General features: G+C 42.5%; 2 protein-coding genes across 7 annotated transcripts; both read left to right on the plus strand.

Moving 5' to 3' along the window:
- Positions 1-271: 271 nt before the first annotated feature.
- ARIH1 (ariadne RBR E3 ubiquitin protein ligase 1) lies at positions 272-61,825 on the plus strand. 2 transcript variants are annotated; one of them, XR_012661614.1, is made up of 15 exons: positions 272-733; positions 27,120-27,187; positions 35,792-35,936; positions 41,117-41,209; positions 41,571-41,626; positions 45,646-45,712; positions 46,721-46,827; positions 47,354-47,396; positions 48,533-48,604; positions 55,510-55,640; positions 55,739-55,796; positions 57,068-57,328; positions 58,215-58,327; positions 61,207-61,687; positions 61,791-61,825. XR_012661614.1 is itself a non-coding variant. In XM_075099795.1 (14 exons), the coding sequence occupies exons 1-14, from the start codon at positions 365-367 to the stop codon at positions 61,289-61,291; spliced, it is 1,668 nt and encodes a 555-aa protein (XP_074955896.1). In that variant the 5' UTR covers positions 272-364; the 3' UTR covers positions 61,292-61,825. The 2 variants fall into 2 exon arrangements, 1 of the variants encoding a protein (XP_074955896.1); XM_075099795.1 differs by having other exon boundaries at positions 61,207-61,825.
- A 2,084-nt stretch (positions 61,826-63,909) lies between these two features.
- Positions 63,910-107,144, plus strand: BBS4 (Bardet-Biedl syndrome 4). 5 transcript variants are annotated; one of them, XM_075099809.1, is made up of 16 exons: positions 63,910-64,030; positions 65,790-65,841; positions 83,594-83,673; positions 87,437-87,500; positions 88,284-88,395; positions 89,018-89,090; positions 90,977-91,030; positions 92,824-92,951; positions 94,970-95,024; positions 96,539-96,607; positions 97,849-98,001; positions 98,133-98,304; positions 98,779-98,848; positions 101,974-102,115; positions 102,482-102,692; positions 104,018-107,144. In XM_075099809.1, exons 1-16 carry the CDS (start codon positions 63,926-63,928, stop codon positions 104,155-104,157), a joined length of 1,680 nt encoding a protein of 559 aa, XP_074955910.1. In that variant the 5' UTR covers positions 63,910-63,925; the 3' UTR covers positions 104,158-107,144. The 5 variants fall into 5 exon arrangements, with proteins under 5 accessions (XP_074955910.1, XP_074955908.1, XP_074955913.1 ...); XM_075099807.1 differs by having other exon boundaries at positions 63,918-64,030; positions 102,479-102,692; XM_075099812.1 differs by having other exon boundaries at positions 63,922-63,957.
- The last annotated feature ends 581 nt before the right edge of the window (positions 107,145-107,725 follow it).

Genomic DNA, 107,725 nt, shown 5'->3' on the forward strand with positions numbered 1-107,725 from the left:
CGCACCAGTCCACCCGCCCCACTCACGATGGCGGCGCGCCACACTCAAGATGGCGCCGTCAGGGTGAGAGGGGGTGTGTGTAAGAGGGAGCGGTGCGGCGAGCACTCAAGATGGCTCCCAGCGCGGCGAACATGGAGATGGCGGCCGCCGCGCAGGCGCGGCGCCGCGCGTCACGCGCCGCGGCTTGACGTACCGTGACGTGCCGTGCGTGCGCGGCGCGCGGTGACGGAGCGGGTCGGCCGCGTCCCTTTGTTGGCGGCGGCGGCTAAGGCTGAGGCGCGGCGGAGCCGGGAACGGGCCGGGGCGGTGGGGCTTGGGGAGGGGGAGGCTGCGGGAGCCGCCGCCGTTTCTTCACCGCCTCGCCATGGACTCGGACGAGGGTTACAACTACGAGTTCGACGAGGACGAGGAGTGCAGCGAGGACAGCGGCGCGGAGGAGGACGAGGAGGACGAGGAGGAGGACGAACCCGACGATAACCTGGACCTGGGCGAGGTGGAGCTGGTGGAGCCCGGGCTACGCGTCGGCGGAGAACGCGACGGGCTGTTGGGCGGTGAAACGGGAGGGCTGGGCCCCGGCGGCGGTGGCGGTGGAGGCGGCCTGGGCGGCGGGCCGGGCCCCGGAGGCGGCGGCGGCCCTGAGCAGGAGGAGGATTATCGCTACGAGGTGCTGACGGCCGAGCAGATCCTGCAGCACATGGTGGAGTGTATCCGCGAGGTCAACGAGGTCATCCAGGTGCGACCCCCCGCGCAGCGGGACCGGCACCGGGCGAGGGGGGTCGGGGGGAGGCGGTACTGACCTCGCCGCCGACGGGACTTGTTGAGGGGCGCCGGGCCCGGCCCTCCCACCGCCCACGTCCCCCAGCACACGCTCCGAGGGCACCCCCTTCCTTCCCCCCCCCCCCCCCCCCACGGCGAGGGGCCCCGCTCGGTACCCCCTTCCTTCCCCCCCCACGGCGAGGGGCCCCGCTCGGTACCCCCCTTCCTTCCCCCCCCACGGCGAGGAGCCCCGCTCGGTACCCCCTTCCTTCCCCCCCACGGCGAGGGGCCCCGCTCGGTACCCCCTTCCTTCCCCCCCGGGGGTGCCTCTTGGGGCAGGCCAGGAGCTCGCTTCCTGCTGCGGAAGCGTCGGGAACGAGGGCCGTGGTTTTAAATGGGCTCGTCTTTGTGCGGTTTGCAGCCGGTAGGCTGTAATCCGTGTTTTGCCCTTTCTCACTCTCTCCGTCTTCACGCTGGCTAGGGGGTTGAGCCCCTACAGTGCCTCCGGTACCCCGATGAGTCGATGGCAAGCTCTGGAATTTGAGGAGAGGCAGCCAGGCACCGCTCTTGTTTTTGTTGCCTTCTCCCTTCCCTTCCCCCAGCCACATACAACCGCGATCCTGCTCATGGGGTTGAACTCTGTCGTGTTTATTTCCAGCATAGACCAGGAGGTATATGGTCAATCGCTTCAAAACGATAACTTTTTCACCTCTGGTTTTTAAGCTCACTGCTTTAAAATTGAGATCGAGTTCAAAAATAACACTTACTGTCCTCAGATGAAAATATCTGAGTCGTCTTACCTGTTGGCTCTTGAGCTTTTGGAAAAAAAAAAAATCAAGCTACTGAAAGTACTCAGCATCCCTTTCCTAACGTTTATGGCAAGGTTTTGCTCCAGCTCATCATAAAGTTTCTGATGCCATTCACTTTTTCTGCAGGTGACCAGAGTGCTTGGGTTTTCTTTTGTTCCCATTTACGTGATATTATTTGGAGTTATAGCGAGTAAATAAGAAATGCTTCTACTTTTCCAGAATGCAAACAGGAATAGTGTGAGAAGCTGAAATCTATAGATATTAAATATTGAAGGACACAGTGACCAGAAAGCAGTTGTTTTGCTAGTTGTATGTACATCCAGTGTTGGTAAATCCATTTAAATACAAGATGCTTCAGTGAATGCTTTTGCACAACTATTCTGTGCTCTACAGCAGCTAAAACAGCATTTTAAAACTGCTATTATATGTGCTATAAATCCACCATAGCTTATATGGACCTTGATGCAAACAACTGTTCAAGTATTTGCTTACTAAATTATTAAATGGCATTTGTTAAGTAAAAATGAAGTTTATAACTTTAATAATAGTACTGTACATGTAAAGCTGAATAAAGCAGTCTGTCCAGATTAGCTGATGATCCTGCAGTTAAAGATCTCATGGCTAAGTATGGGTATTTCTTTGCTTCCGGTTGTTGATTGTAATATAGGGAGGGAAACAAATGGCAAGGAGACTTGCAAACAATTGGTAACTTAAAATTTTAACTCTTTGAAATAGCTATTAAAATGGTGAGTCTGTATTTAATGACTAAGACTGCGAAAATCATGACCCGTGCTGATTGTATTGAACAGGTTCTACCATTTGTCCTGTCTTTGCATAAGCAAAGTGGTGGAAAAGTTCCTGCCAGTGAGGAGTAGTGAGTATTACTGCTTGTACATTTTCCAGACCTAGCCAGTATGGTGAATTCACTTATGTCCTTCATGAACTGATTTCTTAAGCAAGGTCCTGGTTTCTGGTCTGTGGGGTTTTCCCCCTCTTATACCGCCCTTGAGCCATATGAGCTTGACCTCAGAGTTGCAGAACTAGTGGAGAGAAGTCGATATAATTAGAGACCCTGTTCCAGCTCATGTACCTGGGGTGGTGGTGGGAGGCCTGACCCTGCGATGGACTGGGCAGCGCTGGGCTCCGCAGAAGCCTTGCAAACCACCCACACATAACTGCTGTGGCTGCTGCTTATGCTTTAGTTACTTGTGTTAGGTTTGCAGTAGTTATTCCTGGTTTAACAGAGCAGGGTGCAGAATGCCAATTTGTTTAGAATGTCATGGGTAAACTCAGGACCTAAAATCGGCTTAAGCCCTGGAATGTATCAGAAGGGAGTAGAAAAATACTTGGTTGCTCTGAATTGCTTTTGAATGCAGGCTGACTGCCATTAGATTGCTAGTCTGTTCAGAGGTAAGTGAGCAAAATTCATTTGATGCTTCAGTATTTGCTTATCCTTGCTTCTGTTGCTGGTTGTGAAATCTTCCAGGGCTCCATTCTGTTTATTTCCTTGCTTTTGGCACTCAACCAGGATTGCTGCTGCTGCTTTTCTGGTTCACTGAACCTTTTCTGGAGTCACATTGGCTTAGGGTCCTGCTGCGGATCCTCAGTTGCAGTGCTGTGATTCACTTGTTCCTATCGAGTACTGCATGGCTTAGGTGTCTGTTATCTACATTGGGTTCTTGGTCTTGAATAATGAGGTTATGTTTTGTAGTGGGGAACAAATGTAGGGAACTTACTTGTTCAAGTGAGGATGTAATGCAGAGCTATCCCATACCCGAAAACTTCAGCTGTAGGTCTTGTGCCCTCTAATCAGTGAAGGTGCTGATTTCTTCTGATCAGCAGTAGTGTCTAAATAGCATTTTGTTGTGCTGTTGATCATCTTTGCAGCTGCAGTGAAAGGAAGAGGTGTCAGTGAGCCATGAAGTATCTGCAAGGGGGGATCTGAGTCATGGTAGGTATAGCTGTCTGTGTTCAATGGCCTTTGTTCATATTAAAACACTGCATTTGAACAGTTTAGCTGATAGTACTGCTAGCTGAAGGGACTGAATTAAATTTGTTCTCCCATTGTTTAGTTATTTCCAAATAATGGTAAATTTACTGCTTACGGAGCCTGTGATTCGCGCATCAGTGTGTGATGGGCTCCTGAAGGTAGCTGCACACTGCCAAGGTGTTACCTTTTTATTGCTTGGCCTTCTAAGACCACTGAACTTGCAGTGAACTAGGGTGGTTTCAGAATGACTGAAATATTCAGGATATTTTGCATTTGCTCTTTCTTGTCTGAGTATAAGTGGGATTTCAGGTATTTAATGATGATTTTTGCACAGTACTTGGCATTTATGCTTATCTGATTTGACTCCATGTGTCGCACAACAAGAATTCCCCTTCCTCTCTGAATGCAAAAATAGGGGTGTGAATAAGCCCGTTAACCTTTTGCTGTTGATAGGCTGAGGCTTTTAAACCCCACCTCAGATCACAGAATTGCTTCCATTATATCACTGTGATTACATGCAGTAGGGTGTCATTTGACATGTTATTCTAAATTTTAGTTGTCAAAGTAAGCAGGCGGATTTCTGGTGGTTTTCCAACCACTGGCAGAATAACTTACTGAACAACTGTAAAAACCTAGACATAGAGGTGGTGTTGAACAAAAGGCTTTCTTCCCTCACAGGCGTCTTCCCACAGTTGAACGTCTTCACCATATTCTTCTCTTTGAACTTTCATCCAAATAATTTTCTGCCATCATTAACATGATTTTTAATACCAGATTTCTATTTTCATGTTTGCTGTTCATTTTCAGAAAATCTACTTGAAAAATGTTTAGAATAGCATATTTATTTCTACTCTGAATAGAGCACATGATCTGTGTCTCTGTCATCTTGTTTGGCCCAGTGTTCCCCTTGCCTTGCTGCAAGCTTGTGCAAGTTCAGTATTTCTGAGGGGGGTTCATTTCCCCTTTTTGGTCACCATTATCTGGAGCATTCCAATGACATCATTGTGACGTCACTGACCCTATTCATTCTTTCTGGGCTTTGTAATGGTGAGGTGTTGAAAATACCGGGATGAAGCTCCGAGGTGGCTGATGTTTTAAACAAAGCACAGAAAAGGCAGTTGAGTTTTTTTCTTCCCACACCCTGCAGCAGGGAGAGGGATCCTGGATGCGGCCAGGTGTTGTGCCTAACCCACCATGTGGCTGTAAGCATGTCAAGCTTCAAACCGGGCCTTTCTCTGGAAGGAGGTAGCATCACTGGATCCAACAAAAATTAGGCTAGCTCAAAAACACCTTTTGTCTTTACTGTAGCCTTTAAAATGAGGTTCTTCAGAGCAGAACAGGTAATGTGTAATGTCAGGGCATTTTTGTACTGAGTGTTGGTTTCTCATTTGGCTGACAAAGCTGGGTGACTTCTTTGGGAGTGAGGTCAGGTCCTTACTGGGTACAAACTTTGCTGTTAAAATAAGCCAAAACCCCAGGCCACTCCTAAGTTACAATGCTGTATTTGTTAAATTTGTTGAGGGGCAGCTTTTTCAAGAGCCCAGCAGAGTTGGGGTGGTGCAGATATCCCCAGAATGCTGTGGCTCTGTGGTTAAATAGAGCTCTGTTACAGCAAGCGCGAACCCATTGTTGCTTGGCAAAAGGGGTCTTATTAAACACTGGCTTTACTTGCTTGGACAAAATGTACTGATTTCCAGTTGTAACTTAGGAAACTTCCCTGGTGCTGGTGTAATTCAGTGCTATGGGCAGTATGTTCCAAATATGTTGTCCAAAATAGGAATGACTTGCCAGTGAGCAACAGGAATTGCTGCCGTCGTACTGGGTCATGCTTAAAACTGTATTTAATGTTACAGATGACATCTTGAAAACTCAGAGTACTTGAAGCTGCTTGACAAGCATTAGGTAGGAGTCTGTGGGTGGAAGCAATTCAGGCTGATGCATCTTGCATTTGGGTCCGCTTGCACTGCCTGTACAAGGTGAATTTGCAAACCTCCTACTTATCTTATTGTGTGGTTAGTTATTTGATAATAAAATTCTTGTTGGGGCCATAAATATTATGATGCTGGAAGAAGATGCTTAGTTAAACTCTGTTTGTGTCACGTGGCATTTATAAGGTGTTTCATTATAGTAGGAATGCATTTAACATTTCCAAGGAACAGAGTAAACTTCATTGTCACAAAGCATTCCTGAAATCTGGTACAAGCAATTACTGCAAAACTTTTGGAAATGACATGGTTCCTTGGCTGCCAAGACATGTAATTCTGAATATAATAGAATGTTTTTTTTAGAATGATCTTAAATTTCAGTGTTACCAGGTAGAAAAGTCTTGTTTTATCTGTTAAGTCTCCAGAGTAATTTAAACTTTGTACTTAAATGACCCATTTGCTTTAGATTCCTGTTTCTGCTAGGCCAAATGTAAATCTCATTGCTGGCAATGAGTTAAAAAAAATGCTGGTTTCTTTTGTCTCAATGTGATTTTGTGAAAATCACAACAAGGCAGCCTTCTCTCAGGGGTCTTGTGGATGCAGATGGGGCTTGAGCGTATTGGCCATGTTTTCAAAGTGAAACTGAAAACACTTTTTTAGCTGCTCTTAAACATTTGGTTCTAAAAGCAAGAAATTAACAGTCAATACAGTTATTGTTAATCCCTGTGGGTTTGATTTTAGTGAGCAGAATCATACTTGCATGCAAAGTAGAAGTGTTATTTCTGCTATAAATTGGAAACTGGTGTGCCTTGGAGAAGTCTTAATTGAGACTGCAGCATTTGTGGCCCTTGATGTGAAACAATAGCTGTTTCTGGGTGTTAGCCATAGTTTCAGTTATGCTTCTTATGCTTTTATACTTATCCCAAGCTCTGACTCCTTAGTTTTAGCCTTGCATGAGTTAAAGTTCATAATGGGAAGTAAAAAACAAACCTGTGATGCTCTTTGTGTTCCTGTGATATGATATGGAAGTACAGGGCAGTCCTGTGTCTATTCAAAAATAGTTCACATTTCTTGCTTAGTGCTGTTTTGGCAAGCAATCTTAAATTCAGGAGCACAGAATTTCAGTTTGACAGTATCTGCCTCTTGCGATTAAAACTGAGACCTGGAAGACTTCAATGTTTGTTCAAAGTGATGCTGTTAACTCGTAAATTAAAAGTTGCTTCCGGTACAGCATCTCCCCAGGTGTCCTTGCCACCTGTTGAATTGTTTTCAGTTTTTTTATTTCAAAAATTGTCTCTCTTCCCCTTTGTTCTATGAATGAGAGAAAGTAAACAAGAATGTGGTTCTGTTGTTGGGTGTCAGATGTAATAGAGCCATTTAAGGAAGTGAGTGTTGATCTCCAAGGTGTGCATGTATTATAATAATGAGTCAAGGTTTTTATGCAGAAATAATTTCTAGGAGCCTTTTCCATCTGGAGAATGTACCTGCTTATTCCTCTGCTTAGGAAAGACAATCTTGAATGAGAACTGGGAAAAGAATCCAGAATTTGTCAGGAGAGCTGTGACTTGCCATGGGAAGTAACTATGAAGGCTGAAAGTCCTCTCCATGTAGTTCAGTCTGTAACTTACCTGCTCAGGGTCATGCTTCCAGTCTTCTGGACTTCTATTACTTTATGAGCTATGGGATCTAAAATTATTGCAAGTTGATGTGTTTTCTTGTTTGTGGCTGGCTCTGCTGTATTATTGGCAGCTGTAAAGAATGTTTGGAGGCTTTTATGTGTATATAGGCATATAATGCTGCTAGATTTCATGAAGTCATTCAGTAGCTTCTGTGTTTGCAAGAGAATTGCAGCCTCGTTTATTGTCAAACATTCGTGGAGGGTTCGTAGCTACCCAGTAATGCCAAATGGTGCATTTGAGTGCGGCCCAGAATACAGATGCCTGCATGTTAGAGGACTGCTGGGATCGCATGGGATGTTGGTGCAGAAGGATCCAGCCTGATGAGGAAGTGATGGACTCTGCTTGAGCTGGAGGAAAAAGTTTTCTTTTAATTTGATAATGGCAATTCTGCTAATGTTTAAATGTCTTTGCCATCCCACGTGTTTGCTGTTGGGAATGTTGAAAACCTTGAGTTGTTCTGGCCTCCATTTGATTCCTTAGCTTGCTATTAGCTTTTGATCTTGAGCTGTGATGGGAAATACTGTTTAAATAAATGCTTGGAAAACTGCTATTCAAGGCTTCCTCAGTAGTTGAGTTTCACATGCCACTTATTTTGGTAGTCTTCGTACTTCACAAGTCAGTGCCTTTTTAGAATTTAAAATGTCCATAGAACTACAGACACTCTTTCAAAAGAGGTCCCTTGTTTACAAGGCATAGTAATGCTGAGTAATTATTTTTGGTATTCAGAGTAGTTCACTGTGGGACTGTTTGAACCACTGTATGTATGTGACGCTCAAATACAACTATCTGCAACAAGTCATTTGCCTGTTTTTAGAGACTGAGAAATGTCATGAATAATTTTGCCAAATGTCATGAATAATTTCAGATTCCAAGTCTTATGTAGATAATTTCAATGGTATCTCAATCACTTGGAAAAAGGAAGAAGCTGATAAGCCATTTAAATACCTTTTAAAATACTTTGCTGCTTCCCGTTGTAGCTTAGCTGCCTGGTTTTGGACGTGTTGGCTTGCTTTGTGCAACTGCCTTGGCAATCGTGATGCCTTTTGGCAGTGTTAATGGTCTTGCCAGCTGTTTTGGGCAGCATTTGGGAGCTGATGGGAGAGCTAGTAGGCACTACCACTGTCCAGAAAGGAAAAAAACCATCTGAAAAGATGGGCTTAGGAGGGACATGTGTATCCCTTTGGTGTCCTCCCTTTGGACAAGTGTGGAGCTCAGACAGCTCAAGCGTCAAGCGCTACTTCTCTGTGACTGTGTTATGGACTATGCCTCTCCTTGTTGGCAGACTCTGGCATGACTGTGTGATGGGAAAAGGTTGTAGTCCTCTGCGGATATATTGGGGTGAGGAACCAAATACTGCTGCTGGGGACAGGGGAACAACTGAGAGCCCTGTGAGCAGGTGGTTCTTGGCCATAACCTAGGAGTAACTAGGCAGTAGCCTATGTACCTACCTAAAACTTGGCTTCTTGTCCTTTTCCTGAGCTACTGGTGGTTTCTAGCTGGTGCCCACTCACACTGGTCTCAAGTTCCTTCCTTCCAACCTTTTTTTGAGCGTTCTTGTTTTTGCATCTTCCTCAGCTAAAACTTTTACCTCCCAGAGCACCATGTGGCACATTTCATTTCCAGGGATGAGCAGTGCAAGGATCCTGTCTTGGCCATCTGCTTCAAAAATAGGTCTTCTGGGAAAGTACTTGTGGCTGAAACATAAGTGTGAAAGAGAAAAGGGTTTTCTTATGACTTACTCGATTCTTTGCCTGACTTCCTGGTCTGAGGCACCCTCCATGCTCTGGGACACCATGAAGGTGGCTTTTCACATGGGAGGGTGCATGTTAGTTCACAAAAGCTCAAGCTGTGATTTGTGATTTGAGGAATTTGGGAGCTGGAGGGAGATAATCCCCAACACTGGAAATTAAAAGCTTGGATATTTGTTTATTGGCTTTACAGCCCTTCAGAAAAACTGTCCGTGCTTGATGGTGTCATGTGTTACCTCGCCAGATGACGGATGCAGACTCTAAACTCTACTGTTTTGTAGCAGATAAGCAGGATAGACTAGGATCCTACTCAGAAGGATTCTGCCTGTGCACAGTTCTTTAACTGCACACTGAAAATGTAGAACCAGAAGAATCTGTGTCATTGCACCTGAAAATAGTCAACTGGTAAAATAACTGACTTCTTTGGGTGTTAGTTCAAAGAATTTTTTTCACGTTAATGACTGCCTATTCCTTGTAAGGAGAGGGCGTGAAGAGACCTTCTTCCAAGACATAGAAATAAAAAATTTAAGTGGTTCTGAAAGCTTCCGCTTCCTGCCTGGTATTAGTGAGCTAGGTCAACCTCCAAAGGAGTGTGTTGAGTAAGCCACTTGAGTGTACTACTCTGACAAGGTGCATTTGACCTGTTTACTTTAGCAAAACTTTTTCAGAGCCACAGAGGATGTAGCTGGTATTTGAACAAGTCCATTATATAAAAATCATGGCAGGACATACTTGATGTTCCATTCTTTGCTGCTTCGATGTGTATGTGGAAACTGGTGAAACAGTTACTGTATAGTGAAGTACTTCACTCTGGCTAGCTTCCTTTTAAGGTTTTTCTTTGGTTTTGTGAGCTAAGACAGTATGGGCTGTTCTTTGTAGGTTCCCATTGCTGTTTGGCTTGAAACATCAACACACTTAAACTATTCTGGTGCTTTGAGCTTCTTTGGGTATCTAATACACCAAACAATGCTTTTTGAGGTACAGAGGTTTATAGATGTGTACCAGCAACTTGAAATAGGGACAACGTTACATGTGTATTGCTCTTGGCTTAGGCAGTTCCCATTCCCTCTCTGCATGGGTAGAGCTGTTTGCAGGGCCAAATAATGAATGGGATCAGTGAACTTTCTGATTAAATGTGCCTCTTCCCTGCTCTTATCAGTCAGCCCACTGTTTGACCCTGTGAGTAGCTGCTTTGCTCCATTTGCCAGAAGTGATGGTAGTTGAATCGCTCAAACCTGTGCTGTCAGCAAGACATGCATGTGTGTCTACAGCTGAACACAATGTTTTTTTTGTGGCCTGTTTTGTATGCACGTGTAATTATAGGTGCCTATTTAACTTCTGAAAGAATTCTGGATAGTTTTGAAAAACTTCGATCCCCTCTGCAGCTGATAACTTTGGATTGCATGTGTTCTTGTGTAACAAAATACAAATGCAATCAGCATTCTTTTGGCAGAAATGCGGGGAGGGATTGGGGGAAAACAGGAGAATTCACATGAATAAACAGTCTGCCTTGCAGTGTGCTTTCCTGTGTGGGGAGAATAACTCAAGAATAATTTAACTCTTAATACTCTACACCCTGGTCAGGCTCAGGGATCTGAGGAATAGGGAGATGGAAATAAGGAGGTTTGGAAAGAAGAGTTGAGGATCTCGATGGGGTAACCAAAGGAGAAACCTCCCAAGGCCTGACAAGGTTAGACTCCAGAATAGGTGCTCAGAAGTGAAAAAGCTTGGCTGATCAGTGTGTTTTAAAATGAGGCCAAACAGCAGCTTTTTACTAAAACGATAGGAAGAAGAACACTCCAACATCTTGTTAGTGGCTTCATTTCTTTTCTGGGAGCTCCTAACCATAAGTACTTGTGTTAAAGTCAAGAGTGACAGTTTTCATTCTGGGATCATTTATTCAGGTGTAGAGGAATGCAATAGATGCAATTAATGTGAAATTTGTTTTTTGGATGAAGTGGAATGTCTCTGGTGTAAAATCCCACCTAGTATGTGTACAGGAAGATAAAGTAACAATTTCTAAATACTCTGAAGATTTGATGAACAAATGTGTCTGACATTTTTGTTTTGGTAGTTATACTTTGACTGAAAGGCTAACTATCTGAGCAAATTGACGTATTATTCTTTGATTTATATATATTTTATATATGCATTAGTATGTTCTGTAATAACCCTTCTCTTTATTTTACTTGGTAAAATGATGTGTTAGAAACTTCCTTATTTGAAAGAACTGAAATTAATACTTAAAAACGTACTCTGCTGTATTATGTTGGATGATGATAGCTGATAGTAAATGCAGGTGTAGTTCTGTATGAAAGCAAAGATGAATAATGTGATACTGTCATTGGACTACTGCCATTTAGAAATGTCAGATACTTTGCCTTCAGTTGGGAATTCTGTATTGGTGTTCTGGAAAGGAGTTTAGAGATTGTGTAGAAACTGGTAAATGCTTGCTTCTTGTCTTGCTTTCTTAATTTCTGAATCTCATCTACTTTGTGTCGTTAATCCACTCTGGGGGTTACTGTATGGGAACTAGGTTTGTGTATCTGATGCTTTTTTTTTAGCTGGGATGATAGTTTGTAGGAGGGGAGAAGAGTGCAGAGACTTGGAGCTGTCTTTAGGGATGGCTGGTACTGAAACTATCTGGAGGGAGGGTGCTTGGAGATGTTTGGGATATGTCATCCTCATGTATTACAGTGTAATTCTCCTGACTGGTGTCTTGCTGTCGCTTGCCAGGTTATCTGGTTTGGAAGAGGCTGGGTGCCAGCCTTTTCAGTGCACTTAATTATGCTAATGACTGGCAGATAATTATTCATATTGCTATCCTTCACATCTTTTGTAAAGTGGGACTGATTAGGTGGGTTTTTTCTCTTGCAGAAGCCCAGTGTCTGATGACAGATATTACTATCTTAATGGGAAAGGAACAAGGGATATCCTTGTCAGGTAGTGCACAATCCATCAAATACAAAATAGCACATCCAGGTTTGTTTCCTGTTCCCTACTGAAAAGGAGATGATGCAGGTGCTTTGCAGGGTCTGCACATAGTTTCTGGTTTAACTCAACTGATTTAGAAACACTTCTGATTAAACAAGTGCAAGTTTGTATAGAGGCAAAGCTTCAAAGCCCTTAAATGAGAAAATGGTAAAGAAGTTGGAGGCTTCCTATTCTCCCCAAATGCTGTATGACTTGATTTTGTTATTTCTGTTTTGAATCCCAACAGAGTATTTTGTCTTAACTTGAGGGAGCTCAGGTAGTTGGTTAAAAATACCTGCAGCAGTTATAGACTGCAGGTACAATTTTAGGTATGTCTTGTTAAAGGATAGGAACGAGACCAAACAAGAATAGCTACAGTCTTCATGCCTCTGGGACATCCATTCTTCAAAGGGGACTCTGTAGAGTCCTCGGAGGAAAACATTTTTGGGTATAAACAGGCAAAATTACTTCTTGTAGCGTAAATCCCGGCTCATAAAATAAGATGTTGCCAGGGTTCTGTTTTGCTGGCTATAAAACCAAGTAAGACTAAATGAGCGGGGTATGGTAAATAAACTGCAAAGTCATCATTAAAAAATGGTCTGAGCTAGAAGAGGCTTGTTGGGGAAAAGGATGCTGGCAGGTTTTCCTAGTGCAGATGCAGCTTCTGCCAGTAGAAAAAAAGTGCTTTTGCAGGTATTGCTGCTGTTGTGCAGGGAAATGATATAAGCTATAACCACATCTGCTCTGGGGCTTTTGCCAATGTGAAGATGTTGCCAAAGATTGCATCCCCAAGACACTGCTGTATTGGCAATGATTTCCTGGGCCTATCTAGTTTGAAAGTGTTAAGACAGCTACATTTTTTTTCTTCCTTGATGGAGGGTTGTAGACTAAGGCATAGGCATCACTGAGGTAGATTTACTGCCCATTTGTCAAGGTGACATCATGTGTGTACAAAGCATATTTTACCAGTAAATACTTCAAAGGGTTAAGCTCTTCCTGTTTTGTATTGCATTGCAATTTGGCAAGAAGTCTATCTCTGTTGAATGATGCAGAGACGATAATGGGCAAGGCCTGCTGTTGGAAAATGGAAAGTGGTGGTAAGAACTGGGATCCAGTTGGGGAGCTGGATTGGTAAATGGGGATGTTAATTAAATCCACACTGAATGGTGACTGACTGCTGTGGTGTGGTGCACCCAAGTGCTCTGTTTAGCCAGGTATGTACAACAGTAAACAAGCTTAGGGCCTTTGTGTGGTGACGGGGAGATGAAGTCACCCCAAGGGAGGTGTTTTTTTTCTTTCCTAAAGTTTTACATAGTGTGTTGCTGCTTTGGTGAGCGAGTAAAATTTCCTCTCTGTCCGAGGGGAGTGTGCCAGAGGAGGCAAGAGTAGTGCTGCTTTGAGGAAGGGACAAAATGAAAAGCAATAGGGACAGAAGTGAAGATAAATACCTAGTGCTTAGATGCTCACCAAACTGAGGCCTGGAGGTAAAAGATAAGATGGAAGAATGTTAAGGTTTTTTTTTTTTCCTTCGTAAATATTCTCTAATGCTCTTGTAAAGTGCTGCTGGCTAAAAATTCTTCAGCTAAGCCAGTGTTTCTCATCAGTCACGTTGCCTCTGAAGGGGTTAACTGTTTTATGCCACTGTGGATCAAAATACACTTGAGCTAACCTGGCCGTTGCATGAGAGAAGTTTTTAACTGGGGTGGATTTTGTTTAGCTTTCGTGGTAGCTCTTTGACTGGTTTTTGTGGGTGCTCATGGAAGAAGTTATCATGCCTTACCATTTTCTTCTCTGTCTGTATATTTGTTTGAAAATGTTAATTATAATGTTCTTTAGTAGAAGTCTGGATTCAGGACGCAGGCTGCACAGGTATGTTATTTTAAGATTTTTTTGCATAGTAAGTATTTCCCCCCAAGTACGTGAGAGCTCTGACTTCTGCTGCAGAAGTCAGGTAGCCTGCCCTTTTGCTCTCATTCGTTTCAGAAGAGGAAAAACACTATGTAATCAAGCACTGCAATAACTGCTGGGTGAGAAGAACCGTTTGTTTCTGCTGGCAGTGCGTGTTAGGGTAAAGCTGTGTTCAGTCGGGCTATCCTGGGAACAACTGATGTTGCTGTACGCTTCTACGGGAGAACTTATCTTGGGCCGCATATCTCCGGGACACAGGGCTCTACCCACCCTGGGGACAGTGATGCACAGACATCAATATGATGGATACAAAATGTCCGTTTATTTGGCTGCGTCACACGCTTATATAGCTCTTGCGCTTCCTGTTCCTGCCACTCCTATGGGGAGGAGTCTATCTTTCCGTCACATCCCGTGATCTTCCGGTCGCCGATCCCTGTCTATTCCCCTACATCCTGATTTTGAGGAATCAACTCAACGGCAGTTGTCTTGAGGGTATGTACAGTTTAGCTGGATTATATCTTCTGTGATAACTCATTTGTCCTTGTGTTTAAGCATAATGTGATGTTCTCCATGAATGCCCTGTAACAAAAGCAGATGGAAGACAGATCACCCAACAATTCAAGACTTAACGAGCATTTGAGAAATATGTTTATGCTGAACATCCTTGGGATCTGATCCTCTGCTTGCAAACTATATAAAGAGAAGGCGCCCTTTCTTTAGTCATCATCTGGAAGGACCTTTGAGACCAGGAAAAGGACAATTTGAGAGACCTTTCCAGAGAACTTATAAAAACTTAATTCAGAAAATCAATTAGTTGTTTTCTTGGCACGCATTTGAGCCTACAGGCAGACCTGCTAAGGGAATTGTCTATGGAAAAAGAACACAAGTTATCAGGAATTTACCCTTCCCAATATTGCTGTGATGTTGGGCATCAGAAAAATATTCTATTCTTCTCAGATCACTATTTCTTCCACACACTTCATGTATGCCATGGTATCATTATTTCTTCAGGTTATCCTAGGAAAAAAAATAGTCTTTTGACACCATGAAATGTCGTAGGATACTCTTCTAGGAAGGACTTTGCAGGTAGGTTTTTTTTAAGTGGAACACACTTTTTTCAGTCAGATACTGTTCTGATACAGCAGGTCTTTGTGAATGAAGCGTGATAACAGATCTTCAGGAATGCAGCGATGGTTTGGCCTTTTCAAAAAGACACAGAGAATACTAGTCTACTGGCACTGTAAGATGCTTTTTGTAAAACTGCTATTAAAAAAAAGCAAAATCTCAAAACCATTTTGTGTGGCTGTAAGATTGGTGCAGCACCGACTCTTGTGCAGTACGGATTTCTTTCTGAGGTGAAGTAAGCTGCTGATACCTTCACAGATCTGCTAATAGCATCCTCCTAAGATTTACTGCCAATCCAGTGCCTTTTGATGAGGTGATGCCTTTGAATGTGCTTAAAGCAGCAAAAGTGAACTTCTGTTATCCTAAGGGTAGGCAAAATCCATGGAGAAGTGCCAGCTACTGCTGACCAGTAAGTAGTTCACTGGCTGGCCAGGATTGAAACAACCTGTTCTTTATGTTGTATGAGCTGCTGGAAATGGAGCTAGCAGAGATAGCACTCTTGCTCCCTGATGGGGAGGGATGGTGCCAGTTTCCTACAGATATATCAAGCCCATGAGATGGGTACAGCCCTGTGGCTGAATCTGGCAATGTACGATGCTGATTATGGTGAAAGAATGGAATTAATATACTGATATCTGTTTGAAGAAAAAGTAGGGAAAGATTTTTTGAGAGACACCTCACACTTCTATAAAATGATTTAAAGGAAAAAGCAGTTGTAATGTTCCTCTTTCAGCTTTATTTCTTTACTGTCTGTTTCTGCCTGCAAACAGGACAGCTCTGTAGCTCACATTGATAGACTTGTACCTTCCCGGAAGTATACAGTTCATTCAGAAGTTGAGTCACTGAACACAGTGTTCCCCTGGAACACAAATGTGGTGCTTTGGGTTGTTTTCGTTTTAACAATTTGATGGGTAGCTGGCCTGACATATGCCACTTTGAGTCTTTCCAACATTGACTAATAAAATACTTTTTAAAAAAAAAGTGTATTTCTCTCTTGGTTATGTTGAGGATGCATCTTGGTAGAGATTGGCAGTATTCCCACAGTTTACTTCCAAAATCTTCTGTTTGGTAGCCCAGCTGAATGTAGACCCCAGATGCTGTAATGATGATACAGACAGGACTAGGTCTTGCTCTGATTAGGAGCTGCACTCTGGAGCAGCCACCTCCCTTGAGATCTGTCATGCAAATGGAGAAAGCTTTTGGAAGAAAGATGACAAACCATTACATTCATCTTCTTGATGAGAAACAATCTTTCTGGATACTGCTTTCTGAGATGTAAGCTGAAGTTGCTGGTGGGATAATGGAGGAGAAAATGGGATGTCTGTCTGTAACTCACACAAGTTATACCCCAATATGCTTTAAAGTCATGGGCTCAAGAAGATCTGGGGAGTCTGATGTGGGGAAGGCCCAACTTTGATGTGCCTGATATGTGACTCTCAGCAGACTAATTTCACAAACAAAACTACTTGGAAGCAAGTCCCTGTTGTCCGAGTTGTGCCAACTCAGCTGTCTGGCCACATGGTGATCCTGATCTGGGTTATAATAAACCAGTGACCATCTTAACCTGGATCAGTTCCTCTGTCTGGTTCACTTGTAGCTGTGCAAGCAATTGGGCTGTCACTGCTGAGCAGCCAGTGACAGGCCCAAGAGCCAATGGTTGCATGGGCATGTGTTGCTGCTGAAATACTTTCTGAGCTGTTCCTTCTTGGTCTGGTGGGTATGGGATATAGTTTCTTTGGTGCAGGCTCTGAAGAGCATGTTTTACTGCCCTGCCTACTTACTGCCCTATTTCCAAGTAAAATAAAGTACCAGCTTCTTGGGTTATTATCTCAGGCAAAAATAGAGTTGGTGCATATCTAAGTCATTTTGGGTTTCTGGAGTCTTTGGTGTCTCTAAAATCTTGTGTAAGGGAAGAGATTTTTTTACCTGGTTTGATCAACCTGTGCCCTTGGGTGAAGCTGGGGGTTTTTGGTATGTATTGCCCAGTTATTATACTTCTCTGCCTTGGGTGTACTCTTCACTGAGTAAAAAACTGACTGGATAGCTGAGCCCAGAGAATTGTGGTATACAGAGCTAAATTCCCTTGGTGAGCGGGGTTCCCGAAGTCTCAGTTTTAGGGCCAGTCTTAATATCTCTATCAATGATCTGGATGAGGGGATTGAGTGCACCCTTAATAAGTTTGCAGACTATACCAAGTTGGGTGGGAGTGTTGATCTACTTGAGAGTAGGAGGGCTCTACAGAGTGACATGGACAGGCTGGATTGATGGGCTGAGGTCAGTTTTATGGGGTTTAACAAGGCCAAGTGCCAGGTCCTGCACTTGAGTCACAACAGCCCCATGCAATGCTACAGGCTTGGGGAAGAGTGGCTGGAAAGCTGCCTGGTGGTGGTGAAGGACCTGGGGATGCTGTTTGACAGCTGGCTGAACATGAGCCAGCAGTGTGGCCAGGAGGCCAACAGCATCCTGGCTTGTATCAGGAATAGCGTGGCCAGCAGGAGTAGGGAAGTGATCGTGCCCCTGTACTTGGCACTGGTGAGGCCACACCTTGAGTACTGTGTTCATTTTTGTGGCCCCTCAGTACAAGAGGGGCACTGAGGTGCTGGAGCGTGTCCAGAGAAGGGCAGCAAAGCTGGTGAAGGGTCTGGAGAGCAGGTCTTTTAATGAGAGGTTGAGGGAACTGGGGTTGTCTAGTCTGGAGAAGAGGAGGCTGAGGGGAGACCTTATTGCCTCTCCAACCACCTGAAAGGAGGCTGTAGTGAGGTGGTTGTTGGTCTCTTCTCCCATGTTACTAGTGATAGGACGAGAGGAAATGGCCTCAAGCTGCATCAGGGGAGGTTTAGACTGGATATTAGGAAAAATTCTTTACTGAAAGAGTGGTCAGGCATTTGAACAGGCTGCTCAGAGAGGTGGTGGAGTCACCATCCCTGGAGTTATTTAAAAAGACGTGTAGATGTAAGACATGTAGACGTGGCACTTTGTGCCATGGTTTAGGAGGCATGGTGGTGTTGGGTTGACGGTTAGACTTCATCCTACGGGTCTTTTCCAACCGTAATTATTTTGTTTGTTTGCTACAGAAAGAAGTAATGCTAAAGTTTGCTTTTGCGTTCCTCTTGAACCCACATAGTATATTTTCTTCAAGGCCTGCACTAATAAATTGACATACTGGTTTGAGACCAGAATTGACACCATACCACCCATGCGTCTTTTCTAGTCTTCTAGAGACCGTTGGTCTGAGAGGCCATGTGGGACTAGAAGTATTAGATGATGCTGCTTTCTGCCATTGGGGATGCTTGTGGTCTGGGGAAACCCAACAGCTTTCTTAGGTTTTTGATGGAGTTGGATCTTCTTGTGGTACATTTATATGGACAGTGCAGTAACTCTCTGGAAGGTCAAAATTAAGCATAATGGGGTGAGAGTTTCTATGCTGGAGGTTCACGTACAATAGAAGGGGGAAAATGGAATGTGAGCGTCTGGAAGAGTAGTAGTGTATAATGTCAAGAGGGAAGGGGGCAGAAATATGCTTTATGCTGCTTGTGCGAGTGGTGCTCTGTGGATGAGCAGGGGAGGTGAGTATACCTTATTTGTGATTGGGAAACAGAAGTCTGTTACTGCTTTTTCTAAATAGCCAACTGTTTCATTGATTTCTCATCTGAACAGGAGCGGTGCTGTGAGGCAGTGGATATCAAGTGAAGGTTTGGCATGAGGGGGAAACTGGTGATTACCAGGGACCTGGACTCTACCTGGATGAACCGGAAGGTCCTTTACATTCATGGTAGCCAAAACTCTTTTGGGTCACAGATGAGGCTTTTAAAATCACCCCGTCCACAGCCTAGCTGCTGAGCTGTGTGCTGTTTTCTTTCATCACAATGGGAGATATTAAGGAGCTACTGAAATAGTAAACTGGAAGAATTATATGGAAATGATGCCATCACCTTCTCCTACTCTTTTAAGGCAAGTCTTTGCAAATTCATGAGTGGGAGGCAATGGGTTGAATAAGCCCATTCTGTAACATACTTTGGTACCCATGTGCTCCCACTCTGGTTCTCTCAGTACATCAGCTATAGTTGCTCAGTGGTAACTCTGGAAAACTATATCTGTGGCTTGTGTTGCTTACACAGATTTGCTGAGTTTTGCCTCATATGCTGGGATTTCTTGTGGTGGGAGACACCAGGAGGAGGGAGATGCTTTGGGTGATACTACCTTTGTAGGCAGTAAAACAATAATACTCCTTATTCTAAAAGAATTAAAAGTGAGAAGTGGCTTGTGAAAGCGTGTGCATTTGGAAACTTCTTATTCCATAGTCCTCGGAGTGTACAGAGGCAAAACTTGGTCGAATTCATAGGGCCTCTCTGCCTGTGGGTTTCTGCTCTTTAAAGGGTTGGCTTTGTACTCCACAAGTGTAGCAAAAGGAAGTAGAAGTCAAAATGTTCTTCAAATTAAATGTATAAAATAAGGGTGAACATATCTCTCTATCCTTTTGTCAAACTGTGGATCTCCTGGTATGGAAGCAAGCATAGCTGAAACATTAGAAAATACCTTCCCTGGTTGTAGCCCATATGCTGTTTAATTTGTGTTGAGTTGGTGGTAGAGCTTCTGCAGTCATCTGAGAGCCAGTGCTGCCCAGCATGCTTGAGCAGCAGGGCAATCTATCTGATCTTCTTTTATTTAGAAGTATTACAGTGTGAATTCAGTTTTTGCATTTCCAAATTTGCTAATTCATCCCGGAGTTGTTGCTTTTAGTATTTTTTTTCCTGATTTTAAAAGCTTTGTTAGACAATGGATCTCTGTTGTGGCTCCTAATCATTAACCTGAAAACTTTCCAAAAAGCTCAGAGAAAATGTAAAGCAGCTGACTGCTTAATTTCTGTCTCTTGAACCAATTAACTGGAGTAACGGAGTTTTCTCCAAAGTAGCTTTTTATTATCTTCCTCTGCTACACTCTTGTATCTTCATCAGAGCTAGAAACAATTAGAGAAGTGCAGATAGGTTACTGCAAACTGAGATGATAATATCAATCTGCCATTTGGTGCCATCATATAACGGCACTAATTCAGTAATTCTGTAATGCTTAATTTTCAGAATTACGAGATGATGTGTGAAGGGAAGTTAATAAGATGAAGAAAGATGTAGGAAGCTAAGGAGGCAATCAACATCGCAGCTGAATGTATGTGTTAATGGGAAGTTACAGTGAAGTCATAAATGCCAGCTGAAGGATAGCTGTTGGCAGGAGTGACTGGCAATGTCACAGGAAGGTGGCCTGGCTCCATATGGAGTTGCTTGGAAATGCAAGTGGCAGGAAACAGGTCACCGTTTGGGTGATTCAGAAGAGGGTAATTCAAAAAAGTCACATAGTGTGGCTTCAGGATGTGAAGACCATATCCTCCATGGGTGTATAGAGATCGAATAGTATTGATTTTGTTGTTATTTATAACAGGCATTTGGAAGATAAGAAGCATCTTGGATCCACCTGTGTATGTTGTACTGGCCGCAGAAACAAACCATGAGATGGCTAATGGCAGAAACGTACCATGGTGTGGTTCTCCCCCAAGCCTGAGGGGATGGCAGGGGAGGACAGTATGGATGGGTGGTGGCACAACTGATCTGTTTAACTGCTGTTCTCACAAGAGTCTGCTTTATGTTCTGTCTGTAATTGAGCCAGGGAATATTAGATTACATGGAAGTTTTCCAGCAGCTTCTCCAAGTGTTCTCTTGGTGGTGGTTAAAAACTAGCAAGTTTGAAGATAGCCTCTTTAGGACATGATGTCCTGGAAGTACTTGACACTTAGATCTCATAATCTACATTCAGTTTGTGGGAATTTTATTAAGCTGTTAGAAATGAGTTTTTGTGCTTGTAAGATTTCCTGTAATTGTCTCCTGAAAGAATAGATGTGAATGGATCTTTACAAATGAAGGTTGCTCAGTCCACTTGCAAAACAATGCAAACCTTATGGCAGTCTTACTGTAACGTGATTCAAGCTAAAAGCTTATTTAAAACACTTTCTGCTCGGTAGTTTATGTCTAAGGTTATCTGTATGTGGCTGGGAGAGATTCAAGTGAAGAAGAGTGGTGTTCCAACAGAGTAGATGACTTGGTTATTGCAGAATTTTTGGCTGGTGTCCTCTTTGTTACCTGACAAAGGAAGCAGCTGTATGGTGCCTGGTCTGTTATATGGCTTGTCCTTGTGCTATGCCATTGGTGAAGGAGCTGACGTCCTTCAGAAAGGAGTGTCGGTGTGCAAACCTGTTGGGTTTTGAAGTAATTGAAGACTTGGGAGGGGTTGCTGCTCCTGTTCAGTGGTGGTGCTTAATGCAGTTGAGTCTTGCCCATTTGTATCTGCCTTGAGGTTTAGGGCATGCCTGCCTGCACACCACCTCATGATGTAGAGTCACCTGGAGAGCAGTGGGGAAAAACTTGCAGTGCACCTGATGATGCTGGTCTCCAGCCCATTAAAGAGAACTACAGCTGAGGCAAGTGAAAAGTCTCTTTTAATTTATCAAGATCTCTTTTAAACATTCTCACAGTGAGGTTCCTCTTACTTTACCTGCTAACATAAACTGTGACATGTTAGTTATTTCATTGGTGCTTCTTTCCATGGTGTGGTGTGCATGGTGTCAAGCTTTGGAGATGTTGTTCAATCCTGCATGTGCTCAGAGGGCAGCTAGGATTTCCATGTGGTGCTCTACTATTGGCAAAGGCTGGGTTTTTGACTCATTACTTACAGTGGTGGTGTGGCGTGCTGTCTGTAGATGCCACTTTACTGGAGCAAATGTTTGTGCTGCCTAGTTTCAGACAGGCCTTAGTTTCTGAGCTGTTCTCTTGATGGCCCTTTGCTCCTCTACCAGGGTGTGATATCATCACCAAGCAAAACTCTTATTCTTCGCTGTCAACCAATGTGAAACCGGTCGGTTTCCTTCTGCTGCAGAATTTAAATATGATCTTGTGTCACTTATGCATCTGTAGAATATAGATGTGGATGCTGCTGTCGTTTGAACAATTTACATTGTCTGAGGCTTGGGGAAAGTCAGTGTTTCTGGATTGTCTAGTTTGATTCATGAGGGCAAAAGCAATTGTGTAGAAAACTGCGCTGGAAGTGGTATCAAACTTGCAATCCTGTACAGAGTCTGAAAAAGCTTCTGCTATTGGGATAAGGATGCTGCAGTTGGGATGAAAACTTGAAATGCAAAGCTGCCCTGTTTAGAAAACAAAACTGGCCATGAAATGGAAAAACAAAATGAGGAATTGATTGATACCATGTCTCAAGGAGGTGGGAAAGTATTTTGCTGGAGAACTGAGCTTAAGTTGTTCTTAAATGGTTTTTATCTGCAGTGATTGCTAAAATTAAAACAGGAGTTTATTCCCAGCTTGTGATGAGAACCTGAGCTCTTAAATCTGCTTTTCTCAATAACTGCAACAATTAACTGTGCAGCTCATCTCAATGGATGAAAACATGAATGGATCAAGTACTGCAAACTGTCATTCAGCAAATTATGCTGCTTGGAAATTCTAATGTCTAATGGCCTAATAATCTTTAATTTATAATTCATTTATGCATTTAAGTGTATCCAGATTCCTGCTTCCAATTCATACTTATTTTGACAGCAAAAAGAATAACTCAGCTATTAGTGACTAAGCTTCCAGCTCAATTAAATTCTAATAAATTAATTGAGTTTATTTTAATTAATAATGCTTCTTTGGAGAAGTCCAGACCTCTGCAGGGTTTTCCATCCCTGTATCTCCAGCTGGCTTTGGTGTGCCTGAGCATGTCAACATATATGATAATAGTAAATGTAAATATCTCCATTGAAAAGCAGTGGTGAAGTGGGATCTGTCTGAAGCACATTTGGGACTTGGCTGCTTTATTAACCTAAAAACAATCACTGCTGAAGAGTCCTTCATTCAGATTGTGTTTCTCTCTGGGCAGAGCTTTATTACAAATGTTTTGTTAGTGAGATAGTTGTGACAGCGAGTCTTTTAAAGTGCCCTGAGAATTTCAACAAAATGGCTGCTTTCCTCAGGTTTCGTTTCTATCTGGATATCAACAGGCTCACTGCCCTGAGCTCTAGGCGATCTTCCTCAGCTTCAATGTGTAAAATTTAACAGGTGGCTATTGTAAATTAGATCATCTGTTTCAGCTTTCATCAAACCACATTTGGAGGAAAACGGAGTGTTTGAATGTTAGCTTTTCCCTTGCTCGCTGTCTGTTTCTGTCTGCTTAGTAAAATTTTTCTTTGTAAACAGCAAATACCCTTTGTAAAAGCACACTTCTCCCTGCTGCAGCTTCAAGCCTAAGTAGTAATCCTGGCTGAGCAGTGTTGTAGCCTGTTCATAACTAATCTTTGTGGTGTAAGAGTCGTAGACAGTCCTGTGTGCCAAATGAGAAGCCCATCCAGTTTCAGAACATAAACTATAATATACCAGTGCTGCATAATCTGGCATTGTTTAAATGTTATGTTAATTTTAGCAGCGCTGGGCAGAGTGAGTGTCCAAAGTGATTGCTGAGGGCTCGTGCAGTGGTGACAGGGCTGATACGGGGCTGTAGTGGAACTAGTGCCAGAACAGGGGTTGAAACATCAAATTGTTTTGGTGTTGTTTTAACCCCGTATGACTGAGTTACAGGACGTAGATGCTCTGCAGCAGTTAACCTCTCATTGTGATAGATGCTATGATTTACTCCTTCAAAGCTGCTCCCAAATAATTGTGGGGTAAGTGTGTGCATGCAAGCAATTAATGCGGAGCAGCTGTTACCTGGTACCTTGGTGGTATGCCTTGCCTTAAATTAGAAAAATCCTTAATGCAGAGGTGTTTTGCTTTTGTATTTAACTGTGGTTTATATTATGCAAACCAAGCAAGCCTCTTAGTGTTGCCTGCCTCCCTGTCTTCAGCTCTCCCTGCGTAATGCAGCAGGCTCCAGTTGTACTGATGTCCACACCACGTGTGAGCAAGGGCACAATTCTACTAATCCTTGCCCTTCTGTATCAGTGAAACTAGGTAAGTTCTAAACACTAGATCTTAGACATGGCTAGCAGAGAAAGCAGGCAGCCCAGCTATTTCTGGTAGGAGCTTATCATGCTGCTGGTGTTTCCTTTTTTTTTAATTAACAAATACTGCTGTAGCTAGGGGAAGCTAAAGCCCAACAAGCCAGTAAAAGCTACCCCTCACACCATAGTTGTGTTATAACACACCAAACCAGTGCTTGTCTCTGGAGTATAATCCTAACTAAAGTGCCGTTTTCCCATCGCGATGGCAGTGTATGAAAGAGCTTTCCTTTTGTGAAGCTGGGATATTTGGGGGGTCTAATCTAGGGAAACTTGTTTTGGAAACGTCGGTAAAATGGAGAAGCCACAAATGAAATGAGACCCTCTTGTTCTTTGCAACCACGTGTCCTTCGGTGAGTGGTATTTGTAGCCTTGTTGCACTTGATAATCGCTGCAGACCACTTTAGTTCCTTATTAGTATGGCATAACTTATCCTTCGGTGCAGGGGGAACCTGTCTGTCATCTTCAAAAAGAGAAGTCAGCTGCAGACCACTATCTCAGTTGCCTCTTAGCCTGTTAAATTGCTTAATAGGAATTCTCAGAAGCCTTAATACAGTGGCCAAGTGGGATGCTGTAGCAGAAGGTAGGACAAGACTTCAGGCTAATTTAAGCTCTCTTAATGCTGTTGCTTGAGAAAATAAGACAGTAGTTTTTCTTTGTACATCTGGTAGATCTCTGGGCTGAGTGAAGAACCCTTGTGTTTGGGAAGAGCTGCACACTTTACTGTCTGAAACTGGTTTGTAGCTCTAGAGCATGGCAGGGGTGAGGGGCTCAAGCTTGATAGACATGAGAGTGCTGGAAGGATTACATGGAGAGAAACCTATGTGCAATCTGCCTGGTATGTTTAGGAGGAGATTTCCTTGTTTGAGGCTAGGCTTGTCTTACACTGTGGAAATTTTTTTTTAAAATAGAAGTTGTTCTGCCTATAGGAGCTGGTATCATAACTGAGATAATCTAGAGACAAGATCAGTTTGTTTACTAAGTATATTTTCATCTTTGATTAATTTGCTCTAGGAAGTGTGTGTGTTTGAGCTATTACGAGCTCCTTTAGGAACTGCTGCATAATACAGATAGTATTACAGAAGATGATGTGGAGACCCAAATACAAAGTAACCTAGACAGATCAAAAACTAAAACCCTGAAAGAGGCTGCAGTCCTTCTCCCTGAAGCTGGAGTAGCCTTTTTGTGAAGGAGACCCTTCAATTCCGATACAGTTTCTTGGTGGCAGGACTGACTTGAAACAGTTCAACTGCAGTGTCTGCAGTGCTGGCACAAGCTCTGTGCTGCTGTGTGCTGGGCTGGATTAGGATTGATGCTATCAAAAAGCTGTTTCGTGATTTATTTTTTTTTCTTCTTTAAATGGATTTCTCCTTTTACCAATGAAATGGGTAAATCTGCCTGAGAGCGGGATCACCTCGATAACAGTGGCTGCAGCACTGTTATCCTGACTCCTGCTAGTGTACTGAAAGTCAGGGTCCTGCCTCATTGCTTCGTAATGGCCAGTTGCATGTGGTTCAGCCAAGTGCCTTGTTGTGTTGTTACAGTTAGGAGCTTGGATCTATGTCGCTTGGGAGACTTGTTCAAAGATGGACTGGGGCCACGTTTTCACAATACAATGTTTGGCAATGTCAGTTTCCGGGTTTTCTGCCCCATACTGTATAGCAGATTTGCTGTCCCAGCTGTTCATGGGGCCCCCCATGGACTGCATTGGGGATCTTGTCTAACCTTTCTAAAGCTGCTTTTAAACATGGGCTTTTTAAGCTGGGAAAATTTCTTTATTTGTCCTTAAAGACAACGTGCTGGCATTAGGAAGAAGAGTAAGAACGCTGCAGAGGGAGATGAGCATCACTTTTGATAGTGTAAACCCTAAGACTAGTTCTTTGTGCTTACATTTTGACCCTAGGGCTTTATTTCAAGTGAACTTTTTGTTAGTGTCCCTGCTGAAAGGTGCTGTCCTCTTGTCCCCTCCTGCTGTTGTGCTTATGCAGCTGTTTGTGTGGTCAGGCAACCACAGATCAGGGAACTGATTCAGTGAAAAAACAACTTAAAGGAAAAGAAACCAAGATCCATTTCGGAGTCAGTAGTTTGCAGTGTTGCAGCATAAGATGGCTGTACTAGTATGGATTGGTAAGCGCAGGACATGCAAGCATGCAGCTGAGGGTAAGGATGGGATGGGATCGCTGCTTTGCATGGCAGCATTACCTTTTGGCAGTTTGAAGTTGTAGATATAGCTCATGGGCTCAGAAATTCACATTGCTAGTTTATGTCGTACTTTTCAACAGCTTCAGAGTGACCATTGAAAATCTGCCCTAAGGCAAACTTCCATTTTGGTGTTAAGTGGTGAAGTATGCACAGCCACTTCCAGGGCGATGGCTGTTGCTTCTGTTGCACATAAATGGTCCTAAACCTGAGCCCAGAGAGTTTGGATTTAGGGAGCTAAAACACAGTTCTGGGGTGTAACAAACCATATGGCTTCTGTTATGTTTCTTGGCTCATATAGTCACCCCTTGGCTGATGATACAGATTTAGTTGGAAGAAAAACTTGTGTAGAAATGAAAAGCAGCTTTTATTTCCAGTCCTATTTCTGACCTTCCTAGGCTGTATTTCTTTCCTTAGTTGTGTAATTGATTCTTGGGGTGCTTTGGGAACACCTGGAGGTTGCAAAGGACATTTGTCATCTTACACTGGCAGCTGGTTACTTTCTGGGAGAGTTTTTAGCCCAAGTGTTTTGGTGGTTGGGGCCAGGACAAACAAGGAATATTCTTGTTCTGGGAATAGTGTGGAGCTTGTGGCAAAAATAGATATGGTGGATGGTGATCAGACATTTATGCATTTTATGAACATCATGGGTTTACATTATATAAGCACGCTGGGCGTGGAGATGGTGGCACTTGACATCTCTTGTGGTAGCAGTAACTAACCTGTTCCTTAAGTCTTGAACCATATTTTCATTTTTTGTAGATGTTTTGTTTTATAGTGTGGGGTGTTTTAATTTTTCTATCTGAAATCAAACTATTTTCCAATATACATTAGTTAATGTGTATTGTCTGAACAGATTATGTTATCAGACACATTGATTTCTCCATTTGCTTATTTAATACTCTCATGTTCTCATAACACTATCAACTTGGTCAAGTAGTAACTCAGTTACTTAATTTTTTTCTTCCTCTAGAATCCAGCAACTATTACTCGAATACTGCTTAGCCATTTCAACTGGGATAAAGAGAAGCTGATGGAGAGGTAAGCAGCCATCATTTTGCTTCAGACTTCCAAGAAATGTTTATTAGCAGAATAATATGAGAATGGATGAATGCGCAGTATGTGGCAGGAGGATATCTTGTGCAAGCTCTTGGCCTTTCCTCTTTAACAGCCTTTACCAGCTAAAGGTGACTCCTTGTTTTAATAATTTAATTTAATGTAATTATTTAATATAATTTAATTATTAATACCTGTTAGACTTCAGAGAAGTTTTGGAAGTTAGTTGCCCCTTGGAGGAAGGGCTGCCTTCCAGTTTGAACACATACAGGTACAGGGTTTTCACAGACTCTGGAAAAAAGCAAGCAGTAATTGGTTCCTGTTATCTTGCACCCGTTTCAGATGTGGATTTAGTTCCTATTGCATGTCATTACAGCATGGATATTCCTGATGTCTCGGCAAAACTAACAAATAAACACAAAATTGTTCTTGACTGATAAAGAGTATAGGTAAAGTGCATTTGCCGTGTCTTCATCTTTGCAGTTCTAGGGTTTTTTTAGCGTGTATGTAAATAATGCATGGAATTTTGCCTCCCCCTCGGAGCAAAGCATTTTATGGTTACTTCTCATCTTTGATTCTCAGCTTTTGGGGAATGTTGCTGGTGAAAGTACTTTTCATAGTTATTATACAGTGGAGGTCAAATCCAGCTATAGTGGTAATGCACTTTTTTTAAAAATCAATACCAGTGTTGCTGTTGAAGAGAGTAGGGGAGCTGGAGAATTCAGTTTACTTCTAGAAGGTGTGGGGAGAATAGGTCTGGACCAGGTGCAGCATAATGGCAGTACAGGAACTTACTGGTTGTTATGCTCTTTGCTGGTCTTAATAATTGTTAAGAGACGCAAGCGGGTGGGTTGGGTGTGAGGGCAGAAGGACTGCCTGGTAGGGTTTTTCGGCCTTCTCTCAATTATTCTTTCCTCTGCCTCATAGTCAGGGCATGAGGAGATAGGATGTGCAGAAACAATTGTAGCACTGTGGAATTGATAAATACTGGCTAACAGCCTCTAGGTGCTCTGTGCTGTGGGCTGAGCCTCTGTAGTTTGCCCTGTCATGCAGGGTGCAAGTATGGAAGAGCAACACATTTTCAGTCTGCTAGTAGATAGTTTTGGAGTTCAAATATTTCCACTGCCTGGGATAATGTATTTAGGACACCTTTGGCCCCCTTTGTGTAACACTTTCAGTTAGTGATTGTGCTCAGGTATCTCTTATGCTTTGTTTGGCCTAGATTTTTTTTTTTCTCTGAAGTGATTATTTTTTTAAGCTTTCTAGTCTTTGCTTTCTTTCCTGAGATTGACCTCTTTTAGTTAATGTTGGAAGTACAAAAGCTTTGTGTTAAAAATATAGTCACATTGAGGCTATGTAACTCTGACTACAACTGTTAAGCAGTCCGATTTATTCCTTCTCTATAATATGTGTCCACTTCTTTGTATTTGATTTTTCTTGTGCTGGTTCTTTTGGTCAGGCTAAAGTTCACTCTCCTTGGCTATCTCCATCTTGCTTTGAGATACTTCTATGTAACTGTACTGAAATATCATCTGTTATTCAGTAGGGTTTTTTACCTTCTTGCTGAAAGCTTCATTAAGGCTGCTGTCAATTAAAAACAAGACTGTGTTTTTTTTTGAAGGGAGGTGTCAGCCGCTTCTTTGAGGTATTATTGTTAAGGCTTTTGCACTTTCCAACGAAAACAGTTTCAGTACATGTAAATATTTACAAAGTCCACAGGTAAACATTTACTCTTGGTACATATTCATTAAAATACTCATCTTAATTCTATAGTATTACCCCTATGAGTAATGTAATATGTGACCCTTGCTTATGCAGACTTACTGCACACTAGGCAGTTTTGGTGTTGATGTCGTCTTGTATTAGAAAAATAAAACTTTTTTGTCTATAGTAGCTGGTGCTGTTTTCTGTCAGACTCTTACCAAATAGCTTCCATGAAGCCCCTTGCAGTGCTCTGCTGATGCTGTGCTGTGCTAAAGCAGGAGCGGATGGCTGGGGAAGAGGCTTGAGAGCTGGCTCTTAGTGTTCAAGAAGATTTTGTGTGTGGTAGTAGGTGAAGGCAGGGTGGGAGGCAGGTGGTTACTTCAGCAGCCTGGATGCAAAAACAGTTTGAAATAATGCCATGAGCTGCCTACAGGTCACATTTTTTTTGCAAAATAGAGGCCGTTCTCACTCACATGAACATGATAAGCCGATTAAGCCCAAATTTAAGCTTGGTTAGTCTTCCAAAAGAGAGATCATTTTTGTTACTTCTTCGGTTTTGTGTGTCCAGCAAACCTTACGGCAGCATGGTGTTAGTGTAAATGAGCTGGAAAACACTGGGAAGCGTTCATCTTGAGGTAGAGAGGCATGCTCTAATGGGGGGTGGTGGGGTGGAATCTACATTTAAACACTATTATTTTTAAGGGAAAACCCCTGAAACTTAGGTTTTACTTGAAAGTAAGACTGTCCATTCACTGTGTCTTACCCAAAACAAGTCTTGTGTCTGAAATTTCTAACTTGCTAATAACTGAATGTTCTAATAACAGCGTTCTGGCTTGCCTGTCGGCATGTAGCCAGTGCTGTGCAGGCTAAACCCAGGCAGAGCCTGACCCCAGGGCTGAAGCCTCTGCTCCTGCTGGGGAGCTAGCAGGTAACTGCTGCTATTGCACTTCTCACAGGCACCAAGCAAAAGCACTCGCACGCAGTGTTCTTTCACACCAAGTGCATCCATGTTCTGCAGCAGTGTTGAGGGCATATATATACGTACATTATTTTTTCCTGGAGGACTCTTACTTTAAATAGTTGAACTAGTGTAAATTTGGTCTTTCACACTTCTAATAACCATTAGAAAGACTTCCCAGGAAATTCCTGTTGTTGCCTGCAGTCTGGGTGGGTTTAATGCTTGCTAAGATGTAATGTTTGGGTGCAATTTGTGGTACTTGATTTTACACCAAGTCAGAGCTCAGTTGCTTGGTGGTGTATATTAACAATACCTAGCCAGTGTCTGTTTTATCTTAGTTCATCGTGAGTCAGCATGACCTAACAGGCAGCCTTATCAAAACTTGCCTGTAGTAAAGCAGATATAGAAAAAGAAGCCATTTAGTTAAGTGTTGAGTTTGAGGTCTGAGCTCGTGCGATGAAAACTTGTGTTTTAAAACATGAAAACCTCTTCATTGCTGTTTTATATTGTTACTCATATTTTTAATGAGTGGGTTATTGTCTGTGTCAGCTTTTGTGGAGTAATTGCATGGCGTTATTAAGAGCAGAGACATGTTACAGGTATTTATTCCACTTATAATGAAGTAATTGTCACAATTGAAAAACTGCCCTATCCTCTGGTAAAGCACTAATTATTTGACTGTGTCCAAAAGCAAGATTGGTCTCTTGGGGTGGATCTCTTTGTAGGATGGAAGTGGGTACTGGAAGAAGTACTCAAGTTCAGCTTCTGATGTGCCATATGTTCTGGAGCATAAAGACATCAAATACTATGTTTTTCTGTCTCACAAGCTTGATTAATAGGGACAGGAGGCTAGCAGGTGCAGATTAACCAGGTAACCTCAGAAAGAAGTGAAGGAAGTGCTCTGGGTTATAACTTTCTCAATTACTTTCCAGTTTTACCATGGCTCATACCATCTGTCCCTTCTGAGGACAATTTTGGGGAAGAACTTCCTCATGATGAAGAGACTAAAACGCAGCTCTTCCACTTTATGTGCCTTCCCTTGGTCATCTTTTTTTAAGAATAGTAATTCAGCATGTAACCAAAGGCCCAATTTAATCCCTGGAGGTAGAGACAGAGGTATTGCAGTCCCTTGTAAGTGCTTATATTGGTGGTCGCATGTCTGCCTTGCCTCCGAGCAGAAGACAGATGCCAGGATGACCCGGTGGCTAGGCTGCTAGCCCAGATTGCCTCTTCTCCTTGCATTCAAGGTCTGACTTCTCTCTGTAGGTATCTGGCTGTCTGCTTCCCTTTGGGCAAATAAGTACTTAACACCATCAGAGGCTGAACAGATGAAAAATTGTGTGTGGTGGGTGTTCTGTTATGAAGATACCTTTTACTGCGAGTACACTGATTCTCTGACATTCACAAATGCTCTTTCACTAAAGTACATATCCCAAAGTGTGTACTAAAAGCTTTTTTTTTTTTCAGTGAAAGGTCCTTTTATCATTGATACTCCCTTGGATAGGATTTGGTTATGTCTAGAAAATTGTGGTTAGGCAGTTACCAACAGCAGGAGGAAACTTTGAGGAAATAAAGCAGCTGACAGCTTGATCCCTCTGCCAAAAAGACTTGATAGTATTATGGACTTGCTGTTGGAAAGCAGTGAAGAAATTCTAAAAGAACTTGAAAATAATACTCTGGTGTGTCTATTAATTTTAAAGTAGCAGAGAAAACAACTTGATCTCTGATGAAGAGAATGAATTTTGAAAAACTAATAGAACTAGTTGTTGAAGTCAGCTATATTGAGGAAGGAGTCAAATGTTGAATAGACCATAATATTTCTTGAGTATCAGAAGTACTAGAATTACTTGCAGTTCTCCCCATCTGCATTGCAAATGGAGAAGAGGATAAAGATTTTGAAGACTTAGTGAAGTTGCTGTGCTCTTCCCTAAGATGAAAATAAGGACCAAGCTACCAGGAAGCAACCTGTTATTAGTGAGAACTTGAGGGATAGCTTGAGGGGGGGAAAAAAAAATCAGAAACCTCAGAGTTGTGAAGGAAGTAAGGAGGGAATTAAAGGATTTTTCTCCTATGGTTCACAGCAGAGATGATAGCATGCAACTATATGACATAAAATATGGGAAATCATTGGGTTCAGCTATTGGTATGATGTGTATGGAGTTACTTTGCTCAAAATGCAAGTAGCAGACTAGATAGAACCTATTGGTACGTCCCTTATTGGTTAATTTTGGGATGACTGTTGTTGTTAATGTCTTGGTACAAATCTGTTTGGAGGCATTTGGTTCAGAGGAGGATCCAGACGTTATATAGAAAAAAAAAAAAAGTGGTACAAAGTGTCATGATAGGTCTCATCAGCAGAGATGGAAAAGACTGTGGGGTTTCTAGTAGAGATTAAAATGGAGCTGCTAACATGAAGGAGCTCTGGAGAAAGGTAGACGCATTAAGCGAGAGATCTGCAGGAGAAACATAGGTGAAATTGTATGAGTTTGTGGTGGAATATTAACTGTAATTGAATTTGTTTTGGCCTGCTTGAGTTCAGAGAGGATGAGTGGAAATGGAAACTGGTGGTGGAGAAGGCTTGCTGGGACAGAGAAGTAGAGAAATGTCCTGTGAGACGCTTACCTGCTGTGTTGGGAGAGGGTGTTAAGAGCTGTTGCCTGTGAATCCTTCAGTGGAAGAACATGGGAGGGGCAAAGGGAGATCTGGTTAAATGGATGGTCTATCTTGATGCTTGGACAAGCAGGGAAAAAGGCATGGTAATAGGAATTAAGAGTCTCTCCTAACCGTTGAAGGGACTGGAACAGCCTTTTGACTGGGCCCTCAGTGTGTTTGCATAAGGAGTGGTGGAGTAGTTAGAGAGGTGTTGGACGTCATTCTGGAGTACCCATTACAACTGTGTGTTTTCAGGGACATCTAGGTTTTCTTCTGCATTTTCTAGAGTTCCTATTTCCTTACTGCCTAGTGACAGCATGATTTTAAGTCTGAGACACATACATCCAAATAGTTGTGGAAATTACTTACTCAGCATATCTTGGCACAGCAAAGAAAGCAAATGCATTAAAAGAAAACAGCTTGCGGGCCCAGCATGGAGAAGGAGGAATACCTGATGCCCTGTTTCTTCTCAACATTTGTGAGGTTTACAAGCGGCAATCCCAAAGAGCAGAGTGAATACTGTAAGATTTAAGAGTGTAGCAGAGTTAAAAAGGCAAAACTTTGGGGTTTTTTTTTCCTGAGTTTTTTCCTCCTTCTGTATGGCCCTAAGTCAGCTGTCTCATTTGCTTCTCCTGTGTAAATGTAGGAGACACTAGGCACTCCTGAGATGGAAACCACTGAATGTAAGCCGTGGCTCTTGCACCAAAATGTAAGCACCTGCATGTTTTGCAGTATATTAGTGCTTTGGATATGTTTAAATTGGTTAAGGACTCCAATCTATGAATCTTATTTAAGTTCCTTTATCACTAGCCTTTAGCCCCATGAAACAGATGATGTCAAATCACTTACTTTCTATCCATTATCAGGGAAATGGCTTGAAAGCCTGGGAAGGAAATGGTTGTTCTGAGCTAGTTACCCATTGGTATTTAGAGGGGATAGGTAATTCCAGGTGAAAAGCAGTTGCTGGTGACTTTTGCTCCATGTTTCTTGGTGTAAGGCAGTAGGTATCATGGCTCAGAGTAGCTTTTGCAGAGATTTAGTAAAAAGTTAACTGCCTGTTGCAAGTGGTAAAGTCAAGTTCCTGATGTGGATGTGCACTCTTCAAAACAGCCCATTACAAATAGCAGAGATTTCCATAAGCATTTAGCTGACCATGAATGCCTCTATTAAAGTTGCATCATAGCATTTGTCTTCAAAACTATTTTCTTTGCAAACATCACACCCAACTGTTTGCTTTTTTCAAACGTAGGATATCCTATGCTGATTATGCTGCATGTAAGAACAATTTGAAGGCTGGAAACCTTTTGTGCAGTTAATATTTATCCATGACTCTTTAATAAACAAATACTGCCAATGATGCGAGTGCACTGAATTCTCTTGCTAAAATTTTCTAGATATAAGTGATCCTGAAGGCAAACAAAATAACATGGTTGAGTTAAATTCCTGAGCTAGCATTGAAGAACAATGGCAGAGCCTCGTGTATGCTGCAATGCTACAATTTACCACTATCTTTAAAATTCAGTGTCTTGAAAATTAAGACCTAAAGTATGTGAACTGCATCAAAAAGCAAATGAACCAGCAGTAAAATTAACCCTTTTTAAATGTAAGTCAAGTCCTGTTCTAGGTAGTGCTGTAAGAGAGCTGCTGTGGATTTGGGACTTTTTGGGGATGCTGCCAGGTAAGACCATCCATCCAGAGGCGTTTTGGTTAGATGATGTCTCACAGGCCTAGTCCCATGTTTTTGAGATGCACAGAGTAACAACTTTCCCCAGTAGAAAGTCTTGGTTCTTTTCTATCTGTTGGTGGACAGCAGATTTTTTTTTTTATTGTGGTCTGTTTTGTGATGACCTTAAATATATGCTTTGTAAAGACTCCAATGTCAGCCTTGCCTGTGTGCTTAGTTACACGGACAGTTATCTGCTGGGAGTAAATTTACTGTCTTAAGAGTAAATGACTGCACTGTGATAAAATGTGGGGATTTTTCCTAGGTAAGTGCCACCTTACTTGGATTTAACTTGCTGCTGCTGATGGGATGGGGGGAAATACTTGTTTACTGGTATCAAATGAGGTATCTACATGCAGGCAAGGTTAGCTGGTTGTCAGATTTGATTAGTTCTTTGCAGCTGCTGTAGGCTGGAGAAAGATATGTGGTGTCTTGATATGGGGAAGAGGCCGACCTGCCTACTCATGGTTCCTTCAAAACTGGTCCTCTTCAGCAAGTTGAAGAGCTTTTCGTAAGACTAAACCAAAGCAGTATTTTTTCCTTAAGGGAATAAGAAATAAAAAGAAAATGTTCTTTCATCTCCCCCCAACCAATTTTGCACCCTCCTTTCCATGAGGTAGCTAATCTTCGGAAGCATTGTACACCTGGAGTTGTATTTTCTTAGGAGGTTAAAATATCTCGGGTTGACTGGAGACAAAAGATACTCAAATGGCTAGGGTTTTGGCCCAAGGGATGTACTGTGCAGGCTTTGGATGTGGGAAAGGTGTTTCCTGTAAAATTGAAGACTGGCCTAACTGGAGTTCAGAGTCCTGATCCAGCAGCAGTTGATCCCAAACTCCAGCGATGCCTGAAGTGTGTGAAATGCAGTCCTGCAGTTGCCTTAATTGGAGATAGGAAACCATGTGTAAGTGCTCCATCAGCTGAACGAAGTGTCTGACCCTGCTGAGGCGTTTCTCCATAGATCAGAGAAGGAAGTGCCAAAATTGAAGTCTCTTTGGGCCATGCTTAATGTAGACTGAGTACACAGAGGGAAAACGTGAAGTACAGGAACTAGGGACCTGCTGAATCATGAACTATGACTGAATGTTGCTTCCTGCCTCCTCTTTAATATTTTAGTGAGTAGAATATTGGGGGAAAAATGGAAGGTTTAAGTTGAAAAGAGAATTGAACGTGGGGGCATCAAACCTGTGCTTTAGCAAAGTGTCCTGGTGCCTGGACTGTGGAGTAAAACATTCCTGCTTCAGTTTCCTGTCATGGAGCTTCAATGCAAAGAAAACACTGTGGAGAATCATGAATTACTTGAAATGCAGCTGAAGAATTGAAGGTACTTGACTTTTCAATTCAAGCCCTCTGAAACAATGTAGTTGTCTAATAACCAGGTCTGTGGTGAGGGCCGTGTTGTGTTTATTAGTGAAGAGTTTGTTAAAAGTAGTGGGTGTGTGAGTTTTTTGAAGTATTAAAACCAACTTTGTACATTTAACTCCTAAATAGAATTTGAAAACTAACTTACAGGGAGGGTGGTTAAACTTTCATTTTCTTGTGTGTTATTCAGGTACTTTGATGGCAACTTGGAGAAGCTCTTTGCAGAGTGTCATGTAATTAATCCAAGTAAAAAGTCTCGAACACGCCAGATGAACACAAGGTCATCAGCCCAGGATATGCCTTGTCAGATCTGCTATTTGAACTACCCAAACTCGGTGAGTACCTGGCAGCCAAGGTGGTATCAGACCAGTAACTCCCCCAACTTTGCTCTCTGAAACTTAACACATTGAGCAGAAGTTTGTAAGGACTTCTCCAACAGCATTTTGAAAAAAGCCTTTGAAATTGAGATTTCACTTTTTTCATTGAATCTTCTGATCTGTAGTATATGCATTAAAAAAAAGTGTTCAAGATTGTTTCTTAATGCAGTAAACCTTGTCTTGTGTGCTGCAGCTGATCCAAGTAATGCGGTAGGGGACCACTGGATTACGTAGTGCTTTATGTGTTCTGTTTAATTCTTACTGTGTGGCTTGACAAACTTATTTTTTTAAACAAACCCCAAACTGTATTAGTTTACCCAAAATGGGATTGTATTTCCAAAGAAACCATTATCCCTTCTGCAAAAAACTTTGAGGGTCTGGGCAGCAGTGTAGTAAAGCTGTTGAGAAAAGCAAGCAGTAGATCAAGTGATTTTCACAAAGGTCAGATAGCAATTGAGACATGCAAGCAAATGATATGTGAAGGAAAAAATACATGGAAAGCATGATGGGCAAAGGGATTTTCTTAAATAGAACGACAAGACAGGAAACAGCTTTAAATGTAGTAAATAATGATGCAAAATAATCAAGCTAGAAAGCCTAGAATAAAACTGAGTAGGAGCAGAAGTGGTGCTGTTCAGAGAACATGACCCATGTGGATATCTTTGGATCTTTATCATGTTTGTGCAATACCTTAATTGGAGAAGATTAGGATAGAAGTGCTTGCTGGGGCTCTAGATTAGTCTTATGGTTTGTGGTGAGATTGGTGATGGTGCTTCTTTTTTTTTTTTAAGCTATTCACAAATACTGAATGTTCTGATACACTAATCCAGGCTTTTGCTGTGTTTTGTACAGGAGAGGAACTAGTGGCTTTCCAGGGGTGGGACATAATGATGGGAGATCCTGAAAGAAAATGAGATTAGAAAAGCCTAAATATGAGAGTCTATCCGTGGCTTTGCCAAAAGGCAGGGCGCTGATGTATGTGAGGAATTCTTCCTCTGTTGGAACTTAGTGTTCCTGATAGAGCTGTCCTCATCCTCCAAAACACTGTAATGTCTGCCTGACCTTTCAAGAGCAGAGCAGCCCTTAGATAAGCCTTCTACTCTTTCTCTGAGTGTTTTTTCTGAGCTTGCTTTTCAGCAAGAATGGAAACCGTTATGAGCTTTAGGGTTTATGAGTAGCCTTGAATAAAGTACCCTTGCTGCTGTAGTCTGACTGCAAGCCTTTTCCTTGCTCTGGAAGAGGCAGAGCAGAGCAAAGCCCAGTTTCCGGCAGCTGAGATTCTCAGTGTTAAGATCACTATTGCTGTTGACCCAGTAACCACAAGACTTTGTGCATCTCCTTTTAAGCCTTGTACACTGACTTCCTTTTTAGAGAATAGCTGCTAAGGAGAATCATTGCTTGTTTTGTCTAAAGAGGTTATTTTTTGAAGATAGACAAGCTTGGGAAATTTGTACTTAGCCAAACTTGTACTGTTTAATCACTGCAAACTTTCCAAGTTGAGTAGTAAGGAAATAATTTTGATTTTTGTCTCAGAAAAGGTCATCTTGTAAACTTCAAATTTAGGTTTCATGTTCTTAACATGTTGTTCTCCCACTTTTTAATGTAGTTGCTGTGCTGGGTGTGAACAATATGCCCGGTGCTCACAACTGGCTGGCCTTTCCTCTGACTGGGGTACATGTGTTGCGAGAAAGCTGCTTCCCAGGCTACTGGAAAGAAGTGCACAAAGCACACTAATATGTCTTTCTTTTGTAGCTCAAATAGCCCATTAAAAATAGTGGTGGCCATGGGATCTTGCAAGTGAGCAGAGGTGTCTCTAAATTGTGTTGTTTAAGTCAAGAGACAACAGAGGGGAACCTCTCTTTCTTTGCCATACCCCAAAGCTGGAGCATAGAGTAAAACTAATATTATTTCTTATTTTAGAAGGCTGTAGTGTCTCCTGTGTCTGAGGTGACTGTAAGCCATCTGGTTTGAAATCTGTTTTGAAGCTGTTTTTGGTGAATGTGAATTTTAAATTCTAGGATAAGTTATGTTCAGTACCTAACCTAAAATCTCAGTTTTTAAATCCTCTTGCAATGGTCAGCTATTTTTTTCCCACCAGAAAAAGCTGGGGTTTTTTTTGTTTTTCTGAGAGCCCCTTTCAGCCTGTAGAAAGCTGGGAGTCTGGAGTGGGACCCGTTAAGAAATTTTACAGTGTACAGCTACTTCAGGAATGTAAGTGTCTTGAATATTTACCCTCTCATGGGGTCATTGCAGTGGTATTAGTCTGCCTTTGAAAGCGCCTGTAAGAGAAATATGAAGTCTTCATAGCCCTTCAGTCATCTCCAAAGAACAGTGATTTGAGATTTTGAGAAGCACCTGTAAAATCAGGCATTTGATGCTCTCATGGCAGCCTGCACTCTGATGGTTTGAAAACTGAAGGGAGATATTTAGTCCTTCTGGGTTCCCATGAACCTGTGTCAAGTCCCAGTAGTAATTTCAGGTGAAATCCTTATTTGTGAAGACAGGACTTGAGAGGGTTTTGGCTTTGCCCACCTCCTCTCTTGCATCTTGCCCCTCAGGTCCCATCTGAGAGGAAGGCTGCTGGGGTGGGGGTGTTTGGGGAGCCTCATACTGTTGTCCAAACTGTGTGCTTGTTCTACGGACACGTAGATGGCTTCATCTGTCAGTGCTATCATCATTACTGAAGTAAAGAAGGCCTGAGTGAGGCTGTCATGGTAAATGCATCTTGGGGCAGCTGATCCCTCTTTGGTCAGTTTGATGCTACCAGAAGAGCAGGGACAGGTATTGAGTGGCAGCCTGCTGCTGCTAGCACTTGGTGTCACAAGAAATGTAGGTGATGAGTATAGATAGGGTGAAAGTAGAGCTGTCCCCTGTGGAAACGTGCTGTTTCAGAAGTCAGTTACCCTTTACACTTTGTGGTTTTTATATTGGCCTTTTTACATGCTCCCTTGACATCTGCTGTCAGCTTAGCTAAAAATAATTGGGAACTCCCTCAAAGTAAAGAAATTAGTTGAATGATACTCTGAATTCTTTGCAGCCTGGGAGGAAGCATGGTGGCTGCCTTTTATGTGGGCATTTAGCACATCTTTTCACTGTTTGAAGTAACTGAAGAGTCTTACATTGAAGATATGTGCTTACCTATGTTTGGTAGTGTGTCTGTCTTCCTGTGTGTGCTGACTGCAGGAGTATTTAGGTTTGTTAAGGGATGATCCCCTTGTCCATGCTTATTTCCCATTATATGTGGAGAAGCCATAAATCTAGGAAAAGTCAGTGCTGTCTTCAAGCTCCATGCTGTTGGTTTCCTGAAAGTTATGTTGGGACTTTTCTACCATAACCCTTCATCTCCAGCATCTGACACTTGGCCACAGCAGCATCTGTGGAGCATCAGATACCTTGTTATCTGGCTCGGTAATGGTTCAAAAACAAGTGATTTTTTTTTTTTCTCCCCTCTTCAGTCTTGAGGTTGATGTACATTGGCCCCATAGCTGCCTGCCTCCTCTCTCCCTGATCTATGGTGCTGACAGGACACACCACTTTGATTTTGATTTTTGGGGGGGTGGGTGGAGTGGTGTTTCTTTGTTTGTTCCAAAGAAAGCAAAGGTTTGGGTGGGTATCTCGGTTTTCATCTGGTATGAAGTCAGACGCTCAGTTCACTTGTCTCCTTGCTGACTGGTCAGGTTGGATTTAACTGCCTTGCTCCTCCTGGTAAGTGCTCTCTGGCAGGGCTGTGGGAACGGCAGGCAGAGTCGAGCCCGTTGGCTGCAGCATCACAGCATGTTTCCGAGCCTCAGGTTCAAACCTGTGGCTCTGTTGATGGCAGGAGTGCTAGACAAGTGTGAATCACAAAATGGCAAGGCTGTGGGAAGTATGTGCTAACAAGCACCTTCCCTGCGTAACCTGAGTGCTGTAGCATCGAAAGATGAGCATAACCTAGCTAATACGCCAGTGTTGGATGAACAAAATGGGTGATGTGGTGGCCGTAATCTTGAATCTCTAATTTTGTAGCACTCTCTTTTCTTAAAATGGACTCTCTCCTTTTCTTAATCAACAGCATCCTCCTGCTGTTTCATGCTGTTCTGCAGAGGATAGCAGGTTTCTTTCATTTGTGGGATTTTGTAGCTGTTGATGGTATCCGAGGGTGGAGCTCTTGTCTTTTTCTTATTGGCTGAGAAGATGGTTTGAAAAGCTAAACCATCAAATAGTAACCTGCATAGTGGTACGAGTGAATTGTTTTAAATATAGTTTGTCCTTGCCTCTGGCTCTGAGCGTAAAATAGCTTTGAGATGACTGGAGAAAAGGAACTTAATTTCAGTCTTTCTCAGCAGTGTTTGCTTCTCTACCCCTTGTGTAACCATTCAATCCCTGATGATATCTTGACATACTCTGTGTAGATGATGCGTACACAGATGAAGTTGTCCTTGTTGCTGTCTGCAACAGCTAATCATTATTGAATTTTATTTAGTAATTTATACCTGCCATTTAGGATCTTTAGTGCTTTCATCTGATGAGCATCTGGGTTTCAGAGGGAAGTTTACCAAGTAAGTTGGCAAACTTTATGTGTATGCCTTAAAAGCGTAAGTGCACACAATTCTTTCTGTTTCTGTTGTTTAGTGCTCACCCAGTAGTGCGGACTGCTTGCTGATCACTTACTGTTTCCTGTATAAGAGGGAGCTAAATTAGTGCCTGTGCATAGCTGGTGTGCATATTCTGGCACTTCTGGGCAGTACCCACATGTAATAGCAAGCCAAGTGGAAAAAAGAGGAGGAGTCTCTGTATTGTAACTGTGACCTGTGTGGTGGTGTTGCATTTATTTTACTCATTTGGAAGAGTAAAACAGTGGAGAAACATGCTATGCTCTGTATATATTCCTAAGACAAGGATCAATTTAAATGGGCAGACAGATGGAAACTTCAGCCCCACCTTTCCTTGCTGCTAGGGTCACGGAGCTTTGAAAGCATGACTAAAAGCTGCATTGGCAATGTTCTCTAGTAGTGATGATACAAAATAAATAGTACTGTCTCAAGTTTAGTGTGGGGGATGAGAGATGTGATAAACTGCACAGCACCAAGAAGGGTGAAATGATCAAATGAATTAATGTAATAAAATGATCCAATGTCTTGTGTGTTTTGTCACTGCAGTACTTTACTGGCCTGGAGTGTGGACACAAGTTCTGTATGCAGTGCTGGAGTGAATATTTAACTACCAAAATAATGGAGGAAGGCATGGGACAGGTAAAATTCCAACTCGTCTACCTCATGACTTCTTTCTGGAAATTCTGTGTATTGGAGAGGAAAGGAAAAAAAAGGGGAGAATTCTTCCCCACTGAAGTTTTTAAAAAAAAGAGTGACAAAGAAAACCCAAACCTCAAAGCTTTGGGGGCTGCAGCCTTTGCCACAGGTGAAGCTGAAGGGAACTACATGGAATTAGCCTGAGTGGGAAGAGTCGTGCTGTGCACCATGGCACATCTGGGTTGTGATGATAGCAAAAATAATGCATTGGCTCTATGCATTGTGGTTAATTCTGTTGCCTTGCAATTTTGTGGTGCAAAAGTAGGATAAAGACTGTTCCTTTTATGACCTTTGTTTTTTTCAGACAATTTCATGCCCTGCTCATGGCTGTGATATCTTAGTCGATGACAATACAGTTATGTAAGTATGATGAGTTGCTACCTCTTGGCTTCCCTATCATTTTCCATTTTGTTACTTGTGTGCTATTCAAATGTACTGGCTGTTAAAGAAAACTGCATAGAGACTTCAAGGCAGCAGAGAGTTTGGTCTTGAACTGTCTATTTTGAACCAGTATGTCTCTTAACTTCCACAGTACTTGGAGGAAAAAATCCTTGACCAATTTGGTCAGCATGACAGCAGAATAAACACCCGGCAGTCTTTCCAAACCCTGTTTAACTGCTTTGTGCACTTTGTTTCCTTTGATTTACATAGGAATTTAGGACTTCCAACCTAGGTCAACCCACTGGTTCACCAAGTCCTATAGCTATAGTTAGTATGTGAGTCAGCGGAAAGAAGTCCTGTGTGGGGTGTGTTTTATGTCCTCTGATAGAAAGCAGGTGACCCTCAAACATAAGATTTGATTAAGCTGGTATGTCAGCCTGTGTCACTTTGCTTATTAAGTTGTCCGGCTGTAGGATGACAGCTCGTACACGGTGGAGCAGTGAATTCATAAACTTCCTTCTCTTTTATATTGGGTGATGTTACTGCATGAGTAACATCCTTCATAATTCTGAACCTTGATTAAGTTCATTTTAATTCTTCATGCTAAAAAGCATCTAAATAGAAGCTTATTCTGTTATCGTCTTCATTCCTTCCTTCCTGCAGTCTGACTCACTCATTGATATTAATTTGCTGGTTTTTATATCAGTTGCTTTCAGAGTAGTGATTTCCTATATCCCTCTGCATTGGAGTCTCTGTTAGTCATGAAGTGTAGGTTGGATAGAAGTGGAAGTAGCTGAAATGTTTTCATGCCCTGTGGAAGGGTGTCTTGTGGACTTCAGTGGGTGGAAACTGAACTGAAGTCGGCATAGTATCTTGAGTGACTTGATTGAGATTTTCGTTACTGCAGTCTGAACTCAACTTCTGGTGTCACACAGTCTCAGCAGGAAATGAGGGTTTTCTTGATCGCAGCAGTTTGAGTAAGTGGTTCAAATAGTGCAAATAAGGTAGGCTAGCTGAAATCAGTGGAGGCTGGGATGGTAGCAGAAGCAAGGAAAGGGTGGAAAAAGAGGAGAGCAGCTCTGGGTTTTGTTGCTTTGGCTTCTGTTACTACTGCTTGATATTAGTTAGTAGGTCTGACTGTCCTTATGCTTTACTTCAAGGCTTTCATAGCACAGAAAACCACGACACTGGTGTGAATCTGTACAGTCTTCAACTCATACCATGCACTGTGGTATTCCTGCCCACCTATAAATGGTGGAGAGATCTGGGGTCTACGATAGTAAAACGGCATCTAGGTGGTAAATCAAACACATTCTCTAAGTAAAACTATAAAACGTTTTTTGTGGAGGTAGAAATCCACCTTTCCGTGATCATACAGGGGACATCTAGAATGTCTGGGGAAGGGAGCTGCACCTTTTTTTATCTTTTTTTCCTCCGCAGAAGCCTAATGCTTTCATTTAAAAGCAAAGATGGACAACCGTGACGATCTTATGACACGGCATGAATAATGGAATCTGCACCCCCTCTCATGCCCCTAATTATTCTGGTTCTTAGGTCTTTTTTACAAAGTCTCCAGCTCTAGGTTTCCAACCTGTAGGAACCTAAGATTCATGTGCAATAGACATCAGTTTCTTTATCCATCAGAAAATCGAAGTAGATAGGCCAAGTTATTAATTTGCGCTCTTCTCAGTACATGCCCTCAGCAAGGCAGTATATCTCCAAGTTGAATTATCTCCATATGAGTCCAAACTGAGTCAGATGACTTTCCTGGATTTGTGTGTGTTTAGCTAGCTTATTGTCTGGGTTTTTTTTGTTACTGTTAAGCTTAAGTAGGAAGGTTGAAGAGAAGGGTCCCTTTCAGCTCTTTCAAGACCTTCAAACTGGCTGAAGGTAATCTTTCTATCCGTTGTTCACCTTTGCTAATGCTGCTGGTAATTGCTTTAACCTACATGCAAAGATGTTGATTTCATTAATAAGCAAGGCAGGCTTCCTTTATTACTGGTGTGTCTAACAGTCGCTGCTCGTGGGTGGCAGCAGTCTGGTAGTACCTTCTGAGAGTCAACCCACTCGGTGGGAATGGATGGATTTTTGGGTTCCTGTATGGAAGTTGTATGGAGTGCTGCTTCATTTTTAATTTTCTTTTGCATTATTGCAAATGCCAGCGCTTCAGCGTTGGATCAGAATGTAGTAGGGTCTTGAAGTAGTTCCTTTGGGAGGGTGTTTGACATATCACGTGATGTGCATTTTGTTAATTCCACTGACTGGTGTCTTGGAGGAGTTTGCATTATCAAACCAGAACAAAAGTATAAAACTTACGGTCTGATAAAGGATTGCTGCCATCTTTGGATGTATTTTTGAGATTGTGTAGTTCTGAACTGAGCTGCCAGAAAAGATCAAGAGTTAAGTTGGTTTTGCAAGCAGTTTGCTTTTCCAGCCTGGCTTCTTTAGTGTGGTTGCCTCTCTTATAGCTTGGCTTACAGAGGAATGCACCCCAAAGGATGGCTCATGGACACTGGGCATGGTTTTCATCTCTTAATTTGCCTAGTTTCATTTATTGTTTGTCAAAAGACAATAATATTCAGAGCAAAGTTCTCAAAGGTCTTGGACCTGAGTAGTGCTGCAGATGTGCTGCTGAACCTAGAGCAGGTGAGGTTGCTAGTGTGGAGTGACCGTAGGCAGTTGGGTAAGCAAAAAATGGGATTGTGTGCTCAGTGTGCTCTGGTTAGCTATGACATTATTTTTAATTTAAATTCCAGTTCCTGATAGCAATATATATAACATGGGTTTTTAAAGTGACATTTGCTATGCCTAGAAGCTTGGGTATGGAGTAAGAAAGATTCATAATTCATATTTTAAGTTCAAATTCTTTTTTCATTCTTTAATAAGTTTAACTCCAAAATTGCAGGCTTGCCATGGATATGGGCTTGATGAGATGCTTTGTCAGCTGATTTGTTTTAGTTTAGCACTGAGAATTTGGCTACAATGTGCTATGTTTATGTAATAAGCAGCATGTCGTTTGGTGGTGAGCTCCCTGGACTGCTGGGGGGTAGAATTTATGCAGCATCACATAGTCACACGCGCTGTTCTTTAATGATGGTTGGCGTGATAATGTGCAGGAGTACGCTTGATTTTTGGCTGCACCCTGAAACGGATAATCTATTCATTTCAACATTTATACGTGATATGCTGTATAAAGCTGTACTCTACGGTTTGATTTTAAAACAGAAATACATCCAAGTGTGTATTTGTCCAGCTTTATATTGTGAGGTTATATATATGCAGAATACACTTCAGTTATAACTGAAAGTTGTATATACAAGCATTCAGCAATACATAATTAAATTACTTTGAATGTATCTAGGCTGGACAGTCTGCTAATGCCAGCTGAGTTGGTCTGTCCAGGAGAAAAGTGGTCACCATGATTTTAAGGGATTACTGTGTCTGGTTTTCTTCTGCTCTCCTGCTTCCGAGCTGACTTAAAGTCAATGTTGTGTATACCTCTATGATGTTGAATTTAAACCAACTTTGTTTTTATGGTAAATAGATTAAAACCACATTAACTTTTAAACTGAAGCTGTAGCATTCCGTAGAAACCCAGATAACATTAGATATACTAAAGTTAGTAACCACAACAGTTGTTCTGGAGCTTTTTAAAGGGTTTTGCCACAAAATGTGCATGTTTAATGTAAATGAACTAATGAAATTGTTTTGCTCTGGTTCTTGGGCTGTTCAGAAAAGTGTGTTTAAAAAAAAAAATCCCCACAGCAAGAGGTTCAGTTTTCTTGGTTTGATTCTGAGGCTAGTATTCAAAGTTAAATACAATAGTTACCAACAAGATTTCAGAGTAAGGTAGTAAGTAAAGAGAGAACAGGTAAGTACAAAAAAAGTATAATCATAGAAGGAAGAATCAAAATAACTTGTCTGAACTTACTGGCTATGCATAGAAAAAAAATGCATTTTCTACTACAGTAATTTTTCTGTTTCTTCCCTTTCCACAGGCGTCTGATCACAGATTCTAAGGTTAAATTAAAGTACCAGCATTTAATAACCAATAGTTTTGTAGAGGTGAGTGTTTTATTTGAATTTTTTAATGGCTTCTAGGTTATTTTTGCTTTGCACATGTACCAAACCAGAGCAGTGAGGCTTGTTTATTATAACTGTAGAGCAGTCTTTTTTGCATAGCTTCTAATCAAGTGTAATTACAAGTTAGGGGCTTCACAGGGGTTATTTGATAGCCCATTTAGTTACAGGTATAGTTGTAGGGGAAAAAAAAGTGCAGGACAAAAGACCTAGAGGTATAGCAGACAGATGACGTTGGAAATAAAACTGCAATATTGCTTTTAACAAAATGCTAATAGGTTTGCAACTTCAAAATAAGAATAATCCTAGAGAAATGTGCTTTGGAAGATTTTCCACTGTCCCAGTTTCCCAGTTGTATCCTTCTAGATTCACTGTGGAGCCTAGTAAGTTGTTACTGGGATTGAACTTCCTTTCCTTGTTTGAAGTGATGCACACAGTGGTTTCTTTTTAATGCAACACCGGAGATAAACATGTGTTGCAGGCTGGAAGACTGACAAGTCTAGCAGTGCAGACCCATATCTGGCTGCAGTACAGCAGGAACAGGCAATGAGATGGTGTTCAGGGGGTGTTAAAGTGGTGCTTGTAAAAAGCTAGCCTGCATGGTGTGAGCAGTGTTTCAGGACTGTTGCAGTGGTGGAACAGAGATGGGTAGTTGTAAAGAACTTGACAGATGCTTTTTTCAGTGGAAAGCTTCATACTTTTGAAATGTTTTCTCTGTGTGAGCTGGGAGGTCAGCAGAAATATTTACGCTCCGCATCTTTCATAAGAGGCCATTTGACAGTGAAGAGTTGACTATCGTAATCCTGCTTTCTTTGAGTAGAAAGCGAGTAAATGCTTAGATTGAGGAGACAGCACTCTTATTGCAGAGGATTTGTAAGACAGGATTGTGACTGAAGGTCATGTTTGAAAGGATGAAAAAGGGATGAAGGGCAGGTAGGGTCCTTGTGCAGCATTCTTCTATTATGTGTTTGTTCTTTTTGCTTTATTTCATAGTGTAATCGACTGTTAAAATGGTGTCCTGCCCCAGATTGCCACCACGTTGTTAAAGTCCAATATCCTGATGCTAAACCCGTTCGCTGCAAATGTGGACGTCAGTTTTGGTAAGAACAATCAAATACAAGATGTTGCTGTTGCTTTTTACTTACTAACATCAAAGTGTATTAGTATGTATTCCGTAAGCCTTTATACTGGGGTGTGGGTTAGATGGTGGGAGAAGCATGGGGCGGGCTTCACATGGTAAGCCAGGATTAGATCCAGCCGACTGCAAAGCACTATGTAACTTGCTCTCTGTCTCTTGGGCCTGCTTTGACATGGAGTCAGATCTAGCTTTCACTGAGAGATGGCCTTCAGCTGAATGGTTTCAGGTTAGGTAAAGTTCTTGTCTGTGTGTACTGTATAGAATCAAAGTGTATTTAGATATATATATACACACACACAGAGCTCTGAAATGGCCATTGAGGGATCTGAGTGTTGGGGTTTTTTTAAACATGTATACTCTTTCCTTAGGACTGGCTTTGGTCTTTCAGCAGAGCAACCCAGAAGAAAACTTATGCAGTGTTAACCTAGTTAAATAAAAGTACAATTATCTGCCCTGTTTGCTTATTTTCCCCTATCTTTTACTTACAGCTTTAACTGCGGTGAAAACTGGCATGATCCTGTTAAATGCAAGGTGAGCACGTCAGAGTTCTTTTCTAAATGCATGACTTGGAAAAGGTTAAAGTCGATTTATGCGCAAGACATAGAAATGAAGCATAAGTTTTGCAGTTCTTCACATCAAGAAGCATAGTAGTTCACCTGTTTACATCATAGTGTGAGAAGAATTGGTGAAATTATACTGGATGCCTTTAGGATCCCTCAAAGTCTGACCTTGTGAAGGAGCAGTGCCTCAGCCAGATGGGGAAAATGTCTGGAGGAGGAAGCTGCTCAGCTGTGACCCTCTGAAGAGGAATGAAGGTGCTTCAGGAGTGAATACTTCACTTGACAACAAGCATTCCTGTAGTAGGCATTTCTGCAGGTGGTCGGTGCTTCGGCAGGCTTGTGACTTGGACTGAAGGAATTAATATGGTCCTGACACCTATTGCTGTGCAGTGAACTCTAGAACTGTTTGTGGAGCTGTCAAAAGCTGTAATCAAGCCTGGGATCCTGTGGCCTGCGCAGAACCCATTGACAGCTGTATTTCTTGTGTTGGACAGAGCAGCCTGTGTTCCTAGTGACAAGTGCAAAAAAACTTTCTGGGGGAGAGGGGAGGGAAACCTCACCAAAGGCTTATCATAGTTTAGCTGATTTTTCCAGGCTATTGGAAAGTGGTGAGTTTATTATCTAGCAGGTGCAAGCAGTCTTTTGCTTCTGTTACTTGCATTTGTTTGATAAAGTCACGTTGTCAGTAAGGTGTGTTTTTTTTAAAAAAAAAAAAAAAGATAAAAGGTGAGTTGCAAGCCTAAGGAAGAACTTGGCTTGATGTAAAGCTAGGCATCATAGAGGGTCTGACTGCAGTTTTGGCAGATCACTGTTACAACATCTGTATTTTAGAGCCCTGCCTGAAGTTTGTGTTGATTTAACTTAAGAACTGCGAACTCATTGCTGAAGCGTTTGTGCTGAGTGATCGTGCTTGCTGGATCAGGATGGTGCTGCAGGAAATATCTGCAACTGAATTAGTTGCTGTTTGCTCTGCTTTCCAGCACCAACCCCCCCTCCTGTAGTCTCATGTGGCTATGCATTCCTTACTATTACCTTAATGTAAGCGTCTGTCCTAGGAACGCTTACAGTTCCTCTATTTAAATGTAGCTCTCTTAATTTTTCTAACAGTGGTTAAAGAAATGGATTAAGAAGTGTGATGATGACAGTGAAACTTCTAATTGGATTGCAGCGAACACAAAGGTGGGTTTTTTCTCATAATATATATTTAGATTTATCAGATGAAAAGAAGAATGACAGCCTAATTCCTCTGTACTAGGATTATTTTCTGTTGCATGTCATTAGTTAAGAGCAAGCCTTAAAATCCACAGTGCACTGAAGTATCCTTGTTTGAAGAGCAAATAGGTGTTACTGCCTCGAATCAGGTGAGGTTCTTTGGGTTAAGTGGAGTTTGCTCTTGTAAGAAAGAGTTAATTGTAGACCCAAAGGAAGGTCAAGTTTTTAGGTCATTGGGCTCCTGTCTGGCACTGGTGGCTTCCCTAAGCAAATCTGTGCCTCGCCAAGTGTGTGAAACATGTTAACACCACCCATGGCTTGATTTGGCTGTGGTAATTTACATCTGCCTTTAAATCCCCTGGGTTGGCCTCTCGGAGTTGTTCATTTCTGCTGGGCAGGATTCCAGATACAGACTGGCAGAGCAGCTGTTAAGATTTTATTATGTAAATGTCTTTGTTCTAGCTAGCCCAACTTTGCCCGAAACTTCAGCATTTGTTCAGTTTGGGACAAATTAAAACAAAGGTTGGCATGGTGGCAAGAAAACAAAAGCAGCAGATGCCATTGGCTGTTAGGAGCACACCTGGGTCTCAGACTGCTGAGCCAGGAGGATGGAAGAAGGTGGGGAGGGTGTGAGGAAATGGCTGCTTTGTTTTCTTAGCTCTGTTGTGTAACTGGTTAATGGTGTTGTTTGCAGCAGTTGCTGCTTCTTTCTGGGGCTGGCTCTGTGTTTTTCATTGAACTGGAATGTTGCATTATGGTGAGAGCAGAAACACCCATTGCACAGAAATGCACAGTTGAAGTCAGGCTGAAATTGTGCAGTCTCAGCTGCTTATTTCTGTTTCATGGGCTCAGACTTGTGTGGTCCCTGCTTGGAGGCTGAACGTTGCTCAATACAGCAAACTTGGCTTTTTCTGAGGTGGGTGTATTCAAAGTGTATTGTGGCACAAGAACTGAACCAAATTTTCTCAGCTTGCTTGGTCTTCAGGTATTGCCTGTATTAAACTTGAAGAAGGGGAGCTAAATAGCTGGAAAGGGCTCAGTGTAAGCATATGTAAAGCAGCTTTTAGCCTTGAGTATCTAATATTTGGGACATCAGAATGGCCACAGCCCTACTTTGCCTGTGTTGCAGTCTTACTTTGCTTGTGACAAAGCCTTTGAGAGCCAGATCAGGTGCTGCTGCTGATTGCCCTCAGGGGTGTGATACCGGTCATGGCTGTAGGTCTGTTGGTCTTCTGTCTGCCCCAACCTTGGCGCATGCTGCTGAAGACCAGGATTTGAGCTCTCCGTGCTGGGTTTTGTTATGACCAAATGTTAAGCTTTCCATTACTGGATTCTGTACTCATTAAAAAGCTGAAATGATATATGCATATGTGTTAATGTAGACCAAACATGAATAATGTGCCACTAATGCTGGCTACTGGAAGTAGGAAGCTACTTGTGTCTCTTTCAGACAAGATGATGCTTTCTGCAGCTTGCTTGCCCACAGACTTAAGTAGAGACAGAAACATTGTTGTAAAGGTGATGGCTTTTTTTTTTTTTTTCCCCTGTCAAAATCTGGACTTTGTCAGGTAGGAGCCATGCTACTGGTTGAGCTGATATTTAAAGCATAGCTCACACTGTCAGGAATAGTGTTGAATGGCCAGAGTAAGAAGGCTTTTGTTGTGCGGAACACCCATCCAGAGGATGCTGAGGAGGGCAAATGAGAATGGCCAAGCCATGCTGGCATCAGCCCAGCTTATCTATTAGTTCCTGTAGTCCAGTGTCAGCAGCAAAAGAGCTGTTGTCCTTGAACATTCCTGTCTAAGCTACTTCATCTGATACCATACGAGATGTTCCTACCTCAAGAAAATACTTTGGAGCCCAGGATGTACAGCAGCAACAGGAAGAACAATAACATCGGGGTAATTACACCGGACATCTGAACAAGCCAACTGTCCTGGAGTCTTATGGTATCCATATCAATTGAATTAAGTGCAGGACAATATCGCAATTCTTCTCTCTCCAAACTGATGCTAGATTCAACTGAAGGGAAAGTTGGCAGGAAACATAACCCACCCCTTGTAATGATCTCTGGCTTCTTGTGGGCAGCAGAGATGCGGAAGGTGGTAATTCCACGCTGCTATAATGATGAAGCATGAGCAACGCTGGCTGCTGAAACATGTGCAGTCAGAGCTTTGTAGCTTTTGGAGAGCCAGATTGACCCAGAGCCATGGGGCTGCCAGCCACTACCTCCTCTTGCCTGAATTGCCTGCTGGCCCTTGGCCAAAGGCACAGAGAAACCCAGGTGCCCATCTGACAGCGACACAGTCCTGCTCCTGTTCAGAGGGACGAAGAAAAATTCTCTCCTGCTGTAGCATGAGGTTGTAGCGATACACTGGGATAGGAATTGCATGGTTGTAGTACACATACATCTGTGTCTCAACTATTTCTAGCAGGAAAATGGGGCAGTTATGTTTGGGGAGGGATATTTTGTGCCTTCACAGCTGTTTGCTTCAGTGAATGCAAGTCAGAGCCCAAATTCTGTGTTGAATTTCTTCATCCTGAAGAACCTGGAAGGGAATCGGATCAGGTACTGCCCAATGCAAAAATCCCTTTTTTCAGTGGGAAAAAAATCTCCAAGTAATTTCATTGCTACTATAGTCTCCATTGCTGTTTCTAGCTTTTGAGAAGTGCTTTCTTGAGTCCTCTAAGCATGATGCTGAGCCGCAGTCCTGTCCCATGTGGTCTGTGTTCAGAGACGAAAACTTCCTGTCTTACCAAGATGAAGGTGTAAGATTAAAACACCAGAACTCCTGGAATGTGGGCTTGAAATCTGGGTAATTCTTTGCAACAGGAGAATGAGATACATTTGTTCCAGCTTGCTCTGGGAGACAGAGCAGGAAAGGAAAATTGGGCAATATTATGAGAGAATAGAAGAGTGAAACCTAGCTGAATTGGTTTCTGTTCACAAGCCGGAGTGATTTGATGCATTTTTTTGTGAACTATGTAGAATGGTCTCAATGAAAAAGAAGGAGATTTGAGTAGCAAGTTTTGTGGTTTCCTATATAACTTTTTAAATTCTGCATTCATTTATTTGCATTTAGGAGACCTGCACTAAATTCTTTCTGCTTGTACAAAAGATACTGCCCTTGCAGTGGAGAGTGTGCTGGAGTTGATAGCCTTTTGCTTAAGATACTTTCACATATGAGTTGAGCTTAACTAAATTAATTGAAACTTGAGATAAGCCTATACAAGTTCTTTAACAAGCCTTTAATTCTCAGTCTTTTTGCAGGGAGGGGTTGAATACTCCAAAGTTTTGCACATTTCTTTCTTTTTCAGTTAGTTGTACAAACTTGGTTCTTAAATAGTTCCTTGAATTAAACCAGGCAGGTTTCAGGTATTGTTTGGGTTTTGTAGCTTTGGGAATAAAGAAACCACATAGATCAGGTACTTCTGTTAACTGGACCTTCAGAGGAGTAAGAAACATTGAAAACTTGGATTTGTGCATTTTTTGGGGGCTCTTAAGGTGTATCAAGACTGCCTGAAAGGAGCTTAAAAGGAGGGGGGGAAACCTGTTTCGAACCTGAGTTTCAGTGATGTTAATCTTTCTGCATCTTAGAATACTAAAGAAAGAAGAACGAAGATGGTAGTGGTGCGGGTCTTCACCCAAGGCACTGTTTTGTTTTGTGGTGTGGGCTTTTTTTTGTTGCTGAAGTTAAATTGATGTTAATGAAAGTTGTTAATCTGATACAAAAATGCCCCTGCCTTACCACTTCTCGCTCCTGGCGTGTCACTGTCTCATTATCTCGCAGGCTAGACAGGGCTTGAATGCCTGATGTATAAAACAGGCAGATTTTGTTCCTCCAAAAAAAGCTATTGGCTATTTTTCTCCTGTGAGATAAAATGGCATGAAGTCAGTTCTCTTCCTTTTCAGGTCACTTTTTAATGTCTGAACATGTACTCCCTCTGTACCTTCTGGAAGTCCTACATTTGTTCTAATGCGTGGAAATTCTGGCAGCCTGCTAGATCCTCCCCGGGTACCGGCATCGAACTTTGCTCTTTCATTTCTCACCAGCAGAGTTTTGTGCCAAAACTGTGAACAGCATCTTTCTGAGATGTCAAAATGCCATCTTTTCCTCTCGGATGAGCAAGTGTTTAAAATACCCTGCTTTGCTCAATGACTCTAGGTGTTGTCACAATGTACTATTTCACACTAACCATAATTAAGTTCAGTGGGTTTGGATTTTGTTGCAATGTATTATGAAATCTCCATGGCATTTAAGGTTTTGGGGGGTTTTTTTGTATGATGGTTTATAGGTGAAGATGTTTCTGTTGACATGGCCGGGAGGCTGATGTACATCAGTTGCCTCTGGGTGTCCTGAAGAAGGCAAAACTGTTTCAACTGCCCTGAAATATGTTTCTAATTAGCCTCCTGTTCATAGAACAGCAGCTGTGGTTATGCTGGTTTACGTACACACAGCCTTTTACGATAAAATAGAGATTGTTCTCCTTTGCCAGGCTTGCCTGCAATTTTGTTTCAAAGTGCAGCGTGTAAGCGCAACACCGAATTGTTTAGAGTGGAACAATGTTAATGAAGTCACTTCTGCATCGTGGCACAACAGATAAAGTGCAGAATAATGTACCAGTTTAGTAATTTGATTTGCTGGCTATTATGTTGTTGCGTAGCTGTAATTCTCAATAAGATCTTCCTTCCCTATCCTTCTTAATCTACAAATCTCTCCCACTTGTTGCACTGGTGGCTTGAGTAGTTGCTGCTTTTTTCTTTCCATCGGTGTTCAGCATTTCTTTAGCATGTTCTTCTCATGGCTTTCCCTTAATTTTTAATGATATTCAACTTTTACACAGGTTCATGCATCTGTATAGCTCACTATGTAATCTGTCTTCCTCATGCCCTGCTTGACAGCCATATAAAGGCTTGAAAAGAATGGTGTTCCCTGTAATAAAAGGGCTGTAATTAGGGTCTTTTTGTTCTAGTTTGCATCATAGGGCTAGAAGCCCTAAGTGCTGTGCAGTATTGACACACTGAAGATCTTGGTCTCATCCTCAAAGACAGGAGAGCAGAATTTCGGTGCTCCTAATTGAGCCTAGCTATGGATGAGGATGACCCCACATCCTCATGGTGCGGACATGCCCCGCTGCACCCCTCCAGCTTGGCAGGTTGTCTGGGAACTGTTTCTCTCTTCTTCCAGTTGTAGGATTTTCCTAAGCAGGAGTGATTGCTGCAGCTGTTTGTTGGATTAGCGACATCTTCCACTGAGGCATGCGGAATGTCAGCATCTCATCAGATAAGATGGGTTTGGAAGAAACTGCACGGCTCTGTGATCGTCATCTTCTCTTGAAAAACTGTTCATCACCGTGTGCCCCAGGGTCAGCGTTTGAGTGACGCAGAGCTGTGTTGTGATGTGACAGGGGTGCACTGCCACTGTTCATACATATTATCCAAGTGCTGATGAGCTAACTGAGCAGGGATCTTCACAGTTGTGAAAGCTATCGAAGGGATAAACCTAAATTTGGGTCCTGAGGTGCCTGTGTGGGATTGGAAGACAGGAGGGCTGCCTGGAAAAGGGAAAATAGATACCGCACTGGGTAGTGTGCTCAAAGGAAAGACCATTTTTGACTGAAATTCACAGAACTGCTTTGACTGATGAACTGGGAACAAGCTTACCTGGCTGACTATCCATCGTATGGACAGACCAAGAGGGTATCTTGATGTTGTCCCCCCTGAGCAAGGCTGCAGGGGAGCTCATTTGCTTCGTTTAATCTCTTTGTAGTACAGCTACTCTGTAGGACAAACACAGGACATGAGGAGGAAAGCAGGTCTGGAAAAAATCCCCTGAGGAACTCACCCAAAAAGTGTTTTAGCCTTTTTTCCCCCTTATCCTCTGTACTTGCTGCTTGATTTTAACCTGATGAATTCCTTGGCCCAGCTCTTGTGCAGCTGCTTTGTGTCCTGGCATCAGAGAAGTGCCACGGGGACAGCAAAAAGCAACAAAAGAGAGTTGGACCAGTTTCCTTTGCTCATAGGGCAGATTAATTTATTCTTGCAACCCTGGCTTTTTATACTTATTGGGATACTAGAGAAATAATCTTTTATGTTCTACATGAGTTAAATATCATTTTACAAAGTGGCCGTATGCTGCTGATGTGTGAAAATTATATTGGTGTTACCAAAAAAAAACCCCAAAACCTCTTCCTCAAAGACTTCCCTGTGCAGTGCTGCTCTTTGATATCCTTGTATTTGTCAAAGGCCTCCTTCCCTGAAAGGGGAGCCCCATGTGGGCTTTTGTAGGAAAACCTTCAGTGAGATGTCACATGAAGGGGGAAAACGGGACCCGATGGGAAATGTGGAAATGCCTCAGGAGGAAAAGTGTCTTTTTAGCTGACGGAACATCTTTGAAGCACGCTAGATTCTTGCGGCATGTTTTCAGGTACTTTTTGGGTGGCATTTTACAACTGCAGGTGTCTTGGATTGATTAAAAGTATGGCATCAACTTTTTTCAGTTTGATTGCTGAAGTGGACCAAACACTTGATGGTGAGGAAAGCAAGATGCCTTCCCCATGGCTGTTGTAGACCATGACTATTGCTGTGATTTTGGAGAAGGTCATGAAATTACCCATCCAGTGTACCACTATGATAGCAACATAGATAAAATGTGTTATTCCCTAGGGGTTTTAGCTATCTAGCTGCTCTGATTTTGGAAATATTTTAAGGCATGACTTGGAAGAGGATCTCGATGATCAAAGGGAAGAAGTAAACTATGCATTTCACTTGACATGTTATCTCTTACTGCCATGGGAACCCTTCTAACTTCACAAGACCGTTGTGGGTTCTGTGCTTTCCCTGCTAATGGTGCGCTCTGTCCTGTGAACAGGAATGCCCCAAATGCCACGTCACCATTGAGAAGGATGGGGGCTGCAACCACATGGTCTGTCGGAACCAGAACTGCAAAGCGGAGTTCTGCTGGGTGTGCCTGGGCCCCTGGGAGCCCCACGGATCTGCCTGGTGAGTTCAGGAGTGTGCCTTACTAGAAGGTGAGGAAGCCAGGATGCAGATGGCATCGATTTGGACTGAAATCTGTGGAATTGGTGTCCCTGTTACAGGTACAACTGTAATCGCTACAATGAGGATGATGCGAAGGCAGCAAGGGATGCACAGGAGGTGAGTCCATAACCTTTGGTGGTGAGGGAGATCACCAACCCTGTGGCATGCTTTCTGTAAACCTATAAATCTGCCCTGAAGAGCTTGCTGGATTTGGGCACAAAGCCAAAGGACATTCCTGTGCAGCTTTGGACTCTTGCTTTGTGCCAGGAAAAAGAAATAATGTTCAAAGCCAATTAAACCCACTTTAAAGAGCATGTTAACTCAGTTAGATGTATTGCTGCCTTGCCTGTTTTATAGCAGCTCTTCACGTGAAGTCGTCATAATGCCGTGGGTCTGAGACAACAATCCTCACATCCTTTGTAAAATGCTCTTTACCGCAAAGTTCTTAATGTGAATCCTGAGGTGTTTAAAACACAGCAGACCTTCTGAATGTAAATAAAATACTGCTGTCATTCCAATAACTATATTTGGAGGCTTGACATAAGAGAAATTGTGGGCGAAGTTGCAGCTATGTTAAACTGTTTTATGAATATGGATAGAGCTGAAACCCATTTTAAGGGGGAGGCATTGTGTGCTGCAACTTGCAGAAATCCATTTCCTGTACCTCTGTCAAAGTACTGTTATAACCAAGAACCAAAGTATTTCCTGCAGCCCCTCCTCCTGCAGATAAGGATGACTTTGGCTGATATGTGCTGCCTTTGTATAGCCACAATGTACAAGTTTAATCATGCCTGTGTTGTCACTTTTTTCCAGTTGATCTGTTAGATGAAAATAAGATTAATGGCTGTGTATTGAGTGATCTTGGTTCTCTGGTACTGCTTCGCACATGGCATCTTTCCCCTGCTTTATAATCAGTGCGGCCTGGGCAACATAAGGTTGCCCTCTTAACACAAGCACAGTAATTGTTTAATTAGAATTCCTTATTAGCCAAAAAAAGATCATCTGCTTCTCTTTGTCGGTGACACTGGAAGCATTTAAGTCCTGTAACTTGAATCGAGAGGCTGAAATTCAAAACTGATCAGGCTTTAGCAATGTGATTTTAACTATTTTCAGGGTTGGGAGTGAGGATGCCATGGCTGTGCTAGGAAGTCTGCATAACAGTGAGCTGCTGTGGGTCTGGCCTCTCATCTCCACACAATGTCAGGGTTAACAGTGCCGCACAAAGCCGCACCATCTAAGTCTGGCCAATGTGAGAGGAGAGGAAACACCTTTGGAAAGGAAGCTTGTTCTCAGGGTCAGGAAGAGCCTTGTGAAGGGTTTACTTCTCTTGCAGCCGTTACTTTGTTTTAACTATTTGTTTTCTTTTTCCCTAATGGGAATTAACACAGCGATCCAGAGCAGCCCTGCAGAGGTACCTGTTCTACTGCAATCGCTATATGAACCACATGCAGAGCCTGCGCTTTGAGCACAAGCTCTATGCTCAGGTGAAGCAGAAAATGGAGGAGATGCAGCAGCACAACATGTCATGGATCGAGGTGCAGTTCCTGAAGAAAGCAGTCGACGTCCTCTGCCAGTGTCGTGCCACACTCATGTACACTTACGTCTTTGCCTTCTACCTCAAAAAGAATAATCAGTCCATTATTTTTGAGGTAGGAAAAACATGGTTGTTAGGAGTTCAGAGTACAAAGCTAAGCTTTGTAATAGAGAACTAATGCTTGGAGAAGCTCTTGTCCCCAGTTTTACTGAAGTGAGTCTGTCTTAATATTCTGTTGTGCAAAAGTTAGAGGCTCTGCTGGGCATCATGTAGCATTGTCTGCTGGAGGAGGAAGTAGAGATACAAGATGCTGCCCTCTGAAACAAGAAATGGAGCGAGGCTCTGTCCTGAACTGGCAAAGAAGGCATTAAAGCTTAAACCTGGCGTTTTGATGTTCCCGGTGTTGGCTTTTTTCCAAGGGCACTACTGTTAAAATGGCACTTGAACGTCTAAATGTGGAGGTCCAATCTGCTTCACAAGTGAAACTGTATTGACTGTTTATGGTTTAGAACAGTCCTCTGCTGGTCTTTGTGCAGCACTGAAGCAGGATGTTTCTCTGCTGCATGCTCAGGAAGGGGTGCACAGAACTACTGAGCAGTAGTGAAAGCTGTGCTCTGATGCTGCTGTTCATGTACCAGGAGTCAGTAGAGGCTTTGCCAATGCTGGTAAAAATAAATAATAGATGGGACAGAATGGGAGATGAATTGTCTTGTATTGCACTGTACCACTAGTAAGGAAAGGATTTTTCTTGTTGTTGTTGTTAGGCTTGCCAGGATATTGCAGGTCAAGGAAGGGATAAGACTTGCTGGTAGATATGCTGATTCTCTTTTGATCAAATGAGGAAGCTTCAGCTTTTTCAATCTTGATGCTCAAAGCAGGTTACTAATGTGTTACACAGTGTATATCTAATCCTGCTTTTTATTTCAGTACTGATTTCAGTTGAAGAAAAAAGATCTTCCTGTTCCCCTCCAAATACTCCTTTTTTCTTTTTTTCTTTGCAGAATAACCAAGCAGACTTAGAGAATGCTACAGAGGTGCTTTCTGGGTACCTTGAGCGAGATATATCCCAAGATTCGCTGCAAGACATAAAGCAGAAAGTACAGGATAAGTACAGGTTTGTTTTTGAATAATCCTCTATCTCAAAGCTGCCTGAGTACCTGTATTGCCATCCCGTGTGACAGGTAGTGGCATGTGTACTTGCCGAGCTACAGTGTTCTCCAGAGTCACGTCCCTGGGAAGTTGTTTGCTGTTGGCCTTCTGCCATACATTGTGATCATCAGCCAGTCCCTGGGCATTTGGGAGCAGCAGCAGCAGTGTCCCGTACCAGCCCCTGAAGTCATCAGCAGTGAAGCTCTCAAGCAGATGCTGGCAGCGTGTTTTTGTGCCCCTGTTGGGACCAGCCCTTGGCTGAGGTGACAGCCTGCAGGGAGAGGCTCCCAACTCTGCATCTGCTCTGCTGAGCAGTAGCTAGAAGATTCAATCCTTTAGTGGAAATATCTTGTGAGGAAAAGCATTGGTTTTATATACACTGCTGTTCCTGCACAGGAGGAGTGTGTGGGAATGGCCAGGACCAAGGTGGGATCTGCATAGTGAGGACCAAAGAACAAGGAGTGACTTTATTGTTCCAAGCTGACAGCTTTGGCCTAGATTGACTTGCCATAAGAGAGCATTCAGGTCTTTTATTTATCTCTTGTGTCCGTTTGTACAAAAAGTCGCCGTAGAAAAGCTGTCCTTAAAGTAGAGGGAGAGAGCAACCTGTGAAAGTGGGGAGGAGAGAAGAACTGGGGTCCAGGTGACACAGATGCCAATGGTTTTTACAGTCCCAGGGAAATAGCTTCTGCCCAGTGGAAAAATACAAAGCTGTAAATGCAGATGAGTCACAGGATTGTATGTTGCATTTTTGAGGCATTTTGCCAAAGTCATTCAATTTGTTATGGCTAGCTTAGGGGAAAAAGTAGTCAAAGTAGGGTGAGCTGTAGTGACTAAGGGACTCTGGGGAGCAGAAGTAACTGTTGAGCTGTGGTGGGCCTGTGGTCCCTTCTGCCATAGTCTGGCTGCATGGCTGGGGCTGGACAAGACTTACCAGACCTCTTCTGAGACATTTTGTAACTTACTGACTTAATGGTGGTCTTAAAGGATAGCTCAGATCAAGCTGCTTGTTCATTTAAGCCCTCTGAAACTGGATGTTCTTCTAGGGATGGTAACAGCTATCCAGAAGACATAAAAACCTAATATAGCCTGTATTGCCTGAAAATGTACTATCCCAAACATGCCTTTGTGTTTCTGAGGAAAAAAGCGTGCATCGGTCAAGCCTGCACAGGTCCCTAATTAACTAGTTCAGTCATGTCTTAGTCATGTCCTGCACAGTGCTTTTTGCGTACTGGTTACAGTGTACTGATGCAAGACTGACCAAGGATGTTACTGAGGTGGGTTTAAAGAGCTGTGGGAAATTGCAGGAGCTGACCTCCTAGCTAATTTGATTTCAGCTGGTTTGATCTCTTAGCTTGCAAAGACATTTTGAGAAAACAGGCTTAAAACCCCATCACCAGCAGCAAAATAACTGAAGTTGGGAAAGCAGAAACTCTGCATGTTTGCTAGCACATGCGTTAGAAAATCAGTGGGACTTTGTGTACAATCATTTCTGTTGCAACAGCCAATAGCAATGCGAAGAGCCAGGACAGTTTTACTCAGATAAATTTGTCAGTCTGATCAGCTACTGAACAGTAGCAGCATAAGGGTTGCGGGTTAAGGTGAGGTATTTCTGAGCTGGGGCTGCTGTGATGTACTCCTCATGCCTACGTGTTAGCAAGTGTGATCAAAGATAGCTTTCTGCTGGGGGATTATTCCTTTGTGCCTCACCTGAGTGAGCAGATTGGTCATTGCTGGGAAAGCTGGGTTCCCAGCTGCAAGAGCCCCTCGGATGCTGTCCTGGCCAATGTGCATGCTTGGAAATTGAATCACACAATCCCCAGCAGGAACTGGTAACTTGACAGTCGGCTCCTGGGTTCCAGTTTCTCAGGTTACAGCACACTGCTCTGGGCTGGGCACTGCCAAACTGTGAACTGGGTACACAGCTGCGCCTGGGGCCCTGGGAGCTGTTACTAAGACTTGTCTTGTCCCCGTGTGCCTAAAGATGATGTAGACCTTGGCATCGCTGCTGGAAGGGGTTTAATCCAGAAATGCCTGCTGCTTATTTGTAATTTGCTGTTGGAACCTGAATACTTTAAATGTTTTTCTGCTTTTCAGGTGTGTTAGCCAACTAAAAGGATAAACGAACATGGCATCTTTTGATATGTTCTTATCACTTTTCCTCAGTATCATTGACCCTGGTAGGACTGTACCTAACTCTGGGATCAGTTTAATTTGCAGCTTTATCTGTTTAAATGAGTGTAGGTGGGAAGACCCTGCAGGGTGTAGTGTTCCTCTGAGACCCGGGAGTTGCAGTGTGAGATAAAGCTTGCCTTCCAACCAGACCAGTAACCCCTTTTTGTAGCCAGTTTGACCAATTCCATCCCCACCAAGATTTTGGAGGGGAATAGAAGTGAGTCAGTGCTCCCAAGTTTTTGCCCAGCTAGCTCCTGGATTTTTTGTTGACCTGATAAGGTTCAGCATTGACACAACACCTGGTTTGAGGAGAGCTTTGTCCCATTTTGGGTGTCGCTGCTAACCCCTCATCTAGCTTTTGCAAATAGCAGCCGCTGCTGCTTCCTTTTTCGGGTATTAATGGAGGTTTCTCAGTTGTAGGGCTTTGGGGATACTTGTGCACAGGAAACTAAATTTGCATGCTGTCTGTTCAGCCAGGGACCTGGAGTTGAGTAACTGGAGTAACTGAAGTCTTAATTAGCGCTGTTAACGGGCTACAAATACAAATTCCCTTCTCAGGGGATCTCCACTTTTGGAAGTGAGGCTTAATGTAGGTTTGTGGTACTTGATGCTGGGGATGAGCCATGGTTCCTAACCTGAATTTTCTGTGCTTGTTCCCCTTTGCTGCAGATACTGCGAGAGCCGACGAAGGGTTTTATTGCAGCATGTGCATGAAGGCTATGAGAAGGACCTGTGGGAGTACATTGAGGACTGAGACTGGCCCTGCATAAAACGAACTCTGAATTCTTTACCATCTAGAGTGCTCATGCGATTCAAATAAAACACACACAAGGCACTACGCCTATTAAACTGCTGGTCTGTAGTACCGGGATTCTGTTTTGTTAACAGAAAGTCTAAGTAAATTATATTGTAATAAAAAAAGGTAGATAAACCATTGTACAACAGTATTCTAGGCGGCCAATACAAGTGTGACAAATGCACTAAAAAAACCAACAACCAAACCCTCCAACTTTAACTTGTAACGTAGCTTCATTCTCCAAGCCGACTCCTTTTTCTTTTCTATCTTTTCCTGTGTGTAGTACAGATGGAATTTAAACCAGTTTCTTGACACTGCTTTTCATGTCCAAGCCAGCCATTTTGATGTACTTTGGTAAGGGGGGATGGCTCTCCTGCCCCCCTCCTCCTCTCTGCCACCCAAGTACATGGATGAATGTCTGTTGGCTCATTGTAAAGATAAATCTTGGGGAGGGGAGGAGGGGGGGATTATACGGCAAGGAAGGGGGGGGGGGGGGAAACAAAACCAAACAACAAAAAAACCCCACAAACTTTGTATATGACTTTTAAAACAAAAAGAGGACAACACAGTATTTTTCAAGTTGTATATAGCGCATATGCATGGACAAAGAGCAAGCGTGGCACGTGTTTGCATAATGTTTAATTACAAAAAAATATTTATTCTTTAAAAATCTTCAAGATTATGTCTATTTGCTGTGCATTTTCTTTCAGTTTGATTTTTTTTTTGGTTTCATTTTGTTTTCCATGGGATGGGGTGGGGGAAGCGTCTGCTGGTGTAGTTGAATATATTCTTTTTTGGAAGGCTTTTACCAGAGAAGTTGGGTTTCTCCTCTTCCTGCAGTTCCTTACTGTCCACAGCCTCCAGTTTTGTGTGTGTATCCATTGCTGGAGCTGGACCCCTCCTCTCGTGTGCAGCTCCTGATGCTCTGTAACCCCATGTGCATTGTGTTAGTGACCAATGTACACTGATTCAGGATGCTCTGGGCCCTTCCCCGCCCCCCGCTACCTCCCTAACCTCCCCAAATCCAACTTGCCTGTTCCAGTCCATGCACGCAGGACATGAGCTCTGAACCCAGAGGCTATCTGTATGTGCGTGTGTTTAAATTTTTATTCTGAGGCAGGAGAAAGAGAGGTATTTGTACGGAAAGATTTTGGCTGTGGATCTCCTCTCCCTCCCCATTTCATCTGTCAAATTGACCGTTCCTTGCTGTTTAAGTTTCACTTACGTTATAACAAGTCGTAACATTGAAAAGGAAAGATGATGGAATTGTCTTTGTGTTTGTTTTGGCCTCAATTACTGGGCATACTGTCCTGGCAAATATTTAACACTCCATCTAGTGCAGTAGAAGTTGAAATCAGTGGCGTATTTTTCAATGAAAAGGGGAAAGAACTAATGAGTTAGCTACTGAGTCCATTTTTATGATTTCTGTAACAAGAGCTATGTTAAAGTAAACAATTGGTGGTGGTTTTATTAAATTTACTCCTGTATAGGAATTCCTTCTGTGGTATTTTTCGCCAGGCTAGTGTCCTCAAAGCTTTCTGCCCCTCTGCCAGCTTCAAGGGGGAATAAATTCGTAATGGGGCAAATTCAAGAAGGCAGATCACAGGCAGGTCTGTAATGCGAAACAACTGTTTCTGGCCTGCACGTGAGCCACTTCAGCTCCCTTGCCGATGAATACTGATTCTTCCAGGCATGTGGTTTTGTTCCTCTGCCCCTGCTGTACCCCTTATGGTGGCCTATTTGCCCCTGGGAATCACACATCAGCATACCTACACTGCAACTGCTTGCTCTGCTTTTCCCGCCCAGGCTTGCGAGGGGTGGGACAGAGCAGGGCTGCATGGAGCCACCGAGGCACGTGCTGCCTTTTGATGGCATCTACCTGCAGGCAGAGGCTAGCTGGCTTCCCCTCGGTTCACAACAAATCCCCATCCATGTTATTAAAAAGCTTTTGAAAGCCGTGTGCTCTTCCAGGGTGTGGTGGGCTGGGTGAGGGCAAGCTCGGACTCTGTGCAGTGTTGGGTTTTTGCTCCGTGTTCCCCAAACTGGATATGGGTAGGCTCCAACCCAAAGGAAACCTCCTCTTTGGTGTCTTCAATTGTGATGGCAGTTGGCAAAATGTAAGATAATAATGATTGCTCCCACGGAACCGGGCTTTAATCTGCTGCTGTTGCTCCCCCCGGCTTTCAATTGCTCCCACAGCAATGGTGTGTTTGCAAGGACACCGTCCCCGCTAACACCTGCTGTGGCGGGCAGCTCTGCTGCTGCCTCTGTGGAGAATATAAAGGGGAAAAAAAAAAAGTCCCACCCTCTTGATGGTCTGTAGTTGTACCAACTGTACCAAGGAGCCCAGCTGCGGCGAGGGGGAGCCGAACCCGTTGATCGCCTGTCAGCCCTCCCCCGGGCCGGGGCCCCCCCGCTCGTGGTCTTACACCAACAAACCCTCATAAGCTGATATTTTATTTCATTAATTTGGTGTCTCTCATGGCAGAGGCTGCGGCAGAGGATGGACGGCGAAAGGACCGGGGGCGGGGAGGGGGGTGTGTCCCGGGTCCTCCCGCCGCCTTCCCGTCGGGCCCAGCGCCGGGCTTCTCCATGGTTGTCCCGGATGTGATTCCCGGAGTGGGGTCGGTTTGTAACCGTGGTAACGGGGCGCCTCTGCCCGCCGGCGGAGGCATGGCGGAGCCGCGGGGCGTGCCGGTGAGGGGCCGCGCCGGTGAGGGGCCGCGCCGGTGAGGGGCCGCCGGCCGACCCAGCACCGCGGGGCTGCAGGGGGGCGAGGGCGGGAGGACCTTTCACGAGCAAGTTTTTAGTCTTTGCACACTTGGTGTTAGAAACGTAACGGAAGCTCATTAATATTATGACTTTTTGGGGGGTAACCTAGTGAAACCGAAGCCTTTCTCAAGGTCTGGGCGTTTGGTGCTCTGGCAAAATGGCCCTCTTTCCGGCTGCTGAGCAGGCTGTGTCGTGCAACATGAGTTCTTGTCGTAGAATGCTCTGAAGAAAGATAAAAGGTCTTGGAATAAGGCAACAAAAGTCAGGGTCAGGTTGGACAGGGCTCTGAGCAACCTGGTCTAGTTGAAGATGTCCCTGCTCATGGCAGGGGGGTTGGACTAGATGGCCTCTAAAGGTCCCTTCCAAGCCCAACCTTCTACAATTCTATGAAAAAAATAACCTTCTCATGGATAAAAATCTGGTTAAAAGGTGAAGAGCAGAAAAAAAGGAAGAAATGCTCTTTTTTGTGTGTGTGGTGGAGGGTGGGCATTAATGAAGCCCTGCAGGGGTCTATCCTAGGCTTGTGTTGTTCAGTCTATCTAGAATTGATCTGGACAAAAGTATGGCTAAGAAGTCATTCAGGCAAGGAGTAAATATGAGAGACTAAAGGAGAGTCTTAACAGTGCTGAGTGACAGGACTTAGAATTGGAACAATGTGTGCAGATTGAAAAAAAATTGCAAGTATGTAAAAAAGCGGGCTTTATGCCAATTATTGCTGCTTAGGAATGAGTTCTTGGGATTGGGATATTCTGTGAGAATATCAGCTCAGCTTTCACAACAGCAATCAGAAAAGTGAATAAAATGTTAGAATTTATTAAGAAACAAGGCTGATAAAAGTATATTCCTGTGTACATCTGGGGTGTTCTCATGTATCAGATACTGTATAGGTCCTGATCCCCTCCTTCAATTTAAAAAAGGGAGTAGGACTTCTTACCAAATCATTACAAGGACCAAGGGTAGACTTAACTCCAGTTTAAAAAAGTGTTTATTAAGGAGAGGGAAGGTGACACAGGTCTATAAAATCCTGTGTTGTTTCTGGGGAAGAGGAGAGAGAGATGTCTCTTCTCCAAGAAACTGGAAGTCAGAAATAAAAACGCTTCTCTATGCAAGCACGTTTCTTTTCTGTGAAGGCTTGGTTTTTGATGCAAAGCAATAAAAAAATCTAAAATGCATTTCTTTTTCTCTGACTGGGTATCTGTTTATGAGCTCTGGGCAATATTTGCAGGTCGAGATTTGCTGCCCGCTATGCGATGGGACATCGCTGTGCTCACATGCCTGCAGGCTCTGATGGTTCCCCAGGAATGATTTTGTTCTAATTAACTTTATAAATGTTTTATAATAACTGTTTTTGATATTTTCCTGTGTGATCTCTAATTAGCATCTTAAGATGCTTGGGTTTCAGTTCTTTGCAAGGTAATGATCACTTTCTGGAATCCTAATAAAAGACAGGGAGCCTATGGAACAGGCAGGTACTGTAAAATGAGTGAGTTTATTTAATGTACACAGCAAACAGAAATCTCTCTCTGACTGTGGCTAGGGAAGATCAGAGTTTGTCTAGCAGCAATGATACTGTTTTTATGCCCTCTTTTGGGATTTGCCAGTTGTCCTGTCTGATTATTTTGTCAATAGATCTTAAGGAAACCTTGCCTGGTGTACTTAATACTCCTTTTTTCTGTCTTTTCAGGTTTCTTCGTTGCCATTGGCTACAGAACCTCCAAAACCCTATCCTAAAAAAGGTTTGTTTGAAGATATGATTGTGTTTCTTAGGCCATTTGATTTCTAACATTTCTTTATAGCATGTGCAGCTGTCCAGTAAGAAATTAACGTCCACTGGGGAAAGATGAGACCATCTAGACTGTAACCTGCTGAGTACAAGTGCTTTTTTCTAGGATCTGTATGATCTGCTTAGTGCTGTTGCTGGCTGACTTACCATACCTACAGCTTGCATCATGTTTGCTTATAACCTAAGAGACTGTTGATTTTATTGTGTACATACTGTTGGGCCGCTAATGAGTTTGATACTCATTTATCTTAAATAAATGAGGGGTTTGTTCATTATATGTTCTTCAGAAAAATGTCTTGCTGTAGAAATGATCTTGGGGAAACTAACATTGTGTCTTGTTGATTTTTCGTGTCGCATTTTCTAAGTTTTGAAGAAAAAGATATGTGCAAGTGAGATCAAACCAGTTGTGTTGTAACTGGTTTTAACTATAGGTTGTTTGCGTTTGGGTTTTGATTTTTTTTCGTACTGAAAGTGAGAATTACTTAACTCAGACTGAGTTGTTGTTTCAAAGTCTTGGTTGACTTTGCACTGGAACAGGAACAATTTCATTTATTGGTTCAAAATGTTAGACTAAAGCCTGATGTTTTGTAAGGGGCCTGGTAAAGCCTGCAGAACAGTTTGATATTGCAGCCCCTCCTTTCCCCGCTTCCCTCGCTCTTGCGATGTGACTTGTCCCAGCCCACGCGATGAGCATTTCCTCCTCTGTGGCACTGAGCTGTGCTCACGTTCCTAGTACAGATCTGTTCACTTAGACTTTTGCGCCTACCTACGGTGAGGTTTGGGTTTGTTTTTATTTTTTGGATTTTCCTTTGTCAAGTGTTTAGAGGGCTCCATCAATTTAGGTTACAATGAAAAGTGAACCCTGCAGTGTTGCTAGAACCCCAGTACACTTATAACGCCAGTCAGAAGCAGTCCTCCTTTTCCCTCACCTTTTAATTCAGGGAAGCTCAGTTGAGGAGCACTGTAGTCTGGCTGTTTTCTACCCTGAATGTGTGATGTGCCTGTCAGAGTACACTTGGGAGGAAATCTTCCATATTTTGAAATGGAGACTGTCTTGATGATAAAGGAGCTTGTTTGGCAACTGGGTACTACATTGTAGTTTCGGCCTAAAGATGAAGTTCTTCATCCTGCATGTAGGCCCTGGGAAGCTGGAAAAGCCACTTTGCTTTTGTTTTGGGGACATCAAGCTAACATCATGTAGTCCCAGTTCCTGGGGGCAGAATTCCAGCACTTGAGCAGAACATGACTGTCCTGGAGGCGGTGCTTGACGTTTTGGTAGACCTACAGCTGTTGGCTTGCACAAGTCCAAGCCTCTTTTGTACGTTGCCCAGAGCTGAGAGAAAAAGCTTCCTACTGCTTCAGGCCTGTATGCAGGTAAAAATAAAACCAAAATTTACTTCCATCTTGACTGTCAGCTCTTTTAGAGCAGAGGTTGGTGTTACTTTGAACCAATTAGCATGGCTTCCGTGGAGGCATCAGTTCACTCCTTACTGAGATTGTTTGTCTCCATCCTTTTTGAGAAAGATTATGACTCTGATGCCTGCATCCTTAGTAACCCCCATCTTGTTCTGCCTCCTCGTGCAAGTCTCATCTTCATAATTTGCACTGACCATGTGGGTTGGGAGGCTGCATCTTCTATCTGTTTTTACAGGACAGCAAACGCTTGCAGTTCTCTAAATAAAACATCTGTAGAGGGATCAGGCTGGTGGTGTTTGCCAAGAGATGGACTGTCGCTCCAGCACTCTTTCCTGGTAGGCTGAGGTATATTAAATCAACTCTGCATAATTCATGAGTGAACGGAATAGCTGGAAAAGAAAGATGGGGCCATCAGCCTTAAAAACAAGCTGTGGAGGTGTGCTGGATAGAAGCTGTCATACCTCTGTCAGCTTGCTTGTTAAACTGTCTGTCAAGCACCTTCCTGCTTTTAAGTGTGCACAGTTTAATATTAATTGTTTGGGAGAATGAACTGTGGCAGCTGCAACTTTCCTAATAGGATTGCTTCTCCAGATCCTGGCTCCTGTTTGATAAAGGGCTACTTTTTCATGGCTGCTGAGGAGTTTTTTCTCCTGCTCAGCATTTTGCATTAACAGCCCTGAAACAGAGCTGGGCGCTTCTTTAGAAAAGGCCACAAATGCTCCTTCAGGTTTTAAGGCTGCAAGTCTGAGGCTGGGCACAGGCCAGGAAAAGAATTGGTCTGTCTCAGTCACCAGCCAATGTTCCTTCCATCTCCTTCATTTGGTATTGGTGTTTGCACAGCTGCATGCCAGAGGGGAGAAAGTAGTAAATGAAATCTTGTTCAGTTTTGGACCTCTCACTACAAGAAGGACATTGATGTGCTGGAGCGTGTCCAGAGAAGGGCAATGAAGCTGGTGAAGGGTCTGGAGAGCAGGTCTTATGAGGAGCGGCTGAGGGAACTGGGGTTGTTTAGTCTGGAGAAGAGGAGGCTGAGGGGAGACCCTATTGCCTCTCCAACCACCTGAAAGGAGGCTGTAGTGAGGTGGTTGTTGGTCTCTTCTCCCATGTTACTAGTGATAGGACGAGAGGAAATGGCCTCAAGCTGCATCAGGGGAGGTTTAGACTGGATATTAGGAAAAATTCTTTACTGAAAGAGTGGTGAGGCATTTGAACAGGCTGCTCAGAGAGGTGGTGGAGTCACCATCCCTGGGGTTATTTAAAAGACATGTAGACGTGGCACTTTGTGCCATGGTTTAGGAGGCATGATGGTATTGGGTTGCAGCTGGACTTGATGATCTTAAAGGTCTTTTCCAACCTTAATGACTCTATTAAATCCAGTTTTTCATGGTTCTGCATCTCCCTTTTATACTGATACGACCTTTGACTCAAAATTAACTATGGTGAAGAAAAAAAAAATCTAGCCTGTGACTTTTGTAATTCTGTTTTGCGTCTCTTAAGGTAAATTGAGGCATCTCCAGTACTTGGCACACCTCACGTAGTTCTGAAACTAAATGCTTTGGAAGCCATTGTGCTTTGCCATTTAACATTTGACTGTGTTGCATTTAGTGCAGTGGGTGAAAGCTGATTTGAGCTGCCTGATTGTTAATCTCTAGGAAATGAGGGCAGCAAAAAGATTTGTAATAGGGTGTGATATAAGAGTGTCCTTTGTGTGTGGGTGTGATGCTGGGGACATGTAAGAGAGGAGGGGAAGGAACAAAGGTGATGTTGTGTATGCTTTTGTGGAGTTTGGCAAGAAGGAATAGCATGTTTTTCCTGTGTGACTTTTTTTTTTAAATAAGATTTTTCTAGAACATCTTAATGAAGTCTCTCATGCTATTTTAGTTTGGCTGAGGAGAATTACAGTGAACTTTAAGGAGCCAGGCGAATCTACATCAGTTCTATTTTAATAGAAGAGTGCTGCTAAACTTAATTTAAACTGACATTTTTAAACACTGAATGGTAACTTTCTGTTGCAGCAATTTACCTTTTTATAGTCATGTAGTATTTTCAAGTACGATGCAAGAGAGATACTGAAACCGACATTAGTGCAAGCAGGTCTGTGGAATACAGAGACTATATGGTGTAATAGTGTAGGCCCCTCTCCTGTGAACAGTTTGGTGCGGATAAAATTGGAGCCCAAATAGAACATAACTAAACAATGTTGTTGTAATCAAATGTAGTAGAGTATGACCAAGTCATCGCTGAAATCCAAACTTTAATGGTCACCTTGCCTGGATTCAGATTGTAACAGCTCCCCTGTGTGTTTACTGGGTAGGAGTAAGGTATTAAACCTATGTTTCTGAGACTGTGGTGTCAAATTTCCAAAAAGTAATTTGCATGATGAAATACAAGTGTGAGTTTTGTTACTGAACCAGAAGGAACGCCAGAAGACCATGTTTTCAGGCTGACCTGCCACACAGGTGAGAATACATTGGATACTGTTGAACCATGCACCCTGAGAGTCGTGTGGCTTCCCCTCGCTGTCGCACTGCTTTCCTCCCATGGATGCTCCTTTGATCCTGCCTGTAAGATGAGAAAAAATGGAAACCTAGAACCGGTGTTCAGCAACCTGATTTTATGGCTCTTAAATAAGAATAACTTTGAGTGAAGAGGCAGAATTTGCTCTTGAATTAGCTGCTGTTAGGGCTGATCCATCACATGGCTTTTAGGTTGCAAAAGCTGAAAGGTTGGGATTTAAGAGAGTCTTTCTTGCAGGGCTGTCATCCCAAATGGAAGACGATGAGCATTCAACTAGGATATAAAGGGTCTGGAGCAGATTCCGATGGTGGTGGGGAGAGGCGTTGTGCACAGTGATCAGGTTAGAAATCTCCACATCTAGCAATCTAAAGTAAAGGGACCGGCAGAAGGCAAACCCCTCGGAATATCTTGTAGCTGCACTTGGTGACAAGCATTATTCAGCAGCTGACACATTAGTAGCTAGAACCATTCATTATTTTGTCCTTTACCCCCTGTGGGGATGGCTGCTCTGAAAATCAATTCCCTCTGTTGCTAGATCAAGGTCCATAACTCTCCTCATGTTGATATTTTGTCCCCAAGCAATTGATGGTAGAATAAAGGGAGCTCTGTTCCTTGAAGTGATGTCGAGTTAATATCAGCCTGCTGAGATGGGGTTTTAATCTCTCTGCTGCATTTTAAATTAATCAGATATTTTCCAAAATGCTTTACCGGTTTTGAGTTGAGATGGGCTGCCTCCTATCTTTCCACTTCCCTTTGCCACACAGGCCAATCAAGTCTGTTTGTAGTACCTGATAGTACTGTAGCAGAGAATTGCTTTTACTAGCTTGTATTGTTGATTTTTATGGAACATAACTTGAATTTATTTCCCTTTATCGTGGAAAAACATACTTAGAAAGGAAGTTCTGGGCTCATGTTAGTCTAATAACAGTTCAGAGGCTAATGGAACAATTTTAAACGCATTTGGGTTTCTACACAGATATTAGACCTCAGATTTTCTGAGGTACAGTGATGGCTTTTTAATAACAGGGTAGACTCCTAAACATACATATACTGTAATAAATACACTGAAGAAAAAATAGATTTCACTTGAGTCACTGGGAAGAACTTGGGCTAGAAATCCATGAGACTGTGAAGAAGGAGAATTCTGAATTGTTACCAGCCACCTCTAGGAAGAAGCAGGTAGGTAATTTTCAAATCAAAAATCTTCCTTTCATGAATTGTAAGAGATTAGATGTTCTGCCCAGTCCTGGGCATTGGGATATTTTTGGGATACTTTGTAGGTATGGTTTTTTCTACAGTTTGAAGCAAGGAATTCTGCCTTGGTTTTAACTGTGGCTTTTGGCAAAATGCTTTGACTTCTGTTTCTTTCCATTTATCAACTATAAGTTTGGTCTAATATTCAATTACACTGTTTGCATGCTGCAGACTTTCAGTTAACAAAAGATTTGGAGACATTAAATAAAAAATATTTTATAAAAGCATATATTGCGATGCGCTACTTAGCCTGTTTAAGTGCTCCTAAAAATAGTACTGAAGGGTGCAGGTAAGGTGTATGGAGAAATTTTATAGGGAGAAATTTTAGCATGGCCTGTGGTCAGGTCTGTCTGTTGGGCATTTTAACATGCTCAGTGCTTCAGATCAGAGCACTTCTATAAAATAAACCAGGTGTCTGGATTTTTCAGAGCCTGTGAGTCTTCATCTTGGTTTTTTCTTTTTTTTTTTTAAAAGCATGTTCCACTTCTGTCTTGTATGATTATGTGCATAAAGAGCAAAAATGTCTTGTAAGGCCATGGCGAGTCATTGAAAAGGAAGAAATTGAGTTCTCTCTGCTTTTATTACGTTCTGCATTTCAGAGACAAAGTAAGTTGCTGACCTGAGATTAAAACAGCTGATTAAGTAGGTTTATCAGTGATAAACACACAAATGCTCGGTGTCCCTTTGTAAGTAATAGCAAAGTTTTATTAGATTTGGCTATTGCGGATAAATTACGTAACAGAAATAAGGAAGTATGTAATGTAAATGTGTGTTTTAAAACTGTGGTTGTGTCCTGTTCTTAAACTCTGCGGTAATGAGGGCATTGCTCTTTGTGGCTCAAAGTTACCACACTTTTACCACACAGAAACCTGTGTTTTGGATAAATGACAATGACATGTTATTTTGCATCTTACTGAGGTAGTTTCTTCTGCTTAATTGAATTTTGAAATATTCCCAAGCGGTGTGTGTTATTCCTGTCCAGCTAAATCCCATGTCAGTATTTAGTTCAAATACTGATAGTGCCGTCCTTTTCATATAGGTGCCCATCCTTGAAGACAAGGGTGTAGTCAGTGGTTTCTAATTAAAAAAAAACTGCACGTGCTGATTTGATGGGCAGTAAAGCTCACTTTATCTGGTATTGACTTTGGCTGGGAAGTGCTCATGGCAATAAGCAATCTCAAAATGGGACTGTTAGATAACAAATAACTTTCAGATTATACAGAAGTAGATAAGTGGTTTACACTGATCATCTGTCCTGCGAAAATTCATCTTGCTCTCTCTCCGGGTGGCTCGTACTTGCACAGATGAATTGATGGGGATCCTTCCTACTCCTGCAGTTATTTTAAGGGATCTTGCAAGTATTTTAATGGCTCGAGAACTCTGAAGAGCAGGAACTTTTCAGTACACCGAGGAGTTGATTCTGTGCACTTTCAGAGCTGATAATTTCTGAATTCCTGATACATTTCTTTAAATCAATATAAATCCATTCTTTGAGCAAGCTTCAAAGCTGCCTTTGAACTTGTAACAGTGAAGCTGCCTGAGAAATCCAGATAAAAAATAACCCCCTTGAGTTAAATTAATTAATACCTTTAACTGTGTCAAAAAAAAAAGTGGAAATGTTGTGGTTGGGGTGAGCAAATGCAGTTCCTGCATCTGTACATACCCATTTGTTTCCATTTGGCCGTCTGCGAGCCTGATGTTTTAGCCCATTTGAACTTACAACCTTGTGGGAAGAAAATGGTTTCTAAATAACATACATTAGTTGGTAATTACATCATTGTTTTACACAAGAGAATTTGATATTTTCATCTCTCTCCGGTAAGTGGATAGTAGTGCTGTGTGTATTTTGTTCAGGATCTGATACAGCTGTTAGTTTTGAATAGTGAGATTAAAAAATGAATTATCATTTTTTGGTAATTAAATTGTATAGTATATATCACTTCATCTTCCTTTGCCCAAAATACCAGCCCAGTAATCCCTGCACCGCAAAGAACTGGGAGTATTTAAGTTTAAATGTGCTAACACAGCTCTGCCCTCTTGTGTGTGTACATTATCAATTGTGATTAGAGGAATAGGGAATCCTTTGCAGACAGCAGAGCAGGTGTGTTTTTCTGTGAAGACTAGTATCACTGTAAAATTTTAGTGCTAATTTTTTAAATCAGAAGAATCACAGTTTCGGTTCTAGCTTTATGTCTTTTGGCAGTTGTCAACCTACTTCATTTCCTCTCTGTGAAGAAGAAAATCTGTATCTGCTTAAGCCCGTTGCAAATTTAATTAAGCAATGAAAAGTGCCATGAAAGTGTCACCTCTTGCAGAAAGCAGGTATAAGCTGAGTGTCTTCTGATAATTTGATAATTAAGAAATATATTAGACTGAATTAGGATCAGGAGGAGGGTGAAGTACAGTAGCTCAGCTTTAGAGGTCCTAACTGTACAATTGCAACATATTACTTTAGGATCACATTTAAATTGGTACCTTTATTTTTTGAAGTTTGTTTGAAAGTCCTTGGTGCTAGGCGATTTTCTTTTGTATTTTAAAACATTCAACTTCATCCTTGTCTGTTGGCGTGCTGCTTACAGGTAAAATGGCGTCTCCTATTGTGAATTTAAAACTAATTTTGTAAAAATAGTAAGAAATTTAGGAAGGGTGGGGTTCATTTTTCTGAATTGAGGTCTCTCTGACATGGAACAAGCCTCAGCGCATGACCTGTGCTCCATATTTAGTTAGTGGAAAGTCCATCTGATGCCATTCCTCTGACCTCTCCCAGCCACTTATCTTGGGATGTGATGAATCACTCCCCAAGGGTGCATATTCCTTTCCTTTACCGTCAAGACAGCCCCAGGCATGTAACTCAGATGTCATAACTTTCAGACACTTAAGTTGAAGGAGATGCATCCCACTCAAGAATGTCAGAATTAATGTTGTCTGTGCAACTTAAATTTGCGCCTTTGAGTCTTTAGTGGCATAATTAAACACTGGCTTTAGCCCAGCTCTCCAACGTAATTAGCTGCACAGGAATGATGGGGCTCACTTAAAAAGGAATAGCTTTTTCAATAGAAGATATCTCCATTATTCAGTGCGTAGCCAGTTGTGTTTATCTTCAGGCATCAGATCCCATCGATCAATTCCCTGATAATGCAGCGTTCTTCTGTGTCATACTCAAACCATGCATTATACGTTAAAGTCTCTTAAGAGACAATATGTGCTTGTCAGTAAGACATTTTGGGTTCCCCAGTGCTTGAGGTCTTGATTTTTCAGAGTTACCAAGCATGTACACTGCAACATTCCCATGGCCAGAGCACGGCTGCTGTCCATCCTGCTTGCTGGAGCGAGCGCTGGCTGGGAGATACCGGCTGTCATGTCTTCCGAGCTGTACAGCCAAAACCAATGGTTGGGGATGTAGCGGCTGCCTTCAGGAAGCCTGCTTAGGTGATTTTTCCAGCTTTGTAACAGAAATTGGAATGAGGTTTCTTGTGTCATGAGCAGCTTTACAGCATCTTAATAAAGAGACTGTTCATTCACTTCTTCCAGGGTCTGCCCCCTTTGCCGCGGATGTTTTAAGCTGCTGACAGAAGCTGCAGAAGTCCTGTGATTTAGTTGCTGTTCTATTCATATTTCTCAACAGTTTCATTTGCTGTCTGACCTTGATTCATTTTGATATTCATAATCATTAGAAGGAGGCAGGGCACTTGGTGAAAATACTGGTGCATTCCTGTAATTGTATATGTGCTCATGTAATTAAAGACTGTATCGTTAAGACATTTGTGCAGTAGGGGAGAGTGAGGGCTGCACAAGCAAATATTCATCCTCGGACAGACATTCAATGTGGAAATCTTCATCCTGAGGCAACAAGTCTGGAAGAAGTTTGAGCATTTGAAAAATAGGGTCTTGAAGTAGGAAATGTTGAACCATTTGCAAGATCAACCTCAATATTTATTTATATATATATATTCTTCTAATATAATAGGCTTCTTTGGAAGTGGATGAAATGAGGACAGGTTCGAGGTTCTTCCACTCCCTAATGAGCAGGAAGCTTCAAAGACAGTCAGGGCTGGATTGTGGTGCTCTCCCTGTTGTAAATTTATTTTGGTTTTTCTTACAAATGCCTTATAATGATTTTAGTTTCAATTTCCATGTAAAATACCTCACGCTGTAGACAGAAAAAGACTAAACATAAGAATTTAAGCCAAAGGAAGGATTAGACTGGAAATCCTAAAGCTACCGTGCTCCTGATACAGGAATTAATGAGAAGCTGGTTATGCAGGTTATTTTGGGAATGCCTGCAGCCACTGTTGCTTCGTTTGCGGGGAAAATATCTTCCATCCCTGCTTTGGTGTGGGAGGAGACAACGAGTAGTCACCAGTTAGTATCTCAGACCTCCTGTGCTATTTAAAAGCCATTTTATTCAGAAGCCCTCTGTGATGGTGTGTGTACTCTACCTCCTTTCTTTAGGAGCAGTGTTGGCAAATAGATACTCTGAGCTCGGTCTTCTTGCCTACCAGGATATTGAGCACAAGGCTTCAAGCAGCAAAGATGGTTCAAATGGAGAAGATAACAGTCGGGATGCTGTGCCAGGGGTTGGATCCTTGAATATGTCCAAGCTAGAGTCTGCATACTCAGGGATTTGAGAACTGTTGTGCAAATCGGCCTGTTTTTTTTCTAGGTTAGCTTGTGTTTAAAAGCAAAAAGAGCAAAAGCTCTTTCAGATCCTTGTTTTTCTTCTGTTCAGAGCATGTCTCTGCACAGCAGTCAGCACTGATGGTCAAAACTGGCTTGTGCAGACTTCCAGTTCTGACGTTTTTTAAGCAAATAAAGATTATACTTTTTCAGTTTTCTTTTTACAGTATGCACTTGTTACTAAGTTTCACCCCAATGTTATTTGCTTGAATCAAGCAATATTAGTCTTGAATCAAATTTTTTGTGTCGTAATTATCAGGCTAATGTATTTGCACTAATCTGTGTAATTCCTCCCTCTCTCATCGAATGGAGTCATGATTGCAGAGTGGTATCTTGCCAGCCTTGTACTGCTAATGGAGAGTTCCCAGTAACCAGGCTGGTTCTACCACTGGGAACCTCGCTGTGGTGCTGGGAAGTCGGAGTGGTCACGAGTATTTATTTACAGATCTTCCCACTTTACCTTAAGGTTAAATTTGAGCAGCACATACTAGAAGGCATTTATACTGATTAATCAGTGTAGGTATTTGTCTTGTAGATAAAAACATTTTTATTTGGAGTAACTCAGAACTTTAAATGCCTTAAACCAGAAAACCCACTGAAGTCAGAGCTAGCAACTCTTTAAGATCTATGCAGTGTAAACTAACAACAGAAAATGTCCTTTTTTTTTTTTTTTTCCCCTTCGCCCTAGTGTATAAATCAGCTTTAAGACAGAGTTTTTAGCTCTTCTATATAGCTTTGGCTTATTTTCCTGCAGGGGGAGGTGTAGAGTCAGAAATGTTGCTTTTTGGTTTAAACCTGCTCCTGTTTTTCAGTCTCCTTCCAATTTTCTCTGCGTATTGTGAAGCTATTAATACATGATAGTAAGATCACAGCTATGAATTATTGCTTTCTTGCTAGCACCAGAATTGTATATGATGAGTTTTATTAACCCCAGCTGACTGTAAATAACGAGGAACCATAGGGGTTTATTGTTTGATTTAAAAGTGTTCCGGCAGCAATTTGCAAAAGGAAAAACAGGAAAAGGGATTAAACAGAGAGAATGGCTACAGCAAAGGGTTCTTTCCTTTTTTCTGTTGTTTATATCAATTTTTTACAGATATTTGTGTACATAAACACCTATATTCTCACATATATACATCTGTGTATACTCACATAGATACATACATGTGATGAGCGAAATACAGCATAAACAACCTCTTCTGGGTGGTGATTTTTCATCACTACTGAGTTTTGAATACATTATGTCTCCATTCATGCAGTTTTCAAACTTCAGGGATAGATGCGGATGTAGGAATACCAATGTTCCTGTATTAGTTTTCTTTCAAAGCTATAATGTATTTATATTGCTACAGTCTCAATAAATCCTTTGAGTCTCTGAGTAAGGAAGAGGATTTCCTGTTAAATTCGTCTGTGCACCAGCCTAGCTAGGAATTTGTGGGATCATCCTCTGATGTCAAGGCAGTCTGTTATTTATAAATCTAAAAATCTTTATTTTAGAGCTTAAAAATGCTTTCTACCCATTATTCATACCTTATTTTGGAAAGTAAAATTCCCTGGCAGTGGTACGTTGTCTTATAGTAGCTATATGAGTTTGTGTCATATTATTTTAATATTATTTTTGTTTAGAAGACACTAATTACCTCTCTGTCACCAGTTATACAAACAGTAGTATAATTCGTCACAGTGGCAGCTTGTGAAGCTCAAGGCAAAAAGGAGATATGTGCAGCTGGTTTCATCCTAGCCTCTCCCTCCCTATCAATGTTTATTTAACATCATTGTGAGAGCACCAAGCTTCATTTTGGACTGTAACTGCAGCTATGCCTGCCAGTAAACCTTCCCCAGGCTCTGCAAGTGGGATTAATTGTCACCCTGGCAATAATGTCAGCAAATGTCTCCAGGAGGCTGAGTTGGGAATTGAGAGATGGGGTGGATGTTGGTCCTGAAAGACTTTCGTGTGTTGCCTCTCAGGTTTGGACCTGGGTATTTATGTATTGTATTTATGCTGTTGTGAGCCTGCTGTTAAGCTGATGATCAGAATTACTTTAAAATGGAAAATGAATCTCAAATCGAAAAGATCAATCCTGCTTCTGTGCGTTAGAGCGAGCCTTGCCCAGTGATGAGAGATTATAACCTTGCTCCCTTGTGGCTTTGCTGCTGCAAAGCTTTCCACTTCGATGTCTTCAGAGCAAGATGCGCTTTACCAGATTCGTCTTTGGTGCAGCTCTCTTAATAGCAAAATGTTACAATATAGACTTGAGTCATTGCCTCTGTGTTTATTAATTTTGAAAATGCCTGTGTGCTTGAATGCTGCTTTACAACATGCTATTTTTCATTAGAATTTGGAATGGGACAGTTGAGTCAGGATCCCAATTAGGCATTTTGGATAATCTTACCCATGTACATGGTACCTACCACAATGGAGCCAGGAATGGCTTGTGAGGCTACTGCAGAATTTAAAAAAAAAAAACCAAACCAAAACACCACTTTCATTACTTTATTGAAGATTTTCTGCTCTCTCCTTGTGCTGTATGTTATGTGTAGTTTAGGTTATTGTGGATTTTGGTCTGATAACGGGTTCTTCTTGGTGTCTTCATGAGTCTTTGCATCTCCTCCAGGCTCTTGTTGCTCCTGCTTGGTTCACCTCAGGTTGGGTTGCAAAGTGGGAGGTAAGGCGAGTGAACTGGGGCTCAGACTCATTCCTCTAAGCTGGGATGGAGAAATTGCTGGGCTCTGACCTGGTTTTTTAGTATGATGAGACTAAAATCTGAACTTGAGCTCCTTCTCCACCTCAGACAGCTATAGCTGATCTTTGCTTTTCACAGAAAGGGTGCTTACATGCTCCAGGCAGCTGGCAGTTTGCACACTGGAGAAAATAAGGTGATGGTTGAAAGGCTGTCTGATGGCTACAGTTGTTGAAGTCCACTTACTCTGGCTATACCCACAACAAAAATGGTCTTTTGCATCTGGCAGTTTCTTCAAGAGGACGGTTGGTGCTTTAGCAATGGTTTCCTCCATGAAATTTGATAGGAGCCTTCTGGGGGTTTTTTCCCCTCCTCTCCCTTTACAGCAATTTCAAAACCCTTTTATTAAATCTAAACCCCACTGTTTGATAGTTCATATCTAAGCTATAATTACCCAATATGAAGATGCAAGCACAAAATAATTTCCTAGGGAGGTTTACACAAAAGGGAATAACTCTTATTAATTTTTTTCCAGTCCTTTGAGAAAATCTATAGCAGGATGCATAAAGCGAAGAATGATGGTAGCGCAGCACAGATACAAACCTGATGATCTTACTCTGATTCTGTCGGGGTTTCCACTCCAGTGGCTTCCTTAAAGGAGCATTGTCAGAAAGAAAAATCACATTGCTGGAAGTGGGTTGTGCGATCAATCACTGGCCACCGAGAAAGTGGGGGATCAGATAGATTCCCTTTCTAATTCAATCAAAACACTTCAAAGAAACTGGCATGTCTCTCGACTGAGGTATTTAATCATATATTTGTTGCCTGGCTCCCTGTGGTAGTTGCTTAATGAGACTAGTCTTTTGTAATCCCAGAAAAGAGAGGCTAAAAGAGAATTATGCAAGTTATAAACCCTTTTCACTGTAGATACCAAGTTTTTGGATAATTGTGTTTTCTTGGACTGGCCGTTGAGCAGATCAATTTACAGAAACTAATGGCTTTTTTTTTTTTTTCCTTACTGCTTGAATGGTATAAACTACTATTTTCTAACCTGTAGTCCCTGCATTCCTGCAGCGCCTGGATTGTTTGCAAGGACTCTGCAAAAGGTGACAAAGAAAAGTGCGTTTTCATGTGATCTGCAGCAGTTGTATATGAGGAACTTCTGAAGGTCCATCTATTGAAAAAAGTGGAAAACTGCAATGTATGCAGCCTGAGGGACTTGATGAATGTGCTCAGCTCTTCTGGCAAGGCCAAATTCGTCGGCCTTTCCCCATGCAGAAACCTTCTGAGCAACCGGTTGTGGCAGTGTGTGTTCCCGGCTCTAATTAGCATGAGATTGCAAACCATTATATGCCATATGGAGCCTCCACTGCTCCTGTTCATCCTTGTACTTGAGAAGGCTGAGGCGTGCTGCCAGTGCTTCTTTCTCTTCTTCTGCCCCTCATAGCAGCCCCCGTGGCCGGATCCAGCCATACATTGCTGTTCAGGCTGACGCAGGAAGGGCTGAGTGACACACATCATCTGTGTGTGGCTTTTTTAGGTATTTTGCAGGGAATTATTAAACTTGGAAAAAATACATGGATATTAGGACCAGCAATGGTTGAATCGGTTCGTTTCAGAAGGCACAGAATGTTTTATGCCCTTTCTCTGGAGTTAGAGTTCCAAATTGCCAGGAATTTGTGTTTCCCTTTTCTTCAGAAAAATGCAGTGACCCTTTGCACTGGGGGAGTACTTATCAGCAGGCTGGGGGAAGCTTTCTCACTGCTTTCATGGAAAAACAGAAATGCAGATTAAGAAGGTTGTGGCTCTGGAGAGGTGTATCAATAATTTACATTACTTCTTTCTGCATCTGCATAGAGTATAGAGCTTGGTAACAATCCTTTACTTCCCACAGCCTTTTTTTGGGGGGCCATACTTTATCCTGTGTCAAATTTATTAATTTCCTCACAATTTCTATGTCCTTCCTGCCCTCTGTGGGTTCCACACCAGATTTGGTTCATGGTGTGTTTACGTTTGATATCTTCAGAGGAGGGGTCAAACTGTTCCCATTTTCTTTCTGGAGTAAATTCAGGGAGTCTATCAACTTTCTTCTATGAACCTTTATGCTCATTTTGTATTCAGATGTAAGATTCTGTTATATCTATGAATTAATCTTGATTTTTTTTTCCGAAAGACATCAGAATTGTTTGTCTTTTTTTTCAATTTGCTCGTCTTGGGGAAAAAGAAAAGAAAAAAGGAGAGTAATGTCTCCTCAGTCAGGTGTGTTGCTATTTCCAAATGAGTTTTAGGAGCATAAAAACTCCATGTGTTTTCCCAATTCCACATAGTTATCCTTAGCTCAGTTTATCGCCGGAGGAAGCAAAACTGTTTTATCTCTGCAGATGTGAATGCCGTTCACTTCTGTGTCTCATGGTGCATTTTGATTTCTTGGTTTTCTCTCCAGCCCAGCTCTTTTAGGTAAGTCCCCAGGGTTTTTGCAGTCTTTGACCCAGACAGCAGGCAGTGCTTGTTTTACCCTTTTCTTTTGCGGCTTGATACTCTGCTCAGCGCTCACTCTGACATTCAATGCTTCTTCCTTCCCAACCCTGTTCTCAGCAGGCATTTCTGTAGCGTGGGAGTGGAGTATGATGTCCCTTTGGTCTCAAAAGTGTGAAAAAGCTCTTTCCTTCAGGAATTAAACAACTGATCTTCCATCTGCCTGCTGATGTACTGTCTTCTTAGCTTAGCCCAAAACACTACTGTAATGTTATTTGGTCTCTCCTATCTCAGCTGGCAACACACCCCAGCCAGCTAGCTTTTTCGTATGTTTTAATATTTATGGTGCTCTTTGTTTCTTTTTAACTTCCCTGTAAGGCATCCGTTACAGGTGGTATCACGTAGGAGACCAGGTGGGGTATGTCTGGCAGGTCTTCTGATTAATCTCTGTTTAAAACAGTTTTTGTTGTATGTAATGATGAAGACTTTTGGAATCTTAAGCTGTATTAGTAGGCATGAAATGGCAAAGTATACTTTAATTTTGACTGTAATTGAAATCTTTATGGTTAAATATAGTTCATAATGTCTGCTCTTAAATCTGTGCTTGCAAAAGAAACTATGAAGTACCCAAGACGTGTCTGGGTCAGTATTTTGTATCGGATAGGGGCGCCAGGAGACACTATGCAGGAAGAGCATGCAAGTCCAGCCGCTTTCTGCAGTGCACTGCTAGCATCCCCAAATGCTGATTTTTTCAGAAAAGAAAGTTATGTCAAACCATGGCACCTGTAATAATTTACACAGGGAAGTCATTACAAGTTTGTTAATGAATTAGGTGACCCCTCAGCTGGCTTCAGAACAGCAGCCCTCCAGACTGTTTATGAAACAGCGTTTTTTCAGTCAATTTTTATCTATTTAGGCATCCTCTTAACTCTTCCCTTCATGGTTTCACTGTAAGAAGGACAAATGGAAAACATGAAGTCATCAGAAATCAATTAATCTGGTCTGAAAACATGCATATTAAAATGCTTTACTTAAAAAGTTCCAGATATCACCCAGTAAAGCAGAATTCGAGAATGTTTGGATCCCTGATTTGTGCATTTCCTTAGGCTTAGCTTGTTTGGATTACTTTTTCGTTTGGACTTCAATTTTTCTATTTGCTTTTAGGGTAATTGAACCTTCTTTATAAGGTATTAGACCTTAAATTGCTGGGGTGCAAACTTATATCTCAGCTCTAGTACAAATCTGGCTGGATATTCTGGAGCTTAAGGGAAAAAACTAACAACAAAACCAGAATGGCTTTACAAAATTTTTTTCAACTTCATCAGCAGAAGAAATTCTAGTTGTTTTTAAGTGCTCTCAGTGATACTAGACTTGGTGTGAATTGTGGGGGAGAGGCCGGTATGCTTGAGAGATGTGTTTGCTACTAGCCGCAGGTGCAGTCCTCGCATGATTAAAACTCAGCGTTTCTAAAGGATAATAACACTTTGCACTGATAATGTCTCCTGATGTGATTCAGTCCTTCCAGCTGCAGAGCTTCTTCTTTCTTACATCTGATTGTGACCCGTGCCGCTGGCTGGCAGAGGGGACTGTGGAATGCTTCAAATAATACCTTCTGCTTTGAGTTGCTGGAAGCTGAGCCTGCATCTCCATTGGTGCTATGGGTCTGTGCCGGGCTCCGTGGCCCTGGGAGAAAGGGGCCTGGTACTGTATTGCCCTCACCGCTGCCCTGGCTGCTGTGCTGGTCCTTGCTTTGCTTTGCTTCTGCACTTCTGTCATAATATTGACTTGCAAACATGGAGCTTTTGTCAGTTGCTATGGTTACCTCTCAGCTACCGGCTTCTGAACTGTAGAAACGAGTAACAAGCAATACATTTCAAGCCTTAATGAAATGCACAGCAGTGTGTTAAACTTTTAAACCCAACGTGAATATCACTAAGCAACATCCTTTCGTGATTTGCCATAATTACTGCTGCAAGCTTCTTAGGATTGAAATGCCAGAGCACAAGTCTTTCTCCTCCACTGCATCAAATACATTTTTCTGCCAGTAGCTTCACAGTATCTCAGAGCTGTGATGTCTCATAGACCCTTCCCAGTTTCAAAGAACTAAGTTTGACCTCTTTAAATTATTCACACCTTCAGAGCAGCAAGATCTGCAAAATCTCCTTTTGTGTGTATCTCCCATTTCCTTCTCCTTCACTCCCAGAAATTTATTTTAAAGATGTTTGATTCTTCTGCCCTAGTTCCAAAATGTGAATCCAACTTGTTTTCCCCAAGCTGCTTCTTGCAGATTTGGAAGAACCAATTTAACCAGACCAGCACTGGTGTTGAATTAAAATGTTTGTGTAGTTGGTGCTTGGAGGTGTTTGTTCCAGTAACTGCACCAGAAGGAGCAGATGACTCAAGTCTTTCGAGGTGGTGGTTTTCTGCTAAGAGGCCTTATTTAGAGTCTGTCTTGCACAATGCATTTTATCAATCAGTTTGGAAAGTAAAATGAAACTGGACACTGTTTGTATGTCCACACTCCAGGCTTCGGGTCAAATGATTAATTGCACTGCCCGGTGCAATTGCAGTTCTTGAATCAGTTGTGCTTGCAGATGGGGTCGTTCAGAATGTCTCTGTGCTGTGCCCAGTTTCTCTGCTGATCAGTCTGATTTCCTGTATTCTGTTAATATTTTACATTTACAGCACTGGAATTACCAATCCTGGAGAGGAAAAATTGGCTGATCTATCTCCTGTATGTTCGCAGAGACTATGACGAGTGTAAGGTAAGAGTTGCTTTTGAGACTCTGCATTGGGAATTATTTTACTAACATTTTGAAAGTATAGTTTTCATACCAGTTTTCAAACCACCCTCTTTCCTTTTGGAATAAGAGGAAGAGAAAATGCAGGTAAAAGAACTTTAATGTTCTCAAATCATTGGCTACCTTAAGGATTCAGGCATGCAGTTCTTTAGCAATCTGTGAGCCCAGTATGTCTTTGGAAGTGGAAAAATGGAAAAAATTGCAAACGTCTCTTGTTCCAAGTAGTGAATAGGGTCTTCCAAACTGATAATTACCCAATTCCATAGTGCAGGTCTCTCAACGGCACTTAAAGACACTGTGAAAAATGCTTCAGCTGAGTAAAACATTACTACCAAGTCTAAAAAAAATGATCTTGGTTACCCTTGAACAAAATTCTTTCATTTTACGCATGGTACATTGCACCTTTCAATTTCTGCTGGGTTTGGTGGGTAACTTGGAAGTGATTGTTTGGTTTGGGATTATAACAGTAAGTGGACTAAGGAAATGGCAAGGCAAATCTATTATTAAATGGTGTGTTTTCCTGATAAAATGAACGTGAGCTATGGAAAATGATGCACCAGTGGGCAGGAGGAGGGGAGTAAGAGTTGCCTTTCTGTTTCTCTCATGTGCAAACAAGATCTGAAAAGACTTTTTTGTTTCTCAAACACCCAGGTTGGTCAGGACTTGTCTCTCTTTGCTGGAGAACTCCTGGGGGTGCTTAGGAAAGTGGCAGGCCAGAGGAAATTCATTTAGCCTTTTAATGGAGCCAGAGGGTTGTATCATCAACAGAGCTATTTCCTCTCAGATCAGGGTTTAAATATATATAAAAAAAAAGTTAGACTAGCAATCTAAATAAAAAATTGTTTCCCTTTTCCATAGATCTGACTGCATTTTTTGGTCTCCGATTGTGTACTTTTACTGTTGCTATGATGGGATGTAGAATCGCAGAGTGCAGAAAAGATGTACAGCTCAGGAAAACGGAGGAAATAAAGTGGGTGATAACATGGCAATGTTGACTTCTCCACATCTTCATCAGTCATGGAAGCAAGCAAAATACAGGGAAAAAATTGAGAGAGTTTGGCACCAGACCATAGCTAGTTAAATGATCTTCCATCCTTTCACTCAGATGTGATGGATGTGTGCTCTGAGGCCTAGATTTGTCCCAAAGAAGGCAGGAACCTCAGCATATCAGGATGCTTCTTCAGTCTCTGTGGAGTCATATGCACGTCCAAAAGCAATTCATATCTTAGGGGGTCTAAGCTGTCCTCTGGTAGCCTCTGTCTGTCTCTGCTGGTGTTACGTGGGGTTATGGATATAACCTGAATGCCCCAAGTGCTTGTCCTTATACATGATAAGCATAGGCATTCCCAAACATGCTGTTTGGGGCTAATGCCTTCAAAAAAAAGAGGTATTGACAGTATCCCCAATGGCTTGAACTGTGTTAACTCCTTGACTTCAGTATAGTTTGGGTATTTGTTAAAGTCCATTGATTTTCTTTTAAGACTCAGCTAAGAAATGAGCGACCTGCGATGCTTTTAGTTTCGGTTTGGATCTTGCTAGACCTTCTTTCCCACTCAGTGCTTTGAAATGCTTCCTCTCTAGTGTGGTGTTTTTCAATGATGTAAAAGGCCAAGAAAAAACTGTTTACCAGTACTAGCTCCCCAAATTGAGGGCCTTACGTTGATTTTAACCCTTACAGTGCCACTCCTGCATCTATTTTGACGTTGCCAAGCGTTTGACAAATTTTTCCACTCATTACAGTGAGAGATTAATAATGCTGGCTGTTTGGTTCACCTCTCCTTCTACCCAGCAAGATGCAAGGCAAACATCCCCCAGAGCCTGCGGCTACAGCATCCCCTGTGATCGCACAGGCAGAGAGGAGTAGGGAGAGAAGAGAGACTGGCTCTGCTATGCAGAGTTTGTCACTCAGCTCTCACTCTTCTCATGCAAAGCTAATAAACTGTGTTTTCTACTTGCATCATCAATTCCAGCCCTGCCCCCTAACCATTTTTCACAACAGAAATCTTCTGCTTCTATGTGCGAGGAAGAAATTATTAAAATTACCAGATGCTTTTAATTAATTAAAATCGCTCATGCTGGTTGGTCTCCTGCCAGTACGTCTAAATTCTGTCGGCGAGTTAAATAAACTTGGGAGGAAAAGCTGGGAATACAGATCATATTTCTCCGCTCAAGGCCTTTTGCTATGGGATTTTTAGGGCTTACAGAATTAATCAGATCTCTCTAAAAGATAGCTCTCTGTTGCCCTCTCTTGCTCTGAGAAACTGGTTTTATGTAGATGGAGCACAATATAGAGTATCTGTATTCAGGAGATGCTTGGTTATGTCTGAGCTGTATGTCCTGTAATAATGTACTTTGTAAAGAGTATAATATAGATATATTAGCAGATACAGATCTGACGAGGAGAGCAGCCTAGACTTGTTCTTCCTTTTCCTTCCTCCCTTTAGTTTTTTTTTTTTTACGAGTGAGGATTCTCAACAATAACCCTCCTTGCCTTTACCCACTTTCCTTCTGTGTACTATATTTGAGGTTCAGTTTTCCTCCTTGTTTTCAGGTCCTTCATTTGTTTTTGTCTCAGAGGCAGGGGATGTTGGTGCTACTCATACACTTGACAGAAGTGCCAGATGAACACCAGGTTATTGCTAGCCCAGAAGTCTTTCTTTCAGCCCTTTGTCTCTTCCACTTCCAAGCAAAAGAAGAGTCTCAGAGCAGAAATGATGCACTTGGTTTGCAGCCACAGTGGTCGTCCTCCCAAATGTCACTCTTTTTGACCAGTTTTATAATTTAGGGTCATGTGTGACCATGGAATATAGCCAGGCTGCACCGCACCCCCAACTGTCAGCTGCATGAATGCAGCCAGCAAAAATTTACATTTTCATCAGGTTTTTCCCCCCCCTTCCTTTTCCCGTGTACTCATCATTTGTTCATTTGGCTTTCATTGACTCAGCTGCAGTTGCTCCAATTCAATTTATTTCTTCACAAAGGGCCTGGAGTAGATACCCTTATCAGCACAGGATGCTTTCAGGGATTCCTTGTGGCATTTTCCCCAGGTAGTATCTAATTATCTTTGGTAATAGGAATGAACAGAGAAGTACTAAAAGGGCTACAGTATTGCTGGCACAGTGCTCTTCACACACAGTGACAGGCTTGCACTCTTCTGTGCACTCTTGTAGATGTCCGAGCTGCAGTCCAGTGCCTTCATTATACGTGAGGTTGTGGTTTCTGTAACTGAAACCAAATCTCTGTCATTAGCTTTGTTAAAGTTATGAAAGTTTACAACTTTTATAGCATTTTAATGTAGTATATTACAGCAACGAGCTACAAGTTCTGCATTAATAAACTTTTCCAAGCACAAATTCTGATTAAACAGATTTTGTAGTTCTTGTGTCCTGTGTTACCATCACATAAGGAAGAACTGTGTCCATCAACATGTTGCATGATGTTTAAATTTAAGTTATTTTCGGGCATTCTGCAGTAAGCACAGATATAGCACAGTTATATGTAGCACGTACAAAAAATTCTCCAAATCAAGGTTGTAGGAGGTATTTGGTCAGTCAGAAATAGATATTCTTTCATAGGGTTTGCCTTTATTAAAATATTTGAAGGATTTATAGTCTGCAGAAAGCTGTCATGTTGCAGTTTAGTAAAGGGGTAATAGTGAACCAGCTAACAGGTTTTTCAGTGAGGGAGACTGCATTTTGGATGTTCTCTGTGCACTTTGTCATTTCAGGCTGTCATCAAAGAGCAGCTCCAGGAGTCTCATGGACTGTGTGAATATGCAGTCTACGTTCAAGGTATGTCACAGGAGGCCTCTGAAAATCTCAGCTTTGTTAAAACAAGTCTCTTCTGATTTGAGATACCGTGAACAATCAGAAGGGGAACAGATGATAGAAACATATAGAATTCATGTGTAAAAAATAATTGGTTTTTTTCCTACTTGCTAGTTCTAGTTTTGAAGTTTAGGATTTTCACATGGATGGGCAGAGTAAGTTTTCTGTTTTCTCTGTATTGATGAGTTTGTCATCTCTTCTTTCTGGGACCATGGGCTCTTGGCCTTTAGTGTGTCAGTGTGTGGTTGGGTTGTGTGTTTGGTTTTATTACAGATGCATGTTTTCTGTCAGAGCTACCTGCCTCAGGTGATTGTTGTCTTACTGTTTGCTTTAAGGACGGTTATCATCTTCTTGTCCTGCCCTTTGTCCCTTGAAAAATGTGCCCCAAGACTTGGTGTTGCAATTCAAAGTGCCACGGTAGAGGACAGCTGAGATTTGTTGGCCAAGGACATAGTGCAGCCTGTAGAAGTTGGGGGGGTGGGGGAAATCCAGACTGCATCTTAATGAGCAATTTGCCAGGGTTTAAAGCTGCCTTTGTTCTGAAAACCAGAAATTTTTCCAAGCCAGCATGAGTCCTTTGCATGCATTGTCATTCTGCCCTCAGACACAGATTCTGCCTTTCCAGGTGAAAGACCAAATGAGCATTGTTATCACATATCTGTATTCCCCCTCCTTTCCCTGCTCTCAGAGAGGCACGTTTTTCGTGCAGGTAATGGACTAATTTGCCTGGTATACATTGTCTTACAGCTTTGATATTTCGCTTGGAGGGGAAAATTCAAGAATCTCTTGAACTTTTTCAGACATGTTCCATTTTGAACCCTCGAAGCGCTGACAACCTCAAGCAGGTGGCACGATCGCTGTGAGTGGTGATTTATTGTTTCTCTTTGCTGTGGCACCCAGGACTTTTCATGTTTGGTTTTTTCCCTGAGCATCAAGTGGAATCCCAGGCTGCTTAATTCCAAACATGCTTCCTCCTTATCAACACTTGAGTTGGCTTCCATAAGTGTGGGCTACCCTTAAAAGCAGAATCTCTGTTATCTGCCTGGCTGGTATAGTATTTCTTTTTCTTCGTGCTTTAAGCAAGAGAGGCAACACACTGATTTCTAGCTCCAGACCTAAGGGTGCTGACTTGAGCTGTGTCGACTTGCCCTATGGACTCCTTTCAGACTGAGTGTCTAGTTAGATCGCCTGTCTCTTTTTTTTTTTTTTGAGACAAAGGCAGACTGCAGAGCCTATGAATTTTCCTTGCATCTCCAGTAACATTGGGGAGTGCCTCAGCATCTCACAGGATTGATGACCTTGGCCCTGAAAGGGAGCGGAGCTCATACTGTAATATTGCTGAGATTGTAAACTTCTCAGGGCTTCTCACATGGGTCTCTGGAGAGCTAGCAAATAGTGTCATTTCTCACTGGCGAAGGTGATAGTGGTTGCACAGTAGGCCTTAAGAGTAAGAAAAAATAAAAATTTAAATTCTTTTGCAGGTTTCTTTTGGGGAAGCACAAGGCAGCCATTGAAGTGTACAACGAAGCAGCTAAACTCGATGAAAAGGACTGGGTAAGTGTTTCAGTGAGTTACAGATTATTGTAGTATGCAGATGTTTCTGCAGTTTTACAAAGACAGCTGCAAACTTGTTCCAAACAGAGGTGAGCTCACGCTGCTTGCAGTCTGAGCAGACAAGGAGCTGCAGGGCTGAGAGGCATTGCCTTTTAGCACAGGCTCACGAGCATGGATGAGCCTCTGCAGCATCTGGTTTGGATCACAGGAGTGAGGCCTCATTTCTACCTGCAAAATCCACACACCATGTCTTGGGGCACAGAGAATCAAGCAACATGTTTGAGCTTTGCAAAGTATCAGTATTAACATAGCCGTATATAGTATGAAGAGTTAAATTACATTAAGGAAAGCATGGGAAGTAGCTCCCTGTTTGGAAACCCTCAGTTATCATTAAAACTTGCTTGAATAATTGGGAATCTTTTTGTAATGCAAAACACCATTGAAAAAAAAAAATCTCAAACTAGCTGGAAGCCTTACCTGTTACCTACCAAGCATTACCTGTTTTGACAAAACATAGTCTGATAGCTACAGGAGCAATCATTAAATTAGCTCTTCTATGTAAGAAGACAAAAGTGAAGGAAGAGCATTGCAAAGGGAAATGTGTGACAGTGGGTGAGAGAGAGAGGATGTGGCTTGCAGTTAGCTGTGGGCAGCCTTCTGCAGGTGACTGTTTTGCCTGCGGAAGTGTTGTTTCTAAGTGTTGTTTCTACATGTGATCTCATTCCCTAAGACATCTGGTGCTTGCTGACTTTAGCCATACTTTTGGTGCTCAGTACGTCTAAAATTCAGACTTGATACAAGGATATGTTTGGTATTATTGAACTTATCCTGTGCCAGACAACTCCGAAACTTTTTATACTGTGGGTCTTTCAAGTCTGCATTCCCTTAGCTAACCAAGCTACTTGCAGTATATGTTTGGTGTGACTATAACCCTGTTTACAATTGCAGCAGGCAGACTTCAGTGGGTATTTTGATTAGTTATTTCCCATACCTGGCTCAGCACTGGAAGTAGAGCCAGCCTGTCCTCTTCCCTTGCACTGTCTCATTCTGCAAGCCTCAATAACCAGGAGTTACTGATTCATTACTGTTCTCCACAGTTGGAGAGATGGTGTGGAGGAAAATACCATTCTAAGAGGGTTAATGGGGAAATAAGAGAGTTTGCTCTTAGGGGTCAAAGCTGTCTAAACTGATGAAGCAGTGAAATGCTCACCAGAATAGAAACGAGGAACTAGTGGACCACGCTTTTCAGCTTCCCAAGATGTGCCAGGGTGGGGAGGGTGGCAAGTAGCTTGTCTGTTAAGCTATTGGTGATGAATTAGAGGTATGATTGTTCCTATGGTGTCACTGGAGTGCTTAGGATCCTTAAGTGATCTTTCTATTATTTTGCAAAATTGTTTAATATGCTCTTCTGGTGCTTGACTTCTATGTTGGCAAGTTAGGCACATCTTCAAATTTTGTCCAGCTGGGTGCAGCATTGTGCATATCCTAATGACCTTACAGCTAGACTGAGAGCCACCCAGAAGGGCAACTTCTCTAGCTTCAGAGATACCCCTGGGAACTGAGTCACATCTCAGTGAAGAAACCAGTCTTTGCTCCTTTTTCTCCCAAGAGACCATCATAATTTCTGTGTTTTTGTCTCAGTGGCCTGTAGTCTTTTGTGTACAATCACACTTAAGCTCTGTAGGGTCCTGAAGCAACTTGAATTTATAGGTTTACTTGATCTACAAAGCCAGAAGGGTGTGGGCAGGCACAGGGGTCTCGCTGTCCAGGTCAGTGATGACTCTTGTCCCTGGTAGATAATGTAGCACGTATTTCAAACCTCATGCTGATTTGGTTTTGTTTGTGATTTGGTTTTTGTTGTTGGGTTGTTTTTTTTTTTCACACAGGAGATCAGCCACAACCTGGGTGTGTGCTACATGTACCTGAAACATTTCAACAAGGTAATGCAAATGGTCCTTTTACCTACCTGACAAATGGGAAGCAGGGTTCCCAGAAATTTCACTTTCTTTGGTAGTTTGAAATGGATCATTTGCAGTGATAGGTATCGAGAAAGTTTTTTTTGCTTCAGCGTTTGTTTCTGGGCGCAAAAGTTTGTGAGCTGTCTCTGTTTCCATTTGCATGTTGAATTACTTTGAGTCAGCTGCAAGTTAGTGAAGTTGGCTAAGAGTGAAACTGAGGTTAGCTTTGTTGCTGGCTGAACTAGGATTTTTCAGACAGCATTTCTGTTTTTAAAAGGAATGTTTGAGAAACCTCAAAGAGCTGCCTCAAACTAGACAGAAAACCAGTTGTGCTCCAACAAGACCTGCTTCTGTGTCTGAGCCTTCTAAAACTAGGGAAGTAACACTGCTGGTTTTGTGAGGAGCAGCAATCTGTAGAGCATGCCAGTTCTATCTTCTTGAAGAAAGAGATGTGTGATGGTAATGACCCAAACCATTTCCCCAGCATACAGCTCAAGCTGCTGCACCTTGTGCAGAGAGTTTCTGAAGAAAATCTTGCTGCCTCTTGGGTCTGGCAGGATTCAGAAGGAAGAGTTATGGGGGGTTTGTTTGCTGGAGTTGCAGCAGGCACCTTTTTTCCTCCATGGAAAGAATTTGCTTCTGTGTCTGAAGCTCTTTTTGCACCAAGCCTGGAGCAAAAGTCACAAAAGCATAGCTGCAGTGTGGGCAGCACTAACTTTATTAGCTTTGTAGCTAGTAAAGAACTTCTTGGAAGCTTGAAATAGAGTTTTGTTCCCAGGTCTGAGCATGCTGTTCGCAGCTCCTCACTTAACCCTCCCCTGGGTGCTCATGGTGAACACTGAGCTGTCTCTGATCCTGTGGGCTTCCAACATGTAGAAAACTTTTGTTCCCAGTTTGGACCAACTGCTCCCTGCTGCTGATTCTGGTGGAATGCTGTGGCCCTTGCAGCAAAGCCCTGCTGTGTTCCCTGATCGAGGCATCACTGTAAAGCAAGAAGCTCTGGAGTATAGGTTCATTCTTGAGATTTGTTGTCTGCAGTATTGCCTTCCAAACTGGAACCTGCTGACTTCTCAGCTTTTCCATAAATCTGAGATGTACTGGTCACCCTGGGCAGCAATACTTCCAGGAGGATGTCTGAAATATAATGAAGCCCTCAGGGATGACTCTTTCTTCAGTAGTTGGTGGTAACAAATATCCCATATTGCAGAATTCCATTACTGTGTCAGCATTTCACTTTCTAATATAGCGCATGTTCAGAAACAGCAAACATGCTTTGCTGTCCTGCTGGCTAGGCCTGAGGAAGTAAGAGGAGGACACGTTTCAAAGTGTCTCCTGTTGGAGGGTATTGGTGTGTGCCTCACAAGAGCTGATTCACTCCTCGTTTACTTGGCAATCCATGCTTATTGCTGAAATAAGCATTTTAGCAAAGAATAAACTGTAATGTACCTGTTGACCTAACAAATCTGGAGATTCCCTCAAACCAAACAAATTCAAATACAAGAACAGGCCCATGCTCCTCTCCTCCTTGGGAGGTCATTGCCTCTTTTTTTGGCTTGAAGCATGCCATGTTGCCTTTTCTGTCCCTAGAAGCAAGTGGCTCCTGATGCAGAACTCGTTTCAACAATTAGCTGGGCTGGTTTTGCTAGCAGGGTTCTCTGAGCTCAGAAGGTGTTAGCTATTCCCTTTGGCTAGCTGCTGGGGATTGCTGTTAGGCTGTTGCTTCACTGAGGTCTCTGTAATAACTTTTTTTTAATTCTCTGTGATTGTGTGTTTAGGCACGAGACCAGCTAAACAATGCCCTGGAGCTCAACAGACATGATCTGACTTACATGATGCTGGGAAAAATTCACCTATTGGAGGGGGAGACGGATAAAGCCATTGAAGTCTATAAGAAAGCCATAGAGTAAGAATATATTCTTTTTTCTATCTGCCCATGTCCCATCCTATGCCAGAAGAAATTTGATTGGTGTCCCAGATCTGAATTGAGGACATGATTAAAAAGCTAATGGTAATTATAGTGTCTCTGTGCAAAGCTGGCACTTTCAAGCTCCTCAGCTGTCTCCGCTCTCAGCTGTAGTCCTCCTCCTGCTGACAATGTGTCAGGGAAGAAGGTAAATGTTTGAAGGTCTGCCAGAAAAAAGTGGAAAAACAAATGGACAGAGATGCCTGGGAGCAAGCCTATCCAAAACCGGCTTCATAAATCCCAAAGGTTTATCTGTCAAAAAGATCTAACCTCAGGTGTCTCTCTAACCCTGATCATCTGTCAAAAATCAGTTGCTGGGTTTCGCATACTGTTTTCATTTGGAGTGATTTGTGTTTGAAGGCATGTGAGTAGGCAGAGTAGAGATGGGTTGGTGCATGGTGAGTTTCTCCCACCCTGTTTCTCAGTACCGATCTATCTTGTTTTAGGGCATTCCTGAGCATCTGATTTACCAATGCTTTTAAAATGTAGTTTTGTAATGGAGGCAGACACTAAAGAAAAGCAGGAGCATGTTGGAAGCCACTGGAGGATCTACATTTTGTACCGCTCTTTTCACATACTGATTCCTTCTACACCTGCTTTTGGCTGGTGTCTGACAGTATATTGTGTTGGGTTGACACTAATCTAGAATGTTTGTTACATAAATAATCTTTGCTAAGCACCTTACCAGGTTTATATCACAGAATCACAGAATGGTAGGGCTTGGAAGGGACCTCTAGAGATCATCTTGTCCAACCCCCCTGCTTGAGCAGGTGCACCCAGAGCAGAGGGCACAGGACCGTGTCCAGGTGGGGTTTGAACGTCTCTTTCCAGGGAGGGAGACTCCACAACCTCTCTGGGCAGCCTGTTCCACTGCTTTGTTACCCTCACAGTAAAGAAGTTTTTTCTCATTTATCTCAGTGCTCCCCTGCCCTGCCTTCTTCCTCACTCCTGTGTTTCCTTTTTTTTTTTTCCTCATCTGCCTATGACATTTTCCCTGCATTACCAGCTCCAGGATGGTCTGTCATTGCTCTGTGTGTATATATCATCAGGCACAGGCAGTTTTTTTCTGGTTGAAGTTTAAAGGTGCTGATGTGAGTCTGCATATTAGACTTCTTAAGTCTTGATAGCAGGGAATTGAAAACTTCTGTTAAGGTGAGTGAGGCCACAAATACAACATCTCTTTCTGCTTTTTCTTTTTTTGTTGTTTTCATCCTATTTATGTTTTCAAAAGCTACTAGGAATGGGGATGCTTTTAAAAGGGTTCACAACATTGCTGTGTGAATCTCATATAGCAGTGGAGGACTGGGAGTTGCATACAGCAATTGAAAGCCCTCGGGACATATATGTTCAAGCTTCTCTGTGCTGAATGGAGTGGTGTGTATGGCTAGGGATACATTACCAGGTATAGCCTGTCTAAGCACTCTGGTCTGTGGGCTGCAGTCTAGCACAAAGCTGTGGTGAGCAGTCCAGAGCTGGTCTGTGAAACCAGGTTTGTAATCTTTTTATAGGGTAAATTAGAAGTCTAACAATGAGGCGTGTGTAGGATCCATCAGAAATGCTGAGGATTGCCTGTCCTACATGGCCCAAGAGGTTTGGGATGGATTTATAGGGTGGTTTATGGGAGACGATGGACAATCTCATTTTGTATTTCTGAGTCACTGTTGTGGACTCGCTTTGAAGCTTAACAAACCCACATTATTTTGTTATGCATCCAGATCTATTTCACTGAGCTATGCTGACTTCTTATTTGTATCTGGAAGACATTTTGAAAGCTTAGGTGTAATATTGTTCAAAGGAAGTCCCCATGATGGCAATTGTTCTAATATTTGCATTTCATAATAACAGTTAGTTTACTAAAGTGATACAAGGATAATGTAGCATCGTAATTCCATGTTCTGTTTTTACCTGGTTCTAGAAGGGCTAACAAACAATGCAGCTGTCTGGCTTTTGTATTACAGGTTTTCGCCAGAAAATACAGACCTCCTTACAACACTGGGGTTACTTTACTTGCAGGTACTGAAGACTGTTAGCTATTACATGAACTTAATTATTTTCAAAATGCCCGCTTTTTTTTATTATAGAGTTAATTTCTATTCACCTTCCTATGACTTGGTCATGTTTCTCTAAAGACTGCATTTAGTACAATAGTGCTTGCTTTTCTGTATCTTCTTTTTTCCTTTTGCTGCTAAAAGCAAGTTGATATCCTGGACGTGAGCCAGAACAGGAATTCTGTTTGGCAACTGCCCTGATTCTGTTATAAATCCTCCAAGTACAACAAAACATGACCATCTATTACCTAGCTTCTGGAGCAGGAGTCTAGCAAGTTATTCTCCTACGAAAGCATCCATGAAATCGTTAGTGTTAATGCACCATAGAAGATGATCAGAATCAATTTAAATAACAAAGGCAGGCTTATTGGTTGGGTCTGTAAAATGCATTGGAAGGACCACCTGATTATTCCAAAAGCTTCCCAAAGAGTGAGCAAGCACAGAAGAACAGGCAGTAGTGCCGGAAAGGATTGATGGGCTAGAAAACTTGCACCGAGTTGCTGATTTGGAAAGATCCTTAAGCATCTCCCTAATTGTTTAGATGTTCGAGAATAAAATGTAGATCTTGAAAAAAATTGTCTTGCTCTAGAGATAGAGAAATTCAACAGCAGGCTTGGATGTATTAAGTGGGTAAGTGTGGATCTGGAAGGGTGTATATCATGGGAAGGGGGATCTGTAAGACAGAAGTCTGAGTATAACATTCTCCCTGTGAATTTAGCCCCCAGGACCCTGTGCTGTGATTCATTTGTTCAGTTTGTCATGTCCCTCTGGATGCGTAATCATGTTCGGGAGTTTTAAAGATGCTTCTACAACTTTCCCACTTGCTGAAAATTGCAGAAGGCACTGGGCTCTGATGCATCAGTATAAGCTGGAGTGACAGATGGGCTTCTCATCAATTTTTGTGACCAGAAGGGACACCAGTATCCAGAATTTTATCCTATTTTGACTGGTACAATTCTGGCATAACTCAGTTGAAAACAATAGGATTTAAGGGAATTGAAGCAGACATGTGCTTATATATGGACACAGTCATGCCCACTAACACTCACAGCCTATTAGAAGAGGAGGGGGGCCTTTTTCCCATGACAAGGGTGCCTGGGGGAGTGAGGAAGGTGTGGTGAGGGAGTCAAGGATGTGCAGTGTAGCAATCTGTAGCCTCTTTTCTGGAGGAGAGGAATGAGCAGAAGAGTATCAGCCCAGAGCTTGCTCCTGCATAGAAAAGTCAGAGCATAAACCATATGGGAAACTTTGTTTTGGTCAGAACAGTGAATCTAGCCCAGCCAAATACATTTTTAGAATCTGTTTTGTAAATTGTCAAACAAGAACATGTGTATGTAATGGAAGCACTGTAAAATTCACTTTTCTGAATATTTGTTTTAAGTGAACCAGAAATTCTAGTGCCCAAAAAACATGTGTCTGTTCTCCTTCTTAATCCCCCTTATTCCTGAATTTCTGATGCTTATTTACTTCTTCTCCCAGCTTGGGGATTACCAGAAAGCTTTTGAACACCTTGGAAACGCGCTTACTTACGACCCAGGCAACTATAAGGTATCGTGAGGAGTAGAAACAAACCAGCTGAATGATGATGAGACACCTCTTAAAGCTAATTCCAATATCAGAACTTTGCCATCTCTATCCAGGGTCTTAGCCTGGAGAGGCTGAAAAGGATGATGCCCAGAAAGCTTTCTCCAAAATACATTTCTGGGAGCTTTCCCTGGGCAGGGTGTGGAGGTACGGAAAGAGGAGGAGGCAGAATATGGGATGTTGAACTGATCTCTCTGATCTTGAATCTGAAGTCACAAGCAAATTAAAACAAATGGAATTTACTTTGCAGGGAAAATGTTCTAGACGTTGTTTCAAAAATCCAAAGAGCCGTTCCTGGGTCCCTGTGACTCAGGAGCACAGATAGAAGTGATATTCTATTATATTATTCTCCCATATGCTGACAACACTGTGCTTCCGACTGTTGCATACAAACATGGCTTTTCCTCGGCTCTGGTCTGGAAAGCTGAGCTTGGCATCTAGGTTTCATTCCTGACTGTGAAACCGCTTCCCTTTTTAGCCACGTTACTTCGTTCCTCTCTGCCTCTTTTTCCTTCTGTACTATGTTAATGATGTGGAGTATTGAAATGCGAGGTTGACAAATGATATGTGAATGCAAGCTGAATATTATTGTGAAAACACCTGTACACTTAGAAATTTTACTTGTCACCGTGAAATATTATAAAGGACTTAACTAGTGTAGTTTAAATATAGTGTGTTACAATCATTTGCTTTTTATTCCCCATGCATATTTCCACTAATTTGTGGTATCAACTAGTCAGTGTGAACTACGCTAGCTTTGCTGCATATGTCTAGCTTGTGTATGTTTTACTTTCGGGGTAGCTTGCGCTAGAACTATTTCTATTTGTGCCTGTTGGTAAAAAAAAACCCCTTTTAGTGCATAGATCTTCTCATAGACTCTGACCCTAGGAGATACTACTGCTACCCCAAAACACACCCTAAACACTTGTCACATTATAATATTTCTGAGACAGTTATGATCGAGATGGTACAGGAAGAAGCAGACTCCGAGTCCCTTCTTTACCCTGTCTTCTGCTATGTTGGGAGATTGTAGAGTCCCCATCTGCTCCCCACTGTTGGTCTTGGCAACCCCTAGAAAAAAAACACCTGAAAAAGTTAAATGGTTGCTCTTGACATGGCTTTAGTTTATTAATTTTGTCCAGTTCTCTTCTTACTGTATTTGGGGAAATGCAGTTCCTCAGCTGGTCACTTGTCTTCTCTCAAAGGCTACCTTGGCAGCTGGCAGCATGATGCAGGCCCATGGAGATTTTGATGTTGCGCTCTCCAAATATAGGATGGTAGCCAGCGCTGCGCCTGAAAGCCCCCCGCTATGGAACAACATTGGGATGTGCTTCTTCGGGAAGAAGAAATATGTAGCAGTAAGTATCTGGTTTCTTTTCTTTTTTTATCTGTAGCTGACTGCGTGCAAGAACAAGATTCCTTCTATGGCAGAGACAGGAGGTCTGTTCTGGATGGGCTGCGTTACAGCACGCTTATTCCTTTTTTGAAGGCTATCAGCTGCCTGAAGCGGGCAAACTACTTGGCTCCCTTTGACTGGAAGATATTGTACAATTTGGGGTTAGTCCACCTCACAATGCAGCAGTATGCATCTGCTTTCCACTTCCTCAGTGCTGCCATCAACTTCCAGCCTAAGATGGGAGAGCTGTATATGCTCCTTGCAGGTATGCAACACTCCATTATCCAGCTCCAGTGGATATCCAGCTTAGTAGATGCAATGTTATAGAGACAAAAAGTTTGGGCTGAAATAAACAAATGCTGGATAAAGGCTATACTAGGAAGCTGCTTGCCAGTAGGTCACTGGCAGGTATAAAGCCTGAATAGTCTGTTCTCTCTCTGGCTAATTAAGTTAAATTGCAGTCAGATCCAGATTAAACATTAGAAAAGACTTGCTACATGTAAGAGTTTGGGTTTGGGTTGCCTAAGGAGCGGGTGTGGATTTCTAGCACTGGACATTTTTGGGATCAAGTGAGACAAATATTTGTCAGAAGTGACATTAGTAGGGTTAATCATGGCAGCAGTCCAGACAACCCTGGTAGCACCTACTTATTTTACGATGTAATGACCTTCAGAATTGTCCTAAAAATGAAGTCCTGGTGAAGTATCAACTTGGGTGTGTACATTTTGCTTTGGTGCAGTTGCTCTGACAAACCTTGAAGACATTGAGAACGCAAGACGTTCCTATGAGCAAGCTGTGGCACTGGACAAGTAAGTCTTAATCATAGCTGTCAGTTGTTTGTGTTGCTTTGCCTCCCTCACCTGGTTTCCTTTGCATGCTTTGTCCCTCTGTCTACTTTGATGCTAAATGGTTTGTGATAGGGAAATGTTTTTATTCCTGCAGCTGTGCAAGACACTGTTTAAAAAACACCTTTTTTTTTTTTTAAATTCAGGTCAGTTCTGAAAAGTGAAAGGGAAATTTTGTTTCAGTCTGACCCAAAGCTATCATAGACCCATCTATGGTGGTATGAGAAGATGCTGGTCCCTTTCCCTCTGTCCTCTCTAACTAGGTGCACCAGCCAGGCTTTATTTTGGGATTTCTGGAAGTCTCTGAACCCATAATAAAGGGCAGCAGGTTTCAAAAAATAGTGTTTTACACTGTAGTGTAGTTCTCTTTGCGAAGAGGTGCTATAAGTGCTCTCAGGTGTTTACTGGGTATTACATGGCTTGCATGCATGGCAGAGCTCTTGAATCAGTTAGCCCTGGATAGCTGGCGTACATCTGGTACTGAAGTTCTTCATATTTATGCATCAACAGAAGTACAAAGCAGGTTTAATTTAAATACTACTTCTACATCTGTTTCAAACATCAGTAGGTCTGTGCCACCTCCTCAGAGGAACTGAACCTGTGCAAACTATGGTTGAAGATTTATAAATGCACTGCTGTGCAATACATGGCGTTTTGTAATTATGCATCAGTCATTTCTACCAACGTCACTCATTTAAGTCCAGTCTACTCCTCTGCCTGGCTCTCCTAATCAGCCTTCCACGCCTAGCAAGGCAGTACAGGGCCTTAAAAGATTGCTTTGACTGCTTAGTCATGAGTTTGCATGCTTTGCTCGAAGAGAAGGAATAGAAATTTAGCTCTACAACTTTGCCTAAGTATTTGGCACTGCTATGATGCTACAGCTATATAGTCAAACTGGGAAAATAAAACCTCCTCAAAGCAAAAATGAATGCCAGCTGCTGGGAGAAATGTCCAGGCTTTGTTAGGCTTGTTCAGCTGACATGCTGTATATTTTAGACTGTTATTGTGTGGCTGAATCCATGTCCCCACAGGCTTTCTTTGCTGGCATATTATGAACTGTTTGGCTGGGATGAACATAGCTGTGTTTGTTTCCATTGTCATAAATACTTTTATAGCAGTCCTGTGACATTTGTCCTGGGTGCCATGCTGGGGTCTGGAATGGAAAGCATCTTAGAAAAATCTTTAAAAAAGGTGTTACTTCTTACTACTGGTTCTAGCTCACAGCTATCCTTTTTTTCTGTGGTTATTTAGCTATTGATTTTTTTCTAACTGTCATATTGCTTCCAGCTCTTGAAGACAAATTAGCTCAATAAGGTTCAATTAATTGTAAAACTGGCTGTTCCCAGGTCTGTCTGATCTTTATTTTCAATGTTATGTTTTGTGGGTTTGGCTCTTTGCGTGTTTTGTTGTGTTGGTTATTTTTGCCTTTTTTTTTTTTTTGCTTTTTTTGTTTGCAAAGAGATGGGGGTTTCATATTTATTTTTTCATGCACTACTTCCTTTGCTCTGGCAAAGACAGCAAGGAGGCAGGATTAGTGTTCCAGTTTCTCAGTCAAAGGAAAAACAATGATTATAAATGCTATCAGATTTAATCTAATGGTCTTTTTTCTTGCTGTGCTGTCATATAACTTACCAAGGATGGATAGTCATGGCCTGCAGATGACACTTCCTATTTATTGAACAGTGTTAGCAGAAACCTTCCCTTCTTCACTTTTCACAAAGGATGCTCTCACTGTCTTGTCCCTCGCAGGCATGGGTGCTGGAGTCCTTGGATGGCTCCCGTTATCCCTGCTGGGCTCCAGGAGAGGGCACCAGTCTCTCGCTAACGTTTATTGAGCAAACTACAAAGCATCCCTCGCTGACCTGTGTGCAGTGATACATGTATGCAGCTCGTCCGCAGTGAGCTGCAGTCAGACAGTGGTCTTCTGAGCACCCCTCGACAGCACGTCTCCTGTCCGGCCAAATGCAACCTCTGCTTTTCCAGATCTTATCTTGTAGCCTGCACGAGGATGCATGAGTGTTTGCAGGAGCTTCCCTGCTGGGGCTGGTGCCCCTCTTGCATTTCATTTCTTTGTCAGATAACACACATGCGTTTTGCTTCTCTAAAATAAGGGTGAAATTCCAACTGCTAAAGAACAGTCAGAGCAGTTTGTTGAGTGTGGCTTGTCAGGCAATTAAGGAAGGATCAGGTCTCTGAGAGCTTCACTTACCAGTTACAGAGCCAAGGGTGTCAGCTCACTCTTTCCCTCCTGTTTAGTTTGCTTACACTCCTTCCTGGCTATGCCAGAAAAGCTGCTGTGCAGGGCTAATGTATCCTTGTGAAGAAAATGGATGCTGTGGAAAAGGAAAATATATGGAGCAATTCTGCCTCTTTGAAACCTTCATATGCTGTTCTGTATCAGGAAAGGAGGCAGGACTGCACAGGATAACAGTGTTATTTGTGGTGCTGGTCTTCTCTTTGAGTCCTTCATTAATAGGTGTTGCCTACTGTTTTTCTATAACAGTACATACAATTATGTGTGCTTTGTTGGGTGAATGAGAGAGGTAAGGAAACTGAAATGTAAACAGCATGTTCTGTAGCATGTTGGATTGTAAAATACAATCAATAAGCATGGGTCTGTTCCATTGCCCTGTCCCACAACAAGCTCCTCTCCTATAAACTGGGAGAGCTGTGAGAGCCTGAGGCAAGTCAGAGCAGAGATCATCAGCCTTCATGGTATGATGAAAGCCCTCATCACTGCTTTACCTGCCCCAGGAGCAAGGGGCTGGGAGACCAGGCACTTACTAAAGACAGTCCTGAGATGATCCCCACATGCAAGAAGAGCCTTGCAGGGGGTGAGGCAATTGGCAGAGTCATTTATGTTGTCAGTGACACTGGGATACTTTGCTAAGCCCAGGTACTGGGTCTCTCACCAAGCACGTGAGACTCTGTTGTGTTCCCAAAGGACTCTGGCTGTGTAGCCCATTATCTGCTTTGGGGTCAGATACTCTGGTGTCTCCAGCTTTGCTCCTTGGGCTCATCTTAGCATTATTCAAGTCAGGATGATTGTTCTGACAGTGAATGCAATGCATCCTGTGTGTTTGCTGCAGGTGCAACCCCCTTGTCAACCTGAACTATGCTGTCCTGCTGTATAACCAGGGCGACAAGAAGGGAGCCCTCTGCCAGTACCAGGAGATGGAGAAGAAGGTCAATGCAGCGAAGGAGAGCAGTACTCTTGACTTTGACCCTGAGGTACATGCCTAACAGTTGTCAGCGGGAACTAAGTAGCCATGCTAAGACTGGCAACAAATGAGGAGGAAATTTTACTTTGCAATCCAATTATTAGGAAGAAATTCTGCTTACAAGATTTTCTGAGTAGGGCATTTGCCTGCTGAGAGCTGCCTGCTTCATTTCTGTTCTTTGAAGCCTGGTTCTTCAATCAATACACAGGAAGAAAAGATTCCATCTTGATTAAAGGAATGAATTAGCAGAGATGTTTCCCTTGAGCACCAAGGCAGTAGCTAGCTCTGCACAGCTCGCTCTGTTGTTGTGGTTGACTTTATTATTGTCTGAAATGTTCCTGTTTACAGCGGTCTTCTCTTTTTGCTTCTTGAGGAGATGGTGGAGGTTGCCCAGAAGATGGGGGCTGCCCTGCAGGTCGGGGAGAGCCTGGTCTGGACGAAGCCTTCTAAAGAGTCTAAATCCAAGCAGAGAGCTGTTCCATTAGGGAAATCCACCAGCACTCAGCAGCCTTTGGGCTCTAACCAGGCCCTGGGCCAAGCCATGTCCTCAGCTGCAGGGTATGGGAAAACCATGCAGCTTCCCCCAGGTACTTCTCTTCTGCTTCTCTTTAAAGTAGAACTGTGGGAGGGAGAAGGTAAATCTCTCTTCCTTTGAGCATGTTTAGGAAGGTATTGACTTGCTTACACAGTAGTCATGTCAGTATTTGGTAATAACTTTCCCAGATCTCTGAATTAAGGAACTGTGTAAGGAAGATGTTCTCTGTAGTGCATTTTACTGTCCTGCTTTTGCAGAGGTGTGTGGTTGAGATCTTGCTCTGGAAAGGAGGTAGTTTCAGAAACCAGACCTCTTGTCTTCCTTTGGAAGAGCCCTGGAGCTGACATACACAAACAGGCTGCTTGAGAGAAGGGGAATGATGGACAGTTTTTTGAAGCACTTTATCACTTCTTTTACAAAAATAACTGCAACTGGATTACTTTGAAGCTGTACAGCCTGGTCCCTCCCTTGCAAACGTTGCTGGATTACCTTTTAGTGGGGCCACTGGACTGAAGGCTGCTCAGGAGATAGTGTCAGCCTTAGAAGGCTTATGCCAATAGCTGTACATGCTGCTTCTTGCTGGGCCTGGGCAGGAGCATCTCCTGAGCCACTGTTCATAGCCTGGACCTCCTCTCACCCCTTGGCTTCCGAGGAGGAATGTACTAGAGATATTGCTCACTGGGATGATTTTCTGTCTTGTTTGGACTGAACCGGGAGAGAGGTTGTGCAATCCAGGCCTCTTTCTTTGGCACCCCTAAGGACCTGTCATGCATAGAATAAACTTTCCATTCAGGGAAGACTTAGTCAGGAAAGCTGAAAAAGAACACATACAGGAGTTTGCGTTTTACCTGAAGGACTTTATCATCCACATCAGGAAAGGGAGGTGCTTCTTAACATCAGTTGTCAGCTTAAATCTAAGCATAGAAAAACTTCAGCATGGACGCGTCCTGTTTGATTTTATTCTGTAAGTAGTTACATTAGCTGCCTGGAAACTCTCCTTGAGTTTGCTAAAACGGTGAACGGAAAATGATACTGTGATTTTGGCTTCAGCTTGAATATAAACCAGCTTCAGTGGAACTACTTTCCCTTCCAAAGCATGAGTTAATTCATAGGTTTGTACTGACTTCTCACAGCAGCCCAGCTGAATGAGATCCTGTACCTTAGGATCCCTTCAGCAGAAGTAGGCGTACTGTAAGATCTCTGGATGGAGAACTCGTAAGAGTTGAGTGCTATCGATAAGATAATGCCAGACAGAAGAAATCTGAGAGTAATTAATAGCTGTGATTGTTCTGCATCTCCAATGCTGCCTGGAAGGGCAAAAAGAACAGACAAAAGATGTGTAGTCATACAGTAACTATAACTGTGTTCTCTCCCCAGGTGCTGGAGCATCAGCTCCACCTGCAAAGCCTCCTTCACTGCCTCTGGAACCAGAACCGGGCTCAGAAATGAGCCCTGGGGAGACCTCAGCTGAGGAACAGAGAAAAGAAAAGCGCAAGAGCCGGCAGGCAGCGGACTAGGATGGACTCTGGTCAGGACAGGCAGGTGCAGGAGTATCTCCAGTGCTGCCTGCTGACTTGTGGGGAAAGGGACCTGCCTTCTCCCCTGACCCACAGTAGCTTCACCCCACTTTCAGTCAGTCTAAATGCAGCTGTTTTTCTGTTAATGATTTTAGCACACAGTCTCTACCTTACCCCAAGCAGTTGCTGTGGCAATCAGAAGAGGTTTCTGCATAGCTGCTATTAGCATGGTCACAGCTTACTACAAGAGGCTGGAGGCTGGAGATCCATCTTCAGTGTTTGGGTAAAAGTCCTCCAGAAGGATGCTGAGGCATCCAGTATATTTAGAAAAGCCAGCAGTAGTGATTTAGCACCCTGGATCGCAAAGGTGGTCAAACCCTTCTAGTGGATGAACTTGTAAGCGGCTGAGGAAGCCCTACACAGGCTGTAGTGAAGTCAGTGGTAAAACTCTTGGAGAGGGGTTGAAGGTGGTACACCTCACCAGGGCAAGCGCAGAGCAGTAAGCCAGGCTCGGAACTAGCACAGCCCGGCTTACTGTGAAATAGGGGCTTCTCCTTCCTGGTTTCACAAGGGCAAGACTTTGTAAATGCTCTCAAGGCTGAAGAAAGGAAGCTGAAACAGCTGGGAGCTGGTATTACTGAGCAGGGCAATGTCATGGGCATGAAAGACACTTGAAAGCCCACGCCTTCCTTAGCGGTGGCAGTCGTGAAACACAGGGGAGCTGCATAGCAATGGGGAGCTCGTTTGTCTTGAGGTGATTGCTCCATTAACAGGCAGCCTGGTGGAGGATGGATGGCTGAAGCAGACCTGCTGCGCCAGGCTAATGGCACACTGAGCTGGCTTCTTTAGCACTGTTTGTCTTCTGATTCCAGGATCACTCTGTATTTCTTGAATCCAACCTATTTTTAAGCATAAGCTTCTGTGTGTAGCTAAGAAAGCTGCATAGCTGGTCCACAGTTAAGGCAAGCACTCAGAGGCTGGTTATTCTGGAAGCAGGCTAGCTGCAGCAGCAAAAAAGTCTGCCAGATCCCTAATTGTTTGCTAAGAAATGGTAAATGAGCCTCAGTGAAGCTCTGCTCATGTGATTGGAGCTCTTTCTTGAGAATTTGTATTGGCCAGCATGGGGGGGTAAGATTGGTTTGCAGGAAAAAAAAAAAGCGAGCCTTTTCATAAAAGAGGATATGGCCAGCTTCAATGCTATATTTAAATTGTTTCAGTACATCAGCAGCCATGCTCTGAATAATTTAGTTATGCCCTCCTTACGGTTGCATTTTAGGAGAAATCATTTACGCTGGCTGCAAGGCAGTGAAGCAGCCCATTGGTGAGCAGAGCAAGGAATTTCAATGCCCATGTGATAACAGAGGCACTTTGAAACTTTCCATTTTGAATGGCAAAACACTAGCCTTCCTTTTCTCTGCTACTGTCAATTTGTTGCCTCTGGGATTTATCCAGAGCTCAACACAGGTCCTCAAAACAATTGGTTTTGGGAACTGAAGGTGGGACCATCATACTTTACAGAAAAAGTCAATAACTGGGTTTAGTTTCTCTCATTCTCCCCTCTGTGTACCGAGAATTATACCAAGCTAACATTGCTGTGGGACTTTTGACCTGAGTTTTCCAAACAGAATGTGTAGCACTTCCCCAAGAAAACTGAAGCTTCAGGGTTCACTGTATTTGCTGGTTAAGCTACCCAGCTTTTAAAAATATATTTCCTGCTTTTAGTTTTCCACTGTTGTGATGTGTCACTCCATAATTAACAAGTCCAACAGGGCAAAGTTAGTAGTGGAAACTTGGCTGTAGCAACATAAAAGCAGCACGACCAAGGCTCTGGCTGCATTTAACATCCTTCAGTTGTGCTTTGTGGTTAGCTGCTATTATCCAGAATGATATTAATGCATCTTTAGAACACAACCAGGAACTAAAGTACTATCCTGCTCCCTGGAGAACACTAAAAGAATAGGAACCCTTCACTTTCTCCTCTGTTTCGATTGCCAAAACTGCCTGCTTATCTCAAATGTGACTTTTTTTCCAGCTGTCCTCCACTGATTGGTTCTATATCTGTACAGCCTCTGGTAGCACTCCTGTAAGGTTTCCCTCATGCTAGGAGTTGAAGAAAACAGAGGATCTTTTGTGGAGCACTGGCACATTTAAACAAACCAGACAAGAAGCAGTGTAAATCAGGTACAGTGCAGTGATTTTTATTCACATTCATCTTTTTACACTGAAAGTTACTGCAGCGTAACCGAGTGCCTGTGAGGAGGAGGTTAAGATTGCAGAGCAAATGTAGGCCAGGGGTGGGAGCTCTTGACCTCACCCCCAAGACTTTAGTTCATGACAGTTTTTTCCAAAAGCAGTTGATTGCCGTGATCTTTTATCACAAAGGCTTTCGAGCCCTGGAAGCTCCAATACAAGGAACAGTGACCAGAACAATGTGGTTACAGGTAGCTGACCATCAGCATTGCTGATACAGGAAGGTTTTCCCCTCCATCTGCTCATGACCATTTGTTTTAATTTTACTAGCTGCTTTCCCCTGCCTTCTGCTTGTTGTAAGAAAGAAAAGTGACCTTAGACTGTAGCATTACAAAACTCCTTTGCGATATTCAGTAGGTGGGCACAGCCTTCGTCCCACCACTGTTCTCAACTTACAGCCCACCTGAGACACAAGGAACGATTAAAGATCTCTCTCCTCTCAGCCAGTCCCACTGGTGTAACTTGCTACCTTCTTGGCGCATAGGATGCTTTTACAGGGTAAATGTTACACATTTCTGTTACACCTTACGTACTCATAGGGTTTAAAACACTTGCAGTTACTGTAAAGGTATTTAAAATATATATTTTGGTGAAGTGCTTTAACCAATTCTATGAAAAGAAACAGTAGCACCATGTTATTTTCTGGATTTGAACAGAGGGGAGCTTCATGTATGTCTAAGGAAGCATTTTTAAATATGTAACTACAGTTGGGTAATAAATAGAATAGCAGTTCCTTGTCCTGTTCCCTCTCCTCCCACTGGGTATTGTGATGATGGGATTTGCATACAGTAAATTCATAGTATCTTGACGGAAAGCTTTTTTTTTTTTTTAATGCTATCTAATGATGAGAATGAGGCTGAACTGTTCTTTCAGCTGAAATTAAGCAAGGGAATTTTCAGCAGGACTGTACTAAATCATTTAGGGATTTTGGAAATCACACCTTATGTTCCAAAACCTGCTTCTGGCATCAGCCATAATTCTAATCTTCTCTTACCTCCCATAATTGAAATTTTAAGATGGAAAAGAATAATGAGCTTAATTTCTAGGGAAGTAGAAACCATCTGCTTTAGGACTCTTTCTTCCCCCTTTTAGTAAAAGCTGTATCATTAACCAGGTTAAATCATACAAAATAGACTGCAGCCTGACCTCCTCACAAGAAAGAAACTGGAAGACACTCAACTAGCAATGCCTGAGCAGCAAGACCTTGTTTCAGCCAAGAGTAATGATCTGTCCATCCAGCAACGTGTATTCAACCCAGACAACTCTGGTTTTGAGGTCCCTGAGACAACTGGATGCTGATTTATGATACGGGCAGTAT

This window comes from Phalacrocorax aristotelis, chromosome 7 (genome assembly GCF_949628215.1).
Source record: "Phalacrocorax aristotelis chromosome 7, bGulAri2.1, whole genome shotgun sequence".
Lineage (NCBI taxonomy): Eukaryota > Metazoa > Chordata > Aves > Suliformes > Phalacrocoracidae > Phalacrocorax > Phalacrocorax aristotelis.

Coding starts and splice junctions, on each gene's coding strand:
- ARIH1 (XM_075099795.1), top strand. CDS start 365: ATGGACTCGGACGAGGGTTACAACTACGAGTTCGACGAGGACGAGGAG. Junction 41,210..41,570: donor TGGAGGAAGGCATGGGACAG/GTAAAATTCCAA, acceptor TGTTTTTTTCAG/ACAATTTCATGCCCTGCTCA. Junction 55,641..55,738: donor GAGCCCCACGGATCTGCCTG/GTGAGTTCAGGA, acceptor TCCCTGTTACAG/GTACAACTGTAATCGCTACA.
- BBS4 (XM_075099807.1), top strand. CDS start 63,926: ATGGTTGTCCCGGATGTGATTCCCGGAGTGGGGTCGGTTTGTAACCGT. Junction 96,608..97,848: donor ACGACCCAGGCAACTATAAG/GTATCGTGAGGA, acceptor CTTCTCTCAAAG/GCTACCTTGGCAGCTGGCAG. Junction 102,116..102,478: donor CTCTTGACTTTGACCCTGAG/GTACATGCCTAA, acceptor TTGCTTCTTGAG/GAGATGGTGGAGGTTGCCCA.